General features: G+C 43.7%; 1 protein-coding gene across 1 annotated transcript; it reads right to left on the reverse strand.

The window, feature by feature from the left end:
• Positions 1-20,609: 20,609 nt before the first annotated feature.
• Positions 20,610-97,121, reverse strand: LOC148509168 (uncharacterized). Its single transcript, XM_088443482.1, is given in 9 exon segments — positions 20,610-20,962; positions 21,881-22,109; positions 22,111-22,741; positions 22,815-23,235; positions 23,913-24,305; positions 51,104-51,453; positions 53,560-53,670; positions 94,396-94,941; positions 95,248-97,121. Coding segments are annotated over 9 exon segments (4,908 nt in total).
• Between the last annotated feature and the right edge of the window lie 47,058 nt (positions 97,122-144,179).

Genomic DNA, 144,179 nt, shown 5'->3' on the forward strand with positions numbered 1-144,179 from the left:
ATAAACATATTTGAATTGTAATAATCAAATGTGGACAAAAAACATGTGAAAGGGAGGAGCTGGGACCAGAAAGGGGTGGTGCCAGTCCAGGAAGGAGGAGGAGTCAGAATGAATCATTAAATCGCCCCCTCCCCCCCCTCCTTAAAGAGCAGTCTAGAACTGCTCCTGCATATAAGTGCTACAATATTGTGGCTGCATAATAGGGCCTGTTGTCATTGAAAATACCTGCTCCCTAGACCTGGCACAAAAATTGTGATGTTTTGTGAGCAGGTACAAGTTTGGTGACTGCAATAAGCAACAGGAGAATCGGCAGCTCATACTTGCAGTCCCCAGCTACTACCTACAACCTTATTAAGAACATCTGTACACTCTCAAATTCTTTGGCATTCCCCAGGGCCACCATCAGAGGGGTACTGCTGGACCTGTACTCCCGGGCCCGGAGAGAGAGGGGACCCAGATGTCAGCAGTGTGGATTAATCATTATACCAGCAGCCAGGGAGAAGACTCGGCGCAGGCAGCATTCCAAATAAGTTGCCAGCTGTGAGCCAATTAGAGCTCGCAGAATGGCAGCCAATCAGGAGTGGCCGCTCCTGATTGGCTGTTGGTCCGTGAGCAGTGATTGGCTCACGGCCGAACCATATTCAAAATGCTTCCAGCACTGTTTCTGCTCCAAGGCTGCTGGTGCAGTACACACTGCTGACATCCTTGCCTGGTTTTCTCAATGCCTGACTGGCTGCCAGTGACAGGTAAGTACACTGACCCTTCTGTGCACCCTCTTTCTAGTCCAGCCAGCCTTCTCTGCACCTCTATCCCTAGTACAGCAATACTTCCCAGCCCTGTGCCCCCCTTAGTCAGCTAGTTTTCCCAGCCCTGTGCCCCCTCTAGTACAGCCAGCCTTACCAGCCCTTTGCCTCCCCTAGTACAGCCAGCTTTCCCAGCCCTGTGGCCCCCTTAGTACAGCCAGCCTTACCAGCCCTGTGCCCCCCTTAGTACAGCCAGCCTTCCCAGCCCTGTGCACCCTAGCACAGCCAGCCTTCCCAGCCCTGGGCCCCTGGTACAGCCAGCCTTCCCAGCCCTGTGCCCCACCCCAGTCCATTTTTCCCAGCCTTGTGCCCCTGATGTCCAGCCTTCCCTGCCCTGTTCCACCCCTCTTCTACCATTATAGGTCTACCTCTCCCAAGTGATGCCCCACCCCAATGTAGCTCCACCCATATTATTTACAGCTCCGCCTATCTATGTCCCATCATCTTACAAGGGGGGCCCTGCCTATTTTGTCAGTACCGGACCCCATAATTTCTGATGGCAGCCCTGGCAGTCCCACAGTCTCCCAGAAGTGTAGGTGATCCTCCCTCAATCCATCCACTTCCTATTGAAATTTATCCATTCGGGGAGCATAATGCTGCAAATAATGGGTCCATGAGAAGGGAGTAGGGCCAATATGATGCAATTCTATTAATATAATCATGTTGTCTTGCCCTGTCACCACTTCATAGACAAGCCTCCATCTCCTAGGGCCCCCATCCTGAAGTTCAGTCTCAAAGGACAGATCTCCAGCAAGGAAACAGCAACAAAGTACATAAAAGGTACATTGCCTCTCCCTCCTTTGTAGGTTATTCCTCCTCACAAATGTAAGAAATGCTGCCTCTGCTGTTGCAGTGGGAGCAGCAAATAGCAAGAATGAAAGACCTTGATCAGTAACAGGTAGTTTTTGTGTGCTGGGATGTTGGTAGCTAAGTGTGTGTCAGGGTGCTCCTGCTGGGGTGCTGGCAGTGAATGTAGTGAGGGAGAGTATATGGGTTCTGCTGGGGTGATGGTAGTGAATGCAGTGGGAGGGTGTGTGTCTGGGTGCAGCTAGGGTGTTAGTATTAAATGCAGGAGGTGAGGGTGTGTGTCTGGATGCTGCTGGAATGTTAGTAGTGAATTTAGGGGGATGAGAGTGTATCTAGGTGCTGCCGGGGTGTTGAAAGTGAATACACAGGAGTGTGTGTGTGGGTGCTGCTGGAGTGTTAGTGAATTCAGGTGCTGCTGGGGTGTTGGAAGTGAATGTGGAGGAAAGAGAGTGTGTGAATGGGTTCTGCTGGGATTTTGACAATGAATGCAGAGGGAGGAGAGATTGTGTCTGGATACAGTGTGTGTGTTTGAAGTGAATGTGGAGGGGGGTTTGAAGTGAATGTGGAAGAAGGAGAGTATGTGAATGGGTGCTGCTGGGGTTTTGGCAGTGAATGCAGGGGGCGGAGAGTGTGTCTGGGTACAGTGTGTCTGTTTGAAGTGAATGTGGAGGGGGTGAAGTGTGTGTCTGGGTGCTGCTGGCGTGTTGGCAGTGAATGTGGAGAGGAAGAGTGTATGTATGGGTGCTTTTGGTGTGTTGAATGTGACTGCAGGCTGCTGGGATGTTGGTAGGGAACATGATTTAGGAGGAGTGTATGAGAGTGCTGGTTGGTAGTGAATGCGAGCGTGGGAGGGGGGCTCCAACAAATATCCTGCATATTTCACTTGGGTGAAAGTGACATATAATTTGAAAAGCTCTTTTTATGCCTGCAACATACTTAAATAGAGCGGCACAAAATGTCAGTTGAATGGGGTGAAGCAGGGGCGTATCTACAATGGGTGTGCGGTGCAGAGGGGCTCACACCGCACACCCTGCACCCATTATAGTCTTTATACAACCCTGTCCGTTGTCCCCACCGGGCCAGCGCTGCAGAGCAGCAATAATCACTGGGAAAATGGGCGTCGGCCATTTTCCCAGTGATTCGCGCATGCGCATTAATTACTGCTGTCCCTGGGAATACGGCGCAGCCATTTCCCTGGAGACCCACACATGCACAGTAGATTCTGGCACTTATCCAGAATCTACTACATCCACAGCCACCGCGGCACCGCCGGAGAGAGGAGGGAGCCCACAATGAGTCTGCACACGTCCCCCCTCCTTTCTTAAAACACCCCTGGGGTGAAGGAAAAAATGAATTGCTTAGGCATATCTGAATTATGATCTACTATTTTCCTTGTCTGCATTGGTCACCATTCAATTATGAATTTACTTGCTTGCTACATAATGCACTGTGATCACTGCACAATTAAGTCACTGATGTAATACATACATTATTGCTGATCTGCAAATCCTGCAGCCTGAGACAGCTGCCTTATGACTGACACAGTCCTAGGTGTAATTCAGGAAATTATTTTTATTTATCACTTATATGTAAGTTTGCTTAAGCTTTCATTGTAAAATTCCCTCCAGACTAGTTATTACTGAATATCAAAGGCAAATGACCAAAGAATTCTGTGCTGGAGTGTATAGTTGTAATCAACACATTAGTTTAGTAATACAAACACATGTTATCTGATTCAGAAGCTTAAAATATTCCAAGAAAAAATTAAAAAAAGAGTTAAAAAACCAGTGTATATATGTTTTTCCTCGATCTCACTTGTGCTTCTTGAGTGCGCATACCTACGATGTATGAGCTGATAGATGCAAGTCCCCCAGATCACAGGCACACACATACGCAAAAAAGATATTTTTTTAAGCATTCATCACGTGTACTAATGCGCTGAATACCAGTTTAATTAGCACTATCAAATTATTCAACCACAAATAAACAACTAATAACTGCAAAGAGGAAATTACTTTTTATAAATGTTCAATAAAATATAAAGACATAGGTCATTCTTCTTTTAAATACATGCAATGAATTGAAGCTGCATCTGACCTATCAAGTAAAACAAAGTACTATCTATTCACAACAGCATAATAGTGCCTCATAGTGGGCAAATTATTGTGAAAAAAATTTAAAAGTGACTAGATGGAATGATCCTGCAATACTTTTTGAACAAACCCTTTCTACAACTTATTTTCAAAATAAGTAATGATTTGTTCTAAATTATAATACTCCTTTAACATACTTGAATTGTGGTTCTACAACTAAATAGATGAAGGTACACTTGACCTCTAACCTTATATCTCTCATTGCTGACCAGATACCGCATTATTTAAGACCATGTAGAACCATTTGATCACATAATCCTATTTATGTTGTCATTCTGGGATTTCAGCCAAATATTGTTTCTTTCTCTCTTTTAAATCATGCATGTAATTACCTCCGGGTGAGCAGGTCTTGAAACAGACTCACCTGCCTTATCTCCAAGACAACTCTAAGACCAACCAAATTCTATTTAGTTACTTTAAGATTAAGCAACATAGTTTCAGGTTATAGGTAAAGACAAGGAGGGAAAGGCAGATCTCTCATTATCTGAGCATCCAAGTGATCTGTCTGAATTAACAGTGAGTGGTGACTAGACACTCTGACCCCAATGTAAATACACCAGGTAAAGGAATGCCCCAAGGTTTAAGCAGAATGATCCAATAGCCAAAGAATCTCTAGAGTCTTTCATCTTCTACAAATAGTTAAAAAACTTCGGAAGCTCAAATTTATCATAGAGGAAAAACCCCACAGGTGATATGATTTACCAATAAGAGACATTTCTTGTCACCAGCCATTGGTGTATACAGTGAACAACCTTACCTTTTCTGTTAATATCTATCTATATATATATATATATATATATATATATATATATATAGCAAAAGGCCTGGCACTCCTGTAAAATTGCTCCGATGCCCTCTGGGACACATTGATAGTGAAGCTTTGTAGAACAAACAGCTTCACTAGGAGACTTTTTCAAAATGTAAAAAGTGTATTAATGTGTCATGGTAAAGTCGACGTTTCAGGACCCGCACGCCCCTTAGTCAAGGTGTAGGAACCTTGACAAAGGGGCATGCAGGCCCCAAAACGTCAGCTTTACCATGACAAATTAATATACTTTTTACATTTTGAAGTCTCAGAGTGCCGTTGTTTGTTCTACAAACGCTCTCTCTCTCTCTCTCTCTCTCTCAATCTCTCTCTAAAATACTTGCTTGTCTGTGTGTTTGAGTACATACATAAAAATTTATATATATATATATATATATATATATATGTATAATGCGGTTTAAAACTCTCTCATACACCTGATGCTTGTTGCCCTGATGCTTAGTATCAGCCAGGAAGTAGGGACACAGGGCCTGATTCAGAGCCGGACGCAATTAGCGCTCGCTTGTCCCGAAAATAGGGGTGGCTATTCAAATGAACCGTTCGCTCTTTGCGGTCTGTTCACGCCTCTAGGTCTGAACGAGCGAACAAAACTTGCGGTCGTTTTTTGGAAAAATACGCCCCCTGGCCGCTCGCATCCTACGTCATGTCCGCTATTTATTAGATTAATCGAGTACATCGACCAGCGTATGAACTGCTCGCTATTCTTGTGGCTGGTTTTTGCTACCACAATTTTGCGAGCAGTTCTGGCTATAAAATAACCCAGTGACGTGGTCAATATCGCTGCTGTTTTAATTATGCACACCCATAAAACGCCCGTTTTCACCTTTCAGCACTCCTGCGTTCGGATCTCCACTCCCCGTTTTCAAGCACCTTCCCCTGTTACCACCCACATACGTCTCTTTCTGTCACTCAAATTTTCAGGCATTCGCTATTTTGCGAGCACATGAATTTCGACCGCACTGACTGGTTCGCGCATGCGTATAACGATCCGTACGCATGCGCAGTTGGGCAAACATCGCTCGGAGCGAACGAGCGGCCGCTTATGAGCGGCTCTGAATCAGGCCCACAGTGTTGTAGTGCAGGGTCCAAGGGCTGTGCTGGGAGAGCATGCCAAAATTGTGGCTGCAAGCCACTGCTGACTGATTAGCACAAGAAGTGTGAGACTTTTATGTTTGTTTGTTTGTTTATTTTATGTTATCTGCCTGTGTGTGTCCAGACCTAACCTCCCGTATTCTAAGGTGCAGTGTCTGCTACCATTAAAAAGACACTGCTTCACCAAGTACTGGTTTGTCTGGAATCCTTAGTTCAATATTATCCCTTGTTACATGTGGTGGCCCGTATGGGGACCTCTGCACTGCTTTGTCGCAGCACATACGCCAGCCGCTTCTACCGTGGCAAAGGAACTGACAAGGCAGAACATTCAGTATACATGAGCATGGTTGGCAAACCAGAAAAACTGCAGTTATATTAAGGACACTGTAACTTGGTATGCATTGTACAAAAGCTGTTAATGTGTACTGAGAAAAAAAAGTTACTTTGTTTTTACTAAGGTGCTTGAGATATAACAAATGCTGATTAATATCTTCACCAGCTAGTATGCTGTCTAATTAAGTTCATCTGTTGACTGAACAAGAGCAAGACACACATATTACTGAGGTCTAATTAAACACTGCAGTGCTGAAATAGCAAAGGCTATTTTTTCTGTGTTCTGTTTAACCCCTGCATTGCTGGAAAAAAAGAGATATATTTATTTTTTCTCTTTTAAACGTGAATTACAATTGCTTTGCTGAAGAAAGAGATATAGTTATTTGTGTAAACTGGCTTGTTATCTAAAAGCACTTACACTCCCACTATAAAAATGGAGGAAGTTTTTCGCACTGTAGTAAATTTGTTGGCCTCTCACCAAAAGACACAGGAACAAATGCTACAGTTAGTGACCCTGTCAATGGGCACAACAGGTGCTGGGCATCTGAAGAAAATGTCTGCCTCAAATGACCCAGAGGTGTATTTGCTGATATTTGAGAGGGTGGCAAAGTGTTTAAATCGCCAACAGATTCTCGGGCTGATAGACTTGCCCCCTATCTCACTGGTGAGGGTCAGAAAGCCTACTGTATGCTGATTTGTCCTTTGCTGATGTGGAGAAATATGACCTAGTCAAAAGTGCTTTTCTGGTCAGGTCAAGTCTCACTCCTTCTGGGAAAGCGCAGTGCTTCCATGAATGGGCACTAATACCAGGGATCCCTATTTGGAGGCAGGTTGCAGAACTCACCAGACAGGGGCGGAGTTGGCTCCAGCCAGAAGACCGCAGTGCCGCTCAGATTGTAGAGATGGTTGTTATTGACCAGTGTATAAGAACCCTAGGGCGGAATATGCAGTATTGTAGCGGTATGAGACTGTGGGAAATATGACAAAAATGCCAGAAAACAAACCATGGAATGAGTGACCCGTTAAGATGGCACCCCATTGGCATGTGTACCCATGACTGTCACCCCTCCTCAAGGAAACACAACTGGAGACACCAGGGGCGTTTGCTATGAGTGCAGAGAGCCAGGTCATATAAGACGGGACTGTGATAAATGGGTTTAAACCGAGGCCAGTTGTAGGTGATACTGGAAATGACAAGAATCCGCAGGGGAGTGCAATGCATAGATGTGATAATAAAACATGTAGGAGGAAATTATATTGGTCTAATAAGATTTGTAGAGTTGGTGCTCAAAATTTGCATAGAAGATGTATCAGTTAGTGAGATTTTAGATGGTTGCATGCTGGTTTTGTCTGAAATAATTTAGTGTTACAAGGAGCACTGGAGGGATCAGCTAGCTTTAACGCACAGATAAACAAAAGTGTCTGCAAGACATATACTGGCATAATTGACTTGTTTTCAATAAGAATGGGAATTAGAAGACTGCATACCCAGAAAGAATGGGGAGTATTTATAACCAGTGGCTGCTCTAGAGGTGGGGCTGTAGTGCAGTCCAAAATTAAAATTGGAGATTTGTAGGGGGCGGTTCCAGAGAGGGGGTTCTGCCAAGCATGGGGGGTGGAGACTGAGGTGACCTAGTATATGGCGAGTCTATTAAACTATTAATATATACATACAGGGCCGTAGCTAGGGTAGTACGGCCGGTGCCATCGCACAGGGCACCACAGGTCAGGGGGCGCTGGTTGGGCCTACCAAATTTCTATTTATTATCATTCTTGTTTGTAGCTTCCTCTTATTTCATCCCCTTCTCCTGGCCTCTCCTATACTTTCCCTGGCCCTTCCCCATAAAGCCATGGCCCTTTTTTGAGTGCATTATGACCTTTGAAAATGAGGGGGGCGCCAATGCTCTTTCTGGCACAGGGCACCAAAAAATCTAGTTACGGCTCTGTATACATATAAGAGATGAGCGGGTCCGGTTCCCTGAGAACCGAACTCACCCGAACTTGCAGATCCGAGGAAAGATCCGAGTCTGGCTCAGGTTTTCCTGCCTGACTCCGATCTCAAAGCGAGGACAAAACGTCATCATCCTGCTGTGTCGGATTCTTGTGGGTTTTGGATTGTATAAAAGTCCCTCCCCCACTATGATCGGCACCATTTGCTTGCTGAGTCCCGGGCTGTCAGGACTGTGCTTCATCCAAGAGGGGCTGCTGTGTCCATCCAGGCCAGTGCTGCTGTGTCCATCCAAGGGCTGCTGTGGGTCTACTGTGTCCATCCAGGGGTTGCTGTGTCCATCAAGGGCAGGGGCTTCTGTGTCCATCCAGGCTGCTGTGTCCATCCAGGGGTTGTTGTGTCCATCTAGGGCAGAGGCTGCTGTGTCCATCAGGGGTTTCTGTGTTCTTCCAGGGGCAGGGGCTGCTGTGTCAAACCAGGGGTGTTCTGACCATCCAAGGGTGCCCAGTGTATAAAATAATAAAAGCTAATAAATAATATAGTTAATAAAAAAAATAATATATTATATATTTTTTTTGTGCTGTACCCCAGTGTACTATATTTATTATTATTCTTTTTTACTGTGACGCTGCCTATCAGACCGCAGTGTAATATTCATACACGTATTGTTTGTGACACTGTGGGGCAGATATATGAAGCTCTGGAAAGTGATAAAGTGCAGAGTGATAAACGACCAGTCACTTAGCTCCCAACTATCATGTTACAGGCTGTGTTTGAAAAATGACAGTTGGGAGCTAATGGGCTGGTCGTTTATCACTATCCACATTATAATTTCCCAGAGCTTCATACATCTGCTCCTGTAACTGGTAGTGCAGTGTAAAAACAAATATTGTGACACTGTAAGTGGAAAACGCAGTGTATTCGTAAAAAATATTGTCACACTAAGTGGAAACGCAGTGTATTCGTAAAAAATATTGTCACGCTGTAAGTGGAAAATGCAGTGTATATGTAAAAAATATTGTGACACTAAGTGGAAACACAGGGCCTGATTCAGAGCCGGACGCTCTGACCAGAGCGCTCACTCTGAATCAGGGCCCTCCTACCTAAAAATGGAGCAGCCTCCTGGCCGCTCGCATGGCTGTGGGTGACCACCCACAGCTTATGCGAGCGCCCAAAAAGATGGTTGCGATGGTCATGACCATCGCGACAATCGGGCTTGCGACGAGACTCTGCGGTAGGGTCTCGCTGCCGCAAGCCCAGGAGTGCTTTTGGCTCTATCAGCCAAAAGCACTCCCACTGACATCACTAGTGATGTCAGTGGGGCCGGACCCAGATGGTAGGCATTCCCATGGGAACGCCTCCATCTGGGCAGCAACGCCCCCGGCACGCCTACCAAAGGGGGTGTGCTGTCACTCACCATCGACAGCACGCCCCCTTTGGTGCGAGGCCCATAGCGACAGCTTGGCTGTCGCTATGCGGGTCTCGCGCATGCGCACGACGGAGCTCCCTCCGTCGTGCGCATGCGCATTAGGGCACCATCGACCCGCTTGCGAGTGCTCAGCGCTCGCGAGCGGGTCTAAATTAGGCCCACAGTGTATTCGTAAACAATATTGTCACACTGTAAGTGGAAAATGCAGTGTATTCGTAAATAATATTGTGACACTGTAAGTAGTAGCGCAGTGTGTTATTCTTTTCTTATTCATCAAAAACTCTTGTGACACTGTACGTGGAAACTTCACAATTTTACAATTTAATAACACAAAGTTAGCAATAAAAAATTTTTATTTTTCACTTCTTTCCTCAATCATGAATAAATGATTAGTCGACATGCTGACTACAATACCACTACAAAGTGTTAAATAACGTGCATAATATATAAAACATAATGACATCACAAACGCCTTAGCTGAGATTCACATAAACATATTTTCAAAAGGTGAAAATAAAGGATATGGTTTAAAAAAATGGAATAAAGCAGCTAAAACTGCGTTCTCTGATTATAGTGTCCCTACTCCCTACCCATGGCCCCTCTACCTGAATTTCAGCGAGTCAGAGGGGCAACACTCCATGCAACCGTATTCCAGAGTGCAGCTGCTCCTCCTTTAGCCCAGGTCAGAAGATGAATGGTGTGTGGTGATATGGATTAAAATGGAGCTCACATCCACTAAAGTGGACAATGAATCCCCAATGTAACAGGGAGCCTAGCTGTAATTTATACACAACACAGGATGGGATGACGATATAGGCTTGGGTGCTGGTATAATCTTGGGTGATGTATACATCTTCTTTACACAATATTAATTTGTCCCCTCTGTAATTTTTGCACATAATTGACAGTAAAGGTCTTTCACGTAGAATTTGTAGTTCATTTTGATAGACATCATATTTTCCACATTTTGGGGAGTAGTCTCATAGGCCGATCACTGAAAAGGTTCCCGGCTGTGCTGAAAACTCTTTTTGAGTACATACTGGAGGGTGGGCAGCTCAATTAAAGCAAAGTCAGTTTGTGCAAGGGTCTCCAAATTATCTTTTTTTCCTCCCAGTAGTTAAACGGACTGTCTGTCATGCCTATTTGGATGCTATCATTAAAATGTTTTAAATAGTCCTCAACCAGCACTACTAAAAGACCACCCCTTCCTGGATGAAAATCCACTCCCAGCAGCAGCAGGCATGGTGCTCAAGGATTCTTCTGGGGCAAGGACTGGTGTGAATGAGTAAAATATTTTTTGTAAATGCCTCCCCTCCTCCACTCCCCTCCTCCCTCATAAATTTACTTTGGAAACAAAAACGGAAATTAAATTTACTACCAATCAACCCTTCCTGTCACTGTCTTCAACTACATAAATATTTCAAACTACCTCAGGCCTCTTGAATAATAAAAACATTTGTTTCCTGCTGTGCCATTCTGGAAGTTGAACTGCCACATGAGAGAATCCGATGTGGGATTGATGATGTTTTGCCTTGTTTTGTGATCCAATCCAGGCGGAAAACCCGAGCCGGGCTCAGATCCGTCAAGGAATTGCCACGTTCGAGCAGGTCCAGTTCTCTGAGAACCGGACCCGCTCATCGCTAATATATATGTATATAATGGTATTCCATGCAAGAAAGAATGAGCCATATGCACCCATTAGGAGCCTTGATACCCTTATTAGTGATTTTGTACTTACCTTATGATGTGTGCTGCTTGCATGAGGTGGTCTATATACTGAATAAACACCCACACACATTTCATAAATCATATATATATATATATATAGTCATAATGATCAGGCACTCATATAATCGACTACTTAGCCAGGTGCCTCCACAGAAATAAACAAGAACGCAGCCCAAGGTACAGCCTCTCATGGCATAAAATAGTAATGAAACAGGCATGTGAAATAGCTTCAATGTTTCAACCATTGATTTTCATCAGGAAGTACAAATAACAATAAAAGTATCCTACCTTTTACACCTTTAGACAGCAAGTGTGGACTCATCCCGGGCTGGGAGTGAGGGGGGAAGCGCGTCGATGGCATACAGCCCATCACCATAGGAGCAGGATATACAAATGGCATAATGAAAAAATATAACAATAAGTAATAATACAATGAATCAGGGGAGTACATGTACTCTGCAAATAATAAACAAATAGTAAACATATGGACCACAAAAATTATGTATAGCAAATTAATAATGCATAAGCAAAAAATGATCAATCCAATCATTTAAATATTAAAGTAGCAGTACAGATGTAATCCTCTAGAAGATCAACCAGGTTATAACAGACAGGTAAGGTACAGCACCTCATTTAAACCCTTAGGTGTGATCACATCTAGATAGTGAATCCAAAATGCTTCACGTTTAAGTAATATCTTGTCTCTGTCACCTCCTCTTTTGAGGGGGGGGGAATGTGATCAATCATGCGATACCTAAGGCTGGCAAGGTTATGTCCTGCTTCAGAGAAGTGGCGAGCCAGCGGTTGCTCACTGGATCCACTGGTAAATGCAGATCTCATTGGAGACCTGTGGACACCCATCCTTGTGTTAAATTTTCGAGAGGTCTTTCCAATATAGGAAAGACCGCACAGGCACAGAATCTGAAAAATTTCAAAAGATGTCTGATTTTTAATCTGCAGCTTCTTGCCTGAGTGAGGGTGGCAGAACGCGTCACCAACTATCATGTGTCTGCACGTTACGCAGGCACATTTAAAGCAACCAGGTTTTTTGGTAAGAAAACTCTTGGATGAGCCCTCACCTCTTCCTGAAATGAAAGTTCAAAAGGTCTCTGAGATTACTAGCTCTGGAATAACATGGTCAAAATGTATGATCAGCTAACTGTAGGTCTCTATCTGTTTGATCCAAATTCCACAACTTTTTGTAATGTTAATGTGTGGTGATAACGTGTGATTTTGTGTAACCCAAGTAAACTTTTTTGAAGTTTCAACACATTGTTTCTGATATAAAATATCCTCTTGTTCAAATAATAGGACTTTCTGTTTAAGTTGTAAAAGCTGTTTGCGATCATAACCCCTTACTACAAATCAATCAGATCGTCAATTTGTTCCTCCACCACCTTAGAATTATTATTGATCCTTCTCAAATGTATCATTTGCGACACAGAGACAAATGTACTGTTAACAATTTAATACCAATAATAATTCATGATACATTTTTGTTTCACATTAATTTATCTTTTTTGGAATTTTTCACTAATGAGGCGAAGTGAATTTTTAATATTTATACAATAAAAGTTATATTTTATTTAACTTTTTCATAACGTGCACCAACAAAGAGAAAATACTCTTCTCTCTTCTTTTCTTATAAACTTCTATTTATTGTCCTTGGCAGCACCCCCACAGAAGAATTATGTACCTATTACAAACTGTCTAATTGGGGCTAATATACAAATACTTTTTGTGACATAAACCTTGTGCAGAGGTGATTCCCCAAACCCCCACCCCTAATTCAAGAAACTTGAAATCATGATGTGATCAATAAAGTATGTTTTATCTTTGAAATTTTAAAGAGACTGCATTCTGCATATGGCAAACAAGAAAGGTAAAATTGATATCCACTGTAGACCAATGAATGGTCACCCCAGGCATTGATTGTCTATTGCTTAAAGTGTGTGCTGACTATTGCTGGACATTATTTAAGGGAGAATATGATACTTATTTTCCTTTTGGTGAAGCACCCTAGCCTTATTTATTGCTGAAGGTTATTTAAAAACTAAAGTATGAAGCTTGTACATAGCAAGATTTGTTACTATATAGATGAATACAGGTTGAGTCTCCCATATCCAAATATTCCGAAATACGGAATATTCCAAAATACGGAATTTTTTTGGTATGACTCAGATAATGAAACCTTTGATTTTTGATGGTTCAATGTATACAAACTGTTTCTAAGGTACAAATTATTAAAAATATTGTATAAAATTACCTTCAGGCTGTGTGTATAAGGTGTATATGAAAAATAAATGAATTTCATTTTTGTACACAAACTTTGTTTGAGCCACAAAATTATTGAAAATATTGTATAAAATTACCTGCAGGCTGTGTTTATAAGGTAAAAAACTTAATAGATCTGCGCTGAGAGTCTTATAATCTTATAAATGAAGAGATCTCAATAATTGTGTCCAGGACTCAATAGTCATAAAACCTAAATACAAAATATATATAATATAAATTTATTGCAGTTAAACATATGAAAATAAAATAAATAAAAAAGAAAAATAATAAATTACCAATATAACAGAAGAAATTATGTACAAAAATATAAAAATACAGTAAAAAGATTATATGGCCACCAATGTGATATAGGTACCTTAAAATAAATACTAATTGGCATATAGTTACAATCCTAAATAAAAAACAAATTGTGCAGATGTTGTTAGTATTATAAAATTATTAAACCAACTTTGAGTGAAAGTAACTTTTCACATATAATCAATACTTTGTTGCAGTTCAATTGGCACAATGTATTGGGATCAATCAAAAGAAAAAACTGTATCCACTAAAAAGCTTGTGTTGTATCCACAGTAAAAAGTCTATATGTGTTTAGCTTATTTAGGGAATTGCTGACAGGATGATAAAGTCACACACACTTGATGCAAAAATGTGGTTAATCCCAAAAAAGAAAAAAAATTATACATTATTGAATTCCAGCCTGTGTGCCAGAGTATCGGGATAGCACAAGCTTATTGCAGGATTTATTCACTTGCAGTAGATAGATAAGCATTTGTAAGCAAATGGTCTCATCCACAATGTATTATTTTCTTGTGGGTATAGTGTGTCAATACCAGTGAAAGGACACACTTGAAGCAAAATAATAGTGTGACACCACGGCAGCTGCCGGTGTCTACTCACGCTTGTGTGGTATACGGCCGCCTATTCCCACTGTCCGAGTGTCCTCGGAAATGCAGGTAGCGGATCCTCTAATGTGGATTATAGTAGCCCGGCCGGGCGAGTTGAAGTATTCCCATGTGTAGCGTTAGGCTGGTGTACCATCAGGGTTTCAAGGAGCACTTGGCTGTTGCCGTGTAGTGAGGTCTTTAATGCATTTCGTCATGGTCCACGTGACTTTTTCAAAAAGGTATGGCCCCACACTATCCGGTCTGCTTATTTAAGCTCTATCCAAATTGATGCACAGGTGGATTAAGTCATAATTAAATTGGCTTAAGTCAGTAGCAGACCCTTTTCTAATGGATTCTGATTGAATTGCAGCAGTGGATATATAAGGCTGTAATCATTATTGCATCAGTATTAATAAAATAAAAATACTAATTATATAAGCATATTAAAAAGAATAAATAATATTAAATAAAAATAAATATAGAAAACATGTTCTTTATTATTATGTAAAATAAAAAATAAATAAAAATAAATGTAAATAGAAAAAATAAAAAATAAATAATGATATAATAAATTGTGCTATAAATACAAATCAATTGATAAATAATTTAATTAATATAATATAATCAGCAATACATATAAACTTCTGCAAAGACTTACATATAGATATATAAAAATAATAATAGTAATATATATATATATATATACACATGTTAATTAATAAGTAATATATAATATAATATTGTTAGTGGGAGATATATTCTTCCCAAGAAAGTTACACAAATATATATACACATATATATATGTAGAAAACAGACACAAGTGCATACCAACATATATAGCTTGTGGATACAAAAAGACAAGAAGATACCACCTGTCAATTATACAGGAATATGCACACGACTACTTTAAGAATAAATATCTGGAGAGTATTCCATGAAGACTAAAATAGAAATTATATCCCTCAAAGGGTTATTAACACTCAATTAACTATAAATATTTGGATACATAAGTATCAATCTATAGTAAATGAAAATAGCTAATATATAGATTCAAATAGGAAATGATAAGAACAAAAAATATATAAACCAAATTAATAACAATGTCTTTCGCAAGTGGATCAAAAAAAAGAAGTAATGAAGAAAAGCAAAGAAGGTATGATCACGGATCAATTTCAATGCATTCATTGAGTCCATCAAGACCGAGGGTTCCCAATTTGTGTTTCCAATAGTTTTCCCTGATACATAACCTTCTATATCTATCCCCACCCCAAGTAGTAGGCTTAATCCATTCTATCCCCAAAAGCTGCAATGTACGTGGATTTTTCTGGTGATTTTCCACAAAGTGTCTCGATAAACCATGCACATTGTAACCCTTTAGGATATTGCGCCTATGTTCAAGGAATCTCGTTTTTAAACTATGGGTGGTTCTCCCTACATACATCGTATTACAATCGCAAATGATGACATAGATAACATAAGAGGTGTTGCAATTAATAAAAGATTTAATATCAAACTATTCATCCCCTCTAGATGATGAAAATGATTGGATTCTATTTTTGATGTAAGAACAAGTGATACACGACACGGACCCACATTTGAAACACCCTTTAGGTTTATCTGGAAGCCATGAAAGAAGGGGATTTACAGTTTTTCCTGTATTTCTGGTTTTATTTATATACAGACTAGATACTAACTGGTCTTTCAAAGTGTCTGATTTTTAAAAAATTATTATTGGTTTATTCGATATACATTATCTGAGTGTATTGTCTGTCTGGAGGATATCATAATTTCGATTAATGATTTTCTTAATTTTCCTCGAGGCTACATTGAATTTAGATATAAAACAGGGTTGATCTAAACTAGATATGGTCTTCTCTTTGTGTAATAAAAGATCTTGCCTCCTTAAATCCCTAGTTTCTATAAAGGCTTGGTCTAAAATGGGTTCTGCATAACCTCTAGTTCTAAAATTCTCTAGTAGCTCACTTGCTTGTATCTCAAAAACGGAGGTCTTAGTGCAATTTCTGCGGATCCATCTCAGTTGCCCACGGGGGATATTATTCAACCATGGCTTGTAATGGGAACTACTGTAGTGCAAAAAATTATAGTTGTCGACCTCCTTTCTAAAGGTCTTAAAAACAATTCTATTATCTACAATTGATAAAGGAATGTCCAAAAAGGATATATTCCTACAGTCCAACGACCAAGTAAATTTAAGATTGAAGTCATTGTCATTAAGTGAATCAGTGAACTGTGAGAGAAAATAAAGTGCATCCCCATCAAAAATGAAAAAGAGGTCATCTATATAACAGCCATAGAAGACGAGGTCCATGCCCAAGCTCCTCCCCATATGTGCGCATCCTCGAACGCACCCATATATATGTTGGCAAAGCTAGGTGCGAACCTTGTTCCCCATGGCCGTTCCAAGTGTCTGTAAATAAAAAACATAATCAAATATAAAGTAATTATGTGAAAGAATGAATTTAATAGAGTCCAAAATAATATTACACAGACCCACTGAAAGTGATCCTGATGCTTCTAAGCAATTTTTTATTTTACATAATAATAAATAACATGTTTTCTATATTTATTTTTATTTAATATTATTTATTCTTTATAATATGCTTATATAATTATTATTTTTATTTTATTAATACTGATGCAATAATGATTACAGCCTTATAGATATCCACTGCTGCAATTCAATCAGAAGCCATTAGAAAAGGGTCTGCTACTGACTTAAGCCAATTTAATTATGAATTAATCCACCTGTGCATCAATTTGGATAGAGCTTAAATAAGCAGACCGGATAGTGTGGGGCCATACCTTTTTGAAAAAGTCACGTGGACCATGACAAAATGCGTTAAAGACCTCACTACACGGCAACAGCCAAGTGCTCCTTGTAACCCTGACGGCACACCAGCCTAGCGCTACACATGGGAATACTTCACCTCACCCGGCCGGGCTACTATCATCCACATTAGAGGATCTGCTACCTGCATTTTCCGAGGAGACTCGGACAGCGGGAATGGGTGGCCATATACCACACAAGCATGAGTAAACACTGGCAGCCGCCGTGGTGTCACACTATTATTTTGCTTCAAGTGTGTCCTTTCACTGGTATTGACACACTATACCCACAAGAGAATAATACATTGTGGATGAGATCATTTGTATACAAACGCTTATCTATCTACTGCAAGTGAATAAATCCTGCAATAAGCTTGTGATATCCCGATACACTGGCACACAGGCTGGAATTCAATAATATATAATTTTTTTTCTTTTTTGGGATTAACCACATTTTTGCATCAAGTGTGTGTGATTTATCATCCTGTCAGCAATTCCCTAAATAAGCTAAACACATATAGACTTTTTACTGTGGATACAACACAAGCTTTTTAGTGGATACAATTTTTTCTTTTGATTGATCCCAATACATTGTGTCAATTGAACTGCACCAAAGTATTGATTATATGTGGAAAGTTACTTTCACTCAAAGTTGTTTTAATAATTTTATAATACTAACAACATCTGCACAATTGGTTTTTTATTTAGGATTGTAACTATATGCCAATTAGTATTTATTTTAAGGTACCTATACCACATTCATGGCCACATAATCTTTTTACTGTGTTCTTATATTTTTCTATATAATTTCTTCTGTTATATTCGTAATTTATTATTTTTCTTTTTTATTTATTTTATTTTCATATGTTTATCTGCAATAAATTTATATTATATATATTTTGTATTTAGGTTTTATGACTATTGAGTCCTGTACACAATTATTGAGATCTCTTCATTTATAAGACTCTCAGCAGAGATCTATTAAGTTTTTTAGTTTTCCCATTCCCAAAACCCCCCACAGAGGTTTTTTTCTGATCTGCTGCGGAAAGTCTTGGAATTGTTTGGTGAGTGTTTTTTCGTCCAGTATGCTCCTATTTACTATCTCTATAGACTGTCCTATTGGAAAGCACTTTGGAATATTTTCTTTTTTTGTGTGTATAAGGTGTATATAACACATAAATGCATTATGTGTGTATATTTGGCTCCTATTCCCAAGATATTTCATTATTGTATGCAATTATTCCAAAATACGGAATATTCCGATATCTAGAATACTCCTGGTCCCAAGCATTTTGGATATGGGAGACTCAACCTGTATTGGATGACAGACTTAACATTGGACTGGAGAGATTTTCTTGAAGAAGGGGATTTTAAATGTAACACCCTTTTACCTGGGTCTCCTAGGTAATGGGCTGTATTTAAAGAAACTCTCCTTGCAATGCTTCACTCCATGCGGTTCTCTTAATTTCAGTGCCTCCACACGAATCTTCATAAAAAGTGCTCTTCTGGGGAGTGTTCAGGGAACACCAGGGGGAGACTCGGGGAACCCCCTGCCCAACATGTACTTAGGCCACCAACACAACAGTAATGTATCACACAGATATGTTGCAAAAGCCACCCTGGCATATTTATTAATGGGTTTGGGATTGCTATTGCTTTTTGTGGTTTTATATCAAAAATATTATTTAAGATAAACAAATATAACCATATACAAAAATAGGCATATAAAGATAAATTGTACAGTCAGTTGTGTATCCAAACATCTAAAGGGCATATACAGCATTAATCAAAAACAAAGTGCACTGATTAGTTAGAGCTCATTATCTTCTGCATGCTGTATACTTGGAGAAAGCTGTACCTTAAGGATTTCCACTTGAATGTCAAACACATGAACAAATAACTTTATCAAAGTTCCTCCTTCCTTCTTGTCACTTCCAACAAAGCTTGGACTTGTAGTTCCACAAACTGATTGGTGATGAAATCACACCTTTCTACTTAGTCTTTAGTGCTAAACACATGCACAGAATACAATATTTCTTCAGGGCTAGTCCCCCAGCTTTCCCTAGTCTTCGCTCTACTAGCAATCTGAGTCTTTATCAGGAAACATAACACTGTAAATAGCTGCCACTCAGGATACTTATCTCACATGTCTCCACAGTGTGTGCCTCTCTCTGCAAACTCTCTTCAGTGAATCCAAAGTGATGTTTTGAAATGCTTTATCCTCTTTAGGCTCCCTGGTCCGTCAGACTGGAATTCTCCCCTTCAGCTGGGGTCTGTGCTGTGACACTCCTCACCGTCCCCTCCAGTTATTGCAGCTGCTTCCCCCCTCTCCTTCTCTGGACAAAAGCATTCCATTCCTTGCTTCCCCCACTCCACGCCCAGTCTTCCCCGCCCCTGACAGCCTCTGCGTGTCTCTTTGAGCACTGTCTTACTCCAAGGCAGTCTGGGTGATGTAGTTTCTGCATCGTTTCACTGTGATCCTTTTTACTTGCGCTGCCGGCCATCGGCGCCAGCGCTACATACTCCCCCTGTGGAACTGGCACTCTACTGACAAGTTGATGAGGCTGTTCCACACCCCGAAAAGGAACATGGGCTAAAACACTTTGTCTGTTTACACATTCACACATACCCTGACAGGTTCATACTAAGTTAGGTGTGGGCCCAAAATAAGGCCATGGGTAAACCCAATGCGGGTGAACTACTCTGGGCACCTCAGTGGCCCTGCCTAACTTGTCATAAGTTAACATCATGGGAGCTCTAGTGGTCCGCCTAGGTCGACTAAGAGCTGAAGGGCCTCCCTCATCTCCCTCTGACACCCCTCCTAGGCATTTGACCTCTTCCCCAACACCACTCTCTTCTCGCTGGCCTTGAGCCTGTCTCTTAGACACTCTAACTTCTGCAGGTACTTCAGGAACAACTTCCTCCAACCTTTGTACCGGTCCCATTCTAGGCTGCCCCAAGTTCCTCTCAGTAGACTTGGGAGGCCTAGTAGTCTCATGATTCTGAATGTTATCTTCGACTTCCATAGTGGGGGTATCAAATCCCCATTCATCCTCACTGCATTCCGTTTCTTCATTACCTTGAAGAGTTACTTCTCCTCGCAGACCTCTGTCTTCCTAGCTTCTTCCATGGCACCCTATCAGTGGTCCCAATAACTTCTTCCTCTCTGAACTTCACATCTCTCCCAATTGGTAACAGGTGCTGCCTGTGATAGGTCTTTATTGGCAAACTTTGCCCTTCTGGCCTTACTCGATAAACGGGTGCCCCTGATAATTTGGCCACCACTTCATAGGGATCTCTTCTCCATCGATTTGCCAATTTATGCTTTCCTGATATCCCTAGGTACTGTAGCAATACTCGATCTCCTACTGCCAATACATTCTCTTTCACCCGACTGTCATATCGAGTCTTGTTTCTCAAGCCAGATCTGGTAGAAACTTCTTGGGCCAACCTGTGAGCCTCTCTCAGCTCTTCTCGCAGTCTCTGAACATACTGTAAATGTGTCTCCCCGAGTATGGAGCCTCCAATATTCCAAAGCAAATGTCTACAGGCAGTCGAGCTTCTCTTCCAAACATGAGTAGGTATGGTGAGTATCCTGTTGACTCGTTTTTTGTGCAGTTGTATGCATGTACCAATTGGCTGATATGCCTACTCCAGTTCGCCTTCCTGCTATTTTCCAAAGTTCCCATCATATTGAGAAGAGTTCGGTTGAATCTCTCTGGCTGTGGGTCCCCTTGTGTGGTCCTGGACTTCTGTATCCCGCACAATTCACATATCTCTTTTATCAGCCGACTCTCAAAATCTCTCCCTTGATCAGAATGGATTTGAGCAGGAAGTCCATAGTGCACAAAGAATATCTCCCACAAAATCTTTGCTACAGTTGTAGCTCTTTGATCTTTGACTGGGTATGCTTGAGCGTATCTGGTGAAGTGATCAGTCACAACCAGAATATTGGCAGTGTTGCTTTCATCTGGCTCTACGGAGAGAAAATCAATACACACCAGATCCAGTGGCCCATCACTTGAAATGTTTTTTAATGGTGCTGCTCTTTCAGGCACTGTCTTCCTCAGGATGCAAGTCCCACAAGTTCTGCAATATTTTTCAATGGCAGCTTCCATCTTTGGCCAATAGAAACGATCAGTGATAAACCCGCTTGTCTTCTCAACACCTAAGTGTCCATGCTCGTCATGCAGGGCTTTTAGCACAGCATCACAATGCTTTTTTGGCAGTACCAACTGCCTTTTCACTCTTCCATCTCTGCGGGTGGTTTCCCTATAGAGGAGTTCCCCTCTGACCACCAGAAATTCTTTCTGTCTATGCAATAGGATTGCTTCTTCTGTTTTAAGGGCCTTTGCCCCCAGCCTCTCATTGTTCTGTGTTCTGTGAATTGCTCCTAGGGACAGATCTTCTTGCTGATCACTCTTCAGCTCTCTCCTACTGAGCCTCTGCAGGTCACCCAATTCTAATTGACTCAGCCAGCAGTACTGCTTAGGCAGTGCAGCTTCCGAAACTCCCAATGCCGCGACACATTCTCTCATGGGTGGTACCACCACTCTTCCTTCGTGGCACATGCCTTTTACTTCTGGAGCTGGCACTTCAACCCACTCCTCTTCAGGAGATTCAGCCTTTCTCCCAGCCAACCTGGACAAAGTGTCAGCATCAATGTTTCCTTTGCCAGGACGGTACTTCAGTGTGAAGTCATACACAGCCAAAGCAGCCAGCCATCGATGCCCTGTGGCATCCAACTTTGCTGTAGTCTGGATGTAGGTCAACGGATTGTTGTCAGTATGGACTTCGAACGTAGCACCATACAAATAATTGTGAAGACGATTGACAATGGCCCATTTCAATGCCAAGAATTCCAGCTTGTGCACTGGGTAATTCTTCTCACTGGGTGATAGCCCTCTGCTCACATAGTGCACAGGCCTCATCTGACCCCCATCTTCCTGGTAAAGAACTCCTCGGAAGTCCATCAAAAGATGCATCTACATGCAGGGTGTATGGCAGGTCTGGGTTTGCATAGGCGAGCACTGGAGACTGCGTAAGGCTCTCCTTCAATTTCTTGAATGCAGTTTCACACTCCTTTGTCCACCTTTCCCCAAATGGGTCATTAACATGAAGATAGTGTTTCTTCACTGGTTGGGGCACCTGCCCCTTCACTGGGAGGTACCCCTTAGTCAAATCTGTTAAAGGTTTGGCTAATCGGGAATATCCTGGAACAAATCTTCTGTAGTACCCACAGAATCCCAGAAAAGACATCAATTCTTTTAGTTTTGTAGGCCGGGGCCACTCTGCCACAGCTTCCACTTTGGCTGGGTCAGTGGATATCCCTTCTCTGCTGACAATGTGCCCAACATACTTGACTTGCTTCTGGCATAGTCTACACTTTTCTAGAGACAATTTCAGTCCTTTGCTTTTCAGTCGGTCGAGTACTTTGAGCAACCTCTCATTATGTTCTTTTAGCGTTCTCCCAAAAATTATTAAGTCATCCAGATACACTATTACTTCATGGAAATTCATGTCTCCCACTGTCTCATCCATGCATCTCTGAAAGGTGGCTGGGGCCCCCTTATACTCTGTGTGGCATCCTCTTGAACTGGAAGAATCCCTCAGGACAGATAAAGGCAGTCTTTTCAGCATCTTCTGGATTCATCAGAATCTGATAGTACCCACTCCTGAGGTCTAGCTCAGAGAACCACTGGCTTCCTTGCAGACAGTCAAGTGCCTCATCCACTCTGGGTACTGTGTACTGGTCTGGCACAGTTCGCTTATTAAGAGTCCTATAATCCACACACATCCGAATGTTACCATTCTTTTTACTGGCCACCACTATTGGAGAGGCATAGGGGCTTTCCAATTTTTCAATCAAATCATTCTCCAATAAGCCCTTCAGATGACTTCTCACATCATACGAATCAGTGGGGGCTAGTCTTCGTGACCTCTCTCGAAAAGGTTTTTCATCGGTAAGTCGAATTTTATGTTGGACTCCCTTTGCCAGTCCTTTGTCCCAATCTCCTAGAGAGAAAACTTCTCTCCTCTTCAGCATTTCATTGGTCAGTCTATCCAGATCAGCTTTCTCTGCATCAGTGCCTTCAAAGCATAGCTGGAAACTGTCTTCATCCAACATGCTCTACTTCAGAGCTTCTTCTGCCTCCTTCTTCCGATAGGCAGCCAGACACACTAGGTGAATGGTGAGAACCCGGTAGTATTCTTTTCCACCTTCCTCTTGGCACCAGTGGGCTAGTGTATGGAACAAATGGGCATTTGTCCCAATGATAACTTGCACATCTCTATCCTCTTCATCCGGATCCGGACACACTAGTGTGACTACTTGCACTACTTTTTCAATCCCAGCCACTTCTCTTGGAAACTTGAGGCCCACTGTGAAGTATCCAAAATACGGATAGCTTTGTTCGCTGAGGCCCCAGATAGTCAATCCTGATAATGGGTGTATTTCCACATCAGACAGATTCTCACGAAACCACTTTTCAAACACGATAGACACCAGTAGGGTTGTACACTTGTGTCCATTCAGCAAGGCAGGCACATGTGGTGCTGGGCCTACTAGTCCAGGGGGCAATCTACCCCAGGCAGCAGGCAAGTTCCACACAGTATTGATGCTTACTTTCTTTAGGGGGCCAGTGTTGGGTCTTCTGGTCCCCCTTTCTCATTTCTTGAAGGCCACTCAGGGTGTGGTGATTGCTTAAATGGTACCCTCGGATTCCATCGGACTGGACACTGTCTAGCTATGAGTCCTGTTTGGTCACACTCAAAACATCTTCTGGGGTCACTTCCCCTATCTGGTTGTCTTGGAGATGACAAAGGCGGCAATCTTGGGGTCTCTCTGACTGTCTGGATGGCTAACAGATGGTCTATCTGTTCCTTCTGTGCTTGAAGGTTCTTCATCAACTCCTCCTCTCTTGTATTGGGTATATGTTTCAGGCTGACCATTATTGTCTTCTTGACCCCCCGATCTCTAGCTTCAATTATAGCTTCCTCTTGCTTGACCTCATGGATAAGCTGGTTGAAAGAAGGAGCTGGCTTCTCTGCACAGTCTCCCTGAAGCTTCAATGCAACTGGATCTAAGGATTGAGCGCCTCTCAGTAACTGTCGCATTCGACTCTCATCTACTTCAGTAAAGGGCATCTCCCCTTTTTCAACTATGCGGTAAATCAACTTGCCCAGACGGTAGAGATATTTGGAGAGTCTCTCCCCTGGCTCTTAGAAGGTGTTTCTAAACTTGTAGAGGAGGTCAGTGGCATCTTCAGATGTCCCAAACTCCCTTTCCAGAGCTGCTAGATAGTCCCGTGCAGTAGCCTGAGGGTCACTCCAACGAGTGGCTTGAACAATCTCCATCGCTGGGCCATGTAAACTCTCCACTATCCTTTGTCTCCTAGTAGTCTCTGGGCAGTGCCACTCTTCCATGTGTTGGATTGCAGTGTCTTTCCACACCTCATAGGCATCTTCTCCAGTTGGAACAGGTTGGACACCAGTGAAAGGTCACAATCTCCTGTACCCTCCGTCATGTTGGGATTTTCCCAGCTGCTCCACAAGTTTGTTCATAGCGGTCAAAAACAGTTTACTCTGTGTCTCAGAGCTTCCATCTGGACTGAGAGGCAAATCTTCTCTTCTCTGAATGTCAGGAGTCAAGCTTCCCACACTTTCTTCAGCAGGACTTGACTCTTGGGTAGCTTCCACCCGCTCACTCGGCTTCAGAGGCAACACTGTGTTCCAATGTCGACTTCCCCCATCGGAAATGACAGCAGGGATCAGTCCCCTCTATAACCTGGCATGGCTCTCTAGCAGCACAGCACATGCTACCACCTTGCCATCACCTTGCCTATTCAGGACCTTTGGCCTCTGCATCCCTTACCCTGTAAGTGGGGTACGTTTATACTGACCTAACAGAGGGTGGAAAACGGGATAAAGATACCTTTTATAGGTCCTGTATACTATCCAAACTGTGAGTTGGGGTACGCTCTCACTCAGTAATAAATAAAGGAACCTGATTGTTGGGGTTCATGGAAACCTGTGGCTATAAACATACTACACTATGAACTTTTATTTGATTCTTTTGTCTTTTCGGTGACTGCATCTGAGGCATACATTCCAGAAATTTTAAAGGAGGAAGATTTAATTTTACACGACTGTGTGGAAGTGATTTATGAGTATATGTATCATTCCTAGTCCTGTTATTAAGTATTACTTGCCCTATTTATTTTTTTGTGTTTGGCGCCATCTGTTATATAGTACCCGTTTGTTGGTAGAAAGTATTTTGTTGAAGGGGTGGTGTACCTTTAGGATACTATTATAGAGGGCTGCCAATTAGCGCACTGTTTATTTCCAATATTGTATTCTCTGCATCCCTGTCCGATCTGCAATTATCTTAGCGACCTCCTCATCTGAAACTTCAAACAGTTCACCACTTAACACAAAGCAGTATTCTGGATCTTTGGATTGTTGTTCACACCAACCATATACCTCTTCTGGCGTCAATCTTGCCATGGTGCCCACCTGGTAGCAAATTCTGAGTTTGTTGCACGAATCTCAGCAGTGCACTCCACTGTAACACCCCTTTACCTGGGTCTCCTAGGTAATGGGCTGTATTTAAAGATACTCTCCTTTCAATGCTACACTCCATGCGGTTCTCTTAATTTCAGTGCCTCCACCCGAATCTTCATAGAAAGTGCTCTTCTGTGGAGTGTTCAGGGTCAGGAACACCAGGGGGAGACTCAGGGGAACCCCTTGCCCAACATGTACTTAGGCCACCAAGACCACAGTAATGTATCACACAGATATGTTGCAAAAGCCACCCTGGCATATTTATTAATGGGTTTGGGATTGCTATTGCTTTTTGTGGTTTTATATCAAAAATATTATATAAGATAAACAAATATAACCATATACAAAAATAGGCATATAAAGATAAATTGTACAGTCAGTTGTGTATCCAAACATCTAAAGGGCATATACAGCATTAATAAAAAAAACATAACATTGTCTTTTCTGTCTTTCGGTTATAAAACCTTCCTTCCGAGTACAAATAATACACAGGCTTATGCAATCACTGACTGGGTAATAGCTACATCGAAAGCAGCATCACACAGGAACATCACAAATACCACACTCAGCATTAGACCCCACCATCTATAGTGCACTGATGAGTTGGAGCTCATTATCTTCTGCATGCTGTATACTTGGAGAAAGCTGAACCTTAAGGATTTCCACTTGAATGTCAAACACATGAACAAATAACTTTATCAAAGTTCCTCCTTCCTTCTTGTCACTTCCAACAAAGCTTGGACTTGTAGTTCCACAAACTGATTGGTGATGAAATCACTCCTTTCTACTTAGTCTTTAGTGCTAAACACATGCACAGAATACAATATTTCTTCAGGGCTAGTCCACCAGCTTTACCGAGTCTTCGCTCTACTAGCCATCTGAGTCTTTATCAGGAAACATAACACTGTAAATAGCTGCCACTCAGGGTACTTATCTCACATGTCTCCACAGTGTGTGCCTCTCTCTGCAAACTCTCTTCAGTGGATCCAAAGTGATGTTTTGAAATGCTTTATCCTCTTTAGGCTCCCTGGTCCATCAGACTGGAATTCTCCCCTTCAGCTGGGGTCTGTGCTGTGACTCTCCTCACCGTCCCCTACAGTCATTGTAGCTGCTTCCTCCCCCTCTCCTTCTCTGGACAAAAGCATTCCATTCCTTGCTTCCCCCACTCCACGCCCAGTCTTCCCCGCCCCTAACAGCCTCTGCGTGTCTCTTTGAGCACTGTCTTACTCCAATGCAGTCTGGGTGATGTAGTTTCTGCATCGTTTCACTGTGATCCTTTTTACTTGCACTGCCAGCCACCCGCACCAGCGCTACATAAAGAAAAGGAAAAATAATTTTTCTTTTTAATTTATTCCTTGAATGTTACCGTTCCCGCTTTGAATATTGGTTTTAGCAGCATGGACATTTATTTTGGGATCTGAGATCACATTTATAAAGTATTGGTTTATTATTTGTGTTTTTGTTTGTTATTCTATTTCTTTATGAAGTGATTGAATTGCCTCTAGTGAAGTGATAAGTGTATGCAATCCGTTGTGGCCCCTGGGGGGATCCTTTTTGTAAAATATGGCAGCAGGCCAAGGTTTTTTGATTGACGCTCTACTCAGTGATGTAGAAAATTTACAAATAAGCCTCATAGACAATGATGCAGCTAGAGTATTATTTGAGCAGTTACAATTCGATACTCTGCCTAGCCAAACAATGATTGAAATTAGAGGTGTGCACCAGCCACTTTTCGTGTTTTGTGTTTTGGATCTGGATCTTTCTTCGTGTTTTGGATCTGGATTGGTTTTGCCAAAACCACCCTTCCTGGGTTCTGGGTTTTGTGTTTTGGATCTGTATTTTTTTTTTAAAAAAGCATAAAAACAGCTAAAATCACAATGTGGGGTTTTCTGCTCCTATGCTATTATTAACCTCAATGACATTAATTTCCACTCATTTCCAGTCTATTCTGAACACCTCACAATATTGTTTTTAGTCCAAAAGGTTGCACCGAGGTAGCTGGATGACTATGCTAAGCAACGCGAGTTGGCGTCACAAACACGTGGTCCATCTAGGAGTGACACTAGACACTAGGCCACAAACAGTACATACTGTAATGCAAAGAAAAAAAAGATGTGCAAGATGGAATTGTTCTTGGGCTCTCTCACCTACCCTTATGTTGTATAAACAGGACATGCACACTTTAACAAACCAATCATTTCAGTGCCAGGGTCTGCCACATGACTGTGGCTGAAATGCTTGGTTCGTTTTGGCCCCCACAAAACAAGCTGGCAATTAATCTGTCCCTGCACAAACTGGCTCTACGGAGGCAAGATGTCGTCCTCATCCTCCTCATCCACCGATTCCTCACCCTCTTCAGTGTTGTGTACATCCTCATCCTCACAGAGTATTAATTTGTCCCCGCTGGAATCCACCACCACAGGTCCCTCTGTATGTTCTGGAGGCTGGTCTCCCTGGAAGAGTTGATAATTAATTTTTATGAACATCATCTTCTCCACATTTTGTGGAAGCAACCTCCTACGCCTTTCGCTGACAAGGGTCCCGGCTGCACTAAAAACTCTTTCAGAGTACACACTGGAGGTAGGGCAACTCAGGTAAAATAGAGCCCGTTTGTACAGGGGCCTCCAAATTGCCTCTTTTTCCTGCCAGAACAGGTACGGATTGTCTGACATGCCTACTTGGATGCTGTCACTGATGTAATCCTCCACCATTCTGTCAATGGTGACAGTATCATATGCAGTGACAGTATACATGTCAGAAATTGTTGAAAGGTACTTCAGTCCGGACCAGATGTCCAAACTTGGTCCTTAATGCCCTGCATCACCGGACCCCCGTCTAACACCAACACAGTCAAGGCCTCAGTTATACATTGCTAAGTTGTTTCCTGGTGGCCCCAGTTGCGGGAGAAAATGAAGGAGCTGTTGACGTGTCATGTTCTGCTTCAGCTGACAGTGTTTTCAGCAGCAGGTCTTTGCACCTCTGCAGGCTTGTGTTGGCCAGAAAGAGAGACACCACATAGGCTTTAAACCTAGGATCGCGCACGGTGGCCAAAATGTAGTGGTCTGATTTCAACAGATTGACCACCCTGGAATCCTGGCAAAGCGAATGAAGGGCTTCATAAGTCCCACATGCAGAGTGGGTTCGCTCCATCTTAGCTCCTCCTTCACTTTCTCCAGTTGCTTCTGCAAAAGCCTGATGAGGGGAATGACCTGACTCAAGCAGGCAGTGTCTGAACTGACTTCATGTGTGGCAAGTTCGAAAGGCTGGAGAACCTTGCACAACATGGAAATCATTCTCCACTGTGCTTGAGTCACGTGCATACCCCCTCCTTTGCCTATGTCATAGGTGGATGTATAGGCTTGAATGGTCTTTTGCTGCTCCTCCATCCTCTGAAGCATATAGAGGGTTCAGTTCTACCGCGTCACAACCTCTCGCCAGATGATGGCAGGGAGGTTCAAGAGTGTTTGCTGGTGCTCCAGTCTTCGGCGAAAGTGGCCAGAAATTTTTCGGACCACCCAAAGCGTCTCCTGCACGCCCCTGTCGTTTTTCTGAAAATTCTGCACCACCAAATATATTGTGTGAGCAAAACATGGGACGTGCTTGAATTTGCCAAGATGTAATGCCTGCACAATATTGGTGGCGTTGTCAGAGAGTCTAAGTGGGGTAAGTCACTGGGCAATGATTTCCCTCAGTTTCTCTAAGAGGTTGTCGGTGGTGTGCCTCTTACTGAAACCGGTGATACACAGTATAGCCTGCCTTGGAACGAGCTGGCGTTTCTGAGATGCTGCTACTGGTGACGCTGCTGTTGTTACTGCGTAAGGTGATACATCTACCCAGTGGGCTGCCACAGTCATATAGTCCTTAGTCTGCCCTGTTCCACTTGTCCACATGTCCGTGGTTTCAGGACACTGAGGACACCTTTTCTGATGTTTCTGTACAGTCTCAGTATCGCCTGCCTAGTGAAGTGGAATCTAGATGGGATTTGGAACCGGGGACACACTACCTCCATCAATTGTCTAAATCCCACTGCACTATTGGCAGATACCGGATGCATGTCTAACACCAACATAGCAGTCAAGGCCTCAGTTATACGTTTTGCTTCAGGATGACTGCTGTCGTACTTCATCCTCCTTGCTATGGACTGTTGGAGGGACAATTGTTTAGTAAAAGTAGTGGAGTTCCTATTTCCTCTCAGGGATGATGAACGACTCCCAGCAGCAACAGCAGCAGCGGCAGCAGTAGGCGTAGCAATGCAGGATCCTCCGGAGGAATCCTGGATAGGAGTCAGTCATGCCAGTGACAAGGCCTGCAGGACTACTTCCGATCCTGACTAAAGAGGAAATTGATGAGGAGGGAGTTGACTACTTATGGTCTTAGCCATAGTTTCTGAACTTGACAGTAACTTTTTTGAACGTGCTGCAGGGAGGATGTTCCTAGGTGGTTAACGTCCCTACCCCTACTTACTTCACCTTTACATATGGTACATATGGCAAGACATTTGTTGTCCGGATTTGGATAGAAATATTACCAGATCAAAGAGGTGGAATGTTTGGTCTTCTGCCCAGGCATGACCGTGATGGGCTTTTTCATCCCACGGACAACTGTCTCCCCGGAGCCTGATTTAAACAAACCACATCACCATCAGAATCCTCCTCGCCAACTTCCTCCTCAGCGCCAGCTACACCAGTATCCTCATCCTGTTGTACTTCACCAGTGACATCTTCAATTTGCATATCAGCAAGTGGATTGTGGGTGCTCCTTCCAGCACTTGCAGAGGGCGTGCAAATGGTGAAAAGAGCCACCTCTTCCTGTCCAGTGCTGGGAAGGTCAGGCATCGCAACCGCCACCACACTTGGACTCTCTTTATGGATTTGAGATATCTTCTTAGAACGCATAGAATGCACAGTTCTTTGCTGTGTTTTTGCCAGCTTAACTCGTTTGATTTTTGTAGCGGGAGGAGGGCTTCCATCGTCATGTGAAGCTGAACCACTAGTCATGAACATAGGGAAAGACCTTAGCCATTCCTTGCCGCTCCATGTCGTAAATGGCATATTGGCAAGTTCACGTTTCTCCTCAGATGATTTAAATGTTTTTTTTAAGGTCATTTTCCTGAACTTTGTCATTTGGATTTTATATGCCCTCTACTATGACATTGGGCATCGACCTTGTTGATGGCATTTTATTGTCTATGTCATGACTAGTGGCAGCAGCTTCAGCACTAGGAGGAAGTGGTTGTTGAGCTTTCCCTATTTTATTTTTAGGGGACAAAGTTTGGTCCTCCATTTATGTTATATTGATATATACGTGCGGCTAAGGTGCACACAAACACAGAAAAGAATTAAAAATTTTGTTTGGAGTGCCATTTGGGGGTTACAGCACCCTTTTGTCAAAACCGGATAATTGGCGAAGACAGAATCTGTTTGCAATCAGACGCACAATGCAATTCAGTGCTGTTTTCCCCGCATACATACATTTAAAAGCAATGGTCCCGTAACGCAAAAAGGATAATTATTACTTGGTTTAAACGCAATGTCAGTATATAAAGAAATGAATGTTTTCTGTAACTATGGCTTAGTAAATGGCAATTGGACTGTGTGTGGAGCCGTACTGATCTACCCTGTTTCCACAGCGTTCCGGTGACCTCAATATGAAGATCAGAACATGCGGCTATGAAATATGAATGTTAGAGAGAATATCTATTTGAAATGTTATTTTCCATAGCAGCTTAGATTTGCATGTGGGGGATACAAAAGGAGGTTGGAGACCTTTTGTATCCATTTGGAATTGTCCAATAAATGCCCTGTAACAGATTTCTAACCTTTACCAAAAGACAATAACATGGTGTAGGCCTGTTTACATTTTTGTCCAAAGGACTGGTTATTCCAGTCTAATCAATAAAGCTAGCTAACTGGGAGTAGAACCTAATTAACAGTAGTTTCAGGTAATCAAAAGGATACTCCCTTTCTGATGACCTCACAGGTAAAAGGGGGCGGGAACATAGCATGCACATCCTGAGAACACACAGCTTAGCAGACACACTTGCAGATTTTGGAAGGAAGAGAGAGGTTCACTCCCTGACAAGACAACGGAAAAATGGGTCTCAGTTCCTCTGGGTTATAGCTAAGTATAAAATGTGCAATATTTAGCCTATTTGGGTGTCTGTAGCTATGTTTGGTGTTAATCTGTTATTAGCTTAGCATGGTGTGTGGTTTGTAGTTTTCTAAGGATATTCATGAGTCTGTGTTAGCATACAGTGGATGATATGTTATCTAATCTGTACTCTTCATCTACACTGTAGGGTACAATAGTCTGTTATCAGCATGCAGGAAAGGGATTGATTATGGAGTTGTTGTAATATTTGTAAATGATTGATGCTGGTTGATTGAGATGCCATGTGTTCTGTGTTAGGGCCTTGCCATGTGTTCTGTGTTAGGGCCTTGCCATGTGTTCTGTGTTAGGGCCTTGCCATGTGTTCTGTGTTAGGGCCTTGCCATGTGTTCTGTGTTAGGGCCTTGCCATGTGTTCTGTGTTAGGGCCTTCCCATGTGTTCTGTGTTAGGGCCTTGCCATGTGTTCTGTGTTAGGGCCTTGCCATGTGTTCTGTGTTTGGGCCTTGCCATGTGTTTGAACAATATCTCTGCTTGGGAGAGATAGGCTTGGTGTGTGCTGTATACTCATGAATGTGATCATAGGGTGGTGTCAGTGTTGTATCATGGAGGTTGAATTGATGGCAGCTTTGAATGGTCGTGGGTGGTTGCCGTGTGGTGTTGTGTGGGTCAGATGGGTATGTTGTCTGCAGTTTGTTGGAGATGGCTTGCCTCCATGTGGGGTGAACAAGGGAAATTGTGATTCTGCCCAGTTGTGGTGTTGTGTGGGTCAGATAGGTATATTGTCTTTGTTGTGGTTGTGGTCATCGATGGATGTATGATTTGCGGAGTTGCAGCTTGGTGCAGGGTGAAGTTTGCCTAGGAATCATGAGGCTTGTAAACAAAGGAAAAACATGTGCTTCGGCCCTTCCCCCTCCCCACGGTCTAGTGACTACTGGATGAGGTCTGTTGTAGGATGGTATTGTTGTATAATGGAATCAGCTGGTGTTGTTCATGTTGGAATATTAAATGGTGCAGTGTTTGCCTGATGTGTTGGCATATGATATCCAGCATGCATATTTAATTAACTATGGCATTATGGGAGATTTCAATGAGGTAGCTTCATAATGGAGTTTGTTTGTAGACCATGCGGTTTGGACAATAGGGCAGGAAGCATTCCCAAACCCCCCCCTCACACACAAACACACACACACACACACCATCACCAGCCATCTTGAACATGTGCTCTCAGCAGACATTGATATCTCTCTCATTGTATTTTGATGTCTCTCTCTCTCTCTCTCTCTCTCTCATATTGCTCATTGTATTTTGATCTTTAATAACCATTTCATGTATATTAACTGTACCTTATGACCTAATGTTTGTACAATTTATTTGCGCTCATTATTAGATCATAGCGTTGTAACATCTGTACTTTTACCTGAATAATAATCTTTAGCGCTTTGGACCGCTATTCAACTGTCTCAGTATTTCATTAATGGTATAATCAAAATAGCGACATCTTGTGGTTTTAGAAGGTACAGGCAGGTTTTGTCTTAGAGGTTCTAGGCAGGTGAATCTTAGAGGTTTATAGGCAGGAATGTATTAAAAGGTTTATTTACGAATTTAACACTTTGACGGACAATCCAGCCGGCCCTTTACTTATGGGACACAGGCGCACGCTTGGCACTGCTCCTTTGTTGATGCACGTGCAGCCACAGTGCACACAATTCACAAACACAGAAAATATTTTTTTATTTTGTTTGGAGTGCACTTTGGGGGTTACAGCACCCTTTAACAGTCAAGCCAGCCGGCCCTTTACCTATGACACAGGCGCACGCTTGGTGCTGCTCCTTTGTTGATGGACGTGCGGCTACAGCGCACACTGGGCCTGATTCAGACCTGCTCGCGAGCGCTCGCGAGCGGGTCGATGTTGCCCGAGTGCGCATGCGCATGACAGAGGCGGCTCCATCGTGTGAATGCGCGAGACGCGAATAACGACGGCCAAGCCATCGTTATTGGTCTCGCACCAAAGGGGGAGTGCTGTTGATGGTGATTGACAGCACGCCCCCTTTGGTGGGCGTGCCAGGGGCGTGGCTGCCCAGACAGAGGCGTTCCCATGGGAACACCTACTGTCTGGGGCCGGCCCCACTGACATCACTAGTGATGTCAGTTTGAGTGCTTTTGGCTCTGATAGAGCCAAAAGCACTCCAGGGCTTGTGGCAGCGAGACCCTACCACAAGGGTCTCATCGCAAGCCCGATGGTTGCAAAGGTCTTGACCATCGCGACCATCATTTTGGCCGATCGCTATAGCTGTGGGTGGTCACCAGTGCACACAATTCACAAACACTGAAAAATATGAGCTATGGTAAGAACTTACCTTTGTTATCTCTATTTCTATGAAGTCAATAGGGTTCCACAGGATACCTTGGGTATAGGTGTGACGTCAGTCATCGGGCACCATAGAGTTAAGCTTTCAGCCTCCCAGGATGCACTAGGATCCCCCTCCTATACCCCGCCCCCGAGCCAAGGCACCTCAGTTAGTTACCAAGCCATAGGCCAGAGGAGGAGAAGGAAGAGAGAGAAAGAAGATCTGGATACACACAAGAATCACACTCTCACCAGAGGGAGACGGAAAAACCGGTGACCAGAATAAAGCCCATCTGCAGCACAGGTGCGACAGGGTGGGAGTCCTGTGGAACCCTATGGACTTCGTAGAAATAGAGATAACAAAGGTAAGTTCTTACCATATCTCATATTTTCTACTTCAGGGTCCATAGGGTATCCACAGGATACCTTGGGGATGTCCCAAAGCAGTATCCTTTAAGGGTGGGGATGCTCCTGTGCTGAAAGGAGAATCCGCCGCCCGAAGGAAGCATCCTGAGAGGCGAAGGTGTCAAACCTGTAATACCTCACGAAGGTATGGACAGAGGACCACGTAGCAGCCTTGCAGATCTGGACTGCAGAGACACCACGTCGAGCTGCCCACGAAGGACCCACAGACCTAGTGGAATGAGCCTTCAAAGAAGGAGGAGCCGGCAGACCTTCATGAAGATAAGCTTCAGAAATAGCCATACGGATCCAGGCTGCCAAAGTTTGCTTTGAAGCCGGCCAACCCTTATTACGGAAGCCATAGAGGACAAACAAGGCGTCCGACTTCCTAAACGAAGAAGTGCGGTCAACATAAGTCCTTAAGGCCCGCACAACATCCAAAGTGGCCTCACTCACTGAAAGGCCAGGTGAGTTAAAGGCCGGAACAACTATTTCCTCGTTAACATGAAACTGGGAAACAACTTTGGGAAGAAATTCAGGCCGAGTGCGGAGCACTGCCCTGTTCCCATGAAAAATCAAGAAAGGGGGTCTATAAGAAAGAGCCCCTAAATCAGAAACACGTCTGGCCGAAGCAATGGCCAGTAGGAAAACAGTCTTAGCTTTTAGCCATTTAAGATCCACTGAGCCCAGTGGTTCAAACGGCGGTCCCTGGAGAGCCCTCAGGACCACAGCCAAATCCCAAGGCGCCACAGGTGGAACAAAGGGCGGCTGAATGCGGAGAACACCTTGCATAAAGGTGCGCACATCCGGGATTGTAGCAATCCTACGGTGAAACCAGACAGACAGGGCCGAAACCTGTACCTTCAAAGAAGCAAGGCGAAGCCCATGATCTAGTCCCGCTTGTAGGAAGGCGAGTATCCAAGACAGACGAAAGTCCCGCGGTGCATAACCTCTCGGTCGACACCACTGGAAGAACGTATGCCACACGCGATGGTATATCCTCGCGGAAGACGGTTTCCGAGCTCGTAACATGGTACGCACTACAGAGCTGGAAAACCCCCTGGACCTCAACATGGCTGTCTCAACAGCCACGCCATCAAAGACAGCCGAGTCAGGTCTAGGTGAAGACAAGGACCCTGCGACAGAAGGTCCGGTCGTAGCGGCGACCGCAGAGGACTATCCACGGACAGACCCTGAAGGTCTGAGAACCAGTGCCGTCTGGGCCACGTGGGAGCTATCAACAGGAGCGTCCCTCCTTCCTGTTTGAATTTCCGGATTACCCGTGGAAGAAGGGAAACCGGAGGAAACAGGTAAGCGAACTGGAACGTCCACCGGACCAACAGAGCATCCACCAGAGACGCCTCTTCGTCTCTTGTGCGAGACCCATACACCGGCAACTTGTTGTTGTGCCGGGACGCCATGAGGTCCATCTCTGGAAGACCCCACTTGTCCACCAGCAGTTGAAAAATGTCTGGGTGCAGGGACCATTCCCCCAGATGAACGTCCTGGCGACTGTGAAAGTCCGCCTCCCAATTTAGCACTCCCGGGATGAAGACAGCTGATATGGCCGGAAGATTGCGCTCCGCCCATACCAGGATCTGAGACACCTCTATGAGAGCCGCCCGACTTCGGGTTCCTCCTTGCCGGTATATGTATGCCACGGTGGTAGCGTTGTCTGACTGGACCTGCACTGGGCGACCCTGGAGAACCCGATGTGCCTGCTGGAGGGCATTGAAGACCGCACGGAGTTCCAAGATATTTATTGGAAGTTCCGCTTCTGTCGGAGTCCACCTGCCCTGGAACAAGTGTGGACCCGAAACTGCTCCCCAGCCCCGAAGACTGGTGTCCGTTGTCAACAGGACCCAATTTGGTACCCAGAACGGACGTCCCCTGCTGAGATGGGTCATCTGCAACCACCAGGCAAGGGACAGGCGAACCTCTGGGGTGAGCACTATCGTCTGGGACTTTAGAGACTGAGGCAGCCCATTCCACTTGGACAGGATCAGGTGCTGCAGAGGTCTGGAGTGAAACTGGGCATATTCCACCATGTCGAACACCGACACCATGGAGCCCAGTAACCTCATCACCGAGTGTAGAGACACCCGGCGGCCATGCAGACAACTGCACACCCTCGACTGTAAAGCAGAGATCTTTTCCCCCGTCACAAAGATCCTTTGCTGTCCCGAGTCCAATAAGGCTCCGAGTTGCAGAATCCGCCGAGACGGGATTAGAGTGGACTTCTGCCAGTTTATTAACCAGCCATGCCGTTGCAGTAGCGCAATGGTCAGGTCCAAGTGGCGCAGAAGGAGTTCCGGAGATCCTGCCACTAATAAAAGGTCATCCAAGTACGGCAACATGCGGACTCCCTGCAGCCGCAGAGAAGCCGCCATGACCGCCATCACCTTGGTGAACACATGCGGTGCTGTCGCCAGGCCAAAAGGCAATGCTTGAAACTGAAAGTGGTCGCTGCGGATTGCAAACCTGAGGAACTGTTGATGGCGCAAAAGAATAGGGACATGCAGGTAAGTGTCCTGTATGTCCAATGACACCATGTAGTCCCCAGGTTCCAGCACCAGAATGACGGACCGTAGGGTCTCCATCCGAAACTTCGGCACCCGCAAAGACTTGTTGAGAGCTTTGAGGTTTAGAATCGGACGATACGACCCATTGGGTTTCTGCACCAAAAAGAGATTGGAATAGAAACCCTGGCCCCTCTGGGAGAATGGAACAGGCACTATAACTCCAGCCTGGAGCATAGTGTGCAAGACCTTCCACAGCTCTGTGGCCTTGTTCCGGTCTGATGGTAGACCCGTGGTGAAAAATCGAGCCGGGGGTCTGTGCCGGAAAGAGAGGGCGTACCCGTGGGAGACCACCTCGAGAACCCAAGTGTCTGTCGTGGTGACCGACCAACACTAGACAAACTGCGGCAGGTGGCCTCCCACTTTGGGTTCCCCCAAAGGGAGGCCCGGACCGTCAGGCTGCAGGCTTGTCATCTGGCTTAGGGGCCGGACGTCTGGTACTCCATGCCTGCTTCCGGGGCTTGGCCGATTTCTTGGGACCAGCCTGTTGGGGAAAAGACTGTGGTTTGGGCCTGCCCTGGGCCCTATAAAGGACGATGGTCCTGAACCAGAAGGAACAGCGGCCGACGGGAGACATGCCGATTTGGCTGCCACCAGCGTGGCCACAATCTTGTCCAGATCTGGACCGAAGAGAACTTCTCCGTTAAAGGGCAATGCCTCCAAACCCTTTTTGGAATCAGCGTCCGCCTTCCAGGATCGCAACCACAAGGTGCGACGAGCAGCCACTGCTGCTGAAGAAATTCGAGACACCAGGGTACTAATGTCTAATGCCGCCTCGTTGATATAAGTGGCCGAATCACGGAGATTACCAATCAACTCCGCCTGTTCAGCCAGACAGTCGGAATCGAAGGATGCCTCCAACGAATCCGCCCAGCGCTCCATAGCTCTGGCAACCCAGCAAATGGTCATAGCCAGCCGCGCTGCCCCCCCCCGCAAGGGAATAAGCGGACTTCAGGCAGATCTCCACCTTGTGGTCCATAGCATCCTTAAGGGAGGACATGGATGGCATTGGTAATGTGGCACTACGGACAAGACGTGTCACATGAGAATCCACCTGTGGAGGGGATTCCCACTTAGCAAAATAATTATCCGCGAACGGATAAGCCACCGCCTGGCATCTCTGCGGCTGGTATCGCTTGCCAGGCTGTTTCCACGCCTCCTCTAAATGGTCCACCAACTGACCCGAAAGAGGAAAGACTGTGGCGTCACCCTTCACATCCTTAAAAAAAGGCATACTTCGATTTAGCCGCTGGGGGAACTTCGTCCTCAATCACCAAGGCTGTGCGGACTGCCCGAATAAGTCCAGGAATATAGACCTTGGACCTAGCGTCAGCGTCCTTAGTATGGAGAGGTTCCTGATCGTAAGGATCCAGAATCTCCCCATCATCAGACGTCCCTTCGTCATCCCCATAAGGAGCCGACAGACGCCACCGGCCGTTTATGTGGCCGCATCACAGCCTCCCCCTGCAACACATCCGACAAGTGCTGTACAGAACTCGTCAGGGAGTTAACCCACGCTGGCTCCTGAGAAACCGGGAGAGGGGAAATATGGAGACTGCGGGGTACCACCAATTGTCTCTGGAAACCCTGCATGGGTGACGACACCACTGATTGCTGGGACAAACCCATCTGCGTAAACGCGGGCTGCGGAGCTAACTGGCCCACTAAGGTTGTAAGCACCTGAGCGAAACAAGCCCAGGGCGGCTCCTGTACCGGTGCTGTAACCGTAGTAGGCTGCGCCATTGACAAACACTGCCGGCAGAGGCCCTCTGCGCTACCCTCCCCCTCCGCTAAAGGTACTTTACACGTAGTACACTGTAGCCGGAGAGGAAAATCACTTTCAGACATGATGGTACAAAGTATGTGACCCCTCTCACCAATTGTTTTTAAAAAGGCGAGAGACCACCCTGCAGCACCGCACCACAAGGGCTTAGCAGAAAGAACAGGGACAGTAATAAAGCTGACAGTCAGAAAAAGAAGATACAGGCAGCAGCGCTAGCACAGTCACATACAATGCAAAGAAAATCAATTCCTGCACTAACCAGCGCTGATAAATCAACTACACAGACACAGAGTCTGGTAGGACACAGCGCTGCATACACAGACCTGACCACAGCAGAGAGGTATGCGGGGGGACCCAGACCACGATGCCTCCGTCCAGGCTTCCTGCAGCGTTCACCATGCGTTCTGGAAGATGGCTGCCGAGGAGCAGAGAGGAGGCTGGCCTGGGGGAGGAGCACTGCCACAGGGATAGTCGGGGTGTTGCAGAGAGGGCTGTGTGCAGCGGGGGAGGCACCGGCTGTGAGACAGGGAAGGCGTGCTCCCCTGGCATGCATTTAACCACCAGAATGCCGCAGTGCTACCGCTCTGCTGCGGTCCACTGTCCCAGAGGGGTAGTGGAAGCGCAGGTTATATACCTTACTCCATGCTGCAGCCAGTCCCCAGGGAGCCCCCTGCATGATGACTCTGGACCATGTAACAGCGGGGACCCACTGCGGGACCCCGCTGCTTACCTTGCTGTCCCCCTTGATTCCGACCATGGTCCGGAACATCTGGGGTCACCGCTAGCTGTGACCCCAGATGCTCACCAGCATCCCAGGATCGGTACCGGCGTTCTGGTACCGGTGGGGGTGTAGGGAAGACAGCATGGACGTCAGGACTGACTGTCCATGCTGTACATCCAGATGTGCAGCCACAGCTGCATGCAGGAAAACTTCAGGGGCTCTTCTTAGCCCCCACTCCAACAGGTGCACCCGACTCCGGCCGGGCACCAAACTAAACTGAGGTGCCTTGGTTCGGGGGCGGGGTATAGGAGGGGGACCCTAGTGCATCCTGGGAGGCTGCAAGCTTAACTCTATGGTGCCCGATGACTGACGTCACACCTATACCCAAGGTATCCTGTGGATACCCTATGGACCCTGAAGAAGAAATATTTTTTTATTTTTGTTGGAGTGCACTTTGGGGGTTACACCACCCTTTAAGATATGAGCCAGCCGGCCCTTTTCTTATGACACAGGCGCACGCTTGGCGCTGCTCCTTTGTTGATGCACGTGCAACCACAGTGCACACAATTCACAAACGCAGAAAATAATTTTTTATTTTGTTTGGAGTGCACTTTGGGGGTTACAGCACCCTTTAACAGTCAAGCCAGCTGGCTCTTTACTTATGACACAGGCGCACGCTTGGCGCTACTTTGTTGATGCACGTGCGGCTACTGCGCACACAATTCACAAACACAGAAAAAAAATGTTTTCATTTTTTTTTGGAGTGCACTTTGGGGGAGCACCCCTGATGGACAGATCACCCCCTGGACAACACTGCAGCACCCCTTTAGGACTACAGCCTTTATGGGACACTGCACAACACAGTCCAGCCAGCCCCTATAGACTTTGTAGTGGACACAGCCCCTATGGACAACTGACTGCACAACACAGCCCAGCCAGCCCCTATGACAGCAGCACAATACAGCCCAGTCAGCCCCTATGGACTGAGTGGACACAGCCCCTATGGAAAACAGCAGCACAACACAGCCCAGCCAGACCTAGCTCCCACCCTCCCTCTTTACTGTCCACAGCTGGAGTGAGAAATGCCGACGTGGGGACCTTTTATAGAATCCAAAACCCGCAAGATCCGGAAGGCAGGATGATGATGTTTTGCCTCGATTTCAGTTCCGAGACATGAGGGAAAACCCGATCCAGACTCAGTTCCCAACTCGGATTGGGGGGGCTCGGGGGGGGGTTCGGATTTCAGAAATCCGAACCTGTTCATCCCTAATTGAAATATATAACAAGTTAAGCAGAATGAAACATAGAGAGATTGATTTGATGCTGCACGAGTACCATAGGACAAAATATATACCCAGAGGGTTTAGGATTAACAACATACCGACCATCGGCAGTAGGAATCCAAATTTCTGCAGCCGATGGACAAATGCTTTTATTAGTTGTTGAGGAAGTGGGTGTAGAGTTGACTGCTACGCAGGATGAAAGTACAGCATTTGATAAAAACTTTGGTAACATTCTCAACAGTGATAAAACTGGACCTTGGTTGGAGAAGCTTAAGACTCAAATTGAAAAATATAGGTCTGATGTGTGGCATTTAAACATAAAAAACTTGAAACTGTCGAGTATGAGTACAAGAACCATACAGGTTATAAATGGTTATCAGGCGATGGTAGCACAGTTAGGGCTACATATAGTACTTACCTTTAATATTAGTAAAATTTAAATTAACTTTTTGTATCTAGTACTTTATATAGAGGACCCTGAAGACGAAAACTTTTTATAAGCCCACGGATAGTAATGCATATATTGAGTGGGGAAGCAATCACCATCCACAGTGGTTGCAAAACATCCCAAAAGGACAAATAAGAAGAATTCGCCGTAACTGTACAGATGTAGATGTATTTAAAGAACAATCAGAGGTTTTGAAAGATAAATTTATAGCCAAGGGGTATAAGACAAATAAAATTGATGAAGAGATTAAAAAAATGGTTGAAATTGATAGAGAACTCCATTCATTACCACTTTTAACAGTCAGCATAAGGAGGTAGAAAAAATTATAAAAAAAAGCATTGCAACCTTCTAAAGCGAGATACGTTGCTAAAACCCCTATTACCAGAGAAACCAGTGTTTATATATAGGAAGGCTCAGAATATTAAGAATAAGTTAGTTAAAAGTGCCATACCACCTAAACGAGCTGGAAGAGTTAAGAGCACTGGTTTATTTAGATGTGGTCTATGCATTATGTCTAGAAACCATAAAAATCAAATAAGTAAAATTTAAACATTCTCCTCAACTGCTACGAATACTAGTTATAGAATTTCAGAATTTATAACATGTAACAGTAAAAACTGCGTGTACTTGATTGAGTGCACATGCGGTTTGCAGTATATAGGGAGGACTTCCAGGCCATTGAGGGAGCGTTGGGGCGAATATATTCGAAATAAAAAAATAAAAAAATGGTTTCGAGAAACATTCTGTTTCAAATCACTTTAGAGAAAATCACGAATGTTCAGTAAAAAATATTAAGACAGTAGTTGGCATTTAACAGGTTTCAAGTAATTGGAGAAAAAATAATATAGAAGAAAACCTAGCAAAGGTGGAAATGAAATGGATTTATGAAATGGGCACGTTATCTCCAAAAGGTCTTATTGGCGACTTTGAATTGAAATGGTTTTTATAGTATTTATCCTCTTCTGAATGAGTATTTTATGAATTTTAATGAATTTTTGAGTATTTTTACAAGTATTTTATTATGAGTATTTTTATGAGTACCATTACCTCTCTTTTAATAGGATCTTACATATTTTATGCTTATATGAATTGAATATTTTATGTGTGTAAATATATGTATTATTGTGTGGTACAGCGGGTTTTTGCGTTCCAGTTGGAACGCATGCGAACTTCCGAGATCTAATGAATTTTACTCTGTGAGTCATGTGATAAAGATCACATGAGCATGACTAACCGTCACACAATAAGCGGCAGAGATTTCACATGGAATGTCCAGATGGACGTAGCGTGTAAAACACGTGTCCCCGCACCGGAAGTGTGGGACTGAGTGAGCGGAAGGGGCAAGTGGAACGCATATTGGAATGCAAACCGCGCTGTATAGGTAATTGCCTGTTTTGTATTATGTACTGTAATCTGGAATAATGATTATGTGCTGTGCACCGACGGAGACATGAGTAAAGGGTATCTAGGAATCTCCGCTGTGCGTATATAGAATTTTAGAAGAGATCTCCCTAATCCACCAATCAGGTTGAAGGGAGGTGTATTTAAGACATGTAAGGCACAACACACACATGCCCTGAGGAAGACTCCAGCATTGTAGGAGTTGAAACGCATTGGTGTGTGTGGAGTGCCGTTTTTGGGGGACAGTAAAATCCAGACTACAAGGAGGTTCACGATCTTACCTGGGAAGCGTGGAATATAACATCTTATGCCTGTTTGGGTGTCTGGGAACTGCACCCTCATTTTACGGTATGGGGCCTACCTATCAGGTGATAGATATAGGTCTATATTATCTTTTTGTTGCTTTTTAGACGTTAAAGTATTTTGAAGTCATATTCACCATATTAGTCTTCTTCTGACTTTTTTGCATATGTTGAAAATGGATCCAACCTTTTGAAAGACAGAAGAACAGATGGTTGTCGTTTATGGAGTGGTGAACACATCTTAGAGTTGTGGATACTTTTGGTGAACTTTCCTAACATTATTCTGGCGCATAGACACTAACTTGTTTGTATTTATACTTTGTGGAAGGGAAACTTTTTGTGAGACTATCCCTCAGTGTCAAGTGCTGCCGAATGTAGAAGCGCCAGTGGTGGTCAACCATTGTTGTTACATTTGTGTTTTATAGTCTCTGACTCCTACTAGCTGCATCATGTTAGGATATAGAAACCAATGGAATATCTTAATCAATACTATTTTTGATTCAAAAGAAAAATATCCAAACATAAATGGAAAAGATTTCAATGGGGATGAAGTAGGAGGAATCCTAAAAAAATTAGAGAACACCCTATTGAGAGAAAGTAGAGTATGGTGGGAGGTTGCCACTCTGGAGAGGTATATAGCCGAAAGTATTATACTGAGAGGTTTGAAACTAGATAAAAAAATCGGCATCTAATTCTGAGAGTATAGAGTTTTGTGAAAGATGGAATAGGACACTAGATAATTGTTCAATTACATTAATGGAATTAATAATTCAAGAAAGGAGAAGAAATATGGAGACAATTGAAGAGGAGATAGAATCATTTACGTCTTCATTAGAGCCTTTTAGAAATGTAGAGGAATACCAAGTAATGGAAATTAAGATGGAGAACAGAATTGTAAGGAAAGAAAAAGAACTCATTCTCCGGAAGAAAAATAAACTAAGAAGGGATAGAAATGAGAAGGGTGCATTAAGAGACATAGAGATAGAAAATGATGGAGAAGAATTTGAGGAGGTTGATGAAAAAACACCGGATATCAGTTGGACAGATAAAAGAGAAAAGGAAAAATCCCCATGTAGATGTATGCCCAGATCTGAAAGATATCAAAACAATCTAAGAAGAAGAATAAGTTTTAGGAATGAAGAACAAATATGGGGAAATTGGAAGAAGTATGGGGAGAGAGAGTGGGGACATAGATCTAAGTATCATCAGTCAGAAGATAGACATCCCAGAACAGGGAAAAGATATGGGAACATGTGGAATGAAAGAACATTCACGCCTAGGAGAAGTACATACTACATTAAAGATGAGTGGCATCCCTAAAAAAATAGGTACAATAACCCTATAAAAGTGAATAATAGATATAGAACTCTGGGTGAAAATTGTTTTTTAGAGCAGAGAAGGCATTGGAACAGAATACCATAGATATAAAAAAGAAGAGGAGAGGAAAAAGGAAAATATAAAAAAAGAGAGGAAAAAAATAGAAATCAAGGGGAAATGACAGTTAGGAATAATAATGAAAATGAGGAAAGTACTAAAATATTTAATCTAAGTAGCCATGTTTTAACGGAAGGAGAAACTATGGTGTTGAAAAAAGGTTTAAAATTCGCTCCAAATAGCAAATTTTATAAATTTGAAACTTATTTGGACATTCAGAGATTTGTTAGAAAGTTATCCTTAAAAAAGTATTTTTTGGGACAGAAGTGTGATAACCAGAAGCAAGAATTATTTAAACTGAAATCTGTTTTTAATCCTACATTCAGTCGCGGCTGCTTTGTTGAAAGTTTTAACAAAGCGGTCACTTCAGATTTAGAACAAGTCAAACCGAGATGGGGAAAAAATATAAATATAACTGTGAAAGAAAGAGAGGCCATGAAAGGTTTAAGCAAAAATGAAACAATTACTATCAAACCGGCGGATAAGGGAGGGGCGATAGTGGTGATGGACAGTGTTATGTATGAGAAGGAAGTTATGCAGCTACTCAATGATAGAGGAACATACGCTCTATTAAAAAATAATCCAAGTGAAAGGATTATGAAAGTTCTTAACAATTTGGTTAGGAACTATAACTCAGAAGGGATTATTAGCGAAAAAGAAGAACAGTACATTACAGTAAAAAATCCAAGCTTACCAGTGTTCTACATATTGCCCAAAATTCATAAGAACTCAAAAAATCCACTGGGGCGCCCCATAGTAGCGGGAACAGAAAGTATAACCTCAAACCTGTCCCATTATATTGACTATCATTTACAGCCAGAAGTTCTCAAACTGGACTCTTATATTAAAGATACAGGAGACATACTGATCAAATTAAGAAATATAATTTGGGATAAGAAATATATCCTGGTGACGGCTGATGTCGGAAGTCTATACACCATTATTGAACACTCTAGTGGTGTAGAGGCAACCCAATATTACCGAGAAAAGATAGAGATACCAAAGAGAAAAATAGACTTCCTAGTAGATGGCATAAAATTAATTTTAACTAACAATTTCTTTTGGCACAATGGGAAATTTTATGAACAATGCAAAGGACAACTATGGGCGCTAGATTTGCCCCTTCATACGCCAATTTGTTCATGGGACTTTGGGAGACCCATCATATGTACCATTCGGAAGTCATTAAGTGGTTTCGGTTTATAGATGACATTCTTTTTATATGGGGTGTCAGTAAAAATTATTTGAATAAATTCTGTGAAGAATTGAATAAGAATTCTCTGGACATAGTACTTACCTTTAATATTAGTAACATTGAAGTTAACTTTTTGGATCTAATACCTTATATAGAGGATGAAACCGTGAAGACGAAAACTTTTTATAAGCCCGCGGATAGTAATGCGTATATTGAGTGGGGAAGCAATCACCATCCACAGTGGTTGCAAAACATCCCAAAAGGACAAATAAGAAGAATTCGCCGTAACTGTACAGATGTAGATGTATTTAAAGAACAATCAGAGGTTTTGAAAGATACATTTATAGCCAAGGGGTATAAGACAAATAAAATTGATGAAGAGATTAAAAAAATGGTTGAAATTGATAGAGAACTCCTTTTTAAACCAAAAGAAAAAATGGAAAATAAGTGTAGGAACTTACCATTCATTACCACTTTTACAGTCAGCATAAGGAGGTAGAAAAAATTATAAAAAAAAGCATTGCAACCTTCTAAAGCGAGATACGTTGCTAAAACCCCTATTACCAGAGAAACCAGTATTTATATATAGGAAGGCTCAGAATATTAAGAATAAGTTAGTTAAAAGTGCCATACCACCTAAACGAGTTGGAAGAGTTAAGAGCACTGGTTTATTTAGATGTGGTCTGTGCATTATGTGTAGAAACCATAAAAGTCAAATAAGTAAAATTTAAACATTCTCCCCAACTGCTACGAATACTAGTTATAGAATTTAAGAATTTATAACATGTAACATTAAAAACTGTGTGTACTTGATAGAGTGCACATGGGGTTTGCAGTATATAGGGAGGACTTCCAGGCCATTGAGGGAGTGGTGGGGTGAACATATTCGAAACATAAAAAATGGTTTCGAGAAACATTCTGTTTCAAATCACTTTAGAGAAAATCACGAATGTTCAGTAAAAAATATTAAGACAGTAGTTGGCATTGAACAGGTTTCAAGTAATTGGAGAAAAAATAATATAGAAGAAAACCTAGCAAAGGTGGAAATTAGATGGATTTATGAAATGGGCACGTTATATCCAAAAGGTCTTAATGGCGACTTTGAATTGAAATGGTTTTTATAGTATTTATCCTCTTCTGAATGAGTAGTTTATGAATTTTTACATTTTATGAGTATATTTTATATTTTATGAATTTTTATGAGTATTTTATTATTAGTATTTTTATATGAGTACCATTTCCTCTCTTTTAATAGGATCTTACATATTTTATGTTTATATGAATTGTATATTTTATGTGTGTAAATATATGTATTATTGTGTGGTACAGCGGGTTTTTGCGTTCCGGTTGGAACGCATGCGAACTTCCGGGATCTAATGAATTTTACTCTGTGAGTCATGTGATAAAGATCACATGAGCATGACTAAATGTCACACAATAAGTGGCAGAGATTTCACATGGAACGTCCGGATGGACGCAGCGTGTAAAACACGTGTCCCCGCACCGGAAGTGCGGGACTGAGTGAGCGGAAGGGGCAAGTAGAACGCATATAGGAACGCAAACCGCGCTGTATAGGTAATTGCCTGTTTTGTATTATGTACTGTAATCTGGAATGATTATGTGCTGTGCACCGACGGAGACATGAGTAAAGGGTATCTAGGAATCTCCGCTGTGCATATAGAGAGTTTTAGGAGAGATCTCCCTAATCAACCAATCAGGTTGAAGGGAGGTGTATTTAAGACATGTAAGGCACAACACACACATGCCCTGAGGAACACTCCAGCATTGTAGGAGTTGAAACGCATTGGTGTGTGTGGAGTGCCGTTTTTGGGGGACAGTAAAATCCAGACTACAAGGAGGTTCACGATCTTACCCTGGGAAGCGTGGAATATAACATTTTATGCCTGTTTGGGTGTCTGGGAACTGCACCCTCATTTTACGGTATGGGGCCTACCTGTCAGGTGATAGATATAGGTCTATATTATCTTTTTGTCGCTTTTTAGATATCAAAGTAATTTGAAGTCATATTCACCATATTAGTCTTTTTCTGACTTTTTTGCATATGTTGAAAATGGATCCAACCTTTTGAAAGACAGAAGAACAGATGGTTGTCGTTTATAGAGTGGTGAACACATCTTAGAGTTGTGGATACTTTTGGTGAACTTTCCTAACATTATTCTGGCGCATAGACACTAACTTGTTTGTATTTATACTTTGTGGAAGGGAAACTTTTTGTGAGACTATCCCTCAGTGTCAAGTGCTGCCGAATGTAGAAGCGCCAGTGGTGGTCAACCATTGTTGTTACATATACAACACATCGCCAACGCCAATATAGTCCAATTTGACATCAGATTCTGATAGCACTAATGCCAGACCCTGTGAATTTAATAGTTTTGATTTGTCGATTGACAACTATAAAATGGGGAGAAAGCTGAGGCTCAGGGAATTTTTCTCTAGTGATAAAAACGTAAATGTTATAGAAGGGGCTGTTGGTAAATTTAAAAAGTCTAGTAGATTCAATCCATCTTCAAATAACCCCAGTATAAAATCATTTTTGAGGATAGTTCATAAATATGTTAAAAATTAGATTCTGCAGCAACGCAGTTTTGATAACTTAAGTAAAGATGAAAGGAATGCTCTTAAAGCTCTCCAGAAAGATCATACGATTGTAATCCGCAAGGCGGACAAAGGAGGGGCAATTGCGCTCCAACATTTTGTTAAGTATTATTTAGAGATTCGCAGACAGATTGATAATGTTGCAACAAATGAGAAAATTACCTTTAATCCTGGGCCCAGGATTAAAAAGGAGGTGGATGGTCTAAGCAGTATGGCACTTCTTGAAGGTTGGATTAATGAAACCGTGGCAGATTTTCTAACTGTTGATTTCCCGATAACTCCAATTATGTACACACTCCCATAAGTTGCTTGACAATACCTCCGGTAGGCCAATTATTTCGGCCAAAAGATCAGTATTGCAACCTTTGGCGGAATTAATTGACAATCACCTCCAACAATGTGTTATGAAGTCTGAGAGCTATACTAGAGATATGGGTCACTTCCTGGAAGGTATTGGAAAATGTATGATATCCCTGATCATTGTTACCTGGCCACTATGGATGTGAGCTCCCCCTACACCATCATCCCGCAAGATGGTGGTGTAGAGGCAGTCCGTCAATGTTTGGTACAGGGTCCATATGCAGGGCCACCAATTGAGTTTTAGTTGACACTTCTGCGAAGAGTGTTGGATTGTAACCATTTTATGTACAGTGATAATTTTTATATGCAAAGGTCCAGGTCAGCCATAGGCTCGAGCATTGTTATCAACGTTACATAGATTATATTTTTCTGATATGGCGTGGCAATATGGAGTCTTTCCATGAGATTGTCGGGTCCTTGAATAAATTGTACAGTCCAGTACGCTTCACTTCTTCAATAGACAGCAAGCAGATGAATATTCATGATGTAATAGTTTTGAAGAAAGATGTGAGATTAGCATATACCCTGTAATGAAAACCCACGGATAAGAATACAACACTACTGGCTACAAGCCATCATCCGGATGCATTAAAAAACAACCTTTCCAATATCGCAATGTATGTGAGTTTTCAGAAATAATTCAGAGATTCAGTTAAATGAGATTAAACAGAGATTTTATGCACAGGGATATGACAAACAAATGATTGAAAGATGCCTCACCAGGGCCCGTGATCTATCAAGTGGAGTCAGAAACTTGACGGCTACCTCTAACCAGAATGACAATCTTATCCTTGGCACCAGATGTGACATGGGCCTGACAACTGTCCAAAAGTCTGTTAAAAAATACTGGCCTCTCCTAGGGTCAGACCAGATTCTGAGTAGAATTGGAACCAGGCCACCTCTAATGAGTATCAGGAGAGGAGAACGTTGGAAAGACTGTAAGAACCATTTGTTGGCGGATGGATCAGCACAGGTCGGACATCAGATTGGCCTATGAAAAGAATGGCACTGATAAACCAGTGGCTGCCCACTTTTTGCTAAAGGGTCATCAAGTGTCTGCGCTAAAATATATGATAATAGACTGAATCCCACTGCCCAGAAGGGGCGGAGATCGTGGCCTATTATAACTTAAGAAGGAATCTTATTGGATCCATTGGCTGGACACAGTGGCCCCAAAGGGGTTGAACAAATGTAATTATCTGAATCACTTCATATAAAAGATGTCAAAAATATTTTTTTAATTTTTTTTCACATTTTTATAATCTTATTAATTTTTTTGGTTTTGTTTTCTCAAATGCCCATTAAATTATGTATTTGTTTTTTGGGTGATGGTTTGCACTTTGTGTATTGTACATTGCTAAATGTGTTTATTCAGCGCCATGCCCTCAGAGCCACTATGTAAACTCTGCCTGTGTGTGTATATATGCATGCATATATGTAGGTATGTATATTTAAGCAAGCATATATGTTGCAGGCTGACCTAAAGTGGGTCAACCCACTCTTTAACATGATTGTCTATAATAGGTGACTAATTGTGATGAGCCTTTTACCCCGGGCAACGCTATATAGTTAAACATTACTAATAGTAAAGTATAAAGTGTGACCTCCGGTGGTGGTTGTCTCCATACCAGAGAGTCAGTCAATGAAAGCTATCAAGCAGCAGTGAGGAACCTTTTACTTTGCCTCGCATTCCCAGGTGAATTAAGATGCTGGCCCGAAATGACGCACCTGAGTTGTTGGAACGTATGACTTCCAGTATAGCTGGAATGCATACCAGAAGTTTGGGTCCGCGTATATGGATTAAGTCACTTGGTGTGGGTTCCTAAGGATGCTCCAGGCGGCACTACTGCATAGATTCTGGCTGCAGGGTTCCATTCTAGGCACCCTGCTATCCAGATAAGACTCAGAGGGCCAGACCAAATGATTCCACAGGCCTTATACGGCCCCTGGGCCTGAGGTTCCCCATCCATGCTTTAGGACAACAATGTTGTGCTTTTTTTCACAGGTTTCACCAGCATTTTATGCAGATAATCAGCTATGTAACTGTAATACTGCTGGGTATTAAAGAGGAAGCACTAGCTTGGGTAACATCACTCAATTAGACCAGCAACTCCATACTCCCCCCCTCAGATACTGCCCAAAACCACTGCCTTCATATATGCAGTTGTAAGCTAACCAACATTTCTGCTGTTTTTGTTTCAACAGTAGGGTTCACTTAACTCCTGTGCTGACAGGTGTTTATGTCCTCAAGACATTCCTGTACCATGCAATCTTCTAAACAAATGCAAAGAAAAAGACCATGATATCCGATTTCCTTGTTACTGATTTACCATCCTGTAAACCTTGAGTAGAACATAATACTAAAATCAATTTCCTGACACAATACTAAATTTCAATTAATTGAACTTTCACTGACTTGGAAACTGAGTTATTTGACAAGTTATTTGCCACTCGTCAATGACCTTAGTCATTACAAGCTTTAGATTCCCTTCATGAGGCACAGACTTTTCTGCCTTCCTGAGGTTCCCAGATGACTGCCTTACCAAGATCTCCAAGAAAACAGTCTTGCCCTCAAAGACTGACTTACTTGAGTTCTCTGAAATTAGTGACTTGACCAAGTTCTCAGAGGCTATTGATTTGTCTTTGAGACAACTGCCTAGCCTAGGTTTGGAGATGTCTGCCTTGCCATTCCCAAGGTCTCCAAGATGGCTGCCGTGACCCAAAGTTTCTGAGAAGACTCCCTTTTTTACTGTCCTATCCAGAATCCTAATAATTTTATGGTACCTGGAATTTGCCAGAATTAGAGGGAGGGGGGTGCTGTCAGGACTTGCAATCCTTGTCTGTGTGAACTAAGGACTTCATTGTTGCAATACCATACTCACACCAGAGGAGCTGCTAGATCTGGGAATCCTGTTGTTCCTGCTATGCAGCAATTAATCCACTCTGCTGCAAACCCTGACCTATTTCACATGGAATCAAGTACAATAAAGATTGCTAAATTTTCACAATATCTGGAGAAGAGAGCGCATCATATCTTGTAAATGACAGGGCTATAAAGTTGTTTTTGAGGAAGCTTTGTGGAAATAGAATGGTTTTGGTTGTCAAAATGACAGGATCAATTGGCAGGTTAAATGGGCATTGCAAACACGACCTTTGACATTTGCTTAGGGTAATGGTATCCAGTGTAATTTAGGGACACTTGGTTGCCCAGTATACCCATCCTCTTAACGTAACAAAGTAAAAAAGTAAATAAAAGACTGTGGCAAAATTCTTTCCCCTGCTTGGTGCTATACCAAATATTATGCATTTCATTATGATGAGAATTTGTGGCACAGAGGGACAGATTGCTTCCCTGCCTTAGATCATGCATATGAAATTACATTTCGTACCCTGTTTTGGTCTACTTCAAATTGTGATACTTTTAAGATCATGTTTGAAGAGTTGATCCATGAAATGGTGATAAACACTTGTCATATATGTGCCAGAATCACGTGAAGTTACTCTAATTTCAGCAGATCTCAGAGTGTAAAACATTAAATAACTGTTAAATAAAGGCACAGCTTCTGGTGAGAAACATCTTAATTGTTGGTCAATAACTTCCACAACCCAAACACATATTTTCAAGAAGCTGAGGTATGACATTGCCATCACACTTCAGACATTGAAATGTCAGTCGGATCTGTTGTTTGCAATATGGTTAGGGAGAGGAGTGATGAATTCCTAGCATATAAAAGTGTGAATCAGGCTTATATGTTATTATTTCATAAAAGTATATTAAAAAAGAAACCTCACTATTACTATAAAATAATTACTAAAAAAGAAAATGAAAGGACAAAAAAAATCAGAATAAAATCTGTGTCAGCCATGTTTACTCCTTTAACTACCTCTTCCCTATAGTCCCCAGTTTTAAAATTGTTTCTAAGAATACTTTGCTGCTCAGCCACAGCATCAAAACACGTACATGCGATACCATTGAGCAGCTCAATCCCAATGATGTATTCAAGAAAAGTGGATTCTTAGGGCGGAATTAAATTTCTAGCCCCCATCGCGCCCAACGGAGCTATTCAATTGTTACTCCTGTCGGGGGTGATCAGCTGCCAGTGCTCCATTTCAGCTCGCAGCCCCAGAGGGGTGCGAGCTGAAATCGGCGAAGAGTGACCTGTTTGGGAGCACAAACGGCACTTTTCGCTATCGCGCCCAGCAATTTGGTCGGGGTTAACCGATTTACGCGGCTAAACCCTACCACTTTGGGCGCGATCAGCGCGAAAAGCTGGAACAGTTGAATAGCTGCCCGCAATCTCCCGTCACTTTAGACAGGAGATCCGGGCCATGAAATCAATTGAATTCCGCCCTTATTGTGAAAGTGCTCAATCCTAGAAACTAGCGCCATATTAGGGGGCAAATCTTTAAAACCTGTGACCATCCCTGGCAATTATGGAACTATGGCTTCCACCCAAATTTTGTCTGTCTATTCCTGGTTCAACCCACACTTACCTCCACCCTTAGGTCAAAGGTAAACATAGTGCATAAAAACTGGAATGCTTCTACACTGTGGCAGGAAGTCTTAGTGACATCAACACATATTATATCAACAGGGAATTCCTATTTGAAGCCAGACATGGCTTCTTGCTTGGGATAACTGAATCAACTGTTACATAAAAGGAATCATTAATAGAGCTGTGCTGACTTGAATCTAAAAATAGACTTCAGTTAGTCTACAAATTATCACAATGGCACAAGTCACTAACACACAGAGTGTGCGGCCATTGCTGACTAGCTGTCTCCATGATGTCCAGCACAAGAAGGTGCATGAACATCCTGCTCTGGTAGAGGTTGTGGAGCTGTGTAGAAGGGAGTTGGTGGTGGACATACTCCAATGTATACAAAGCCATTAAGAAGGTGCAGCATGAGTCATATATGAAACAGGAAGGTACAGAGACTGCAGCCAGAGAAGGACCAACAGAGACACCACAAGCAGGTAACCTAAGAAAGGAAAGAGACAAAAGAGGCAAAAAAACGCAATCCTGAAATGAAAACAAATACACAAAAGCAATGCTATTATTATATATAGTTTTCATTGGACCAATTAATAAATAAAATAGTAGAAACCTATTTTATATGGAGAAAAGTTTAAGAAATACTGAAAAAGAGAAGTAAAAAAAGTCCCAATTTCTACCAATATACTCTGTCAGCAAAAGAGTAAACAAATTAGGTATCACTATACTCAGGCCAGTAGACAAGTTTCAGGGGAACATTCTAGTATGCAAAAGTAACAAAGGTAAGGATTGATAAGTGTATTTTTGCTGATTGTCATCTGTTTTCCCTAACTAATGCTGTCATAACAAATAAAACATATAGGGGTCTATTTACTAAGCAGTGTTAGGAGAGAGAGTGAACAGTGATAAGGAGCCAGCCAATCCGCTCCTAACTGCCATGTCACAGGCTGTGTTTGAAAAATGACAGTTGGGAGCTGATTGGCTGGCACCTTATCACTTTTCACTCTGTCTCCTAACACTGCTTAGTAAATAGACCCCATAGACTTTTAAAAATGCTGATATATAGATCCACATATGTTCCAATGACAACTAATATAAGTATTGTAGCTTAATTCAAATGTTATTTATGGCAAAAAAAATGTGCATCACAAAGCCATCAAAATGTATTTAGTCCTATATGCTTAAATAACCTTTGGCCATGAAGAGGATAATATATTTAAATACAAAACCAGGCTTTTTTCAGATTTCTTTGCTCAAGGCTTTGTTGTCACACAGTTTGCGGAGGTGTGCTGATGGCAGTATAGGATTATTCAAAAAACACCCCACAAGTTCTGATCGCGCAACTGTTATGATGTGACCATGTCCCTCTCATGAGGTCCCATGATTCACAAGATCTGAATGTTGAGAGGTATATGGTTATTTGTCATGGTACCAGGGAGCTGATTCAGACCTGCTCACTAGATGCGTTCGCTCGCACCCACCGTATGCAAATACGGCACACACCCAGCAAGGCAGGCCATCGCTCGGCAAGGCATAAGCACACCCACTATGTCTTAGCTTGCGATCACTTTGAGTATGCAGACGCCCACCAACCTGTTAAAAGACGCCCACTTGCGCACGTCATCTCCAGGAAGTGTATGAAACCATCGATACATGGAGGACCATCAGATGCGATCGCAGCGCTTGAGGTTGACCATACCCTGCCACAAGCACTGCGATCACTTCAGAGTGAAATACATCCAGGTGACATGTACAATGAAGCTGCCTGTTAATTATGCACACCTCCAAAATGCCGCTGAGATGCTCAGGCACGCCTGCGTTCGCACCTCCATTCCCCCATTTTTAATGGTCAACCCCTATCACCACCCACAAACGGCTTCTCCTGTCACTCACTCTGCTGTCTATGTGCAGCGAGCAAGCTTCCCAATCTCTAGCACTGGTTCACACACGCACATTGCGATGCATATGCATGCGCAGATTTTGAAAATCGTCCAGCTACGAGAGAACGCATCCTAGCGAGCGTCCTAGCATCCTAGAAACTAATATTTTCATGGTTAGCATCTTGAAAGGCTATAAAACATGTAACACCCGTTGCTTATCAGAATGGTTTGTCCAGTAACATCTTGGCAACTTCAATGTTGGTATTAAATTCTACTATAAGTGAAAGTCATATTGTTATTAATGTTTACATTTATTTTAATGATACTAAGGAAATCTATTGTGTATTTTTTGTGAGCAGAAGTGATATTGTATTATCCACTTAAGCAAATAGCCAATGGCTGCTGCGATGTGATTACAAAGAAACAAATACTTCTTATGACATATAGCAAAACGCAGAATCATTCATCCACCATGCAGAACAACAGCTTGAGGCAAGGCAACAAATGAGGATAGAAGTCATATTATTTTACACAACCCAAAAATTATTCAATGTGATATATACTACAGTATGTTCCATTATTAATGTATTACTTTTTTTCATTAAAATAACAATATTCTTAAGGTTTTTGGAGCCATAATTGTTTTGCAGATGTCTGCATGGTCATTTCCATGAGCACTTCATAATTAATAACACGATATATATTGGTCTTGAGGCTGCATACATAGGGTGCAAAGTAGTGTATTTAACAAATATGGCAATAGTAAAGATTCTCTATCACTGCTTAACAGAGTGACAGAAAACGGTCTATTGTTGCTACCATTCACCATTAGAACGTTCACTAGGGAAGCCACACCATACAGACTGCTATCAGTAAGGCTGAAATTACCACTTCTTAAGGCCACTGTGGAGACAAATGTGCATTCGTAATCTGGCTTGCCGCTTATGCTAAAAATAAAAAAATTATTATAATAAAAGAAAGTGAAATAAAGCAGTAAAATATTTGAATATATATTTTAAAAAAATAGATTAATCAATCTGGGGATGCTATCACCAGAGGTAGCCAATGAAGGCTATCGACGGCCTTGGGGGATTCTAAAATAGAGAGAAACCATATAATAAATAGACACCACATGCACCATACATTGTCTTAGTTGGCTTTATTCCATAAGTGCTTAACTATATTAATGATCATGGCGTATAATATATGCCCTTTTTACAAAGCTAATCATATGGCTGCTTAATAAGCTACCGAATACAGACTGCAGAATTGATTGCAGCGAGCATGCAAAAATATCAGATCCCACAATAGCAAAGCACAAGGGATAATGTAGTTCACATTTTTCATTGGATCTAGGACTTTAGAAGCCATAGTTATAAACTGCATGTACACAGGCCACATTAGGTCCCATGCTACTACCTAAGGCAAAAGATAACTATGGAAGCTAAAGCACTGTGAAGACTGATAGACAAGTATGATGCTTTCGAATTGCTAATTGCTGCAGATGAACTGCACTGTGACATAATCTTGCAGAGCTGCTGCAATTTTTCATACCCGAGCTGATGGTTTGACAGCTCAAGGTTGGGGCAGGGGGCAGATTAGGAGGGGAAATCCAAGGCTCAGACCTTGCAATGAGGCCTAAAACTACGCCACTGCGCACACAGCAGTCATGAGAAGTCAGAGGGAGGACATAGATGTCAGTGCCAGTAGGTACGCCAGGCACAACATTCAAAAGCAATGAAGCAAAAGAAAAATGATGGCCCATCATTTATTTATTAAAACATTGTAACATATCAAGTATAGTATAGTCATCATAACTGTCAATCATAGAAAGTATAGTAAAGTTATCATAGCTGTCAATCATAGATGTCAAGACTATAAGAATACTTGTTTTTGGTAATTTACAAACAACAAGCCAGATACTAGCAAAACAGCACTGAGATATTAAGAAAGGTCGAGCTCTTCAGTACAAATCCTCAGGGAAACTGATGGTTTATCTGATGTGTGGAAGACAGTTTCGGAACACCGTCACTACACCTAAAGGACGGGTTGAGTCTAGCAGGAAGAGAACTTCTATTATCACAGAAAACACAAAAATTCAGGAATCAGACCTCGTAAGGTATGTGATTAGTTTCAAGACATGCAAACATGTGCAATACAATAAATGCAGAGTTGGGGTCACATAATGTTAGGAAATGCAAGAATGATTATGTAAGCCTTTTTACTTGCAGAATATAAAGTAGTTTCTTAAGATTTTCTTTGAACTATTTGAGAAAGTAGCATTTATTTTATATTTTTTATCATTACTTTACAAACTTAAGTGCTATATTGTTGCTAAAAATTATAATCACATAAAGGCAAGTCTCACTGGAGAAGAAACAACATTTTATTAAGTATTTTGTAATCATGTGTATGCATTCACATCAGTCTACAGTATACTTTAGCAATCATTTTATTATTATGTGCCATGGAGGATGCCCCATAATGACCCCACTCAACTGGCAAAAATCTTATTTACCATTTGTAAAACTTCTGATTGTCTGAGAGCTAATCCCTCGTGGACTGGGTAGATTAAAATGCACAATGCAACATTACTAAAAACTTCTGAGAAGAATACATGACATAATTCCCTAAAACTGGTCCCAAAAAACCCTGGTTTATGCAAGTTCATAGGTTAAGAGGATTATCATCAGTAGCAGGCGAAATCATATTGATTAAATTAACCCATGCATGGCTTTATACAGGATAATGGATTCTGGAGGAACACTTCAACTATTAATGTCTTAAAATCACGCCAACAATAAATTGTAAAAGCTAGGTAACAAAAAAACATTTTGGAGCTTCGTTTCACCTCAATATTTTCATTTTCCCAAGGCTCCAAGCCCCAGTAAAACTTGCATTTAATCTGGATTTCCCAGACAAACAGGAAAACAAGCAATTACCTAAAAGTCGCCGCAGCTGCCCATTTCCCGACCCTGCTCCTCAATCACCCACTCTAACCTTGTATTTCAATGCCTTTTTGTGTAGAAAGTCTGCCCATGGATTTATTGACAGATAATTGAATAACTGACGGCACATTTTCTTAACAAGAGATTAAACGAGTGGTTTCAATATGGCGGGGCAAAATTTGAAAATAAAACACAGTACAAAACCATCTACGGCTACTCTGACCATTCTCTGGTGTCTAGAACACTCAGAATTTAGATACATATACATTTAGGGATAAATCTGTATATTTATAAACAAGCTAAGGGAGAAGTCTTTGAAGGAGTCTCTGAGGAATTTAATCCCCTTCCTATATGACTACCAGATGCTGATTTGAGAGAAATATATCAGGTCTCAGGGTTAATGCCTTAGACTTCTCTAGAAGGTGCAGTTTGGATTACCCAATGATTAAAAAAGACTTATAAGAGTACTAAATGTCACTGGTTTAGTTTGGGGGGATTGGGCTACCCCGTAACGTGCTTTCTATGTTTAAAGTGCCTTGATTTATTTCTAACCCTGAATAGTTCTTTTTCTCCTCACTCCCATATAATGTGACCTTTCTACGCTCCCTGTGTTTTCACAAGATTACCCAAGAATTAGAGTACTTGCCCTTGTTGAAAGCTTCAAATAAACAACGAAAGAGAAAAAAGTTAAATAAAATGTTAATATTATAGAATAGTTGGGTGGCCATTAAAAGGTCGATTCCATTATGATGAGATGCACTGGACAACAGGTTGCACATGGCGTTAATGATCAGAAGTAGGTGTGCCTTTTTATGATTTATCTGATAAACCTCTTTTGTACCTTTTATTGTGTGTAGTGTGATGTTTAAAAATGTCATGATAAAAACGGCTTGGTGATATGTACATACCGGTGATTGTATTTGCTTATTAATGGATGGTAAAATGCAAGTAAAAATACATGTCAATATGCATGTGTTTAATTTGTCTTTATAAATGCATTCCATCTGAGTTTGTTAAAAATTTGTCTGTGACATAACAGAACATTTTTTTCTTGCTCTAGCCAAACCCATATGGAAACTCAATTCCAAAATTGCAAATGCATTTTAACAGCATCTCATTTTGTTTACATACAGTATGTTTACAGTGAAATGAATGTAAGCTCTCACGAGCAGGGACCTCTTCCATCATGTGCTTCTCCTTACACTTTCTTCTACTCCTTACTCCTCATAAGGGCACCTAACACGTCTCTGCCAACTCCCTACTGCTTATTGTGCGTGTTTTAATCACTATTGCAAGAATGTATATAATGTCCTTCACTGTACTGTAAGTTACTTGTTTTTTTTTGTTCACTTATTACACTTGTTACACTTATGTACTATCTAAGGCGCTGCGGAACACTTGTGGTGCCATATAAATAAAGGATAATAATAATAATAATAATAATAATAAAATGAATGCAATTTTTTTTACTGCGTTCACATACATCAGACATACTGATATGGGACAAGAAAAAATGCATTGCAATTCACAGCATGTTAAAAAAAAAACAAATCATTTTGTTCATTTGTACATTGATTTCTCTTTTCTTAGAATAATATAGCTTCTTGTGTTATAAACACTGCTTAAAAGTTGAGTATTATTTGTCTAGCATGGTGAAGAATACTTGCAAACCACACTGATGGTGACATTTAAAAAAAAAAATCTATTGCAATCTGCATCCATAAATCATAATTATTTTTGCTAACTGTCTGAGGTCTAAGTAGAAATGATTAAAGGACCAAGTTAAATTTCTAAATGTAAGTTTATATTTGTAGTTATATAGAAGTAAAATGTATTTATTCTCTAAAATAGGTAACTAATAATAAAGTATATTTCATTTGAAACAATAATAAATAATTAGGGTATATTTTGTTGTTAAATGCACTGATATGTATTATTGAATCAACTTTTTATTTTGGTGTGATATTTTAGCATTATTCTTTCATTCTGCAAATACTTCAAGAAATGTTACTACTAACAATGCTCAGATTTACAATATTTTTTTTCCTTAATCTTGAAATAATTAAAAACATATAATTAGTGACTAAAATTGATATAAACTCATTCAGATACATCAACAGTACCCTTACAGTACATTTACCTGTTGCTCCTGCTGGCAAAGTGATATTGAAAGTTGCCACGGAAACTGAGGAGGGTACAGGATCTGTCATGCCCAAGTTATGTGTTCAGGTAAAAAAAAATGGTTATTATTGGAAATTCTGTCACTCCTACAGAAGTACGAGCACATCACTAACTTACTAAGTTTGTAAATCAAATTATGATATTAAAGTCACTTTAATACATTGGTGCTACATAAATAAAAGATGGTACAAAGAAGAACAATAACAACAATAATATATTTTATTCTAGATTCTGAATCATCAAAATGAGAACAAATAAGAAGTTTCCCTCTAAACAGCATTGAAAATAATAAATTTTCATATCACATGATCTCAAGATGATGATTTATTTACATGAATTCTCTACATGAATAGGATGTATCTTACAGTGAGCAGTTCATCCCCTCATAAACCCACACTGACATTTTTAAAGCAATTAGATAAGAATTTGTCTTGAAGAAGCCATGGCTCATGTCCTGCTACAGTACATGCCACCCTCTTCTGCCCTGAGTGCCTCACTGCCTCCAAGTGTCTTCCGGACTTACCACTATCAACATTAATGGGAACAGACCATCCCCTTTTGTATTCAGCATGCTGTGTCCAAAAGTAACCCTTATATGTAGAGTTCTCACGCATCATTGTGTTTACCAATATAATGTAATCTATATATACTGTATATAAAACAAAGATATGGCACAGTCACAGCTAATACTCAGTTACAATGGACAATGATAATAGGATGGTCACTTAATGTTGGATACACATTGTACAGGAAGAAAGTAAGATATATTCAAGTGGCAGTGAAGTATTGTATATATTTATTTATTGTCAGATATTTATATAGCAGACACATATTCCGCAGCACTTTTTACAGAGAATATTTGGCCATTCACATCAGTCCCTGCCCCAGTGGAGCTTACAATCTATGGGGTCAATTTACTGAGCCATAGATGGAGATAAAGTGAACTGAGATAAGGTACCAGCCAATCAGCTTTTAACTGCCATGTCACAGGCTGTTTGAAAAATGACAATTAGGAGCTGATTGGCTGGTACCTTATCTCCGTTCACTTTATCTCCATCCAAAGCTTAGTAAATAGACCCCTATATACCCTATCACATGCCCACACACATACATGCTAGTGTTACTTTTGTTGGGAGCCAATTAACCTACCAGTATATTTTTAGAGTGTGGGATGAAACTGGAGTACCCGGAGGAAACCCTTGCAAGCACAGGGAAAATAAACAAACTCCACACAGTTAGGGCCATAGTGGGAATTGAACACACAACCTCAGTGCTGTGAGGCAGTAATGCTAACCATTACACTGGCTGTGTTGTGCAGCCTTTCTTGCCATATAGAAAGGGTTCTATGCATGTTTATTAATTTGTTCACAACATCTTGTGTTTATTTCAATGAGACTACTGGAGACCCTGCCTATTGCAGGATGGTATTTCATTTCCTGAGTATACAAGATGGCAAATAAAAGCAAATCTACTTCCTCGTGCAGAAACCTTATAGCAATTTTGCAATAACCAGTTGAAGAAAATAAAGCGAATGTACACCCTACCTATAGACCAGGGACTTGCAGAGTCTCCCCTGTCGTACTCTCTGCCCTATCATACTCCGTCATGCTCCACAGTTTTGATATAAAAACTGTGATTTATACATCTGTGTCTCTCCAACGATTGACCTCACCGCACATCACTGCTAAAGACAATGTATCATTTGCTTTAGTAATGTGTTTGACTAAGATCTGAAAGTAAATCAGGATGCAGGTCACACACGTTATATGTAAAAGTGCCTCCAACAACTTTATAGGATTGTTTTGCAACATATAAACATTTAATGTCACCAGAAGTGATGGTCACATTAGAATATTTATGTCTCCAGTGTTACTACAATTATGTCTGTATATTGCACCAAAACATCTACTTGAGGTTTTACAAGAAAATAAAACACAATTCAGAAAGTAGAATATCATTATTTAACAACTGTGTTTGCATTGTAAAAGTAATTCTCTTCAGAATAATTGTTCTGTCCCTTCCACCAAACTGCTATCTATTAAGAAGACAAGTCTCCTAATTGCAGATCTTATGCAAGCTTTCAGAGCCTCTGTTGCTTTAAAACCTTCCCCCCATTGACTTTCCTTTTATTTCTGACATGCACTACTAAAAGCCAATGTACCCATCTCTTACAACAAGTAATGATCTTGATCTTAGAATTAGGAGGGCTACATGTTCTTTATGTCTAGATTTCTTTTAATGCCTTGTTTGTTTTGCCTGTCATCCTGCTTAAAAGGAATATATGCTACCCATTGTGTGCGCACAATATTACTAATGCTTCCTAGAGGCAAGAGTTGAATTGGCAGCTGGGCATATAGGAGCGCAATGAGGTTAGAGAAAGTAAATCACAGCATGTTTAACAGCCACACTGGGATATACGACTAGCACCACATGGGAAATAATGTCTTCTAGGGACTGACGTATTAGAGTAAGATATTGGTGATTCGCGGAATAGCTCTTAAAAAAGTATTAAAAATGAATGTAGCAATGTCACTGAATTACTGGCAAAGAATCACATAAGGTGTAGTGTTGTAAAGGATGACTGTAAAGCAAACATGATAGAATGATCAGCAAATGTTGCCTTTGTTAGAAATATCACACACTAATGTAATTCTATGTGGCTGACATATTCAATTGTACAAATGACTTATAAGTCAGACCAATACAATGATACTAAAGATAGGGTTTGAGATAAAATTGCACTTCAAGTCTCTGTCAAGCTCAATAAACATTTACTGACATTATAAAACCCTTCAGTGTACTTTTTAGAATCAGCCATGTTAAAAGAATGAGTAAACAGTTGCTCTATTTAAAAGGACATTAAAGAGTTCTTAGAACCCGGCCTGTTAAAGGGACAGTAACATCTGGTAATGGTTTCATATGTATTTAACCCCATCACTTCCGAAGAATCCAATGCACAAGTTTTGACAATTATGACCACTCTCATATTGTATGCAGGAGGAAGTGAGGAGTCACCGCTCCTGCCAACCACATTCCCCACAATGTTTGGTTCATTTTTGAAATACATATTTGCAAAGTACATCTTGAAGGCACCTAAGAGAACAATTTACTGGACAGGTTTTGAGATCATTTATAATTTGTAGCTCAAATCTTGAATGTAAAGATGTACACAGTACAATACAAAATTATAAAAAAATATATCTAATCTAGCATAATGTGTTATCACCTTAAATACAAACATTTATTTTTATTTCATCATGTTGTCAATGTATAGTGGAGGAACATTGACTTTGGATAAATCTATGGTTACTGACAGAGAGCAAGTGAAGACTTGAATTTAGCTTTACAAAGATAAAGTAACTTTTTTGTCTTTCAGTACAGGAAGGAGGAGAGGACATGAACTTTGAAGATGATTTATAGAGTCTTAACTCTTTCACGGTGCCTTTCCATAGAGGACCCAGGAGAAATGATGACAGGCACCTGTCTGGAACCTTCGCTGCCACAAAATGCAAAAGTGATGCTGACAGGGCATCTTATAATAATACAAATATTCAAATCACGGGTGGCTCTCTATTATCCTACAGGAGTCATAAATGACCTCTTGATGGAAATCAACAATGTAAAGCATGTATAAAAGTTAATTCGTGTTTTCTTTTAAAGTCTGTGGATATAGAACAACCTGTAAATAATTGGATTGGAGGACTTAGGGCCCTATTTAACAACAAATTGTATTACCAGCGGCAACTTTCCTTTAGTACCGCATTGATACTAGCAAATATGCCACTGGTATTTAACATTACTTACTCCTCCGATGAGGTCCAGTGCCGTCCCCCACTTCAGTGGCATTATGCACTCACACTCAGCATGCTTGGTTGGCTTCACTGAAGCCTAAAGGGCTGTTGCTGGGTCCTCATTGCTGGAAATAGGGACTGTATTACCCTCGCCATCCATAGATAGCATAAGCGATACAGTGACAAACAGTGCAAATCTTAGTTTACCGCTGTTTGTTAAATACTGAAAGGAGGTCATAACCCCTTTAGCAAGTTCTAAAGGGATTATGGGCCTGATTCAGAGCCGCTCGTAAGCTGCCGCTCGTTCGCACTGAGCGATGTTCGCACAACTGCGCATGCGTACGGTTTGTAATACGCATGCGCGAACCAGTCAGTGCGGCCAAAAATCGTTTGTTCGCTATATAGCGAATGCCTGCTACTTTGAGTGACAGGAGGAGGCGTATGTGGGTGGTAACAGGGAAAGGTGCTTGAAAATGGGGAGTGGAGATCAGAACGCAGGCGTGCCTAAAGGTCAAAACGAGCGTTTTAAGGGTGTGCATAATTAATACAGCAGCGTCATTGACCACGTCACTGGGTTATTTTATAGTCAGAACTGCTCACAATATAGTGGTAAGAAAAACCAACCACAAGAATAGCGAGCAGTTCATACGCTGTTTGATGTACTCGATTAATCTAATAAATAGCGGACATGACGTATGGTGCGAGCGGCAAGGGGGCGCATTTTCCAAATTTTCGGCCGCAAGTTTTGCTCACTCGTTCAGACTTAGAGGCGTGAACAGACCGCAATGAGCGAACGGTTCATTTGAATAGCCACCCCTTGTTTTTGAACGAACGACCGCAAATAGCGAGCGGCTCTGAATGAGGTCCAATGTCTTGTTGTTAAATGGGGCCCTTAGTATTTCAGAATATGAGTGTTCTGATCTTGTCTGATACAGTGGCCTGTTCACTTGTGTGATTGTGTAGGTGGGGAAGAGACTGCATGTCACTGAGGCATTGATAAGATGAGAGGATGGCAATGGAGGCAATCGGAAAGCCGCTGAGAATTAAAGTGAGTTGAAGTGATATGTGGATACTGTCAAAGGATGAAGGAGGAGACAAAGAAGCCTCCATATGAAAAAAGGCTCCTATCCAACGTGTTTTATATCAGACTGTAGTGATGATTTTTACACTTTATAAAATTAGCCTAGGATCAGGTTCTACTGAACGATCAAGAAAAGAGAAAAAGAAAAGAGTTCTTTGATTTCACATTTAGGGAGGAAATCAATTAGCAGCGATAACCCGTTTTCGCTCGTTAAAAAGCGTAAAAGTGAATTTCAGGTGAAAAAAACATTTGCTTTATTTAATTAGCCTGCAAGTTAATGCGTGGAAATTCTTCAAAGGATTTAGCGCCGATATTCTTCACCACCTCCTGTGCTGGTGAAAGTTGGGGAAAATTCCTATTTTAAAGTAAAAATGTTGGGACATAGGGCCTGATTCAGAGCCACTCGTAAGAGGCAGCTCGTTCGCTCCGAGCGATGTTTGCCCAACTGCGCATGCGTACGGATCGTTATACGCATGCGCGAACCGGTCAGTGCGGTCGATATTCATGTGCTCGCAAAATAGTGAATGCCTGCTAATTTGAGTGACAGAATGAGGCGTATGTGGGTGGTAACAGGGGAAGGGGCTTGAAAACGGGGAGTGGAAATCCGATCGCAGGCGTGCTTAAAGGTTAAAACGGGCGTTTTAAGGGAGTGCATAATTAATCCAGCAGCGTCATTGACCACGTCACTTGGTTTTTTTTAACTAAGAACTGCTCGCAAAATAGTGGTTGAAAAAACCAACCACAAGAATAGCGAGCAGTTCATACGCTGGTCGATGTACTCGATTAATCTTATAAATAGCGGACATGACGTATGGTGCGAGCGGCCAGGGGGCGTATTTTTCAAATTTACGTTCGCATGTTTTGCTCGCTCGTTCAGACTTAGAGGCGTGAACAGACCGCAAAGTGCGAACGGTTCATTTGAATAGCCACCCCTTTTTGGAAAACGAACGACCGCAAATAGCGAGCGGCTCTGAATGAGGGCCTTGGTTCAGAACCACTGGGACAGCTTCCTTAATGAGTAATTAGGCAGAAATATTTTTTTATTTTGCTTCATTTTGCCAATAATGATGTGTCATTTTTGGGGTGAAATTTGTAAAATGTAGGAAAACGCATTTATTGATGTAGGAGAGGTATATGGGGATGCTGTATGAATGGGACATGTGTTTTTGAGATTGCAGGTGGGTGTTAGAGGTGTGTTTTGAAGTTTTTTTTAAAAAGTGGCTTAAAATTACACAAATATATATTTCATTTTTATGCACCCCCAATTAAAGTAGAACATTTAATTTGCAAAAGAAACCTGTTTTAACTGAAAACAGCAATTTGATACAATTTAAGAATAGACTTCTACACTGTTATCCTATATAAGTTTGCCTTTTTTGGGGGGTACAGACAGATTTCCCCATTTTCACCTATACTTATCTTGTGTAAAACCTGCAAGAATTATTGTGCGAATACCTAAAGACAACTTTTCAAATTGAATTCCCAAAAAATGGCATCTTGCATACATAATGAGCGATTGATTTGATAAGTTAACGCACAAAGGCCCTAATTCAGAGCCGGACGCTCTGACCAGAGCGCTCGCTCTGAATCAGGGCCCACCTCCATAATTATGGAGCGTCCTCCTGGACGCTCGTATAGCTGTGGGTCACCATCGCGACCATCGCCACTGCGAGCCGAAGCCTGCGGTTGAGTTTCTCAACCGCAAGGCCCGGGGTAATTTTGGCTCTATCAGAGCCAAAATCACTCCCACTAGTGATGTCAGTGGGGCCGGCTTCTGACGGTAGGCGTTCCCTCCGTCGTGCGCATGCGCAGTGCAGACCATCGACCCACTTGCGAGCGGACAGCCGCTCGCGAGTGGGTTGAATCAGGCCCAAAGAGTTTACGTTTTATCATGGATAATTGAATTTCCCCCATAGAACCAGTAACACCAAAATATAAACTTTTAACTAATCTTGCCATAAAAACATAGGAAATATCATATCATTTTATTTCTAGTGCCAATATATTCCTATCAGCACAGAATAACATCATGAACATGGCACATATATTAAAATGCAAAATAACCAGGCTAACATAGTAGGTATCAATATACTTTTGACAGATATAGACAAAACAATAAAAACATTTTAAGCCTACAGGTAACACTCGATTCATGTCTTTTTTTATCTACTGGTAATTTTTACGTTTTTTTTTGCAGCATCTACATTCTGGTAATGGAAACTACACTGTTAAGTGGACAAAATTACATATAAAATACTCCCACACCCACATAAAGTTTGCTTTCATTTTACCCTTAAACATTGAATACCATTTTTATGACATTTCCTTTTGATGTGCCCAGTTTGCTTATTTGTTATTGTAAGATTCATACATGAGCCATAGAGCAGCATGTGTGTACTGCATATTCCATGTAAATATTCTCGTGAAAATTATTAAACATGTAATAAAGAAAACATTTAATATAGTTGTCTTTTAGACTAATGGTGCGTACACATGTTCATATCGTTCATATCGTTATCGTTCACCAACCTGACAACGACCAACGATGCGCGTTCCTGCATTAACGATAACGATATCTATGGTCTTTCATGCATGCAGGCCAACTTGGACGATTTTGTAAAGATTTGTCTGTAAAAAGATAGCTTCACTGAAATATCTATCATAGATTTCTATCAATGTGTACAACAAAAATCGTTTGCAATGCACTACAGATAGTTGATGGGAAATCTATCAACGATATCTATAGGTGCGTACACACTACACGATATGCTCCCTGAGCGATATCGTGTAGTGTGTCCACGGCAGGCTGTGCTCAATGTCGTTCATGACAATGAGCACAGCCGCTGAACGATATCATTAACGATATCGTTCAGCGCCGGGCTCTCTCCCCATTCCCCAACATGCAGCAACCTGAATAGGTCGTCAGATTGTGTTGCATGTTCAGGCGATGGACAATGTCGGAAACGACCAGCGGGAGTGCGCATCGCTGGTCGTTTCCGACATAAAAGTGCACGATTTGTGCACGATTACTGAGCGATTGCACGATTACGATGTCGTAATCGTGCAGTCGCTCAGTAATATCGCCCAGTGTGTACCCACCATATGGTTGTTCAAGTTGTTCCGTGTGTATGCAGCATTACAAGCAATATGGGAAAGGGGGTTGGTGGGTAAACTGGACCACAACTAATACCCTACATTTTAGTTTGACATACTGAACTCCACCCAAAACTATTTAAAGTGCAAAATAAGTAAAAATCCTTAATATATGTGGTAACTCTAGATAATTGAACTTGTAGTATTTCCATGTGAATACCTTAGTACAGATCCAGTGTGAAGTATTTTTTTTTTTATTTCTTATATTGATCTAACTAAAATAATTATACATGTATTTTAATATTCTACCAAAAGAAGGCCATATTTACCCTGAAATAAAAAGGAAAATCTTTACTTCCTTGTGCAACCTTCATTTTACATGGACATTGGTCTGATAATGAAGGCACAGAAACAACCAGATTTATTTATTTATTTTATGTCCATTTATTGCATCTAAAATTATTTCAATTTAAATTGAGAAAAATTTAACTTAACGAGATTGTTCTCCTCCTTTAACATTAGTGAAAATGCATATTTTCTCATCTAGGGGCATATTTATTAAAACATGCAGTCTGGCCCGAATATTAAGAACCCTTGTCTCCATATCTTTGCAATAAGGATTCTTCTTTCGATGGGATGTACCAATTTTAATCGCTGTGATAAGATCCTGTCCCGACGATCCAGAAGAAGTTAAATGATCGCATCTGTGGTCAGTGTACGTCTACCTATGAACCCCCTCGCTGCTAATGTGCATGTGCGGTGAGACCTCCTGCACCCCACCAGAGAGGGATTGCACATGTGCAGACCTTCAGGAAAATGGCAGCCTCACCATTTTCCCAGTGATTTCTGTGCAAGGTGTGCGGTATTGAACCCCCTGGACCCAGGAGACGTTTGCACTACACACTATGCACCCATTGTAGATACGCCCATGGTTGCAGCGTACGTAATATAGGTACATTTATTTTGGCAAGAAAATGTAAAGAATACATAAAAGCCTCCATGAAACTGTGATTAAACATGACAATTTTGATTGAGGTACAGTAGGAGGTCCAAAATCAAGTAAAGTTAATGTATATAAAAATCTGGTGTCTTCCTCTATACAATGCTGATATCTAGAGAGGGTATTAAGCCTATTGATGCTTAGTATACAAATCAATGAAGAATCTACACAATGCTGTATCTAGAATATAACTCAAGACTATGACAGAAGCCCTACAAGCAAATACATTGAGCTCAGAGCCAAGGATTAGGGGCCACTCTTTCCACATTAACTACGGGAAAAGCAAAACCAGTGTACATAGCTTGGAAATTATAAAAGGAAGTAAATCTATCAAGGTAAATCCATTTGGGAATACAATTAAGCAGAAACTGGGGAGAACACAATAGGAGCCAGATTCTAAAAGGCCCCCGCCGTTGATTGACAATGGCCAGGCCTGCAGAGCCAGAAACAGCAGCGGACGGGGAAAAGAAATGAAAGGAGTAAATGTGATTTGTAGGAGACTCAGAACAGGAAAACAAATCAATGTAAATTCATTTCGGCTTGCGGGGATTCAGATATTTTCTTCAAGTCCATGGGAGAGCTGGGAATTCCAGGCCCCAAAGCAGCAATCTGGCCACTTGTGTCCTTTATATGTCCTAACTTGTACAGTACACAGATGCCAACAATTAAATACTCAGTGAACTCTGTGACGGGCAGTCGCTTGTACAGAGAGTACAGACTTAGACCAGGCCTGTCACATTCGGACAAAAGACTGTAGTTTTCACACAAAATAAAGTTTGTTACTGAATTTTTGTCATCAGTGTATTTATCTATTCATATGAAAAATTGTGAACATACAGGAAACAATAATGTTAAGTAAATTGTTTTGGGGAAAAGTGACCAAGCTTGTCAACATACCAGGCTAATATAGGGGAATACAATTATTTGTACACATAGGGGCATATTTATCACAATATGCATTTTTAATGAGAATGTGATAAATATTTTTCACCCAAAATCGCAAAGTGGAGATGAATTTACTAATATCTTCTTGCTAGGAGACAGGCTCCGATACAAAGAGCTAGAAGCTGTGTGATAGCGTAACGCTATCACACTTCCTGACTTTGGTCCCTGATGCACACTATACATGTGCGGCAGGTGCACACGGCACATGCGTGGACGGTGCATGCTGTCAGAAATGGAGGGACCGCAGCAGGTATGAGAGACGTCTGCTGCGGTCCCTCCTTCATTCATTCAGGGAATCCTTATTACTTGCGGATATCCCCCAAAATGGGTATTTTCAGGGACTATCCCGCATATATTATTTGATAAACAGACCCCTTTGAATGAAACCATCACTCATTTACACATAAATGTATTTAAACACCACAAAAGATGATGAAGAAATGTCAAATCATTCACATTGTGGAATTTTTCATCTAAGAATTCAATAAAATCAATTGGGCCCCAAAGCAAAGTTTTTGATTCTTATACACCCTCCAAATGTTCCTGCTAATGGGCAATTAAATGTGCAGCAAAGTCCCAAGTGTGGTATCTCCTCACATGCCCTGGCCCTGATCAAGCATAGCAGAAGCTACTATACTGATCTTCTGAGCATGTCCCAAAGGGAGTTTCACTGCACATGCACCAGCCCCCATGCTTAGAATAGCAGAGTTGGGACCTCGGGAGACAGTCCTGGACCCCGCCTTACTTCTGTAATTGCAACACTTGCTGCAGTGGTGCTACTTATGCCACATTGTGGCTATTCTGTCAGAGGACGAATTTACACAGGCTGAGAACAAAGATGACTCAATGGCAATCTATAGTACACTTTGATAGCCCTAGGACCAAACTCCTCCTTCTGCATCAATCTTTATTAGCAAGTTAGTTGTAATAATGTACAACTCCAATCAGACCCATAGACACAAGATTCGGATGTTGTATAAGTTCCAAATGCATTCCCTTAACTGAATATGGTGGCAGCAGTCTTTAAGCGGTCCGACTGGCAATCAGATAGAAAAGTTCTGAAGGGGTAATTCCTGGTAACAAATATTTAGGTAATATGTGTGCGTACCAAAAATTAAACAAAAAATCTGTTTATATGGTGAGAAGATCTGGGAATCAGGTCAGTGTATGGTGATGGTTGCTTTTGTATCCTGGCACCTTATATAATGCTCAATTGAGCATAAAAACGGAGAGATAACATAGTGTAGTACTGTTAAATGTGGAACACAGTGGTAAATAATGATATACTGCATACCAAAATATGGACTTTAATTGCATATCAGCATAGTTATCCAGATGTTCCCTCTGGAAAACAGCAATGAAAGTAACCTTGATCACATTTCACTTTATGTGGGAGAGAAATAATTCCCTGTCAATGGTGTTTTTCCATTACAAGTTTTTAATCCATGCAATACAATATACAACAGGGTAAACATAAACATAAATTAAAAAGATTTAAGAATGTATCTTAAAAAAATTGTAGTCCATAGATGGAAGAGTCCACTTTTTAGAGAATTAGGGGCAGAGCATCACAAATATATTTATGTACTAGCGACCTGCCCCGGCTTCGCACGGGAGCAATTTCATCTTGGTAAAACCCCCTGCATCTCATAACAACTGCTGTCTAGGTGCTGGCCAGGGGACTGAAACAGCAACAGAGTATCTAAAACTGAGGCTTGGAATGAAGCAAATTACAGAAGAAAACTATTGTACTTATGAGTGACTGACTGCTGCTGCTGCAGGGCTGAGTGTTGCACTATGATTGGCTCTCTGAGACAGTGAGAGCCAATCAGAGATAGCAATGTTTAGCTTAGCAGCAGCCTAGAGAGGGGAGGGAATCAGGGACTGAGCAGGATCACGCCTGAGGTAGACAGAGAGTGAGAGACAGTCTCCAACAAACCCATGAAGATGCCCTGATGCAGACATAGTAGCCAGGAAAAAGTCTGGGGAAGCATAGCATTCAGGAATTAAAAAAAAACCCAACCATTAGAACACCATCGAATGATTTCCATTCGATGGTGGCAAACAATGGACACCACCATCAAATGGTAAAAACACTACCATCGGAACAAAAATTTTAATTCCAATGTCCATCCCTATGCTGAACCTGCAGGCGAACTCCGGCCAACACTCCCCTACCGTGAAGTGCTCCCATGATGGGAAGACAGCGAAAATATGGAGAGCCTGGATTGGTTTGCCATGATGTGACCTTTCAAACAGTTCACAGAAAGATTGACTCTCTTTGGCGACCTCTGATTGGGCCGCAGTGAATCTACTTAGATTCACTTGGTCCAGGGCTGGAAGAAGATGTCATAGCAGTAAGATTACTTTATTGACAGCGCAGATCCAGTAAGTGTTCCTATGCATATGTTGGGGGCCTCTCCACAACTACATAAAAATAAATCATAGTTGGTGTGTCATGGCTCCCAACCTGCAGCACTTCGGAATGCTCATGATCCAGCCAGGTCTGCCCATCATCCTTTGCAAAATGTATTTGGTCTGTTGTGTAGAAATAGATTCAAAGTCAGCAAACATAGGTCAAACAAAGGTTCCCCTTGTGTAATCACTAGCCATACAAAACCCACACCCCAGACAGACAAACACTTTACTTGGTTGGCAGACTCACTGACAACATTCATTTCAACATGATAGGTTCCATCTGGTATAAAATGCTCTGCTTTCCTATTGCTTAATTCTTTTTTTTTTTTTTTTTTTTGGGGGGGGGGGACATCAAAAGCTGGTTACTGAAATAGGAAAATAAGTGGGAAGTTTATTAGAAGGGTAGAATGGGTAAGTAATATCTGACAGGACATGAAGTGTATACACTAGTCTCCAGAGATTGGAGGTCTGCTATTTGGTTGCCACCAGAGACTGTACAGTAGCCGCCGGACTGGAGATCTATTGCATATTATCCGTCCTACTGTATTTCAGCTCTGCTTTACATACCAGCCACCAAATTGGTGGTCTTTTTATACACTAGCAACCAGATAGCTGTCTGCTTTGTTTCTACTTATATGAACCCTGATTTATTTAATACTTAATAAAATTGGATAAATCACAAAGACTAAATAAACTAGTGCATACTTTTATTGAGAGAAAAAATTATAAAACAAAAAACAAAAGCAGAGAGACCAAAAGATAAAATGCAATGCTTATGGAAGTACGGATGTTAATATCAGTCAGTGGGCCATATTTATCATCACTTCATTTCTACAGAAGTAGGAGAAAACTAAAATTTTCACCTACTTTTGTAGAAATTAAGTGTTTAGGGCCATTCATCATAAAGGTTATGCATATCACTTATATTTCCTGCTTAACTTATATTCCCAATCTGGCCTGGCATCCCCTAATATGGGGACCTAAATTCATCAATTCTTTAGTCTTAGAGTTTGACCGCGGGAACTTTCGCCATCTTCTGAAGCTCCCGAACCATGCTCCTTCTTTTCGGATCCCTCCACCCCTGTCCAGCACCTTCCGCCAGATGCCGAGGCTTTGCGCGCCTGCGTATTATTTATAGTGGGCAGCCTGGCTCCTGATAATTAATATAATGAATATGCCCCTATATAACACAGTAAAACATTGTCCTGACCAAACAAATGCGTCAAAACATAAAAAATGAAAATTATGAAAAATTTTAAATCATGAAACAAAAAAATAATGGCTGGGCAAAATAAAAAACAGAATCAAAAACGGTGAAAAATATTTATAACAGCACAATGGAAAAGTTGAACTCAAAATTATTATAAACAATGTTTAGAAAAAATGTCAACGATTAAAGTCCTCCAAAAGTGCCACTGGACAGGACCACAAATAAAGAAGGTCCAATGGATTTATTAAGACCTTTACGGAACAGTGGACCTGATTCAGATTTAAAATGTGCAGAGACATTTAGGCCCGTATTCAATTTGAGGGGAAAAGTCTGGATCCGCGATACTTTTTCGCCGATGACGTCATTTTCGCCTGTTTTGCTTTTACCCACGTATTCAATTTGAAAGACTTTCCAACTAGGAGGAAAGTCAATGCAATGCACTAGGTGAAAAGTTTTGCCTATAAATAGCAGGTGGAAAAAAGTGCAGAATTGGGGTTACCCAAAGGGTAAACTGTGTCAAAAATGTTTTAAAAAACACTTAAGGACACCCCAAAAAATTACTTTGAAAAAGGGGGCGGAAAAAAAAACAGTGGGGTACAAAGTTAAAAACTAGCAAACTTGACTCTGGGGGGGTCCCCAAGTATGCTCCAAGTGTTTTTTTTTTATTGCAGGTGCTTGCGGCAGGTGGATTTTTCACGATTTTTTCAACTTCACTTTAGCAACTTTCAGATATACTGACCCCCATTTTCAAGTACCCCAAATTTGCTGGGATAACTTATTTTCTGCAAAAAAACCTCCTGAATACTATTCTGCATCAAGTATAGAAAAACGCTATTTAGCAGCTATTGAGCCCATTTAAAAACACCAAATACCTTCAGCAAGCCAAATCGGGAGGTACCATAGGGAACCCCCATGTCAGAGCATCTTTTGGGGGTGTCAGGCTTATTTCCCAAAATCTGACAGTACTTTCCGCTTGTTCATGTTTTCGCCGGGTCTTGTTTTTGTGTACTTTCAAATTGAATACGGGGTAAAGCGGGCACGCGCACAATACTTTTACGCCTGCAAAACAGGCGAAGCAGGCGAAAAGTCCGGGCCGCTAAAAAGTATCGCGGCTTGGCTCAAATTGAATACGGCTCTTAAACTTGGAAGGGGCCATGTCCAAACTGAAATCTAAATTGCAGTGTAAAAATAAAGCTGTCCACAATTTGTGGGCTACATGCAAAGGCAGCCAGTATTTACCCCACGTGCAAACAAATATGTATTTTTCACTCCTTGCATTGCAACATGGTTTGTCCAGGTACACAGGGCCTTATTCATAAATGGACGCTAATGCGATTTTCACACAGATTGAGCGATTGTTTGCCATTGCGCATGCATATAAGCAGTACTGCAGATGCGCGGCGATCGCATTGCAGTTACGGATGGACAGTGGATTTCATCACAAAGTGACTGACAGGTTGTCAGCGTCTGGGGGTGGTAACGGGGAGTGGTCAGGAAAACGCACGCGTGCCTTTCCGTTTAAACGCCATTATATGGGCGTGCATAATTAGCCACTGCGAGTTCATGCACAGCTCTGCATGTCAGATGAGCTCCCAAGGCTGCGGCAGGTCAGACCTGACACAAGGGTATGATGGCCTCCGATGTGCATCATTGTTATCGATATTTACTCGGTTATGCATCATCGCACGCAGGTAAGAAGGCAGCAGTGGGTGTCTTTATGCTTGGGTGATCTTTGCTAACATTAGCATATTTTGCATATGAAATTGCAGCTGCGATCGCATTAGCGTCCGTCTCAGAATCATGCCCACAGTTACTTGCTTTATTCCCAAATCTGAATCAGACTCAGGGCCTGTTTCAAAAACGGAGTAAAGTAAAAACATCTTATATCTATGCCAGGCACAAATCTTCACATGCATTACCTTCAGGATTATTACAACTCTTGCCGATACATTTAGGACCCTGGAGAGATCTATCAATAACCTTTGTGTCAGATCTTTCCTTCTCATGGGATTACTACAATCTTAGTGGTCATAGACCGGTTTACTAAAATGTCCCACTTTGTGCCCCTTTAAGAAGTTTCCAGTGCTCCCAGTGCTAAATTGTTCACAAGCTATATTTTATAAATAGGATGAATGTGCGCAATCAAATGTGCCTGATAGAAAGCCACAGTTTACATCAAGATTTTGGAAATCCTTTTACAAAAGTCTATAAATTCTGTTGGACCTGTCATCCAGTTGCACATACCCGATGTAGATTACTTAGATTCTGTGGCTGGGTCACCAATATGGATTGCAGCAGTTCGCCGCTAATGCCGGCCAGTGCACCCATAAGCTCCGTCCATGAACAGGGTCTCTGGTGCCACAGCACATGCATGCTTATTTCCTATGTCAGTTATGTCATCAATTGTCAACTCATTTAAGGAAACCGACCCTATTCAACAGTTCTTTACTGTTTCCAGTGTTTATTCTTGTCAAAACATGCAGATTATTCTCTTGTGCATTGACCTTTGCTTTTGCTCTTATTATTAGATTCTCCTTGCTTACGGTTACAGTATGCTCACTACAGACAACACCAAGTACCAAACCTTACCCATGTCCTCCTGGAATATCCCTGATTGACATTCCTCCCTGAGCTTCTTATGGTGCATACACACGGTCAGATTTTTCCTTCAGATATGAACGATAACGATTTAAAAATCGTTCAGTCGTTCATATCTGAAGGAAAATCGTTCATATCTGACATGCCTGAACGATGGACGATCAACGATGCGCGTTCCCGATGGTCAGATAACGATTTCTGACATCTGATGTGTTTGCAGTCAGACTTGGACGATTCCATTCATTTTAATGCAGTCAAAAATCGTTCAATCGTTCAAATCGTTCAAATCGTTCAAAACTTTGGTAAAATCGTTCAAATCGTTCAAATCGTTCATCTGACAAATCTGACAAGTCTGACAAATCTGACCGTGTGTATGCTCCATAATACTGCATAATTCATTCCTATATCAAGCGTTGGAATCCCACTACTGGTACAACTAGTGCTAAGACCTTCACACTGTGACTATTAGTTAAGGACATGACTTCTTTAATTCTTTTGCCAACATAGCAACAAATCCTACCGTTCAAGCTCACTAGCTCTCATCCTTGACTCTGAAGTGTCCTTTGCTCCCCACATGCAATTTGTATGCAAATATTCCATGTCACATCCATCTAAGAAACATATTCAGATTATATAGTCATTATCTCCAACATTTATTATTGCATTGGCTTTCTTACTGGTTTTCCCCTAAACAGACATTCACCCCTATAATCTAGTTTGAATGCAGCAGCTAGACTGATCTTTGCAAAACTTGTTTCTACTGCTGCTCCGATCTGTCAGTCCCTACATTGGTTGTCTGTATTTTACAGTATTCAATATAAAACACTTCTGCCCTCTTCTAGCTTCCAAACTTTAAAACATTCCCTGAACATACCTCTTCAGGCAACTTATCAAATTTCTGAACCATACATTTAGCATCCATAAGTTATTCTAACAACCTGACTACACATACACAGTCCACACACAATGTAAAAATGTTCTCTTTCTACACTCATACACCTCACTGTTCCCATGCCAGCATTGTTGTGTGACTGGATTTTATAGCCCACCAAAAACCTTTGCAATCTGCTAGGACCAATTTGCAATATAAGTTTGCATAGGTGTAACTAATGAAGGTGCAGGGGGTGCAGCTGCTACAGGATCCTGGTTGCCTCCAGCGTTCGCTCCCCACCTACACCTAGTCAGAAAGCACAGCTGCCTGTCACTGGGATAGATTGGATAATGTCCATGAGGAGAAGCTAGAGGTTGTGACACCGGGCAAGAGACGAGAAACATCTAACTGTGAGCACAATGATTGAGCAGACCGGACTGACAATTCATTAAAGGAGCTCGCCTGAAACTGCTCACTACTGTACAGTGCAGACAGTGACAGTCTGCTGCAGTGCTGGACAGAGACGGATCACTGTGGCAGGTGAGCCAAGCCCCATGAGGAAGTAGCACTGCATGCTGCAACTGATTTATCAATAATAACAAGTAATAGGAATGAAACACCCACTGAGGCAGGGTCAGTGACCAGATCTTTGTAGAGATGAGCCTCGCTATTCTGAGACAGATCCGAGTCCAGCTTGGGTTTACCCACCTGACTCGGATCCAAAAACAAGGCAAAATGTCATCAATCCCGCAGCAGATTCTCACGGGTTTGCCTCCCCATGGTGATCGCCACCATTTCCTTGCTGAGTCCTGGGCTGTGCTGTTTGTGGGGTGTTCAGGAATGTGCTGTGCTCCGTCCAGGGGGTTGTCCATCCAGAGGTGTGCAGGGGTGTGCTGTGCTCCATCCAGGGGGCTGTGTTGTCATCCGGGGTGTACTGTCCATCCAGTGTGCTGTCCATCCAGAGGTGTGCTGTCCCTCAAGTGTGCTGTCCATCCAGGGGTGTGCTGTGCTGTCCATCAAGGGGTGTTCTGTCCATCCAGTGTGCTGTGCATCCAGGGGTGTGCTGTCCGTCCATGGGCTGTAAGAAAAAGTCAAGAAAAGTAAAAATAAACAAAAAAAAATAAGTAAAAAAAAAGTAAAACAGTAGATTTTTCTATGTGCTGTGCACCAGTGTTTCCATATATGCTCTGTGAAGCTGCTGGCTATACCCCAGTGTATGCTTCCGTACCCCAGTGTATCCAAATAAGCACTGTGACACTGCAAGCTGTACACCAGTGTAAGTACTGTGACGCTGCTGGCCATACCCCAGTGTATCCAGATTCCATATAAGTACTGTGACGCTGCTGGCTGTACCCTAGTGTGGAAAAACTTTTATATATATTTAAACTGGGGTTAATCAGTATACACTGATACATACCCCAGTGTATCCATAAAAATACTGTGACATTGCTGGCCGTACCTCAGTGAATCCAGATTCCATATAAGTACTGTGACGCTGCTGGCCGTACCCCAGTGTATCCAGATTCCATATAAGTACTGTGACGCTGCTGGCTGTACCCTAGTGTGGAAAAACTTTTATATATATTTAAACTGGGGTTAATCAGTATACACTGATACATACCCCAGTGTATCCATACAAATACTGTGATGCTGCTGGCCGTACCACAGTGTATCCAGATTCTATATAAGTACTGTGACTCTGCAGGCCATACCCCAGTGTGGTAAATACTGTGACGCTGCTGGCAGTACCTCTGTGTATCCAGATTCCATATAAGTGTTGTGACGCTGTTGATTGTACCCCAGTGTATCCAGATTCCATACAAGTTCTGTGACTATGCTGGCCGTACCCCAGTGTGGAAAGACTTTAATATATATTTAAACTGAAATTAATCATTATACACTGATACGTACCCCAGTGTATCTATATAAGTACTGTGGTGCTGCAGACCCTATCCCAGTGTATCCATACAAATACTGTGACGCTGCAGGCTGTATTCCACTGCGTTCACATAAGAGGTGTGACACCGCTGTGTCATTTGTGAACAAACTTAAAAAAAAGTTAATATAAATAAAAAAATATATATATATTTGTTGTTGTACTGTTCCATCCAGTGGCTGTGCTGTGTTGTCCATCCAGTGGCTTTCCTACCACAGACTGGTGCTGCAGTGACTCCCCAGGCCATAGCCCACTGCGTTCATTAACTTCGCATAAGCAATCAGTGTCAGTTGAAAAAAAAGTATACAGTTTCAAAAATATATTTTGTTCTATTGTTACTTGTACTGTTCTGTGTGCTGTACCACAGTGAGTTTGTTCACGTACAACAAAGCCCTTTGACTCCCCGCAATGTGAGATGAGCTGCAAATTGAAAAATGGATAATGATCAGTTTAGAAGAGAAGAGCAGGAACAACAACCAAAGACTTTTGATGCAGCTGCTGTAACCAGTCATGACGATACTAGTCCTTCAACGTCATCTAAAGCCGATGCCCAAGGGCTTAGAGGGTTTAAGTCAGGGCATCTAAAATCAAAGAACCAATATTTTATATTGGTATAGAAAAAAACATCAAAGTTGGCTGCAAAAAACATAAAATTGCTAATATGCCATTCACCACACGAAGTGGCAAGGAAAGGCTAAGGCCTTGGCCTTTATATATGAGTGGTGGTTCTGCAACTGTCGGTGAGGCATGTTCTTCTGCCTCTAATTATAACGATGCAAGCCTTTCTCACTCTAGAAGAGGTGTAAAAAAAATTAAAACCGCTGCAGCACAGGAACCAACTGTGTGCTCAGAAACATCACAAATCCCTGAGGAGAATCTAAGTGTCTCCGCGGGTGCAATATATGAGTCTGACCTTTCCAGTACTGTACTGGCAGAGGAGCCTCCTTCCGCCATTTGTGCGCCCTCTGCAAATATGTGGATGAGCAGCACAAGTTAACATTCTGACATAGAAATTGAGGATTCTGCTGTGGACATGCACCAGGATGAGGAAGATATTTGTGTAGCTGATGCTAATAAGGATGTTGATGATGAGGATGTTGATGATGAGGATGTTGTTTGTGTAAATCAGGCACCAGTAGAAACAGTTGTTGCACATGATAAGAAAAAGCCACTTCTTATGTGTGGAATTATTTCTATCCAATTCCGGACAACGATTGTCAAGCCATCTGTAGTATTTGTAAAGCCAGAGTAAGCAGAGGTAGGGACGTTAACCATCTAGGAACCTCCTCCCTGTTACGTCATCTGCAGCGCATCCATCAAAAGTGTTTGCCAAATTCAGAAACTTTGGCTATAAAAGTAAGAACTAGCAGTCCTGCATCAGCTACTGTAGCTCCCTTCTCTTTGCTAGATCCAAGCACCAGCCATCTCTACCACCAATACCTTCATCAACAATATCCTCAAACATGATCGTAAGTAGTCCTACATCCAATTTGATAAGGCTATCTTGAGTCCTCCCCTATCCCTGATTCCTCAGAAGAATCCTTGAGCACTACGCCTACTGCTGCTGCTGGATCTTTATTCCAGAAGGGAACCATGTAGACTACTAGAAAGTAATTTGAGAAAAACAATTGACTGTTATACAATCCTTTGCAAGGGGGAGCAAGTATGACAGCAGTCACCCAGTTTCCCAGCAGATCACTGCCGCCATAACATATATCTAGATGTGCGTCCAATATCCATCATTAATGCAGTGGGTTTTAGACAGTTAATTGAGGTCCTGTGTCCCCGCTACCAAATCCCATCTAGATTCCACTTTACTAGAAAAGCAATTCCCAGCCTGTACAGGGACATTAAAAAAAACTTATGTGTCCTCCAAAATGCCATTGTACCCACTGTCCACTTAAACCACAGATATGTGGACAAGTGTAACAGGGCAAACTCAAGATTACATGACTGTAACAGCCCACTGGGAGGGTGTACTGCCTTTAATGGCACCAACAGCAGCAACATCTAAGAAACAGCAGCTCATTTGGAGAAAGTCTACTGTGAATCACCGTTATTACTAAGAGGCATACCACTGAAAATCTTAGAAAAACTCAGGGAAATCATTGCAAAATGGCTTACCCCACTTGGACTCTCCTCGGGATTTGTAATTTCTGACAACACCACCAATATTGTGAAAGCATTGCAGCTGGGTGAATTCCAACACATCCCATGTTTTGCTCACACAATCAACTTGGTGGTGCAAATTTTAAAAAAATTAAGGGCCGTGTAGGAGATGCTCTCTGTGGCCGGTAAAATTTCTGGACATTTTCTCCATTCAGCAGCTGCATGTAGAAGATTGCAGCAACTGCAAGAAATGTTTAATTTGCCCTGCTTCCAGTTGAAGCAAGAGGTAGTAGCAAGGTGGAACTCTACCCTTTATATGCCTCAGTGGATTGAGGAACAGCAAAAAGCCATCCAAAGCTACACAATGACCTATGACATAGGAAGAGGAGGAGGAATGTACCTTACTGAAGCTCAGTGTAGAATACTTTCCGTGTTGTGCAAGATGCTGAAACCCTTGAAGCAGTTACCTGTGAAGCGAGTTCAGACACTACCAGCTTGAATCAATTAATTCCCCTAATTAGACTGTTGGAAAAGCAACAATAAAGTGATTCTGCCAGGTATATCGGACTTGTAGATCAAGTCCTTTATTCGCTTTGCCAAGGGTTGTCAGCAGTGGCGGCTCCAGAGGTGGGGCTGCATCGCAGTCTAAAATTCAAATAGGGGAGCCATTTCAACTGCCAGTGAGTCCCAGCATCTATGTTTGGCAGCATTTGAAATGGCAGTTGGTGTGGCTCCCCTTTTTGAATTTTGGACTGTGCTGCAGTCCCCCCTCTGGAGCCCACCACGGGTTGCCAGGATCTTCCAATCAGATCAATAAATTTTGGTGACCATGCTTGATCCTAGGTTTAAGTCATACATTGTGGACCTCATTCAGAGTCGGTCGTTGCGGCCGCTAGGTCGCATTGCGAATTTTATGCATGAGCAGTTTAGCGAACATCGGTGGCGTACGACTGAGCGGCCGCAATGACCGACTCTGAATGAGGTCCTGTGTCTTTCTTTTCAGCAGACACAGATCTGAAGAGATGCAAAGGGCTGTTGGTAAGCAAATTGTCAGCTCAAGTGACACGTGATGCAGCGATTGCTCCTCCTTCAGTTTCTCCAGCAAGTGTGGCTGCCAGGAAAAAACTAAACTTTCCCAAAAGACCCACTGATGATGCAGATGCGACAACACAACCAAGTTTTGACGTCGGGTTGGGTCTAAAAGAATTGCCTGCAATTAATAAGACCTCTACCATGACTCCATCTGATATGGTCAACATACAAAGAATGGTTGAGGACTATTTTAATGATAGCATCTAAATAGGCATGCCAGACAGTCCGTTTGACTACTGGCTGGACAAAAATGTCAATTTGGAAGCCCTTGCACAAACTGGCTTTGCTCTACTTGAGCTGCCTATCCTCCAGTGTGCACTCAGAAAGAGATTTCAGCACAGCCAGGAGCCTTGTCAGCAATCGGTGTAGAAGGCTACTTCCTCAAAATGTGGAAAAGATGATGTTCATCAGAATGAATTACAAATTCCACGAGGCAGACCTTACTGGAAAATACATCCAAAAATACAGAGGCACCTGTATTGGTGGATTACAGCTGGGACAATTTAAAATTGTGTAAAGATGATGTACACACTGATGAGGGTGAGGAGTCGGATGATGATGGTGACAACATCTTGCCTCTGTAGAGCCAGTTTGTGCACGTAGATATCATTGCCAGCAATGTCAGCTGCCCATTACTAGCTTGTTTTGTGGGGGCCCAAACAAACCAATCGCTTCAGCCACAATTGGCAGTCCCTGTTATAGAAGTGATTGGTTTGTTAAACTGTGCTGTCCTGTTTAGTATATACAACATAAGGGTGGGTGGAAGGGCCCAAGGACAATTCCATCTTGCACCTCTTGTCTTTGGATCATACACTGTTTGGGGCATTGATGACTTTTTTTTTGTGTAAATTACCAACATTTTTTATAGTTTATTAGGGGCAGAGCTGGGTCAGGATAGCAGCTGGGGCAGCACTGGGGGTTGACAGTGGGAAAGTGTAGATAGCAGCAGGGGCAGTATGGGAGGCATATAGGGGAAATTAGTTGTTAGCAGCTAGGGCAATACTGGGGGCAAGGAAGAGGTTAGGGGCAAGCAATACTGGGTGTAGGGAGTGGTAAGGGTAGATAACTAGGGCAGTACTGGGGGCAAGGAGGGTGTTAGGGGTAGGTGGGGGTCAGGGTAGGAGCTGGGGCAGCACTGGGTATAGGGAGGGGGCAAGTGTAGATGGCAGCTGGGGCAACACGGGGGCCAAGAAAGAGGTTAGGGGCAGGCAGTACTTGGGTTAGGGTGGGGTCCTGCATACAGAGAGCTCAGCTGGCTGAAGGAGTGCTGGCTGCTAGAGTGTCCCGACACCAACGCTGCTGCAGCCAAATCGCCCACGGACTTCTGGCAGGAGACCCGCTGCACACCGATTGGCTGGGGGTGATGGCGCCGCGTGATGAATGGTTGGGGGACGCCACTGCAAGGCAATTGGCTGGGGAGACAGTGCCGCGTAGTGATTGGCTGGGGGAGCAGCTACATAACAATTGGCTGGGAGGGCGGCGCCTCGTGATTGGCTGGGGGACGCCGCTGCATGGTGATTGGCTGGGGGGACAGTGCTGCATGATGATTGGCTGGTGGGAGCCGCTGCACAGCGATTGGCTTGGGCGGTGGTGCCTTGTGAATAGCTGGGAGGATGCCACTGCATAGCGATAGGGGATGGCACTGCCTGGTGATTGGCTGGGGGGAGCTGCTGCACTGTGATTGATTGGGAGGACGGCGCCGTGCGGAGAATGGCTGGGGGCATGGCGCTCTGTGGTGAATGGCTGAGGGGATGCTGCTGCACACTGGGACCCGAATAGTTTTAAAAACTGGGTCCCAAGTTTCCTGTAGCACGTAAAAACATGCTATAGCGCGTATTTTGCAAACCCTGACCTATGTCCTGCACATTTGGAAATTTATTGCACACCCTTTAATACACAGTGTGTGAGAACCAGGAACTGAGTTTTTTTTGTCCTTGTCAAAATAAAAATGTTTTGATTATTCATCTGCTTAATGTCATTTGAAAGTTGTTGTTGGATATTGTAAGAAAACTAGTAAAGGGACCTGGCGCATGCCACGTCAACTTAGTCTGCCAGCTGCACCCCCCTTCATTGTCTACTGCTCCTCTCTGTCCGACCCTCACTCTTACCTGTTCCACCCTTCTCTCTGCCACTGCTAATTCCCTACCCTGCTCTGTTCCACTTCTCCCAGCACTCTGCCCTCTTGTGTCCCCTTCCTTGCTGCATATTTACCCATTTCCTGTTGCTCTAGCAGTGAGAGCCACTGGAAGGGTGCCCCGGCTCCCACTTTGCATGCATGTAGGAGAAGGGACATACCTTAAAGGATTATTATACAGACAATGGTGATATGAGGGGATGTGAAGGGACTTGAGAATGTTGATGCATTAAATTGATAGGTGACAGTAAGTACACTCTCTGGTGGAATGCTGTGAGAAAGGTGTCTCTCTAGAAGCTATGGTGGCCCCTTCAAAATTGTACTATTAGGCCCCACAAAGTTTTATCCACAGTATACCCCTGACAGTATGTAACACTTATCCTCATGTATCAAATTCCCTTTTCCATATGAATTGTAAGCTTGTGAGCAGCGACGTTGTTTTATTACTTTTTTGTTCCCAATTGTTAAGCACAACAGAATTTGCTGGCGCTATATAAATAAATGCTATTATTAATATAAATAGTGAGTACCAGGTGTTAGTTGGTGACCTAATAAGAGTGTAACTTTTAACCTTTCCTTACTGATTCTAGCCCTGTCTGAAAATGATCTCTCTGCAAGAAACAGGTCACGTTTAAATTATGCTCTACTGTCTAAAGTGGCAAAAGAGAGTTCCCTGACATTCCCTGCTTCTCCCATCCATCACATAGAGGGGCAAGGATAAGATATCAGGAGGTGACCAAGCACAGCATATGATTTAAATCAGCCCGGCATTGATTAATTGGGTTCAATCCCAGTTTTAAGATTATAACAACTGTTGTTCCTCTTCACCTTGGACCGACGGGCCTTTAAAGGGAAAGTATCCATTTCCTCCACGCATGACATTCATTAAGGAGGATCAAGTCCTATTAATGTTTAAATGCTGGATGAAATTTGGACAAACTCAATTTACTCAAGATGTGCTCAAGGTAGAGTGCAGAGCGGACGCAAAAAGCCCTGGGTCTTCTCCCTGATGCCCAAATCTGTTTCCATTTAGCTGTGACCAACACATTCCTTGCTGTTTAAATGGAAGGTTCCAGATGAGGTTTCAGTGGCAGTTTACTGTGACCCTGACCAGGTCACATCATCAGAGTCTCTTTGCTGCTAATCAATAGACTGCAAGGTTCTGTAAGGTGCTTTACAGATTATCATTAGTAATTATGCTCAGGGGGTCACTGATCATATGTAAAATAATAAAAGTCTTTTGGTTGATGGACAGGTAACATATTCAAATAAAAATGTGTATCAATAATATATACAGTGTGGCTATAAAGTCCTTGTACTAAATTTTGCAGTGCTGTGCAAGCATAGGTGACACCCTATTATCTACCTTAATAGTATATTGCAAAGATGCTTTTGCAAGATTCTGCAGGCTGTGTGGAGTTTGTATATTCTCCCTGCGCTTTCCTTCGGGTACTCCAGTTTCCTCCTATACTTCAAAAATATAATGGTAGGTTAATTGGCTTCTGACAAAAATACTCTACTGTGTATGTATGTGTACATAGGGACTATAGATTGTAAGCTCCATTGGGACAGGGATTCATGTAAAAAGGCCAAATATTCTCTGTAAAAGCGCTTCAGAATATGCGTGTTCTATATTAATAACCGATAATAAATATAAATAATAAACTTACAAACACCATAACATCTTAGGCATAATTTTTTTAACTACCGTCCTCCAGGAGATGCTCAGGGGAGGTATGAAAATAAGAAGATAACATGACTTCATGATGCAAAGCTTGAAGTTGTTGAAAGAGGAGTGTGTTACTGCAAAACCTCAAGTGTTCCTGTTCTCCAGCGAAGCTTTATGCCTTGTCTTAAGATGGCAGTCAAGCACACTACTGAGCAGAAGCTATCTTGTCTGTACTGTGTTGAGTGACATGGTGGGAGACAGAAGTTTCCTACTTAGCTCCTATGAGAGACCCAGTTAATATATTAAGCTGTTCCAGCATCCCTGCACTGCTACCCATTTGTAGAATACATTCACCGGCTGGTGAACTGTATAGAATACTGCTTCGTTTGAGCTATGCTCCATTACCAGTGTAAATGTAACAGTGAGTACGACTGTACCTGCTATCTCTCGATAAACCAACGCCATTGGTTAAATAACTGGGCTGTTTATAGTTTGAGTCTTCTGCTGGTGTGTGCCTACATAACTCTGCAATATCAATATCTACACACACATCACTTACAACAGGTTATGGGCTCAAACATGCAGATGTAAAGTACTCAGTCATGCACACACAGAAATACAGGCTATTAGATATGCCCAGAGCAGCATACAGACACAATCTTAGGCACATATGTAGTGCATACTGCATAGAAGCACAAAGTGAAGACAGTAGAGTGTTTCTAGTGCAGTATAGCAGCAGTAAAGTTGATTACAAGCTGCAAAAAACACAGAATGAAGAGAGAACAGAGTGTATCCAGCACAGTATAGTAGCAGTGAAGCTGATTAAAGTACAGAGCTACACAGTTATGTCTGTATGAAGCATAACTACAGGAGCTATACCCATAATGGGGTTTATCAAGCTAAAAGGTGCAAAAAATTATACAACCTGGAAATTTACAATGGAAATGAAATTATAGCATGAAAGGTTGTGAAAGATCACTGTAGAACCAGATGTAAATTCAAGCCCAGATGATACAGAGAGAGCTATGGAAAGCATAGGCTTTAGTGTAGAGAAACACATGTACTCTATAAACATGGAAAAGATTCAGCAAAAGACATGTCCAGCTCTATATAAAGAGTATAAAGATGGAGGTCTCATGAGGAGAATACATGAAGAAATGTATAGTATAACACCAAATTGAATAAATTCAGCAATATGAGTGGTTACATTGTCTCTCAGCAACTAACATCTGATGGAGTGTAATGCAGTTTCCATTGACAAAAAAATTTCCAAGATGGGACCCTTTTTCACCCAGGATGCTACTAAAACTCTCATTAACTCACTTGTCATCTCCAGATTGGACTACTGTAACCTCCTCTTATCTGGCCTCCCTGACTCCCACCTCTCTCCACTCCAATCTGTACTCAATTCTACTGCTCAGCTTATCTTCCTCTCCAAATGTTCTACATTTGCCTTGCCTCTCCTAAAAGTCCTCCACTGGCTCCTGTTCCCCTTCAGAACCCACTTAACGGTTCTTCCACTGGCTTGGAAAGCCCTCACCCACTCCTCTTGCATTTACATCTCTGATCTCATCTCCCTTCACACTCCTATCTGCCCTCTTTGCTCAACTAATGCACACTTCCTCTCCTGCCAACTGATTACTTCCTTCCACTCTTATCTCCAAGATTTTTCCGATGTTGCTCCCTTCCTCTGGAACCCTCTCCCCATCAGACTCTCCACCTCTCTACAAATCTTCAAATGGGCTCTCAAGACCCACTACTTCTTCAAAGCCTTCCAGCTCTCATACTAACCTCCTGCTACCTGCTTCTCCCTGTCTACCCCATCTGTGTCACACCTGTTTGTCTGCCCCTCCACATTAGAATGTAAGCTCTCACGAGCAGGGCCCTCTACCTTCTTGTGCTTCCCCTTACTTATACCTTCATTTACTCCTCACTCCACACTAGGGTGCCTAATACTTGGTTGCTTATGTCCTGTTGCTTATTTGAGTGTCAAGATCGCTACTGCAGCAATGTAGATAAACCTTGTTCCTGTCCTGTATTGTATTGTACTGTAAGTCACTGGTTTCTTGTTCACTTATTTATGTACTTTGTAAGGGGCTGCAGAATATTTTTGGTGCCACATAAATAAAGGATAATAATAATAATAATAATAATAATAATAATAATAATAATAATAATAATAATAAAGAGATTGCTACAGCAATGCTGCAGAACTTAACAACTGAATTAGACTTCTTTGTTGTTTTTTTGGAGCAAAGTTATTACGGTTTCAAGAATGTGTGCCCTGAGATTCAAATACTATGACAGCTGCATTTCATACTAAAAGTGAAAAATTAAAAAAATGTTAATTCAAGTGTTATAATTGTCACAAGATAGGTCACAATGCAATTGAGTGAAAGCAAAAGAATGTGAATCCTATACAAAGCAAGAAATGCAATTGCAGAGATGAATAAGCCCTCAGTGTTACAGATAGCTGACAAAAGGATTACTGGTGCATCAATTCAGGTGCAACAAGGCATTTCATCTGCAATGAGGAATTGTTCACCAAGTTAACCAAATGTGACCCTATCACTATCAAAGGCAGTGGAAATAAATCTGAGTAGTGGCACCAGTTGCACACCTCTAGTTACAGCACTGATGCTCAGAGAGGTGGAACAAATCTTAAGAAAATATGGAAAAGAGCATCAGCTCTGTAACTAGAGGTGTGCATCTGGTATTACCACTCAGAGCACAGTGGTCTGTGGGCAACACTATTGCCATCCCATGGCTTCTGGCTAGCAAGGTGGCTAGAACAGCACACTGCTGCAAGGGTCATTGCTGCAGCCCTCCCTGCCAGAAGTCCTTTAGACATTCCAGTCAGGAAGCCTGCACAGCTGATTGGAACTTCCTCAGGATGCTTCAGTCAGCGCTGCACTTACCCCACCCCCTCCACCCAATGTATTGATGTAATGCGCCCAACATTTTGATGTTGATTTAAGCCCTGCTACAGCTCTATAGAGCATAAATTGACCATAACCTATATCTTAGCAAAATAGTGTCAGTGGAAAGGCAAAATGTACTGTGTAGTAGAGAGAGGAAGATTCATGCTAAAGGACATAGGCCTAGACAAGCCATATCCACAGAAGTTTATCTCCTACATTTGCCTTAAAGGACATAACACCTACTGAAGCATGGTCAAAGAGAACCAAGTGTAAGACATCTCATAACTTTTGGGAGACCATATGTGCACATCACTAAAGTGCATCATACTTGGCTTTTACCATGATAGCAAAGGTTACAGATTGTGGAATCCAAATACCTGAAAGCTTGTTAAGTCATGAGATGTATCTTTGAAGACATAACACAAATTTAAGAAAAGTTGGAAGCTGATATGCAGAGAAAGCATGTGTCAATGGACATGCCAGCAGCTAAAGATATATCTGAGTCAGAGACCATCAATGTGGAAGTTAAACCACAGAAAAGTTCTTATGCAAGATCAAATATCGGCAACCACTTAAGAGGAAGAATTTGCAAACCATAGTTGAAATAAAATGTTTGGAAAAGCTTATATAGAGGGAGGGTGTTTAAAGAGGAGTGTGATGGTTTACATACATATCCGATGGTGGGGCGTCTGCGCATGGTCATGAAGGTGATCCAAGGCAGCATCTACAGACCTCACTCAGATTGCAAATGCATGCAGCAGGTGTCTATTTCCTACAGACACCTCCTGCTACATTTGTATTTTAATGGAACAGTATTTCACAGCCAGTTCCTTGCTTCGCTCAAGCTCCACTCCATAACCAGTGCACATGTAACAATGAATACAGCTGTACCTGCTATCTTTCAATAAGCCAACACAACAGGTTAAGTAACTGGGCTGTTGGCAGTTTTAGTCAACTGCTGGTGTGTGCCTACATAACTCTGCAATATAAACACCTACACACATCATTTGCAAAATAATTAAGTCCTTGATTGAAATATTTTTTTAAATGAGCAATGTGCAGAAACTTATAGTTGGGAAGAGTTGTATCCTAGCCTAATTCTAAATTTCAATGTAAAAACAAAGCCGCCAAGTAGTTGCTTGCTCCATAAAAAAGCAGCCAGCATTTTCCATGCATGAAAAGAAATGAATGCACTTGCATTCATTGCACTGCAACAAGATTTGTCCTAGAAGCAAATTGCTCCTTGTTTGCTAATTTTTTTATTTACTCTCAATTCTATAGTGTTGGAAGGAGTGCACTCCTGCATTGCCTCCGTCCAGCATCCTGTACGTGAAGCTGAGATGGTGGTCACTAGGACCCAGCACAGCTCAGTCAGGAGGAGTCCGACATCTGACATGGCTATTGCATATGCAGAGTTCTTCCCCAGCGTCCATGAAAACAGGACGGACTGCAGAGGCTCTCACCAGAATACATGCCAGTATAGCCAGTATCAATAACTACAAGTACCCTATACCCCCACCTATACACAGAGGGACTTTGGGGCTATCATCCACCAGTGCATTTACGCAGCTCACACACTACAATGCCCAGAATTACCCTAAGCTCCAGTCTTCTATATTTCATACAGACTGCCTACCACTGTTACACCTGTGATATCCCTGTGTTTTATCTCTTCTGCCATGTTACAATAAATGTTCCCTACTATGACAACTTTATGATATTGCATTGGCCCTATGCATATTTGGGAACGCAGTAGCTTTCACTGACACACCTGTGACACTCTCACAACATGGACATTAAACAGACATTATTACGTGCATTACTAGCCACTTCGCAGTCACCGCCCAGGTACACCCTGAACTTCACAATATATTTCTGAAACCGTGCATGTCAATTGTAAAATAGCCTTTCAGAGATTTTTGTGCATGCGCAGTTGCACAAAATTGCTCAACTACGGAAACATTGACATTGCGTCCATCTCTGTATCAGGCCCAAAATGATCTCTGCAGTGCTGCAATAAATGCAGATACAACTGACATATTACTCTGACCTAAGGAGAACACTGGAGGTACAAGTTACTCATGCAAAATTTGGTCCAAGTACCCATGATCATTACAGTAACACTAGAAGGGATATGACGAACAGTGATTGGCATGACTCTTTTTCACCTTGGTCCACACCAGCCTCTTGAAGTATGTTATTGATTATTAGATAAATGCAATATTAGTCTTCATGTTCTCAGGTGATCTGAAGTAATATATAAATTAGACAGTCAGTCAGTCTGAAAGTCAGCCGGTAAATATGTATTTTATGGCAGATTTCATATTATCTAATGAAATCCTACATTTTCCATACAAAGTAAACAGACAGACAGGATCGGCAATTCAATCCATTTTACATTATATACCACGTGGTGCACCTAATTTAATTTTGTCAGGCTGTGCCCCCAATTCCCATTATATACCAAATTGTGCCCCCAATTCCCATTATATGCCAAGTTGTGCCCCCAATTCCCATTATATGCAACACTGTACCCCCAATTTACATATGCAAGGCTGTGCCCCAATTTACATTATATGCCACACTGTGCCCCCAATTCACCTGATGTACCATGATGTGCCTCATTTCCCATTATATGCCATAATGTGCCCTAAACTTACCCACATTATATATTATCTCCCGGTGAGCTGCAGAATCATAAGTTAATAATTACATGTTCATCTGCCTCAAAAAAAAAGTATTTTAATATTTATTGAGCTAACAATTTAAGTGTTTTCCCTATGCACTGCAGAATCATTAGCCATCACATTCACACTTAAAATAATAGCCCTGTGAAAACTAATACACTTATTTTGAACAACTGACCTACAGTCATACAGTGCTACTATTCCAGCGCCGTAACAGGGATTTTGGAGCTTTAAGCCGGCCATGCCCCCTGACTGTGTGAGGCCCTAGCGATAACTCGTTAGCCAACACTCACCACTTTTCCGCGGCAGAGTCCTAGAGCCTTCGTTCCCAAATTGCCAACTGATCTACGATCCGGAACTTCTTCACCGTTTTAGTATCAGGTTCAAACCAGCCTGAAGCTGTAAGAGAATGGAGTATTCAATAATGATCCTCCTACGCTTGGCGACACAATAACCGCTAGGGATGAACGCGACCTTCACCGGATGGGTGAATGGTCATCATTGGCACGGGGCCTCAGCTACCCAGTTTTCACCTATACAGTGTTCACACACTCAGGTGTAGTTTGGATCTCTCACCGTTGTGAGAGATCCCCTAACCGGTGTTCAAGGGAAGAACAGACAGAAGAAGAGAAAGTATAGAATGTTTGGATCTCTCACCGTTGTGAGAGATCCCCTATCGGACGCTCCACTGAAAGACGGACAGACACTGAGAGATACTCACACTAGTCCCCTTGTCACCTTGACGAGTCGTCCGCCGCCCCTGAGAATCAAACAAAACAATTCCCCTACCTTCACGAACAAACACGCAAACAATGCTGTATCAACTGGGTTACCTGTTTGTATGTCTGGAAGCTTGAACTTCTCTTCCAGAAACTTTCTCCGTAAACTCTCTACTATAACGAGAAGATTCAGGGCAAACAACAAATAAACGTCACCTTGCACATTATATTAACTAAGCTTGAGAACAATACACCTCTAGCGGAAACACTCTCATTTCAGCTGTCCATCCCTTTCTCTTCCCGGCCAGCCGGCCCTGTCTGTACCCTCCTATGAACACACCGCTGCCTTGATCTACTAGGCTGAATCTTCAGAGTTCCCCCTACAGGGGTTCAGTACCGGAGCCGCACAGCCCCTTGCACTGACTCCCGAGAGAGCTTACTCAATAGCCTATGCCCAGTACTCAACCTCACCCAGCTGGGGTTAAAGCGGGTGATCCGGTTCTATTACTCGGATTACTTTATTCCTTGAACCACCTACCAGCACTCTGTACCCAGTGACACAGACCTCCAGCGCCGGTCACTCTGCAGCACAGGTCTGTAATTGATCGCTTCGGTTCTTGCCAGGACGCCTTGTACTTTAGACCCACCTTCCTTCGGCCGATCCCTAGGGATCTAGGCCTAATGCCCAGATCACTCTGAAGCTGGGCCACCTCTGGTGAATCTGGTGGTCTTTTAGTGAACGGGCCTAATGCCCCAGACCACCTTATATGCAGGGCCGCCTCTGAGGGTCGTGCAGTGAACTGGGCCTAATGCCCTTCCCACTTTATATGCGAGGCTGCCTGAGGGTCGTGCAGTGACCTGGGCCTAATGCCCAGATCACTTTATACGCAGGGCTACCTAAAGGTAGTGCAGTGACCTGGGCCTAATGCCCAGATCACTTTACACGCTGGGCTACCTGAGGGTCGTTCAGTGACCTGGGCCTAATGCCCAGATCACTTTATAGGCGGGGCTACCTGAGGGTGGTGCAGTGACCTGGGCCTAATGCCCAGATCACTTTATATGCGGGGCTACCCTAGGGTTGTGCAATGAAGCACAACTCCTCAAACCGGGCCTAATGCCCCCTGCTATCCCCGGGGCCTTGTGCCCCTCCTACGTGACCGCAGGCCTAGTGCCTGATTATTCCCACGGGCCTTAAGCCCGACAACAAATAGTTTACTGGATTTTAAAGGTAAGTAAAGGTGGCCCACGGCCGCCTACCCTGTCCGTTGGGAGAGCCTGCAGTGGGGAACTTCGATAAGCTCTTTAACTTCCCTCCACTGCAGAGCTCTCCGGTCCTCTGCTTCGGCTCCGCTGACCGCCGCCCGCCGCCGTCTTCCGGCTCCAGCAGCAGCGCTTCCGTCTTCAGGAGTTGAGCACGACGTCTTCCGGCGCCTCTGGAACTCTTCTTCTCCGCGGACGATCTTCTTGGCTTGCTCTCCGCCGACGGACTGACTCGCCCTGCTCAGCGGCGCCTAATATATGGAGCCACGAGGGGGCGGAGCCATGACACGGCGAGCCACAATTGGCTCGCCGTGCCAGATTCGGATTGGCTGTCCGCCCGCGAGCCATTACTGGCTCGCCGGCGGCGCCAAATTCAAAATCCGCGCTGGTGGTTGGACGAGCTTGAATCTTTTCAGATGCAAGCTCGTCCAGCCCCATCTCCCGCCGCCGCACCGCGCTGCCCGAACCGCCGACGCCTGTTGGTCCAGCGGTCCCTGGATTTCGGGCCGGACCAGTCCCTAAACTGCCGACCCTGCTCACATTTCCACCCCCTGTGTCCTTTGTAGTCCCTACAAAGGAGGTCTGAGACCAGACAAAGTCGGGATCAGCATATCGAGGCCCAGGCACGCCACGATTGAATCGTTGAGAACGTCTAGGTAAGGGTGTTACATCCGCCACCTCTGGAACATCGCGACTTCATTCACAGTAGGAATTTCTGCGGGTGTCCACCACTCTTCTTCAAGGTTGCCCATTCCGGCCGGAGTGGACAGCGTGATCTCCTCATTACGCGAGTCATTCTGAACGACGTCAGGTATAAGGTCACTTTCTGCTGAAGTTGGGAAAAGGCAGGGACGTAACAGGTCCTGATGAAGAGTCCGCAATTGCCCCAGACAATCAGTGGATTCCACCTGATAAACCGGCCCTTCCGCTGACAAACGACATCTGATCACATAAGGTAAAACTTCCCAACGCTCAGATAATTTACCCCCTGGACGAGTCATACGGACCAGGACCCGTTGCCCTACAGAAAATGGCTCAACCTCTCGCGCCCCAGCCGGGGTACGGGGCATCTGTAGTAAGGTCAGGTTGAACCTCTCACAGGCCCCATTACCCTGAGGGTGGTATGGAGTTGTACGAGACTTTTGTAGCCCGTACAGCTGGCACAGACGTTCCATTAGCCGACCTTGAAAACAGGCTCCCTGATCTGAATGTATCCTTTCGGGACACCCATATTGCCGTATAAAGTTTTCCACAATCGCTTTTGTAGCCGACTCAGCCGTCTGGTCACGGGTTGGCACTACCACAGTAAACTTTGTGAAGTGGTCCGTCATTACCAAAGCATATTGATGACCACTAACAGACTCTCCAATCAGCACATAATCTATCATTAATAACTCTAATGGTCGATTTGTACAGATGGTCTGAATAGGCACATGTTGTTCCGAAGGTTTGACCACTCCACAGCGTCTACACTCCCGACAGACCCAAACGACCATGTTCTGCATTTGAGGTGCAAAATACTGACGTCGCAACCATTGATAGGTCTTATCACTGCCCAAGTGTGCTCCTTCTTGATGTGCGTTTTCAATCAGAGGTCGGACCAACGCTTCTGGTACCACTATCTGCTCTACAAACCGAAGCTCCGAACTAAGGTAGGTGCGATGCCGGAGAGTACCTGCACAAACCTTGAGTCGGTCCCACTTACGCAGCAGCTTCTGACAAAAAGTAGTAAGCCTACTCCTTTCCCATTTGCTGGGCCAGTGACCATCTTCCTTCCACTGCATAATAGCTCTGAAACCGGGGTCCTCCTGCTGCTCGCGTGCCCAGTTTTGTTCGGTATTCCGGAGTATCGTGGCACTCTGCTTGACATTCTGATCACCCTTAGTCCCGGATTTCCTCACACGTGTCAGATCGGGGACTTCGACCTCTTCCCAGTCTTCATCCCCCTGTGTCCCAGGGACTTCTACAGGAAACCGAGATAAAGCATCAGCATTTCCGTTATTTTTTCCTGGCCGGTAACGAATGGTATAGGAAAACTTAGCTAACCGGGCTACCCAGCGTTGCTCCAGGGCCCCAAGCTTGGCAGTCCCCAAATAAGCAAGGGGGTTGTTATCGGTAAAGATATCTACATGGGTGGCTGTCAGATATTCAGCAAATTTTTCGGTCACAGACCAGGCTACGGCCAATAACTCCAACTTGAAGGAACTGTAGTTGTCTGGGTTCCTCTCTGTCTCTCTCAAACTACGACTCCCGTAGGCAATCACTCGCTCCTGGCCATCCTGAACCTGAGCAAGTATGGCCCCTAGGCCTTGCAAGCTCCCATCAGTATACAAAACAAATGGTGTCTCAAAATTGGCATAGGCCAAGATGGGGGCTTCTGTGAGAGCTTGCTTTAAGCACACAAAGGCCGCTTCTTGGGATACGCCCCACGCCACCGCTTGATTTTTCTGAGTTGTGGCCACCCCTCGCAATAGGGCATGGAGTGGCTCAGCAATCTTAGCAAAATCCTTGACGAAACGTCTGTATTAACCGACCAACCCTAGGAATGCTCGCAACTCGGTCACTGTACGGGGTGTCTTCCATTCTTGCACAGCTGCAATTTTACTTGGTGTGGGATGCACCCCATCACGCGACACCACATGCCCTAAATATTCCAGACTAGTCTTTAGTAGGTGACATTTCCGAGGTTTGACCTTCAACACATATCCCTCCAGGCGCTGCAGGACCACCTCCAAACGAGTTAAATGTTCATCCACAGTGGCGGAATACACAATAATGTCGTCTAGATAAAGCAGGAGGGTTTCGAAATTCAAATCTCCCAGACATCGCTCCATCATCCTCTGAAACGTTGCCGGGGCATTGGTGAGCCCGAATGGCATGTGGCAAAACTCGAAAAGTCCCATGGGCGTAATGAACGCAGTCTTTTCTTGATCTTGGGTGGCAACCGGTACTTGCCAGTATCCGCTGGCCAAGTCTAAGGTGGAAAAAAACTTGGCCTCGCCTAACGCCGCCAGGGACTCCTCAATCCGAGGTAGAGGGTAGGCATCCCGTACGGTGTAACTGTTCAGCCTCTGGTAGTCCACACAAAAACGGATGCTCCCATCCTTCTTCCTAACCAACACTATGGGGGCGGCCCATGGACTCTTACTCTCCTGAATCACGTCGTTATCCAGCATCTGTCGAAGCATGGTCTTGACCTCCTGATAAAGCTTTGGGGGAATAGGCCGGTATCTTTCGTGAATGGGTAAAGTGTCTCCAGTGCGAATCTCATGTTGTAAATCGTCCGTGTAGCCAAAATCTTCCTCATGTCTCGAAAAAGCTTTCCGACGTCTCCACAGCATCTGGTCCAACTTCCGCACAGTATCGGCGTCACAGTCAGCTAGCGAGACATCCATCTGCTCCCTTATTATCCCTCCATTCCACTCTATACTTGGTTCTTCCTCTTGCTCGACCTGCACTGACATGGTCCATGATTCAGTGGCTTCTGACTGAAGCAAAATACTTTGGCCTCTGCGAACACCATCACCATCAATAGCTACCACTCGGGCAATTATAGCTCCTGCTGGAACACGCTGAATTTGTTCCCCTAAGTTACATATCCAGACCAACACCTTCCCTTCCTTGACTACTGACAAAGTTCTAGCCAGAACTATTCCGGACTCTATTCTGAAGAAGCCTGTGGGTTCTATCATTACCTCGAACCCATCCAATCGCTGATGGGTACGCACCTCCAGGGGGAGTACTATCTCCTGACGAGGGGGTAGATCTATTCGTTGCCGATGGCTGGTTTTAATGAGGCCCAAAGATTCCTTTCCTTTTCCCTGGGCACCACATCGCTGTCCCACCTGTTGAAAGGCTTGTTGAACCGGTCGTTGGACCCCCAAATGTCTCCAGTACCGAGGACCATTCTCTTGAAACAAAATTTGATCCAGGTCTTTCAATACATTCATACCAAGGATCACCGGTCCATGACTCAAACCTGCGCTACTGACCACAAGGATCCCTTTCTTCCCCAACTTTCGGCCACAAACTTCTATTTCCATCCAGACAACTCCTACCACCGGAATGGGGAGGTTGTTAGCTGCGGTGAGAGTGACCCAACTCTCCAAAACAGATTCCTTCAGGTGAGAATAATGTTTCAAGAAACAGTCCTAGGACATGGTGGTCACCTGAGATCCTGTATCCAACAAATACTGTTGATTTTTTCCCCCTAGACATCCAACAACAATGGGACACTCCCCTACCAATTCAGCCGAGTTGACAATGGCTATCTCTCCACGTAACTCCCCCGCAGGTGGTCCCCTTACCGCGAGGGATTCTAGATTAACTGAGGCTCAGAAATTGCCTCGGTACAATTCCGGGCAATGTGTCCAAGCCGATTGCAACGGTAGCATCGGGGGCCCCTAGTTCCCCCTTGTCTAACTCCAACACCTCTTCCTCTCGATCCGTCTGATTCTCTGGGCCGGTACTCTTCTTCAGCTCTGCGGCCTCTTTGCCGGTATACTTCCTCTCTTAGCCGGGAAACCTCTTCTTTCATTTCCTGGGTTGCCTTAGAAAATGCTGCTTTAAGGTCTTGAACGCATGATTCCAAAGGGTTGGCTTCCCGGCCCATCACGGGAGCAGACGTTGGATGTACCCACTGTGGAGTGACAGCATATGGACCAAAATTTGCATCACGGTCCCGGGACACGGCGTCTATCTGTATCTGGTGAAAAGTCAGTTTGTCGTCTTGCGTGATTTTATCTAACAAAATCTGTCACAGCGGGACATTCCTCAACCCCATTGCAAATTGGTCTCGTAACATCTGGCTGGTATTTGGAAGTGCACCCATCCCATCCGGATCGTGCCTTCTAATCTCGCCCATCAATTCTTGAAGTGCGTTAGCAAACTGAGGAATGGACTCATCCTCTCTCTGGAACTGGGCAAACAACCGTTGTCGTAGGGTGCCAGCCGATGACGTATTCCCATAGAGATCCCCCAGAATCTTCAGTACCTTTTTCAGGGTATCGCGATCTTCTTCCGGTCTCAAAAGGATAGTACGTCGGGCTTCCCCTTCGAGAGAGTTCAGAGCCAATTGGAGTTTTAACTCCGGAGATACCTTATATAGGAGGGCAATTCCCTCGAGCCGCGACTTCCAATCCTCCAACTGTAAGTTGCGGCCATCGTACCGAGGCAAATGAGTGAGGGCGGGGCCTATGTTGACCCGTGCAGTTGCCCCCCTATTCACTTCATCGTCTGACATCCTGCCGACTACGCCAAATGTGAGGCCCTAGCGATAACTCGTTAGCCAACACTCACCACTTTTCCGCAGCAGAGTCCTAGAGCCTTCGTTCCCAAATTGCCAACTGATCTACGATCCGGAACTTCTTTACCGTTTTAGTATCAGGTTCAAACCAGCCTGAAGCTGTAAGAGAATGGAGTATTCAATAATGATCCTCCTACGCTTGGCGACACAATAACCGCTAGGGATGAACGCGACCTTCACCGGATGGGTGAATGGTCATCATTGGCACGGGGCCTCAGCTACCCAGTTTTCACCTATACAGTGTTCACACACTCAGGTGTAGTTTGGATCTCTCACCGTTGTGAGAGATCCCCTAACCGGTGTTCAAGGGAAGAACAGACAGAAGAAGAGAAAGTATAGAATGTTTGGATCTCTCACCGTTGTGAGAGATCCCCTATCGGACGCTCCACTGAAAGACGGACAGACACTGAGAGATACTCACACTAGACCCCTTGTCACCTTGATGAGTCGTCCGCCGCCCCTGAGAATCAAACAAAACAATCCCCCTACCTTCACGAACAAACACGCAAACAATGCTGTACCAACTGGGTTACCTGTTTGTATGTCTGGAAGCTTGAACTTCTCTTCCAGAAACTTTCTCCGTAAACTCTCTACTATAACGAGAAGATTCAGGGCAAACAACAAATAAACGTCACCTTGCACATTATATTAACTAGGCTTGAGAACAATACACCTCTAGCGGAAACACTCTCATTTCAGCTGTCCATCCCTTTCTCTTCCCGGCCGGCCGGCCCTGTCTGTACCCTCCTATGAACACACCGCTGCCTTGATCTACTAGGCTGAATCTTCAGAGTTCCCCCTACAGGGGTTCAGTACCGGAGCCGCACAGCCCCTTGCACTGACTCCCGAGAGAGCTTACTCAATAGCCTATGCCCAGTACTCAACCTCACCCAGCTGGGGTTAAAGCAGGTGATCCGGGTCTATTACTCGGATTACTTTATTCCTTGAACCACCTACCAGCACTCTGTACCCAGTGACACAGACCTCCAGCGCCGGTCACTCTGCAGCACAGGTCCGCCGACCTGTAATTGATCGCTTCGGTTCTTGCCAGGACGCCTTGCACTTTAGACCCACCTTCCTTCGGCCGATCCCTAGGGATCTAGGCCTAATGCCCAGATCACTCTAAAGCTGGGCCACCTATGGTGAATCTGGTGGTCTTTTAGTGAACCGGGCCTAATGCCCCAGACCACCTTATATGCAGGGCCGCCTCTGAGGGTCGTGCAGTGAACTGGGCATAATGCCCTGCCCACTTTATATGCGAGGCTGCCTGAGGGTTGTGCAGTGACCTGGGCCTAATGCCCAGATCACTTTATACGCAGGGCTACCTAAAGGTAGTGCAGTGACCTGGGCCTAATGCCCAGATCACTTTACACGCTGGGCTACCTGAGGGTAGTGCAGTGACCTGGGCCTAATGCCCAGATCACTTTATAGGCGGGCTACCTGAGGGTGGTGCAGTGACCTGGGCCTAATGCCCAGATCACTTTATATGCGGGGCTACCCTAGGGTTGTGCAATGAAGCACAACTCCTCAAACCGGGCCTAATGCCCCCTGCTATCCCCGGGGCCTTGTGCCCTCCTACGTGACCACAGGCCTAGTGCCTGATTATTCCCACGGGCCTTAAGCCCGACAACAAATAGTTTACTGGATTTTAAAGGTAAGTAAAGGTGGCCCACGGCCGCCTACCCTGTCCGTTGGGAGAGCCAGCCTTCCCCGAAGTGGGGAACTTCGATAAGCTCTTTAACTTCCCTCCACTGCAGAGCTCTCTGGTCCTCAGCTTCGGCTCCGCTGACCGCCGCCCGCCGCCGTCTTCTGGCTCCAGCAGCAGCGCTTCCGTCTTCAGGAGTTGAGCACGACGTCTTCCGGCGTTTTCCGGCGCCTCTGGAACTCTTCTTCTCCGCGGACGATCTTCTTGGCTTGCTCTCCGCCGACGGACTGACTCGCCCCGCTCAGCGGCGCCTAATATATGGAGCCACGAGGGGGCGGAGCCATGATGCGGCGAGCCACAATTGGCTCGCCGTGCCAGATTCGGATTGGCTGTCCGCCCGCGAGCCATTACTGGCATCGCCGGCGGCGCCAAATTCAAAATCCGCGCTGGTGGTTGGACGAGCTTGAATCTTTTCAGATGCAAGCTCGTCCAGCCCCGTCTCCCGCCGCCGCACCACGCTGCCCGAACCGCCGACGCCTGTTGGTCCAGCGGTCCCTGGATTTCGGGCCGGACCAGTCCCTACACTGCCGAGCCCGCTCACAACTGCATGGCATCATGATGTCATGTGGAGGACTCACATTATATGCATAAATATACCTGTATATGGCGCTGGTAATTACAGCACTGCAGGATGCTTTGGTGGGCTGTAAGAGCTGCAGTGTGTACATCTGATGCATCCAAAAGATGCAGCAGCGATTCTGGCTGCAGGGTGGGTGAGTGTTGGTGCCGCCCACCGGGATCTGCGCTCCATGAGGCGGCACCACTCGCACATCCCTATTTACAGCCCTGTACTAGTCTATGATGTACTCAGCACTGCCAGCATAGGGATGAGGTTGGCAAATTCTGTGCCCAGTATTAATAAGCTCTCATGCTCCTGTAGTCAGCACTGTCCCAGTCATCATCAGCCCCCACGATCCGATGCAACATACTCCATGATGGTGACCTCGGCAGGAATCAGGGAATAAGCAGGGTTGAGTCATCCCGCCGTCATCCAGGTTAAGTCTCGCGCATGCGCACTAGTGTAGTTTATCCCTGTTTATACTATGGGAGTTAGTTAAGGTTTGTTTCTTGCTGTGCACGGCGCCGGGCAGTCCTCTATATGGCTGGTGTGGTGGTGCACCACAAGTTTCCCTGTTGTACCCCTTTGTCGCCGAACTAGCAGACAGACAGAAGAAAAGTCACAGTTACTGGTTTCTTCTTGTACTTTTTATGTAGTTCATCAGCAATGCATCTAAAGTATGATTCGACTACATGTCACCCACTGATTTTCCAATGTTCTTGGGGGGAGAAGGTCAGAGTATGAATGAGAGCACTTTTTATACAGATTAAGCCATTCCCTTATAGCTAAGGGCCAATGTAGCATACCAAATATATTATGGACATTGCAATGTTTTTCTCTCTTTTTAAACAAAATATACTTATCCATAGTTTAAGATTCAGCCTAATACCGAATACTTTTTCAAAAGATTATTGTGAATTCACAACATAAATAAAACTGCATACTGAAATTAGCAGAATATCCTTAATGAGAAAATCTAATTATGATTTAAATGCGGTTCACTATGCAAAAAAGGTGATCTAGTACACAGCAACCAGTTACATTCTGGGGTAAATAGTCAGTAAGTTACAGGCAGCCATGTGATTGTGGCGATTTAGCTGCTAGATTTATTTTGTCATTTGTTTGAACGGCAATAACAACCTGCTTTAGCTTTTAAACAGTTGGCACTTTAAATCTAGCATATAAATTGCTGAAATGTCACAGTTGTCTGCAACTCACAGTAATTATCGGACGCAACTTTTTCTGTAGTCTAAAAAAAAGAAAATCTTGACAAAAAATAAGGATCCTATGTCACAATGAGGAAAAAATAATTAATAATCTGCTCTTTTTAACAGCAGATAAGGGCCCTCATTCAGAGCCACTCGCTAGCGGCAGTACGCTCGTTCCGAGTGATGTTCGCATATCTGCGCATGCGTACGGATCGTTATGCGCATGCGCAAACCAGTCAGTGCGGCCGAAATTCATGTGCTCGCAATATAGCGAATGCCTGCTATTTTGAGTGACAGAATGAGGCGTATGTGGGTGGTAACAGGGGAAGGTGCTTGAAAACGGGGAGTGGAGATCAGAACGCAGGCGTGCTTAAAGGTCAAAACGGTCATTTTATGGGTGTGCATAATTAATACAGCAGCGTCATTGGCCACGTCACTGGGTTATTTTATAGCCAGAACTGCTCGCAAGATTGTGGTAGCAAAAACCAACCACAAGAATAGCGAGCAGTTCATACGCTGGTCGATGTACTCGATTAATCTAATAAATAGCGGACATGACGTATGGTGCGAGCGGCCAGGGGGCGTTTTTAACAAATAAACGAGCGTATGTTTTGCTCGCTCGTTCAGACTTAGAGGTGTGAACAGACTGCAATTTGCGAACGGATCATTTGAATAGCCACCCCTTGTTTTTGAACGAACGACCGCAAATAGCGAACGGCTCTGAATCAGGCCCAAGGGCGGTTACATACAGGCATTATGAAAAGCCATTATAACAAATGCATTTTGTTCAATCAATTGTTTTTACCTCAGGTAAAGTCACTAAGGAGAGTCTATAGAAAACACCAATTACTAGAAATTATTAATACATGACAACTGTACTACATGCAATTTCACTCGTTTTCTTAAAAACACAAATACAATGCTAGAGGGTACTTTGTCCAAAACTGCTGTTCTGCAGAGGACAAAGTTGTAAGATTAAAGATAGTAACATGTAATGGAAAGAATAGGTTTTACTGTATTTTATTCTCTCTGAGAAATGACATGGTGGAAAAGAAGGGCAGCGCTATAAAGGGGTGGTATAATGAAAGAGCACTTTCTTTAATTAGGTCCAAGATTGTGATCAATTCACATATCAATACATTTGAAAAAGAAAATATATTGGCACAAGGCAATCACCAATTTTACTTTTGAAAAGAATAGGCATGTAGTTATTCAAAAGATGGTGTTATGTATTGTAGACCATAAGTGCAAACTTGTTCCTTTTTTTTAACCATCAATACATTATGATAAGTTCATATATAAAATAATGACTAATATATAAATATTGGGAAAAATCCCCAGACTTTCTCAGATAGCATAAACCGCTTTATCCCTAGCGAGGCATTCTTGCAGAAGAGGGATCTTACAATCCCTTTCCCACAGCCTCTGGCTGGCTCCTGAATCTGACTCTGTACGCATGCGCAGTGTCAGATTCCCCCCGGAGGTGTCTTTCACAAATGTGAAAGACTCCTTCATTATGCCGGGAATGTAACTTGCAGGGACAGCTGTTAGCGCTACCACTACCCCTGTGCGTTACAGTTAGTACATAGCGAGGACATTTTCAATCAAAGTGAAAATATCCGGTGCGATACAGACTGTTAATAAAAACATAGACCCCTTAGGAGGGAATTCAGTTAGGCACAGTGTTTACCCTGCAGCTGATTGAACGCGCTGCCGGATTCAATTAGCTGCAGGAAGTTCAGAACAGCTCACGCTAACGCTAAGCCCTGTTGGTGGATTTTTCATTGTAGCCTCTGAAGCTGCTAGGAAACATCTGAATTAAAAATGTGACTCCTGCATTCAACGCATGGGGAAACCCATACATTCCATCACGGAATCTATGGGTTAGGGCGCATTAACCCAGGGTTACCGCTAAAACAATTAACAAACGTTCATACATCTCCCCCTCTGTCTTTGATTACTAAACCTGTTCTCTTTCCCAATATACTGTAGTTTACAGTGAAAAATATGAGATATCTGTAAAAATAAAAAATAAATTGACATCGGGTGACATTATGAAGCTAATGCAGAGAGAAGAGTTTTTTTTTGTTTAACTGAATATTTTTTAAATAGATTTTTGTCAGTTTTTGCGATGATGCTTGTGCTAGAATGTTGCTAATTATGTAAAAAGTGAGTGTGGCATAACCAACATGTTACTGTGCTATAATTATAGTGTAACCATGGCAGGGCCGGACTGGGACTAAAAATAGGCCCTGGCATTTAAAGAACACACAGGCCCACACTGGTGTCAGCATCTGGCCCCAGCCGTAGACTCCTCCCCTTACTATTTCTGGCTCCAACTACTTCTTATTTTATGCTTTTATAAATAAATATAATTAATAACATAATTTATAATTAACAACATACAAGTATATATCATTCTCTGTATTAAAATACAATACAACAGAGCTCATCCTGCAAGGGATTCATACATGTGCCATAGTCAGACATTTGGTATTTGGTTGGGTTAGTTAGGTAAAGCTGGCACTTCATTGGTGTAGATCACACACAAGGATAAGGAAAGGCATTTTCCCAATTGACCAAGCCCTAGTTTAGCAGTTGTAGAAGATTAGCTAGTGATCACTATAGGAATTTTTTAGGGCAAGGGAGCTAAACATGGAGGAGGACACATCTGTACAACCAAAGCAGAGCAGAAAGTACAAATTTTGGTGCTCCGTGTCCCACCTCCACACCTCAAGGAGGGGAAGAGCGCGCTGTAGGCGCTTTGAAAAATAAAGACCAGGGTGTAGTCTCACTGGGTAAGGGCTTGACCACACTATAGTACCCTCAATTCAAATTATGCCACACAGTAATGCCCCTCAGTCACACTACACAGCACAGTCATGTCCCTTACACATTATTATGCCACACACTGTTATTGGCCCTTACACATTATGCCATACACCATAATGGTCATTACATACAGCAGTGGTGCCAAGACACTCAGCAGGTCCAGGTATGGTGCAGGAGGTGAGAGAGGGTGTCAGTTAGGGAGAGGGGCAGAGGGTGTCAGTTAGTGGTGCAGGAGGTGAGAGAGGGTGTCAGTTAGAGAGAGGGGCAGATGGTATCAGTTAGTGGTGCAGGAGGTGAGAGAGGGTGTCAGTTAGTGAGAGGGGCAGAGGGTATCAGTGGTGCAGGAGGTGAGAGAGGGGGTCAGTTAGTGAGAGGGGCAGAGGGTGTCGGTTAATGGTGCAGGTGGTGAGAGAGGGTGTCAGTTAGGGAGAGGGGCAGAGGGTATCAGTTAGTGGTGCAGGAGGTGAGAGGGTGTCAGTTAAGGAGAGGGGCAGAGGGTATCAGTTATTGGTGCAGGAGGTGAGAGAGGGGGTCAGTTAGTGAGAGGGGCAGAGGGTGTCAGTTAGTGGTGCAGGAGGAGACAGAGGGTGTCAGTTAGAGAGAGGGGCATAGGGTATCAGTTAGTGGTGCAGGAGGTGAGAGGGTGTCAGTTAGGGAGAGGGGCAGAGGGTATCAGTTAGTGATGCAGGAGGTGAGAGAGGGGGGCAGTTAGTGAGAGGGGCAGAGGGTGTCGGTTAGTGGTGCAGGAGGTGACAGAGGGTGTCAGTTAGTGAGAGGGGCAGAGGGTATCAGTTAGTGGTGCAGGAGGTGAGAGGGTGTCAGGGAGAGGGGCAGAGAGTATCAGTTAGTGGTGCAGGAGGTGAGAGGGTGTCAGTTAGGGAGAGGGGCAGAGGGTATCAGTTAGTGGTGCAGGAGGTGAGAGAGGGGGTCAGTTAGTGAGAGGGGCAGAGGGTGTCGGTTAGTGGTGCAGGAGGTGAGAGAGGGTGTCAGTTAGAGAGAGGGGCAGATGGTATCAGTTAGTGGTGCAGGAGGTGAGAGAGGGTGTCAGTTAGTGAGAGGGGCAGAGGGTATCAGTGGTGCAGGAGGTGAGAGAGGGGGTCAGTTAGTGAGAGGGGCAGAGGGTGTCGGTTAGTGGTGCAGGAGGTGAGAGAGGGTGTCAGTTAGGGAGAGGGGCAGAGGGTATCAGTTAGGGGTGCAGGAGGTGAGAGGGTGTCAGTTAGGGAGAGGGGCAGAGGGTATCAGTTAGTGGTGCAGGAGGTGAGAGAGGGGGTCAGTTAGTGAGAGGAGCAGAGGGTGTCGGTTAGTGGTGCAGGAGGTGAGAGAGGGTGTCAGTTAGAGAGAGGGGCAGATGGTATCAGTTAGTGGTGCTGGAGGTGAGAGAGGGTGTCAGTTAGTGAGAGGGGCAGAGGGTATCAGTGGTGCAGGAGGTGAGAGAGGGGGTCAGTTAGTGAGAGGGGCAGAGGGTGTCGGTTAGTGGTGCAGGAGGTGAGAGAGGGTGTCAGTTAGGGAGAGGGGCAGAGGGTATCAGTTAGGGGTGCAGGAGGTGAGAGGGTGTCAGTTAGGGAGAGGGGCAGAGGGTATCAGTTATTGGTGCAGGAGGTGAGAGAGGGTGTCAGTTAGGGAGAGGCGAAGGGGGTATCGGTTAGTGGTGCAGGAGGTGAGAGAGGGGGTCAGTTAGTGAGAGGGGCAGAGGGTGTCAGTTAGTGGTGCAGGAGGTGACAGAGGGTGTCAGTTAGGGAGAGGGGCATAGGGTAACCGTTAGTGGTGCAGGAGGTGAGAGGGTGTCAGTTAGGGAGAGGGGCAGAGGGTATCAGTTAGTGATGCAGGAGGTGAGAGAGGGGGTCAGTTAGTGAGAGGGGCAGAGGGTATCGGTTAGTTGTGCAGGAGGTGAGATAGGGTGTCAGTGAGAGGGGCAGAGGGTGTCGGTTAGTGGTGCAGGAGGTTAGAGAGGGTGTCAGTTAGTGAGAGGGGCAGAGGGTGTCGGTTAGTGGTGCAGGAGGTGACAGAGGGTGTCAGGGAGAGGGGCAGAGGGTATCAGTTATTGGTGCAGGAGGTGAGAGGGTGTCAGTTAGGGAGAGAGGCAGAGGGTATCAGTTAGTGGTGCAGGAGGTGAAAGGGTGTCAGTTAGGGAGAGGCGCAGAGGGTATCGGTTAGTGGTGCAGGAGGTGAGAGAGGGTGTCAGTTAGTGAGAGGGGCAGGGCGTATCAGTTATTGGTGCAGGAGGTGAGAGAGGGTGTCAGTTAGGGAGAGGCGCAGAGGGTATCGGTTAGTGGTGCGGGAGGTGAGAGAGGGGGTCAGTTAAAGAGAGGGGCAGAGGGTGTCAGTTAGTGGTGCAGGAGATGACAGAGGCTGTCAGTTAGGGAGAGGGGCAGAGGGTATCAGTTAGTGGAGCAGGAGGTGAGAGGGTGTCAGTTAGGGAGAGGGGCAGAGGGTATCAGTTAGTGATGCAGGAGGTGAGAGAGGGGGGCAGTTAGTGAGAGGGGCAGAGGGTGTCGGTTAGTGGTGCAGGAGGTGACAGAGGGTGTCAGTTAGAGAGAGGGGCAGATGGTATCAGTTAGTGGTGCTGGAGGTGAGAGAGGGTGTCAGTTAGGGAGAGGGGCATAGGGTATCAGTTAGTGGTGCAGGAGGTGAGAGGGTGTCAGTTAGGGAGAGGGGCAGAGGGTGTCGGTTAGTGGTGCAGGAGGTGAGAGAGGGTGTCAGTTAGTGAGAGGGGCAGAGGGTATCAGTGGTGCAGGAGGTGAGAGAGGGTGTCAGTTAGTGAGAGGGGCAGAGGGTATCAGTTAGTGGTGCAGTAGGTGAGAGAGGGGGTCAGTTAGTGAGAGGGGCAGAGGGTGTCAGTTAGTGGTGCAGGAGGTAAGAGAGGGTGTCAGTTAGGGAGAGGGGCAGAGGGTATCAGTTAGTGGTGCAGGAGGTGAGAGGGTGTCAGTTAGTGAGAGGGGCAGAGGGTATCGGTTAGTTGTGCAGGAGGTGAGAGAGGGTGTCAGTGAGAGGGGCAGAGGGTGTCGGTTAGTGGTGCAGGAGGTGAGAGAGGGTGTCAGTTAGTGAGAGGGGCAGAGGGTGTCGGTTAGTGGTGCAGGAGTTGACAGAGGGTGTCAGGGAGAGGGGCAGAGGGTATCAGTTATTGGTGCAGGAGGTGAGAGGGTGTCAGTTAGGGAGAGGGGCAGAGGGTATCAGTTAGTGGTGCTGGAGGTGAGAGAGGGGGTCAGTTAGTGAGAGGGGCAGAGGGTGTCGGTTAGTGGTGCAGGAGGTGAGAGAGGGTGTCAGTTAGTGAGAGGGGCAGAGCGTATCAGTTAGTGGTGCAGGAGGTGAGAGAGGGTATCAGTGAGAGGAGCAGAGGGTATCAGTTAGTGGTGCAGGAGGTGAGAGAGGGGGTCAGTTAGTGAGAGGGGCAGAGGGTGTCGGTTAGTGGTGCAGGAGGTGAGAGAGGGTGTCAGTTAGAGAGAGGGGCAGATGGTATCAGTTAGTGGTGCAGGAGGTGAGAGAGGGTGTCAGGGAGAGGGGCAGAGGGTATCAATTAGTGGTGCAGGAGGTGAGAGGGGGTCAGTTAGTGAGAGGGGCAGAGGGTGTCGGTTAGTGGTGCAGGAGGTGAGAGAGGGTGTCAGTTAGTGAGAGGGGCAGAGGGTATCAGTTAGTGGTGCAGGAGGTGAGAGAGGGTGTCAGGGAGAGGGGCAGAGGGTATCAGTTAGTGGTGCAGGAGGTGAGAGGGGGTCAGTTAGTGAGAGGGGCAGAGGGTGTCGGTTAGTGGTGCAGGAGGTGAGAGAGAGTGTCAGTTAGGGAGAGGGGCAGAGGGTGTCAGTTAGTGGTGCAGTTAAGGAGGGGGTGAGAGAAGGTGTCATTATAAAAATCCCTAAAGATTCGGTGGGGGTGGTGGTGGAATTTTTCATACCCTCGCGAGCGGGTCTTAATTGTGCCCATTGTTCTAGAGTTGTGTGATAGCTGAAATGTCACATTCAAATGGATATGATGAAAGCCATATATTTCCCATGTTTGCTTACCATTCATATTGTATTGTTTTTAGACATGTTATGCTAATTGCAACAGTTTTCCCTGGTGCTGCAGTTCACTCAATTTCCCAGCCATGCTAATTATATAGATTTTATTCATAATAACCACACATCCGTAGCAGGAACAAGACACATCCACAGATCTTAGACTAGACCTAACAGAGGGTTCACTTTGGGGTCAGTTTGGCCAGTCAACAGACAAGCAAATTGCCAGTTCAGAATATAAGGTCACCGAAATACCGCCAGCCAAAATTAATTTCAGAACAACCTCTTCAGATTCATCATAGAAGACTACAAACGCATTCAATGACACCAGGCACATTAAGATCAATGCAAATTTAACTTGCGACAATGTTAAAAAAATACACATAAATGTGCCTAATATGTAAGCTATACTATCCAGCTGTTGAGTAAAACACCTAGTAGTATTTATATCACTGCCCACAAAAAGAACAGGAAGATGTTTATAACAAATATTACACATATATACTTATTGTATGTGAAACATTGAGGCATTTGCAAGTATCTGGAATTTTGAGCTGTTATGATGTTAGCCAAGAGTGAAAATAACACAAGTCCTAGTGCCAGAGACGCTGCTTAAACCCCCTGATTGTACCGACATATTTATTATCAAGCTGCAAAATGAGAATTTCTCATTGCTGTGATGAAAGAAAAATCTGTTGCAATTTTTCAATAATATCTGAACAAGGCAGTTTGCAATACTCTGCTGATACTGACTTGCCCTTGCACAGTGGATGTTAAAGCCCAAAACTACTCATTAAGTTTTGCTAAGTGGAAAAAAAAGTGAAAGAGATTATTATAGAGATTATGAATATTTAAAAAAAATAAACAAAATATTTGAAAACTATTGGCCATTGCTTTATTCAAATAAAATCCAGAGACTGCAATGACAGAAAAAGTATTGCAATGGTACATTTCCGACACAATCCTTGTTCAATAAGCTTACGCATGCAAAACAAATCCCCCACCATTGTTGTATAGTGTGGTCCTATTATTTAATGAATATGCCTCATAGCCCTGTTTTCGTGATTATTTTCTCAACATTCATAAAAGTTCCCTCATTTATTACCAGTTTTGACATTGAAAACTGATCCAATTAAAAAAACATTACTGTGAAGTTTTAGGTGTAATTGCCAAAGGCTTAAACATACAAAGATAAAATACAATGTTTCTGAGTTTCAAAGAGAATGTTTGGGACTTAAGGAAACTTGATTCAGATATTTGTGTAGCTCATGCTGAGCTGATGACAGTTTCCCGGGAAGATTCTGGCAGCATCTCTCTCCATTCCCTGTCAGACATTCCACTACAAATCTAGCTCACCAATTCTTTTCTGGAAACAATACAAAAGAGAGTGACATTACTAAAGTTTCACATACAGTATACTTCATCCAATATGGTATGTTGTCAAACCCAATCATATGTCCAATATGATGTGCATAAACCTGCACTATTTATCTAACGCTAGTTGTGTATTTGCAAGTAGTAAGATAAATATAAAATGAGGTAATAGTTTGTGCTTTGAAAATTAATGCCCTGATTCAGAGGCGCTCGCAAAAAGCGAGCGCTCGCTCTGAATCAGGGCGGGCGCTGTTTTTTTTAGTTGCGTCCTCCTGGCCGCTCACATAGCTGTGGGCTTACCACCCACAGCTTATGCGAGCGGCCAGGTGATGGTCGCGATGGTCAAGACCATCGCGACCATCGGGCTTGCGGTAGGGTCTCGTTGCCGCAAGCCCCAGTGGACTTCCTGCTCTAATAGAGCAGGAATTCCACCTACTGACATCACGAGTGACGTCAGTAGGGCCGCCCACAAATGACAGGCGTTCCTGCAGGAACGCCTATGTTTGCCCAGCCACCCCCCCGCCCCGTTTGGAAGGGCGGGGGGGTGGCTGGGCGAGCTGTTGATCAACATCGACAGCCGCCCCTTTTGGATGTGAGCGCTGGAGCGAGTGCTTTTTGCGCTCGCTCCGGAGCTCGCGCACATGCAGTGCACACGCCGTGCATGCGTACTGCCTAACAATCGACCCGCTTGCAAGCGCATAGCGCTAGCGAGCGGTCTGAATCAGGCCCTAAGCCCCTTACTGCTTAACCTCACAAATCATGGTAGCAGGGGGCGAGTCGCTGTGCCACTCCTATCACCTTGTCCTCCCCCTCTGAGAAATGTAAAAGTTGGCAAGTATGGAGTATGGATAGAGGTAAGGGACGATATGTGTCAGGTAAGAGGCTACAGGGATTTAACTATGAGACCGGTGGCCGCGAGGCTGCCGGTCTCAATCCCAACAAAATAAGCATTGAAATACCAACGCCTATATTAATCCCGACGTGGGAATCCAGGAGGACGCATGCCCGAGTGAAGGTAAGCCGGGGCGCCCTTAGTGTTAGCCACAGGGGGGAGGGTTAGGTTTAGGTAAATTAGGGGGATTAGCATTCGTTTTTTGGGGGGCAAAGTAAGGGTTAGGCACTCCTAGAGGGGAGAGTTAGGGTCAGGCACCACTGGAGGGGGTGGAGGCACCACTGGAGGGGGTTAGGGTTAGGCACTAAGGGGGGAGGGTTAGGTTTAGGCACGAAGGGGCGAAACTTAGGTTTAGGCACTAACGGGGAGGGTTACGGGGAGAAGGGGGAGGGTTGGGGGGAGGGTAAGTATACATATCCGACCCCTGTCGGGATACCGACCACCAGGATACCGCTATTGGTATTGTGACAGGAGGCATCCCAACAACCAGCATTACATGCCCATTCTGCTCTACGTACTAAGCCTTGGAGAGAGATAAAGTGGACAAATATAAAGTACCAACCAATCAGCTCCTAACTGTCACTTTACAGGCTGTGTTTGAAAAATGACAGTTAGGAGTTGATTGTTTGGTACTTTATCTGAGTTGCATGTAACTCATGCTATGTATGATGAGCAGCAGTATTTCTTTGTCATGGACACAAGTGTTTATTCTAATGCCTAAATATTGTAGATCTAGCTTGACAGTGTTTGTCATATAGTACATGTGAAAGTAACATTAATTTATTTGTATGTAATCAAATGTAATACAGTGTCATATACACCAGAGAAAATAATGTCTTCATAGTGTTATTAATACTTAGCTTCCAACATAAGGGAGTTAAAGTACTGGAGCCCTTGGAAAGGGGGCATGGCATCTTGGGAAGGGGCGTAGCCTCGTGACACCTCCCACGTTTCTATCAGTCTGGGGGTGTGCCCAGCACTTCTGGAAATGCTGGGCTACCCTCAGACTCTCCCCACACTGTGAAGATCCAGTGGTACTAAGGCCCACAGGTGACACGGCTAGACAGTCTCCAAAAGACCCAAAGTGGGCCAGTTGGGGCATATGTCAATAAGTGAAAGTAGTATTTGCCGACTTTCGACTATCTGACTGCCCCTTCCGGGAGGGAGCAGCCAGATCGGCATTACAGGGAGGGCGTGGCCATTTCGAGGAGGCGTGGCCGGCCAGACGATGTGTGTTTGTGGGCGGAGCGGGGGCAGGGCCACGTGATCACGTCATTTTGGCCCCGCCCCCGCTACACAATGCTGATATTACAGGCATTGTGAAGAAGGGGCGGAGCCAAAATGACGCAATTCGTTGTGAATCGCGTCATGGCTATCCCCCCTGCTGCGGGGGTTTCTAAGGTAAGTGCGGGGGGATAAGAGGGGTGGGCGGCAGCCGGGAAGTTTGCCTGCCTTCCCGGGAGGTCGGGAGCGGCACCCGATTTTCGGGAGGCTCCCGACCAAATCGGGAGGTTAGGCAAGTATACCACAACATAAGGACCTTTTGAAATGCAGCTGATATCCCCTTACGTTCATCACACTGTCTGTAGGCTACTACAGTATGAGTATACTTCTTTATTATTGTAGGGTACTGTTCCACGGGACAAGAGAAATACCATGACCAAATGATCCATAACTCCAAAGCTTTTTAATATGTGTTTTATATGGAACTTTAAGCATCTCTTCACTGACTCCACGTAAATTTGTCGCACCCTGCATTTCTCAGTAGTCTGTGTATTGTAATGGCAGGATGGTACAGTAGATGTTTCCCTGATGTTTATGCATAAAGCGCCTAATGGGATGGTGTTAATATATCAGTAGCACATACATCTTGCACGTAATTGTGTCTATGTCCATAAAACAGGTAAGTGTTAATGTGTCAGATGGTTTATGCATTGGAAACAGGTGAGAGGTAAGGCATGTCACGGGTGTGCATTACTAGAGAATGAAAGGCATGTATCCCTGATGCCTTTCTAAGGATATGAATAAAGAGCATGAAATGTCCAAAGTGTCAGACATAGAGCAGTGTAAGTGGTATCTGTTTCTCATATGTGCAGGAATCCATAGAAGGAGCCATGACTGACAGCACAGCTTTTCCCCAGCCTGGTGGATGAGTGTAAAGTTCAAAAGTTCACTTTAGAGTGAAGAGATATTTTTCTGTGATCCCTCTGCAGAAGGTAAAATCCCTGATACTGCAATAGAAGAAATGTATTCTCCCCCTGTGTGCAACCATTTAACCTCCCCTTGTCTGGATATGAACTACCATTGGCCCTGATTCAGAGCCGGTCGCTATTTGCGCTCGCTCGTCCAGAAAATAGGGGCGGCTATTCAAATGAATCGTTCGCTGTTTGCGGTCTGTTCACGCCTCTAGGTCTGAACGAGCGAACAAAACTTGCGGTCGTTTTTTGGGAAACTACGCCCCCTGGCCGCTCGCATCCGACGTCATGTCCGCTATTTATTAGATTAATCGAGTACATCGAACAGGGTATGAACTGCTCGCTATTCTTGTGGTTGGTTTTTGCTACCACAATTTTGCGAGCTGTTCTGGCTAAAAAAAAAACAGTGACGTGGTCAATGACGCTGCTGTTTTAAATATGCACACCCATAAAACGCCCGTTTTGACCTTTAAGCACGCCTGCGTTCTGATTTCCACTCCCCGTTTTCAAGCACCTTCCCCTGTTACCACCCACATACGCCTCATCCTGTCACTCAAATTAGCAGGCATTCGCTATTTTGCGAGCACATGAATTTCGGCCGCACTGACTGGTTCGCGCATGCGTATAACTATCCGTACGCATGCGCAGTTTGGCAAACATCGCTCGGAGCGAACGAGCTGCTGCTTACGAGTGGCTCTGAATGAGGGCCATAGTTTGGATAAATTATAGATGAACTGATTCATTCTACAAAAAAAAATGACAACACTTTATAGGGGCACAATCATCCAAATAAAGGCCTGATTCAGTAAGGATAGCTATTGCGATCGCAACTCCGTAATCGCACGCAGGTATGCTGCAAAATTATACTAATGATTGCAATCGCAAATGGTACTTCCTGTCAATCACTCTGCAATGGATTTGCCTAGACACTGAGGGCCTGATTCAAAGATGAACGTAACTGCAAAACACACGCAGATCCAGCGATTGTTTGCCATTGCGCATGCATATGCATCGCAGTGCACAAAGGCAGCAGTGCAATCACCGTGCGTTCAGGCAGACCACGGAGGCCCATTGCAGATTGATTGACAGGAAGTGACCGTTTGGGGGTTGTTGACAGGGGGTGGTTAGCAAAACGCAGGCGTGTCTGGCCATTTGAACGCTGTTACGTGGGCGTGCATAACTTAGCCACTACAATTGCACACGTAGTTCTGCGTGGCAGAAGAGCTCCCTAGCCAGTCAGACCTGCCGCAAGGGTAAAATGGATGTACTTCGATGGTACCGATGTTTATGTTGGTATGCGTAGTTGCACGCAGGTGAGAAGGCAGTAGTGGAGCATCTTTATGCTCAGGTAATCTTTGATAACATTTGCATATTTTTGCATCTGCATTGCGTACGGAAACGCAGTTGCGATCGCATTAGCATCCGTCTCTGAATCAGGCCCTGAAATTGCAGTCCCGATCGCAGAAGAGTTTTCGCGCACTGAAATGCATACGCATGCGCAGAATGCAACAATTGGCCGATTGTGTGCGTAATCGCAGTTGCGATCAATAATGAATCAGGCCATATGTCTCATGGATGGTCTGAGAAAGTGCTGCTGCAGTTTTATGTAGATAACATTTTTCATGAAAATCTTCATTTTATTACTCTTACTAACCTTTTACCACATCTATATAATGACTATATGTTACCGTGTTATATAGAGAATGTTTAATCAGTCACATCAGTAAATCATACTTGCCAACTTTAATAAACTCCTCTCTGGGAGAATCCCGGAGAGTTGATGCAGTTGGCAGTTATGGGTGGCCGGGCCAGACTTTGGGGTCTATCTACTAAGGGGAGAAAAGGGAGAAAAATGATAAAGGCATACAAATCCCTGTACATACCGCTTCTCAGTATGTACTAAAGGGATTTTCTCTGCCAGCGCTAAGTGCAGGCTACAATATCACACTGGACCTGGGGCACTTAGCGCTGCCATACACACCTATGGCAGCGCTAAGTGTCCCAGGTATTACTAAGAGGAGATGTCACTTACCGTCTGCTGACTTCTCCAGCGCTGATATCACCTCCTGCAGCTGCCGTTATCTGCTTCTCCTCACTGGAGAAGCAGGACTTCAGCTGTGTCAGGTTGGCCGTTTTTAAATAAAGTTTGTTTAAAAAAAAAGTCACTGCTGCTGCTGCCGCCGGATGGAGCCTGGAGATGGTGAGTCACACACAGGGCTTTCAGGGGAAGGGAGTCTCACCTGTTACCGCCGAGGGTGTGACTTAACGTTCACCCTCCTCGGCTGGTCTATTTTTAGTAAGTGCTGCATTAGCCAGCTCCTGCTTAGCAGCGGTAGCAGGCGAAGCAGGAGTGGCAGTAACGCAGCGTCTTAGTGCATAGACCCCTTTGGGATTCTGTTTACTAAGCAGTGTTAGGAGACAGAGTGACTAAGTGTTAAGAAAGTGATAAGGTGCCAGCCAATCAGCTCCCAACTGTCATCTCACAGGCTTTGTTTGACAGTTGGGAGCTGATTGGCTGGCACATTATCACTTTCTCATCACTTTTCACTCTGTCTCCTAACACTACTTAATAAATAGACCCCTAAGGGCCTCATTTACTAATGAGTTTTATCACCAAAATGAGTGATAAATTTCACTGTGTATGATAAATGGAGCTCCAGCCAATCAGCTCCCAACTGTCAACTGTTAGAAAAATGACAGTTGGGAGCTGATTGGCTGGAGCACCATTTATAATAAATTGTGTCATTTTGGCCTGCCCCCCTAGCCACCATTCCCAATATTATCTTCCTCATCCTGCCCATGTCACTAGGAAGAGGGCAAGATGCAGGGGGTCCGTCTACTCTTCTGGCAGCCCTGGAGACTCCATGAAAAATCGGGAGTCTCCTGCAGGTCCCATGAGAGAATGTAAGTAAGCCAGTCTTTGATAAAGTTTCACTTTTTTTTCACAATGCACTGTACATATTTTTTATTACTGGTGGTGAGTACCCTGGTAAATGTACTTCTCCTCTGAAATGGTCTCAGAAAAAGTACAGGTCTCTTGTATTTGTAGATGTGTTCAAAAAGCAATGGAAAAAGGTATCACACAAAACTGACGACACATGTAATAAATAAATAAGGCTGCATTTTTGGAAAAAATTAAACTGTCATTAAATCGAAAGGGGAGATACTAAGGGCCTGATTCAGAGCCGGACGCAATTAGCGCTCGCTCGTCCTGAAAATAGGGGTGGCTATTCAAATGAACCGTTCGCTGTTTGCGGTCTGTTCACGCCTCTAGGTCTGAACGAGCGAACAAAACATTGCGGACGTTTTTTGGGAAACTACGCCCCCTGGCCGCTCGCATCCTACGTCATGTCCGCTATTTAGTAGATTAATCGAGTACATCGAACAGGGTATGAGCTGCTCGCTATTCTTGTGGTTGGTTTTTGCTGCCACAATTTTGCGAGCAGTTCTGGCTTAAAAAAAACCCAGTGACGTGGTCAATGACGCTGCTGTTTTAAATATGCACACCCATAAAACGCCCGTTTTGACCTTTAAGCACGCCTGCGATCGGATCTCCACTCCCCTTTTTAAAGCACCTTCCCCTGTTACCACCCACATACGCCTCATCCTGTCACTCAAATTAGCAGGCATTCGCTATTTCGCGAGCACATGAATTTCGGCCGCACTGACTGGTTCGCGCATGCGTATAACGATCCGTACGCATGCGCAGTTGGGCAAACATCGCTCAGAGCAAACGAGCTGCCGCTTACGAGTGGCTCTGAATCAGGCCCTAAGGGAATAGAACATTGGGTTCCATATGATGTTTGAGGAACACGTTCAATTTGCTTTCAGGTGCAGAGAGGAGATGTGTGATAGATCCAAAAGAGGTACACTGATGGAAAATCAAAGTGTACAGTACACACAGAGGGCCTGATTCAGACCCGCTCGGGAGCGCTATGCGCTCGCAAGCAGGGTGATGGTGGCCCAGTGCACATGCGCGCGACGGAGCCGGCTCCGTCATGCGCATGCGCGAGACCCGGATAGCGACGGGCAATCCGTCGCTCCGGGTCTCATACCAAAGGGGGCGTGCTGTCGATGTTGAGTGACAGCACGCCCCCTTTGGGGGGCGGGCCGGGGGAGTGGCTGCCCAAACGGAGGCGTTCCCATGTGAACGCCTCCGTTTGGGGGCGGCCCCACTGACATCACGAGCGATCTCAGTCGGAGAGATTTCGTCTCTGTTAGAGCCGAAATCTCTCTGGGGCTTGCGGCAACGAGATCCTACCACAAGGGTCTCGTCGCAAGCCCGATGGTCGCGATGGTCTTGACCATCGCGACCATCTTCCTGGCCGCTCGCTATAGCTGTGGGTGGTCATGCAGGTGGCCCTGGCAGAGGAGTAGCATGTAGCCAGGGTGCCCGGAGCACGTGCGTGCTTAGGCGCCCCCCCTCAAGTGTTCTAGGGAGGAGGTGGCTCCATATGGAATTAATGTAAAGTAAAAATAAAGATATGGGGCAGCCCCCTGTGCCCCAGGAGAGGACCCCCTTATGCAGGCCTCCAGTAGTGCCCTAGTAGTGATCCTCCTATGCAGTGCCCCTTATACAGTGCCCCCAGAAGTGGTCCCCCCTGTGCAGTGCCCCTTGTGCCCCCAGCAGTGGTCCCCCCTGTGCAGTGCCCCCAGTAGTAGTCTCCGGCCCCTTGTAGCTTGTAGTGCCCCAGTAGTAGTCCCCTCCCTTGTAGCTTGTAGTGCCCCTATTAGTAGTCCCACCCTTGTAGTTCCCCCAGAAGTAGCCCCCCTTGTTGTGCCCCCAGTAGTAGTCCCCCCCTTATAATGTCCCCATTAGTCGTCGCCCCCTTGTAGCTTGTAGTGCCCCCAGTAGTAGTCCCCCACCCTTGTAGCTTGTAGTGCCCCTATTAGTAGTCCCCCCCTTGTAGTGCCCCCAGTAGTAATCCCCCCTTGTAGTTCCCCCAGAAGTAGCACCCCTTGTTGTGCCCCCTTGTAGTAGTCCCCCCTTGTAATGCCCCCAGTAGTAGTCCCCCCTTTGTAATGCCCCCAGTAGTAATCCCCCCTTGTAGTGCCCCAGTAGTAGTCCCCCCCTTGTAGTGCCCCCAGTAGTAATCCCCCTTTGTAGTTCCCCCAGAAGTAACACCCCTTTTTGTGCCCCCAGTAGTAGTCCCCCCTTGTAATGCCCCCAGTAGTAGTCCCCCCTTTGTAATGCCCCCAGTAGTAATCTCCCCTTGTAGTGCCCCAGTAGTAGTCCCCCCCTTGTAATGGCCCCAGTAGTAATCCCCCCCTTGTAGTGCCCCCAGTAGTAGTCCCCCCCTTGTAATGCCCCCAGTAGTAAACCCCCCTTGTAGTGCCGCCAGTAGTCCCCTCCCTTGTGATGCCCCCAGTAGTAATCCCCCCAATAGTAAACCCCCCCTTGTAGTGCCCCCAGTAGTAATCCCCCCTTGTAGTGCCCCCAGTAGTAGTCCCCCCCTTGTAATGCCCCCAGTAGTAACCCCACTTGTAGTACCCCCAGTAATAGCCCCCGTCCCCCCAGTAGAGAGACATGTAATAAAAACAAATAAAAAAACCCCACTTACCTGAAACCCCGCTCCTGGTCCCGCCGCTGCTATCAGCTTCTCCGTCTGTCCTCCAGGGCCAGGCCGCTTTGCATTATGGGAGAGACGTCATGTCGTATCTCCCATTACCCACTGCGGGAGCCGGAAGATGGGGTCCGCAGTGGGAGCAGCAGTAGCCGATGAGAGTCTGACAGACCCTCATCAGCTGCTGAAACAAACACACAGCTGCCAGAGCCGACGGCTGTGTGTTTGTCACTGTGTAGCGCTGACCGAACTCCGTCCAGTTAGCGCTACATAAGCGGTGCAGCTGTGTCACAGAGACACAGACTGCCCTCGGCCCACGGCCCACATGGCGCTGCGGCCCGGGGGGCACATGGCACCCTGCCCCCCGGCCCAGCCCGCCACTGCACAGAGTATACTTCATAAAACAGGTCCTATGTTGGCAAACCATTCATACGGCCTATTTAGTGTGTGTTTTCTCACATGGCTGTAAAAGCAGATAGAGGTACAGAGCTACAGTATAGAGCATAGGTTCCCAAACGCGGTCCTCAAGGCACCCCAATAGTTCAGGTTTTGGAGATATCCATGGTTGAGCACAGATGATTAAATCAAATTGACTGAGGTACTAATTAAGGGCCTGATTCAGAGGTGAATGCTATTGCAATTCGCACGCAGACTGAGCAATTGTTTGCCATTGCGCATGTGTATGCATCGCAGTGCGCGTGCGCCAAGGCAGCTGTGCGAACCTGCAGCGATTGCCGTGTGAGCCCGCAGACCATGGAGGCCCACTGCAAATTGATTGACAGGAAGTGACCATTTGGGGATGTTGACGGGGGGTGGTTAAGGAAACGTAGGCGTGCCTGGGCGTTTGAACGCTGTTTCAAGGGCGTGCATAAATTAGCCACTGCAAGTGCATATGCAGCCCTGCATGGCCGAAGAGCTACCTAGGCTGCGGCAGGTCAGACCTGCCGCATGGGTAAAATGGCCACCAATGTCCTTTGATGTTACGGATATTTATGCGTGCATTCGATCGAAGGCAGCAGTGGGCGTCTTTATGCTCGGGTGATCTTTGCTAACATTAGCATAGTATCACAGCTGCGTACGCATTACCATCCACCTCTGAATCAGGCCATAAGTCAGATTTGTTCAGCCATGGATAGCTCTAAAACCTGAATTGTTGGGAGTCTTGAGGGCCGCGATTGGGAATCTCTGGTATAGAGGATCATTTATAATTAAACATACAACTTTTTTGTGGAGCATATCTTGAGTGTTTATGCAGTGCACATGCTCGGAAACGGAATATATGCAAGTATGGGTTATGTAGAGTCATATGCATTGCATTCGCATCCACACTCACAAAGTTCATTGAGTGTGTGTCAATGGAACTGCGGGCTATGCAGACCTAGGTGTAAACATAAAAACATCTACAGTAGTATAAGGAATAGGATTGTAAAGCCGGCGGCTGTTTAGCCGCTAGTTCAAATTCCGACAATGTGAGGAGGGACACCTGGACTTACCTCGTTTGGTCCTGTGTCGTCCTGGACTCCGGCGTCGTGATTATAACGCCTGTCATAAATCCCTAGCCAGCATTCTGGCATCAGTATTGTGACCGGTGTCTTAACTACATCCCTTAGTATTCCAGTAGTAGGGTGCCCGGGCGGGACTTAGGGTTAGGCACCCCCCCTGGAGGTTAGGTTTAGGCTAGGGGGAGGGAGGGTTAGGGTTATACACTCCCGGGGGGGGGTTAGGTTTAGGCACTTAGAGGGGGGATTAGGGTTAGGCACTGGGGGGGGAAGGTTAGGGTTAGGCACCCCTAAGGGAGGGTTAGGGTTAGAGGGTAACTGCAAATCTTAGCAAATGAAGCTGCCGCCCAGAAATGAAGATAGACGCCCACCGGAGCCATTACAAACTCATTCGCAATGCATACACATACGCAGACTGTATACAAGAACAAGGAACATCAACTGCTAGGGTAGCCCTATGGCTACGCAGACTGACCGTGGCAGTAGCGACGCATGTACCATGTTTAACTACGTACAATATCGCAACTGACGACAGATACGCGTCCAGGAAACGGCCATGACATGCCTTTGTTTTACCTGTCAATCCCTGTTACCTTCTCCAAAAGGTCCCTTCCTGTCAATTACTCATCGATAAAAATCCCAGTGTGAGCGCGATCGCAAAAGCATCTTAACACATGACCAGTGCGATCGCTGCGCATGCGTACTATGCAAATAATGTTGCGTGAACATTGGCGATTGCATACAAACATGAATGTTGCAGTGCAGAACCCCTTGGAGAATTAGGCATTTAGAAGTTTTCAATGAGCTTAATTGGCCCAATAATTACATGTCCATGCTTAAAGGGCTATTTGACATGATATGAGGATAGGTGTATATGGACACATCTCTATGATGGAAGAATTACAAGATGCTTTTCACTACCAACTCTGCATTAGCAATTTTAAATAGTTGACTAACTGTTAATGATAATAATATGGAAGAGTTACTTACAGATGTGACTGTGAGACATAATATTATTAGATGATGGTGAACATGATGAGATGTCAGCTTGTAGTGCTGAATGTGATTATGTGATCAATACCAAAGTGAGCTTTTTTACATAGTTATCATGCTATATTTTAAATACGATGTAACGGACCCATATCACTGATATCTCCTGTTTACAAATCTCCCCCGATAGTTTAGTATGGGGACATAGATGTTATGTAATACTTCAAGTTACGGGAAAAAAAATTGGAACTGGGTAGTGTTAAGCCGCATACACACATAATGATATGCTCCATGAGCAATATAGGTAAGTGTTTGGCCTTGTTTGCCCGGGCTCTCCCGGGCAAACATCATTGGGCATACACACTGAATGATATCGTTAACGATATCGTTCAGTGACGCCACCCTGCCAGTGCCTGACGATATTGTCAGGTTGTCTTGCAAGTTCGGGCGATGAAAGTCATCGTTCACGATTCATCGTTAACAATATCGTTCATACACACTGGATGATAATGAAAGCTATGAACAATAATGATATCGTTATCGTCCATATCGTTAAATTTAGTGTACATCATCCTGAGATGGCATTCAGGACCCCGAATGTGTTCACAAATTGCCATATACAACACAGCTTGTGCAGCAGAGGTATATATCCAGAGCTCTCTCTCTGCTGTCTTCCCTTGCTGAGGCTTTCAGCTCCACCTCCGTCCCTGCAGCTTTCAGCTCCAGCTCCGTTCCTGCGGCTCTCAGCTCCACCTATGTCCCTCCATCTCACCACTCCACTGCACTCTCCTTCACATCCGCATGAGAGGAGTCTTCATTCAGGGGGTCTGACATCTCTCTGGTGTGTTTCCACCTCGCTGTCAGCTTTGCTTCATGGGGGCACTTGTAAGTGATTTTTCATCAAACCCTGCAGTGTATTTAAATTTTTCCTATTAAACGCTGTATATTTATTTATTTATTTCCTACTCCTGTCATATATAGCCCTCCGTCTTCTCACTGATGGGACACTGTGCATGAGCAGCTTGAAGACTACAGTAGCTGCGAAGATTCTCAGAAGACCAGGGAAGCAGGGGAAAGTCACTTCCTAAAGCCTTCTCCGCAGAAAGAACAGCTATTCAGAAGTGATATTGAGTAAAGGAGGCATGATAAATGCCTCCGATACTTACACTGAACTCAAAGTGAGTTCAATACATAATTATCACACAACACATTTTTTTCATCATGAATAGACCCCTAACACATAGAAATACAGGTTTTAAAACATGTAAAATAAAATTTACTGGGGAATTTGCTTCTTAGGTGTCGTCCATGTTCACTGATATATGGGCTTCGCGGGCTGTACATCTATGCCGCTATTCCCCGTTCTGCCGATCAGCGATCCGATCTGCGTTTTGGTGGCCATCAGTGATCGGTGTTGTGTCAGTGTATTGGGGAAATTCAACATGTTAAAAATCCCTGACTTTTATCGAGATGTTTCAACATGTTGAATCCCTGACTACCATCGGCAGAATGAGGAATTGCCTTGATAGCTGCTAGATGTATGGGCCTCATTAAAGCATGATAAACATGGAGCTCTGTCTCAGCAGTCTATGCAAGCTACATATTACACAACCTTAAAGGCAGGAATCTGGAGTATGCATGTACGCAATGATCTGCAAAACACATCTAATGCTACTTGATATATCCAGTGATGCTCTGCAGGACTCTAGCACAGAACAGAATATGTGATACTCTGCAGTAACCTATAAAGGGGGTCACCAGCAAAAGCAAACGGTGAGAGGAGTGCAAATCAAGGTGTCTCAGAAGAGCAATATTTATAAAGTGTGAGACATCTGGTCTCCTGCTCCATGCAAGTGTGTAGGAAGGGGGAGGAAAGAAGGGGTCTGGGAATCTTCCCACCTCACAGTGATCAGAAATATACAGCTGAAAGAAGGTGCTTCATCTAAAGGCATTTCCTTCCCCACTGTATGGTAAAACTTTCCAGACCCGCAGATTTATGGCGTGTTTCACGTTTGCAACATGCTTAGATCAGGCTTGGGTGATGAAAGGGTGAGCTGTTTGCATGTGCGGAGATACTTATAGCAGCAGTTCATCTGACTTGAAAATGTTGTAATCATATGATATGGAGGGTAAAGTCCAAAGGAACAAACCTTGAGGCCACCCCTGACCATAGTTGTCAACTACAGACTAGGTTTAATTGGGAAGAAATGGTATTAGCAGTTTGAGTATACAGTAACTATGTCCTGTTTGGTCCCATTAATGACTGCATCCAAGTAGTTTGTGTCTATGGGAAGAGATTGGCAAATAAGTAATTAGAATTTCCAGACCAACACATTTTAAAATACTTGTTACATCACTTAACAGTAAACAGAAATAGATGGAGCACTGCCAGAATGGTTTTACTTTACATTTGAGTTCTGGGGACAATATTGTGTAGCTGGAAGTTACTGATATATTGCTAAATGTATTCGTTGTTTTTAACTGGCATTAAGGATAAGTTGCTTCCACTTTATTTAGCAAGTTTAATAAATCTCTTATTCATGAATAAAAGTATGTAGTGGGTGACCTTCCCTTGTATCCTCACTATGGGCCTTATACAGAGGTGGACCCAGACATGGCTGTGTCTGCGTCTTTTGTCTCAGCTGCATCTTTATGTTATTACCGCATCTGTAGGTAGTGCTGCGCATGCACTGGTTTTAGAGATGTAACAGCGCATGCGCAGCACTGATTCCAGCTGCGGTAAGTTAGTGTAGAGAGGGATTACTATCTATTTCCTGAAAAGATGTCATCGCAAAAATAACAGCTTTTCAAAATAGTTATGGAAAGGAGGAATGATGAATTCCTCCGGTAATCAGGTAGAACTCCATGCAAGTTCTAAACCTAATTACCTCCAGAAATTTTTTAGGTATGATGAATAGGCCCCTATGTGTGGTAATACCTGAAGTGGCAGTATGTAGAGGGAGCGTAAGGGGCCATGTGTAACCCCCCAGGAATATCCCCAAGCCTGGGAATATACCTCCTGTATATAGTTAATACCCCAAGACTGAAAAGACGATAACACAGCCTTTTTACTCTCTCAGGATTACCAAGGGTTAACGTGATTTCCAGGCAATACAATGTTGCCAATTGCCTTGCCTGTTGCCTGCAGCTGATTGGGTGCCCTCAGGGCGGGAAGCCCAGATATAGAATGTTACCCTGGATCTGCAGAAGGGATATATACAGCTGCTGCATAGGCTGGGTGGTGTGGAGATCCAGCATGGAGTGTATCAGCGAGGAGTGCTGGGAAGGAGAGTTTGTGTGAAGCATTGGCCGGTGTGTGCAGCCACGGCAGCAGCTCAGCGTGAAGCCTGTACTTTCCACATCAGCAGTGAGTGACGTATACGCAGCCGAACCAAGGACTCGGGAGACATAGCGTCAGCGGCTTACACCCGGAACAACAGCACAGCAGCACTATCAAGGCGGCGGGAAACCTGCGGAATTGATGCAAGGATGTATTTATATGTTTTGTTCTGAAACTAACAGAGTGTAATTGAATAATGTTGAAATCTGCATATTACCAAAATAGAGCATACAGTTGCTGATTCTTACAGACAAACTTCTTCTTCAAATAAACCAGCTTTCAATGAAGGCATCTGTTAAAAATACCTTTTGTGTAGTCCCATCTTCCTTACCTCTCTGAATCACACATTAGAACCTGTGCCGGCTGGAGAAATTCAAGTACCAGGTAAAGTGAGAACATTACTGTTTGAAATTACTCTGACACCGTTTACCTGGGTATCACACGTGACCTTGTGTTCTTGAAGCCACTCCCCCTAGTTTATGATGTTTTTGGGCATGACCATGAGTCACACGCCATTCTCGTCATGCCCCAGCCTCTCCCGGCATGTGCGCATCATCAATCACTACTGCTCAGTGACACCATCCGATTCCGTGACACCAGAATAGCAGAGCAGCATACTCCCAGCATGTGTTCACAGAAATGTGAACACTTGGGGCAGCCTGGCATGATTGATGAAGAGGGGTCGTGTCTTAAAGACATACACCCTTTTCCCGTGGCCACGCCCCCTTTTTGGACGTGGACCTAGGGGTATATTTACGAAAGTGCAGGTTTTTAGAAGTTTAGATGTTGCCTATAGGAACCAATCAGATTCTAGTTATTATCTTTTAGAAGGTGCTAAATACATCTTAAGTAGAATCTGATTGGTTGCTAAGGGCAACATCTCCACTTCTAAAAACCTGCACATTAGTAAATATACCCCCTAGAGTGAACACTAAATAGATCTAAATGCTCACATACTGTATACCATGCAATAAATATCACAATCTTTGTATGCATGTCATAAAACACAAAAATCAATAAACTGCACTGTACTCCGTTCATATAACTGAATATAGTATACTACCCAGCTTGTGGGTCCAAATGATGATTACTGGAGTCCGACTGTAACATTGATGTTAATTAGTTTTACATACATTTACATCATAGCTCCCAACATGACCCTCTCCAGGAGGGACACAATGCTCTGGTCCTGGCCTTCCCTGGTAATTTATGATTGGCGCCGGCTCCAGGGGTGGGGCTGCAGCGCAGTCCAGAATTCAAATAGGGGAGTCACACCAACTGACAGTTGGTGTGGCTCCCCTATTTGAATTTTGAACTGTGCTGCAGCCCCACCTCTTACCAGGGAAGTCCAGGACCAGAACATTGTGTCCCTCCTGGAGAGGGTCATGTTGGGAGGTATGTTTATACTGGGGAGTCTTGTTTATCAGTGGAAGTCCAGCACATGAAGAGGGGAAGCCTCTCTTGGGGCTCTATTTACTACAATCCGCATATTGAATGCGGATTGTAGTGTGATATTACCGAGTGAATTCGCATTGTGAATTCAGGCAATATCACAGGGATTTACTATAACTCCCTTGCAGGGACAGAGCTTGCGATAAAGCTCTGTCCCTGCGGATCCCATAAGCACTCTAGTCGCGGTATTTTCGGAAAAAATACCGCGACTAAGAGCCCGCGCATGCGCCAACCCACCGTCGCTGCTACCCCCACCGACTCTAAGCTCCGCCCCCCGTGATCGCGGACCCATGCGACCCCCCCCCTCCCTTCATTACACTTACCTGCATCCTCCTGGCCTCTGGTGATCTTCTCCGGGCTTCCCGATCAGGTGATCTCCCATACTGCACTGGGGCCCGATCACCTGATGACCGGGCAGCAGTGCACTGTGGGAGACCAGCTGACTGGAGAGGAGCTATCACCGGAGGCCCGATCACCGGTCCCTGGATTCAGGTAAGGAAAAAAAAAATTCATTTTTTTTTTCTTCTTTTTTTTACAGCAATCAGCTTGCGGTCTGTTTAGACCACACAGCTGATTACTGGTACCGGCTCCCGCCTCTGCTCTCCCTGTTAGAGCAGAGTGGGAGCCCGGTAACCGGGGGAGACCCTGGATAACGCCACCTCCAGGTGGCGTTATTATCACAGGGCTTCCCCCGGCATTTTTTTACAATTTATTTTTAGTAACTATGGTCGGATCACATTTCCCATTACAATTATGGGAAATGCGATCTGCTTTACTAAAAATAAGTGATAATTAGGGGTTGGAGTAGAATTTTACTAATTCTACTCCAATTCCCCTGTAATAACGACAGGTGAAACTAAAATAATGTGAAAAGGGTGTGAAAACACCCTTTTTCACTTTATTTTAGTAAAAATAATGTTAATAAATAGAGCCCTTGGTAAGTAATAGGTATCGTATTAAACAGCAGCAGAGTGCAATATCAGACACTTTGCTGGGACTATATAACAATGTTTCACTATGTGTCAAGATATCTGAAGCTACCTTTTAATAGGCTTTCTAATTGTAATTATAACAAATGTATACATACCCAGCAGCCATCCATCTGGCATTTGTCCCATCCTGAATTATCATGGAGGGATGGAAGACTGACAAAGGATAACCTGGGTGCTGTGACCCAGGATCAGAGCCAGATTTAGACATCATGGGGCCCTAGGCAAGAAACCGGTTTGGGGCCCACCCTTTGTTAGGCTCTGTGGAAACCTTGTGCAGATGAAGGAATATATATATATATATATATATATATATATATTTCACAATATGCCCCACAGCAGTGGGTGACAAGGGGAGGTAGAGAGTGACATGGAGACGGTGATGGGGAGAGTGTAACTGAGAGGCAGAGGGTGATGGAGAGAGGGGGACAGGGAGACAAGGAGAGTGTGACGAAGCAGTGAGTGACAGAGAGAGTAAGGGTGACAGAACAGGTGAAAGAAAGAGGGTGAAAAGTGGGTGAAAAGGAGAGAGAGAGAGAGAGGACGCAACACACAAGTTAGCTGTGAGGGAAGAGCTGACAACTGACCTTTGACACAGTCTGACCGGAGCGCTCCTCTCCTCTGGCTTTCACACCTGGGACGGTCACTAGGGCAGGTGGAGGAATGGGACTGAATATTTACATGTGGGGCAGTGGCGGCCGAGGAATGGGCCGCAAGTCCAACTATCGCAGCCAGGGGGCATACATGGACTCGAATCGCAGGCCTGCTGGCACCAACAGCACAAACCGCAACAGCAGCAGCCTGCACTAGAGACGAAGCCCGCCGCTCAGGAACCACCTAAGCCCGCTCAGACCATGCAGCCCCTGGCCCTCAGACATCACCGGCCACCCCACCGCAGAGAGTATGAGGTAGGAGGAGGGGAGGTTAGGAGACTATAGGGGAGGAGAAGAGGCATGCTGGACCGCCCCCTACTTCTTTGTTATGGTCGGCTGCTGTCAATGCTGCTGTGTGGCCACCTTCATTGCAGCGGGCACCGCAACTGAGCTTGCCAGATGATCAGGGCCGGATTTCGGGGGCCTGTCCGTGCGCCCCATGGGACCCGCAGGGCCCTAGGCGGGCGCCTAGGTTACCAAGCGGTACATCTGGCTCTGCCCAGGATATCAAACTACAACATTCACTGTTTTTTGTTTTGTATCATGAACTCCCTGCACCTCTATAGAATAGGCATGATGCCTATTTATGTATATATGTCACCCTATTCTTTGGTGGTGTCAGCCCAATTTGTGTACAGTCTATACTTTCCAGGACTTAGGCATGCCAGCGAGACTAAAGAAAGCTACCCTTAAATTGTGCTACTGTGGCTCCTGGATGAGGAAGCAGATACAGCTGTAGGAGAGAGACTTCTTGACTGCCATCACCTGGGTGAGATGACAGGAGAACATTGCTTGTAATATGCCCACCACTCTAGAGGACACTTATTTGAAGGTGTCAGTGGCAAAAAATGCAGAACAACAAGCCTCTTGTGCATGTCTTATATGTCATGTGACTGTGCAGTGTCTTGCTCAACCTGAGTCTTTATGAGGTAATACGGGTTCATTAAGTTACTACGGTTGAGGTGGACCATCTGTGTGACCTTGCCATCAGACACTGCATTGAGACTTAACCACCCACAGAAGAACCTAGTCCTGTGTAGTCTCTGCTGTACTTTAATAAGCTCCTCCGTTTCTGCCTCCTGGGCCCTTTCAGCCAGGTGATAGAGTGCTGAGCATCTAAGGGTAGTGGTGAGCATAAACAAAATGCCTGCTTCAGCCACACTGCTGCAGGTGAATTTGTGCCGTTTAATAAGTATCTTGATGAAGCTTGGATGAATAGGAACTCTTTTTATATACATGGAGCAGCATTGAGGGGTTAAAGAAGAGCTGTGAGATGATGACAGAAGACCTGTAACTTAGAGTGTAAGCTAAAATTAATCCAGCATACTGAAGAATAAGACCACAATCAACCATAAATCACAGTTCCTGTCAAGTGAGATTATAGTAGTGAACAACAGGCCAGCTAAACGTTCATTGTACGGTGGAGAGGATTGGCAGACTAGCATGTCTGCATCCTGATGCAGCCATCTCCCAGTTATAACAAGTTTGCAGTTTGCTGATAAGATATCCTACATCTGAGCTGGAATTCCAACAGTGTAATGAAATGAGTGTTAAGATTCCAGGCTTGTGAGTGTGGATTACCTAGCCACTAGGACTAACTCATACTTGCCCACTCTCCCGGGAACTTCCAGTAGACTCATACACTTTCCCAGGAGTCTACTGGCTCCTGGGAAAGTGGGAAACTCTCCCACATCCAGTCAGAGTCAGTGGAGATGCTGTAAGTCCTAGAAAGGCGGCAGCCACTGAAAAAGCGATAACATAGGCAATTCAGGCAAAGCTTGGGATAGAATACTCAGAGTCCTGAGGCTGCTGCGACCAACCCTCCACAGGTGTGGATCAAGGGAGAAGAAACAGGAGTCGGACCACTTGCTTAATCAGGACCGGTTCAGTCAAAGACAGTAGAAAACCAGTGGGGCTTATATATTTTCTCACTCTAGACCACTGCGTTCTGTATTGGTGCTAGGCCGTGGACTTATTAATTTTGAGCACTAGGCCCGTAACCTAGTTTATATTTTGGGGCACTGGGCCAATGGGGTTTGTGCATAACTTGGGCACTAGGCCCATGGGATCTTGCTAGCACTTCGGTGCTGAGTCTAGGCACTAGGTCTTTGCTGCAGATAACTTTGGACTCTAGGCCCGTGCCACCACTAACTTTGGGTGCTAGGCCCTACCAATGGTTTAGATGGGCAATAGGCCTTTGGCACATTGGACACTAGACTTTACATATAGTTCTGCTTCTTGGTTAGGCAACAATAAGGCCCGTGTTCCATGACATAATTTTATTATCATATTACTTTTTCTTTTGCTCTATTTCATGTATATATTTTTTAGTTTCAGGAACATTCCATATTCATATTAATTTCTTTGTGAGATGCAGCTTTATATCTTATTCTGGCACCTGCCATAGTGGTCTGGACAATACTTCAGTTTACCTTTTGTAGTTTTGGATTCCATTCTACTATATTAACAGCTCAAGTAAATTAATTGATTTATTATCCTGCAATCAGGCAAAATACCAGAGAAAACTACAGTTTTCCCTGGGGAATAGCTATTGCAGAATTTAATGCATTTATCACAGACCATAACCTATTTAATAGCATTTACCCCTGTCCCGAAGACCTCTGTGGAAATGGTGGCATTAAGCAATTCATGAATCGATGACAAGATTTCTGCGCAAACAAACACTCTCTCATGATAGCATTAATTGTCTTCAACATGGGATCCAGTGCAGGGGCGGGTTAAGAGAGAAGGGGACCCCCTCCTCTCCGGCAGCGCAGTAGACTCCGGCTTTGTACCAGAGTATATTGTGCATGCGCAGGACTCCAGGTAAATGGCATCCGCACTAGTTCCAGAAGACTTTTCTATTGCGCATGCACAAATCTCTGGAAAAATGGGTGCAGCGTTGTTTTCCTGGTGATTTTTGTGTGCAGCACAAGCCAACACGGGACTTCTGAGAGGTAAGTATAATATAATATGGGTGCACACCGCACACCTTACACCCATTATAGATACGCTAATGATCCAGTGCCTCCGGAGAGGCTTCACTTGATACCTTGCTGGATCACAGTACTATTCACCACCAATAGCGATGCGAGTGCACAATTAGTATGCCAGTGAAAAGTAAATAAATCTTTGCTTAAGGGGCTCCCAGAAAAGCCCTGACCTGTAAACCAGTTATCAAGAAGGTTCTGACAAAAGTTAATTGTCTTCATTGCCCTGGGTCTGATTCAGAGGTGGCCATAATGCCAATGTTTTTGTTTCTTCTACTGAGTGTGCGTCTGAGCAATGGATTTAAGACCTCGGTCATAGGGGTATATTTACAAAAGTGAGAGTTTTTAGAAATGGAGATATTAACCATAGCAACAAATCAAATTCTAATTAACATTTAACTAGCTAGTATCTGATTGGTTGCTATGGGCAACATCTCCATTTCTAAAAACTTGACAGGTAGTGAGCATTTGTTGGAGGTATCGGGAGTGGTGAGTCAAATGCAGACGTGTCACAACCATTTCAGGCGCGTGTTGCAGCCAGCAACTGCATCCGTGTTGTACTGACCCCAGTGTCTTAGTTCTGACAGACATTCTGAGCAACCATAGGGTTGCTCAGAGGATCGATGGTGCAACCATTGATGCGTCTTTGTATGCAAGCAGCGGTTCAGAGGCGCAGACGATAATAGATGCCTCTGTACAAATACCAGCACCTGGGAAAGATGCAGCGGTGATGGTATTTCCGTCCATCTCTAAATCAGGTGAGGAAATACAGACATGTGTCACCAAGAGTATTTTCTTATATTTACTATGAGGAACACTGCTAAACAATTTTTGTGGCATGTATACACACACACACATAGATTGACTACAGAATGAAAAATAATAGCATGTAAATTTAATTTACATGGAAATTAGTTCTGCGGCCTCCAGGTAATGTCCAGACAAACAATACAACCCCCTGCCACACACTTACTGCAAGTGCACAACCTTCCTTACTGCTACTCCTGGACACAGAGCTGTAACTAGACTTTTTGGTGCCATGTGCCAGAGAGAGCTTTGGCACCCCCCCCCCTTCATTTTTCAAATAGGGACATAAGATAGTGCACCTGAAAAAGGACCATGGGAAGGGCCAGGGAAGAGATAGGGGAGGCCAGGAGATGCTGGGAATCAGGGGCGTTTCTAGAGAGGAGGGGGCCCGTGTGCAGTCTCTGACATGGACCCCCTCCTGTCTGTCCGGTGGCTGGCAGCGCACTGAGCTGTGCGCGGCCAGCACCGGAGTTATAGACTCTGGGCAGTAGAGTGTGCCCAGAGTCTATAGAGTATGCACAGTTACTGCGCATGCGCAAATGATGGGAAAATGGTAGCGGCGACGATTTTCCAGTAGTTTTTACAGAGCCGGACCCCCACGCCGTCGTGGACTCCAGAGAGGTAAGTAATACTATGGGTGAAGGGTGTGCAGTGCGGGGCCCCCCTGGACCCAGGGGCCAGTATGCCCCACACACCCTGCACCCATTATAGATACACCCCTGCTGGGGATAAATGAAGAGGAAGCTACAAGTGACAATGATAATAAACAGGAAAAATTACAGGCCCAAACAGCGCCCCCTGCCCTGCGGTTCCCTGTGCCATGGCACAAGTCGCACCAATCTAGTTACAGCCCTGCCTGGACAGCAAATCAATTATTAACTTATAAACAAGCAGCTGGTAGAGGAGTTGATGTCCCTGGTATCCCACACCATGCTGGTGCTTGGCATCACTAAGTGGTTGTGAGCAGGAAGATGTGGTGACATCACCTCACTGTGCAACTTCAAATCCTATCAATGACCCAGCACAGCAGCCTCATGTGTAGTACCAAGGCTCTCCTTATGTCAAGTCTTTTTATTTCAGCTTTAAAAATAGGGAGTCAAAGGAAATGTATTCATACTCTGGCACTAGGTCAAAATCAAGAGACCATAGAGTTCATCAGGAAAGAATCTAAGCAGTGGAGACAAGATAGATATTTATGAGGAGCTTGTTGCACATGTTGCTCTCAGACTATGCAAAATAAATTGGACTGTGATGCTTGCTTCTGAAAGTCAAGAACAGAGAATCAGAACCACAAAATGTAATCTCCTAGATACGTCAGTCAGTGACAGCCAGAGCCGTAACTAGACTTTTTGGTGCCCTGTGCCAGAAAAAGCGTTGGCGCCCCCCCTCATTTTTCAAAGGGACATAATGCACCCAAAAAAGGCCAATGGCTTCATGGGGAAGAGCCAGGAAAGAGATAGGAGAGGCCAGGAGATGCTGGGGATGAAATAAGAGGAAGCTACAAGCAAGAATGATAATAAACAGAAATTTGTCAGGCCCAAACAGCGCCCCCTGACCTGTGGTGCCCTGTGCGATGGCACCGGCCTCACTACCCTAGCTACGGCCCAGGTGACAGCTATTTTAGGTATTTAACAAAGGCTTTTTAAAAATAACAATTTAACATCTATGTAACATATATAAGTCCTAGACAAGCCTAGATTAGGAAGACTTGCTCAATGTTTTCATTTGTGGTGAGCATCACTATATGAGGGTACATTGCTATGCAGATGGTGCTAGTGTTATTTAGTTGGCAACGTTGCTGCTCTTCTAGGTTCTGTGCTTGTTACTACACAATGGCTTCTCTTTAGGGAACAGCACATGTGCTGCTGCTTAGTTTTTTCATCATGTGAATCAGGGGCTAAACCTACAGACTCTCTGATATTGGTTCTTTGGGATTTTTAAAGCTCCCCTTATGTGCAGGTAATAGTTTAGTCCATTGTGCTGATACTGATCCTGTGAATATTTCCCTGTTGTGACCCATACTGTCTTTGGATTATGCTTCTGTCTCCTAATCTTGGCCTGAAGCTTGACTTGACTGTTACTTGTTCTGGCCTCAGCATGTTACTGAACTTATTCTTGTACCTTCCCTGCCCTGAAGTTTGACTTGAACACTGCTTGCCTTGACTTTGGAATATTTATTAGATCTTGCCTGCCTGCTACTGACTATGTTTTGTTTCCTGGAATCTTAGTAGATCGTGTCTGGCTGTATTACGTACCTGGCATATTTCCGTCAGTACCTGCTTGGCACATTTCCATCGTTCTGCCTTCAACTGTCAACTTACTTTACTCTGCAATTCCCCAGAGACTACACCACACATACTTGTAATTAGTGGTATATTAGTAACAACAGAGCAGCACAATTATTATATGGCACATCACACATTTATGTGTTCAACTTGTGTATATTGATACAAAACATGAAAATTATATATTTTATTTGTATATTATGTTCAAGGCTACCTAAGGCAGCGCCTTTTTATAACATCATCTTTTCACAGTACAAAATGTTGGCGGTGGTCTGCAATTCTGGGCTGCCAAAACAAAACTGTATCTTGGCCCAACCAAAACAAAAAATGTAGAGCTCCTCTGATGGACTGTAAAGTAGTTTTATTTACTAATTCATTAATGGGATGATATCACTTTGCAGACTATGAAGAGCATCCAAAAGGAGCAGAGCAGCCCCTGGACTCCGGATGGAGAAGCACAGAGAAAGACTAGGACATAAAAGTCAATGTGCTTAGTGGAAAGTCAGTAAGTGCTGCTGAAAAGTTATCAAGACAAAAAGAATAAGAGGAAAGGGGAGGGGGCGTTTCAGGGGCTTGAAGGGGTTATTGTGTGAGACCATCCTGTGCTGGCTCTCCCACCATCATTTTTTTGTGGATACGTCACCGATTTAATGTGCACAGTGTATAATGTAAAAAATAAGCTGACTGACTGTGACGCACAAAGTACCCCAAGCTATGCAACTAAGTCTATGTCATTTTATGGCTGATCCACTTTAGGTGCACATTATTGATTCAATGCGCGATACACAGAAAGTAAAAATGTAATTTCTCCTGCGCACTTCTTCAAGTGCATGTCCTGTGAAAGTGATAATGTTATTATTGTTATAGTGTTATTTTTATAATTGATGATGTTAATAAATCTAAAAATTAATATAATATATGAAGAAGTCAAGTGTGTACAGTATGCACGGGGCTGGGCAGAGGGTATTGGGAGGAGCAGGGGCAGTATTGTACAGCTTTGCCTACGGTACCTAGAAACTTTGCACCGGCCCTGATGAAAGGTCATATAAAGAGTTTCTTAACCAAGTGGTCCTTGTTGGACATATAAAGGTTTGAGTTCTTCTGTGAATGGACATATACTCCAGCATTGGGTAGTTTTAAAACTTTCCTTTTAGTGATGCAGATGTCATAGATATGTGGATCATTGATTGAATCCCGATTGCCAGAAAAGTTATCTGGTACTAATAATATGGGCTTTGTATGTACCAAAGACATATCAAAAGACACACGTTTCGGGGAAATCAGATTGGATATGAGCTGGTCTCATATGTGAAGACTTATGCTACAAGTAAAGGCTTATGAAGTATTCTAGGCATTGTCTCTGTAGCTGTTACTTTAACACCAAAATTATCACAATGCCTCTGAAACAATGTTTTCTGATCAAATGGTCTGTTCAAATGTCAAGATGAAGAGGAAGCTGGATATATGGCTTTTATGCTAGCTCGTTTAATAAAAGCTATTTGGGAAACATTGGTGACTGATAGATTGCCTATAAGTATAAGGTTTACAGTATTACTATATCCCAACCATAAGAAGGAAAAAGAAAAATATTCCTTTCAATATATAAAAGTTTAAAGTTTTTATTGTTTCTAATTGAAGGTAAAAAAAATGTGTCTTTTTTTGATTGATTCTTTTTATCAATTTTCTTTTATATTTCAATAGGGATCAGAATAAATATGAAATAGAATTTAATCCTGGTAGTTGTTGCAACACTTCTTACTAGTGAACATGTGACCATCTTTCACTTAAATAGGATTTCAAGAGTGGCTCCAGTGTCCTCTCATCCAGTAATTGCTGTTGCTTTTATAGCAAAGGCAAGGAAGGTTTTGGTGGCAAAGAAAAGAAGGAGACATTCTATTTTTGTTTTGAAAGCAGACAGTTTTTTATGTCTTTGGTTCAGTTTACAGAGCTATTTCAAGGATAATGCTTTTATTAGAGACATTTACTGCTAACACTATCACTTTACTACTGGCTTTGACACTTGCACGCACAACCACACGGGTAATATCATTTTGCTATCAACACGTCTGGAGCAGCATCAAGTCTGCATGGGAGCTTAATAAATTGGACCAGACTGCATTTCTCATTGAGAATAACAGGGACTGTGTTCTGTACCTTTAGTTTGTCTAATGCAGGAGACACAGTTTCTCTGATACCTCCAGCAATTGGTATTTGCTATTACGCAGGATACTCAAATCCTTGATGATTTGGGGGGGGAAATTACTTTGATAATAATGCATCCAGAGACTTTGGACAGCGTTGTAATAGACCAGGTAAAGTTTATAAAGTGTGAAAACCAGTATGAAAAATAACCTGAATCCAGATACTAACTAGAGCAGCAAATCTGTAAAGGTGCGTTGTCATCTCAGTATTATACCACAGCAAATAAACTAAACACTGCAACAATTTGCGGATAGTAAATCCCATTCCTCATGCTTGTAAAAGTATTTGTTGTAATTAAATAAAGAATTTATTCATTTAAGAATTCATTTAAAAGAAAACTAAACAAGTGAAAGCATATCAGTGAAGTTCAGCAGAAGCATCTGTGTCCGCAGTGGTCTTCACTACATGCTGGTGGTGTGCATTCTGTGACTTGCTCAGATCCCGCCAGAGGAAGCTGCACTGAGAGCTGACAAAAAAGGAGATAACAAAAGATGAAAGAGAAGGAAGGAAAATAATCAAAAGAAAAAAAAACAAATGCAAGAAAAACATAAAAAAGGAAATACAGTGTAAACATTTGTACACTTTTAATAAGAATGTTTTAGAGACTCACAACTGTAAATATGGATATACATTACTGGCAATTCAAACTATCACCAATCTGCTTGTACTGTATTTGCCTAATTAGTCACATTGCATCCAGTTGGACACCTTATTTAAAAATAAAAACCTGAAAAATTAATGAATAATTACATTTGAGGAGAAAAGAAGAGAAAACAAGGATATCCTATTAAATAATAAATACAGAAACCCTAGCATAGGAAAAGTAAAGAGTTAAGGCAATGTATTGGGTCAATTTCCTGATCCCCAGGTGCCTGGATAGCGGCATCGGTGAATTCCAACATATTGGAATTCACTGATTTGCCAATCCCGACCAATATATGATCGGGAACTGGAAATCAGTGATTCCCCAATGGATTGGCAATCATCGAAGGCTGCTCATCGGCAGTTCTGCCCGGTGGATTGGCAGTTCCGTTCCAATCAGGGAATTGGTGAAACGGCCGCCTGATATATGGGGCACTTAAGGCATGAATCAGAAAGGAGGAGAGGGAAAAAAGAGAGTATAATAGAATGGGAAGAATGAATAAAAAATAACCTCTACAGGATATTGTAATTCCACCAAAAGAAGTACTGGTAAGTGATCTGTAGTGTGAATTGCCAAAGTAGAGAATTGCAGAGTGGTGATGGGGCCGGATGACGAGAATTGCCTTGCCCATCTAACTTCACATGAAAGAGTAATAGGATCCGAGTTGGCCGCCTACTCTCTAGGGAGTCTGGGAGGACTCAGGAGAGTAAGTAATATTTTATTAACTAGGTTTCAGCCTCCCTTAAACTGGGGACACAAATGTTTTTTAAATCAGCTTAACTGATCGGGGTAGCATCCACAATATTTTTCAAAATGATGATGATTTCCATATCAGCAAATCTGGTGTTTTTCTATTATTGTTCCAATCGGAACGATCATTTACTAGTGTGCACTCTAGTTTTTACACTGAAAGATAATTGAGCAGTCAGAGACATCATTGAGGTGTGTACCTAACTTTAGTGTTTAAGGGAAGGCCCAGTACAATATGCAATCATGAAACACAAAACTATGTGGGAGAGTTAGGGGTATATTTACGAAAGTGCAGATTTTTACAAGTGGAGATGTTGCCCATAGCAACCAATAAGATTCTACTTAACATTTATCTAGCACCTTCTAGAAGATAATAGCTAGTATCTAATTGGTTGCTATGGGCAACATCTCCACCTCTAAAGACCCGCACTTTAGTAAATAAACTCCTTAATCTCTATTTAAACTACAAATAATTATATCCAATTAAAGATCATGCAATATTTCAGCTGAATTGTCAGTAAATTAAAAATATCAATAAATATTACTAATAAGTACTAATGTACAGTATATATTAGTACATAATAGATTACAATTTAATCCCTGAAGCAATGATGTGAATTCAAATCTTGAATATCTATAAAGATATCAGTAAATGAATCCCCTTACTAGGGTGTTATCAATCTCAAGAGTCTGTTTGTTATCCACTATTAAACCAGACTCTTGAGATTGATACAGTGTTGCTGTTCTGGAATCAACGTACATCATAATATAACACCCTAGTAAGGGGATTCATTTGGTTGATATATTAGATTTGTAATCACACATGATTATAACTGGATCTTCTCAAATGAGACATACACATGTGGGTTAAACTAATTGCTGATACTCTCTATTAAGCAGCCAATAATTTGAGAACATCTCAAACTGTCATTGAATTTAGGAGCATTATAAATTTAATAGGTACACAAAGGGACACTATCAAGTGTATATGTGACAAATATATAGGACTGAGCACATATATTTTAATATGTTCTGTTATATGTAATATTGTATGTTTTGTATTTTGCTGCGTTTGTTCACCCAAGGATATATTTTAAGAATTATAATAAAGGTTATATTTTATTATTAATTATAAGTAATAGTGCATTCATATAGGGATTCTTCCCTTTTCTCCTTTTTTGAAAAAATTAAATTGGCTGTATGTTTGGGGTCGCTGTTCTGCTGCAGAATATATTTGGAACCAATCAGACGCCTCCCTGATGGTATTGCATGATGGAAAAGTACCTGCCTGTATTCTCAGCATTGAGGACACCATTAATCCTGACCAAGGCCCTCATTCAGAGCTGCTCGCTAGCGGCCGTACGCTCGTTCCGAGCGATGTTCGCACATCTGCGCATGCGTACGGTTTTTAGTACGCATGCGCGAACCAGTCAGTGCGGCCGAAAATCGTTTGTACGCTATATAGCGAGTGCCTGCTATTTTGAGTGACAGAATGAGGCGTATGGGGGTGGTAACAGGGGAAGGTGCTTGAAAACGGGGGAGTGGAATTCGAACGCAGGCGTACTTAAAGGTCAAAACGGGCGTTTTAAGGGAGTGCATAATTAATACAGCAGCGTCATTGACCACGTCACTTGGTTTTTTTTAACTCAGAACTGCTCGCAAAATAGCGGTTGAAAAAACCAACCACAAGAATAGCGAGCAGTTCATACGCTGTACGATGTACTCGATTAATCTAATAAATAGCGGACATGACGTATGGTGCGAGCGGCCAGGGGGCGTTTTTAACAAATAAACGAGCGTATGTTTTGCTCGCTCGTTCAGACTTAGAGGTGTGAACAGACTGCAATTTGCGAACGGATCATTTGAATAGCCACCCCTTGTTTTTGAACGAACGACCGCAAATAGCGAACGGCTCTGAATCAGGCCCCAAATCCCCAACTCCATTTGCTGAAATGCAGCCCCAAACTTGCAAGGAACCTCCACCATGCTTCACTGTTGCCTGCAGACACTCATTATTGTACTGCTCTCCAGCCCTTCGGCGAACAAACTACCTTCTGTTACAGCCAAATATTGAAAATTTTGACTCATCAGTCCAGATCTCCTGTTGCCATTTTTCTGCACCCCAGTTCCAATGTTTTCGTGCATTGGTTAGTCGCTTGGCCTTGTTTCCACATTGAAAGTGTCACGCTGGGAGGCGGGTTTTTGAAAGCCGAGGTCTGAGGCTGTGGGAGGAGGTTAAGGCGAGGGGTCTGGACGTTTGATCTCCGCATCCACAAGTCTTGGTCGTTGGCTAGACCTAGTCAATTGTGCGGAGTCTAACTCACAAGGAGGTGTTCGCCAGTGACTCCTCCAAGCGGGATATGGGCTTGTGCGGCTCCCTGTAAGCAGGTCACGGTCCTTTGACTTGGTGACCAAGGCCTGCAGGGAAAAGAGAATCAAAACACCCGTGGCCCAAGAGTAATGCCTAGAATAGGCAAGTGGGGAGTGGGATAGAACTCCTGGCACTTGAGGTGCTGGCTAGAGAGGTGTGGAGATTTATTGGTAGGCTGAGGTAACAGCTGGATATCCCACAAAGTATATACCGGATTGCCGGCCGGAGATCATGCACTAGGGTCCAATGAGACGAAGGGTTAACCTGCTCACAGGCTGTGATGGTGAAAGCACTGCGATGAGATGAAGGGTTAACTTGCAAACAGGCAGTGATGGTAAAAGCTCTGCGATGAGATGAAGGGTTAACTTGCACACAGGCTGTGATGGTAAAAGCACTGAGGTGAGATGAAGGGTTCTTGCAAACAGGCTGTGATGGTAAAAGCACTGCGGTGAGATGAAGGGTTAACTTGCACACAGGCTGTGATGGTAAAGCACTGTGGTGAGATGGAGGGTTAACTTGCACACAGGCTGTTGATTAGTAAAGGCACTGTGGAGAGATGGAGGTTGAATTTGCACACAGGCTGTTGCTTAGTAAAGGCACTGTGGAGAGATAGAGGTTGAACTTGCACACAGGCTGTTGATAGTAAAGGCACTGTAGTGAGATAGCTCAGAAGCTCTGGAAGAAATACACTGGAAGCACGGGAACCTGGAACGAGACTCCTCTAGTTGCACTAGCGGCGACAATGATTGTTCAGGCAACTACCTGGAGCACAGGAGCCGGATATATACCCCTGGAAGCCTGCTGATAGGCCCACAGCATCAGCTGACCAGCCGGGCCACTCAGGGAAGGAAGTACTGACATAGGGAAAGTGTCATGGTGGCGCCCATGACGGAAACTGCAATCCCCACTCACCGGGTCGCCTGACACCACAGTTACAGGGTGAATGCTCAGCTCCTCCCACGTCGCCGCGCCAGCTGCTCGACTGCCCGGGAAGTCAGAGAAAGCCGGCGGGACAGTAAGGGACAGCCTATCCCCGGCTGAACTCTGACAGAAGGTATTGCTTTTTGGCCACAATTCTTCCATGAAGACCACTTCTGGCCAGACTTCTCCGAACAGTAGATGGGAGTACCTGGGTCCCACTTTTTCCTGCCAGTTCTGAGCTGATGGCACTGCTGGACATCTTCCAATTTCAAAGGGATGCACAAAGTTTCCTTGGCAGATCACTGCATCTACTGTTCCCATTTTTTTGTGCTTCTCCAGAAGAGCTTGAACAGCACATCTTAAAACCCAGTCTGCTTTGAAATCTTTGCCTGGAGAGACCTTGCTGATGCAGTATAACTACCTTGTGTCTTGTTGCTGTGCTCAGTCTTGCCATGGTGTATGACCTGTGACATGAAACTGTCTTCCACAACCTCACCTTTGTAGCAGAGTTTGGCTGTTCCTCACCCAGTTTTAAGCCTCCTACACAGCTGTTTCTGTTTGAGTTAATGACAGTGTTTCAACCTACATATGAAAATGATGATCATTATCACCTGTTTGTATCATACACCTGACTATAATCCTACAAAATCCCTGACTTTGTGCAAGTGTACCTAGAAGAATTGATGCTGTTTTGAAGGCAAATGGTGGTCACACCAAATATTGATTTGATTTAGATTTCTCTTCTGTTCATTCACTTTGCATTTTATTAATTGATAAAAATAAACTATTAACACTTCTATTTTTGAAAGCATTCTCACTTTGCAGCATTTTTTCACACCCACCTAAAGCTTTTGCACAGTATTGTATATTTCCCGTAGATGCATACAAATTGCAGGTATCTTGAGAAAAAGCCCATTCTGGGGAGATTTAAAACTAAATTATTTTAAAAAATATGCCCCTATGTATTAAAATTATCAGTAAAGATTTCAGTAAATGGGAAAATGTCAAATAAAACTGCTTATATTTTCACAGAAATAGTTACAATTTTCACTATGAATCTCAGAGTGAAAAAATCATGCAATTAAATGTTAGTTGAAATGTCAGTAAATGGAACGGTCAGTAAATACTGACATTTTAATTGACATTTAGTTAAATATTTTTTTTACTGAGTTACAGGAGGAAAATAAACAACTGTTTTCCTTATATAAATACTGTATGCACATAGAGTCAATATTTAAAAGGGTTAGAAAAAATAAGTTGCAATAACTGGCAAATTGAAACATTGTTCTAAAAATATATTGAATTAGAGGCACAATAAAAAGTAATATTCCCCCCCAAAAATGAATGCCAAACTAATCATAAAAATACGTTAAAAATACATTAAATGTAATGGTGATTGATGTAAATAACCAAACGGTTTCAATTCACCACAATTGTGCTAACCTATGACCCACACAACTATCCTGATTAATAATCTAAATTCTATGAAATGTTAAATATTCCTTGTACAGTATAATACGGTACCATTATATAAACCAAAATTATAGTAATATGTGGGATCTGCATCTTGTACTTTAGCAAAAGGTAAATACATTTGGTTAGGCAGTATAGAGTTTTATATGATATCGGTATTCATATATACATTGTTGTAAGATTCTATCTGCATGTTCAACATACAGTATTGTTAATCACAAGTGCAATAAAGAAATAACCACTTATGAAGATTGGCTGGAAACGGAATCTATAACTGTAAAATTAAATTTCTTGCTATGAGATATGTCATATCGATATCATTCATTCCATTTTTGCACATTTTACATGTATGCCAGATGGAAATTTACTAATAATTCTGGTAACTTTTCCCCCAGGTAGGCTCATTTATTTTTTTATGAGATTGAAAGGTTTATTATATATGTTTGGGTAGTCTATTAGTGAGTTAAAGTTTTATAATTGGGTACACCCTGAGGCTATGCAGTTATTCTAAATTGATGAAACTTGATATAAAATAAAATCCAACATCCTGATTGGATACTTCCTTCTTTTCCATTAAACTGTTTACACCCTTTGATGATTGAAGTGTTCAGCAGACTGTTCCTCCACCAGACCAGCCGATAGGTAAGTTATACACACTTATCAATCAGTAGCTCGATATGTCTGGGCTGAAATCATAACTGGGCAGGCATTTAAATTTTCCCGCCTGCTTGAGATGTCAGTGTTGGCGGTCCCCTGCACCAAGTGGACTGGAGGTTGGCAGCTCACCCATGTATACATGCACCATTATATGATGTCATTCACAGACATATTGGGTGTCCCCTCCTATTGATGCACTCGTTATATATCACTCATCGATAGAATGAGCAATATATCGCCATGTGTGTACCCAGCATTAGTATAACATGGTACCAGTATCATCTATTTCTTTTTTAAATTTCATGAAAAGGAAACCATGATAATGTTTCTCATTCAAAAAGATGTTTGTTTCTGATAATCTACAGTATGTCAGTAGTGTAAGTCTGTTTAATACAAAGGAGTTGGCTCTTTGGCTAAAGCTGGGTACACACTAGGTCAACCCGCCGACCTATTTGACGATTATTAAGTGCATACACACTTACCAAGATCTTTCAAAATTTTGTCCACTGATGTGTCGGACCTGACGTCACAACTGTACAGGCATTTACATTTGCCTGTACAGTTGAGCTGTCACTCATCAGCGATCCCCTGCACCATGTGTATGGGCGATCCGATATGTCTGTGTTGTTCACAGACATATTGGGTATACACACCCGCCGATGTACTATAGATATATTATCCGTTCAATAGAGCAGCCAATATATCTAGTGTGTACCCAGCTAAACTGTACACCAGGTACTTTTGTAGTCATTATGTGCATTTAGGGAGGTATTGAAGTCTTCCCCTTGTAAAATGGATGAAGATGAAT

Source organism: Taudactylus pleione, unplaced genomic scaffold (assembly GCF_031769625.1).
Source record: "Taudactylus pleione unplaced genomic scaffold, aTauple2 ptg000330l, whole genome shotgun sequence".
Lineage (NCBI taxonomy): Eukaryota > Metazoa > Chordata > Amphibia > Anura > Myobatrachidae > Taudactylus > Taudactylus pleione.